The 123,080-nt window shown below is 39.3% G+C and overlaps 2 protein-coding genes across 2 annotated transcripts; both read right to left on the bottom strand.

The window, feature by feature from the left end:
* Positions 1–6,872: 6,872 nt before the first annotated feature.
* PGAP1 (post-GPI attachment to proteins inositol deacylase 1) lies at positions 6,873–41,450 on the bottom strand. Its single transcript, XM_080621808.1, has 27 exons — positions 41,268–41,450; positions 37,057–37,210; positions 33,431–33,606; positions 32,624–32,795; positions 31,391–31,551; positions 29,759–29,811; positions 29,516–29,582; positions 27,886–27,991; positions 25,373–25,428; positions 25,203–25,286; positions 23,694–23,743; positions 22,215–22,266; positions 21,935–22,012; positions 20,411–20,486; positions 20,041–20,114; positions 19,900–19,951; positions 18,549–18,615; positions 17,586–17,694; positions 17,168–17,206; positions 15,931–16,024; positions 15,201–15,291; positions 14,790–14,987; positions 12,524–12,656; positions 11,333–11,383; positions 9,878–10,098; positions 9,422–9,526; positions 6,873–8,591 (listed from the first exon to the last, which is right to left on the bottom strand). The coding sequence occupies exons 1-27, from the start codon at positions 41,418–41,420 to the stop codon at positions 8,453–8,455; spliced, it is 2,811 nt and encodes a 936-aa protein (XP_080477934.1). The 5' UTR covers positions 41,421–41,450; the 3' UTR covers positions 6,873–8,452.
* A 5,285-nt stretch (positions 41,451–46,735) lies between these two features.
* Positions 46,736–116,125, bottom strand: ANKRD44 (ankyrin repeat domain 44; the record flags this gene model as incomplete). Its single annotated transcript, XM_080621328.1, has 27 exons — positions 46,736–47,174; positions 49,401–49,492; positions 50,595–50,677; positions 51,815–51,897; positions 52,749–52,894; positions 54,142–54,225; positions 55,434–55,521; positions 56,285–56,501; positions 57,513–57,630; positions 58,660–58,738; positions 62,295–62,496; positions 63,629–63,697; positions 75,334–75,445; positions 76,420–76,503; positions 79,157–79,297; positions 80,017–80,085; positions 82,511–82,574; positions 83,922–84,004; positions 87,681–87,795; positions 90,797–90,875; positions 92,297–92,509; positions 93,868–94,010; positions 96,308–96,395; positions 97,915–98,115; positions 101,975–102,045; positions 107,970–108,048; positions 116,090–116,125. 27 exons carry the CDS (start codon positions 116,123–116,125, stop codon positions 46,909–46,911), a joined length of 3,105 nt encoding a protein of 1,034 aa, XP_080477454.1. The 3' UTR covers positions 46,736–46,908.
* Between the last annotated feature and the right edge of the window lie 6,955 nt (positions 116,126–123,080).

Genomic DNA, 123,080 nt, shown 5'->3' with positions numbered 1-123,080 from the left:
CTCATTAGCAACACAGTAAACAAAATCCTAGCAGGTTGTTGTCATGACTGCAATAACATATAAAAATACAAGCCAATTTACCCAGCTCATATATTATTCTACAGACTTGGATTAAAAAAAAGATTCACACTCCCATCAATTACTTTTCATAATAGACAAGTTCCAGATACTAGACTTATTAAGAACCAGAACAACAGTAGAAACAGAACTTGTAGAAAGGCAGAGCCCAATGTAAGGAAACTGGTGATTTTCTAGGTAGATACTTTGTTCTAGTTTAATTTTTTGCATAAACATAAGTCATCTGTAAATTTGAAACAAGTTTTATTACCTTCGTAACTTAGGCAGTTTGGTTGACTGATGAAGTATGCAGCTATGCAAGAGATCAGTTAGCGTATGGGGTTTGGACTAGGATGATCTCCAGAGGTCCCTTCCAACCCTAGTGATCCTGTGATTTTGTGAGCTGTCTTAAAAAAAGAAGAACCTACAAAGTCGCATTGTTGCTTTCTGAGCTACGTATGTTTGAGAAACTGAGCTAAAAGTCTCTTTAGACTTAGTGCTCTTTTTAATGCATGTTTCTTTCATGGTGTTTTGGTTTGGTTTTTTTCCCTGTTTGTTCGGGGTTGGTTTTCTGTGGTTTGGGGTTTTTGTTGTTGTTGCTGTTAGTTGGTTTGTTTGCTTGTTTGGGTTTTTTGTTGGTTTTGGTTTTTAAGACAATTACATTATAGCTTTTTCCTTCAGTGAAGTACAAGCAGAACACATATTACAATACTATTAGTACAGTTACACACTGATTGAACAAAATTGCATCCTCTTTTGAGAACAGTAGCTACTTTAACAAACACTTTCCAAGCTAGATGTCAGTGTGATGCCTTTTTAATGCAGCCAAATTTAAACATTAGGTCTTCTTGACAAATTAAGTATACAGACACACATAGTCAGTAAACGGAACCTTTTGCAAGTGGCTACACTAATTGTCTAGCCCTTATGGCATGGTAATGTTCATGTATGTTTGAATGAAATTCACTGAAGCTGAAGATGCATGTAGCACTGTTTGTTCACTTTCATGCAAGTTAATTCAAAAAGGTAAAAATTTAAAACCAATTAGTTTAGCTGAGCACATGTTGCTCTATATAAACTATATTATTCACCAAACATTTTCCATCTTATTGCATTACTGATTCATGATAGCAAGGCATGTATAATATGCATGAAGTAAGACATTGAGACAGGCTTCATCAGGCATGACCTTTACTGTACTCTACTTGAGACAGGGAAAAAAAGTCTGTGACTTAAAGTACTGCTCTAACCACTGTGCTCTTTTATTCACTGTTTTTATTTTCTGCTTAGAATCCCAAGAGAAGGAAAAGCACCAAACTGCTTCACATGAGTACCTGAGCAAAGACTAAAGGCAAACAAACATTCATCACGACACTCATTAGAGTGTTTGTACAACAGAAGTACAAGTAACATTCACAACACTCCACAGAGTATGAGAGGTAAGTGGCATTTTTTTGTGAATTACAACCATTTGCATTAATGCAACCATGTCAGAACACCATACAAAAATATACAGAAGTGTTTGTTTAGCAGAGCATATGCTATACAGTGCTCTTTTTAGTCATGCATACTTAGGTGAAAAAAAGACAAGTGAAAGAATGTGAAGTATACACTGTAGACAGGGAAACCACCAAACAAAATACAAACATACCAGAGTAGCTCCCACTCAAGTTGCCCTCAGCTTCAGCAAAAGTATCAGCATCTAAAAGCACAGTTTTTAAAGATGCTGAGATTTCCACTTTCAGCAGTTTCAATGTTAGCTGAGAGACAGCCATTCTCCAAGGTTCTCAGCTTCACACAGGCAAGGACTTTGCCAAAGCTCATCACGCATTGTATGACCTGTATCTGAGAATTCAGTTATAAACATTTTAATAAGCACAATCATTTATTATAGCATTACTCAAACATTTACAGAGAAGAGCCTGTCGGCATCTCTAGAAACATGTAACCATTAAGAGTTCGTTCCACCCACACCACCAGATTTACGCTTGCTGAAAGCAGAGGAAGAGTTAAAAATATGTAAGATAGGTTGCTTATGAACTGATTTTCCCAAAAATGTAATTTTTTGGAAACTTATGTAATTTAATAATAATAAACACAATTTATGAAATCTGTGTTCTTCAAAGTTTTAAGTGCTCATAAAACCAACCAAACAACAGCACCCGCCCTCCCATCAAACTCCCCAAACCAGGGAGTTTGGCCAGCATTATTCCAACTTGGTGCCTGGAAAAACAATTAAAAGCTAAGTAGGGAATCATGTTACTAGGCCTAGGTTACACAGCTTTTCTAGACTAATCACCATATATAAAGGCTTTAAAGGTTGCTCTGCCCTCTCAGTGATTTTAATACTAGACTGTTTCTCTATTCCTGTAGCTAAAAATTCACCAGTGGTTAGGATTACTGAAACAACATCATCACAAAAGAAAGAAGAGAAAGTTAGGTGACCAGAACAAGAGTTTTTAAGACTGTTAAACTAACATACAGGAGGAAGTAGTAGAGAAGACAAAAATTGCATGTTATCTGCTATGCCACAGCAACAGCAGCATCACGGCAGCCAGGGTTAAGTTAGTTCTCAATGAAAGAAGGTTAAGAACTTGGATTTGTACTGCTTCAAACAATTACTGTGATCAGCTGACATGCAGGCATTTTGCGTGCATATCTAAATATGCTACAGTTCAATGATAAGCTTTGAGATGGCATCTTTATTCAAGACTCAGTGTTATCTACCAATATGGGGTGGGGTCAAAATCAACACTGAAGAACAAATGTTTGAAAAATAATTTGACACACAGACTTTGAAGTCGAGACAGTTATCTGAGACTTTTTAGTTCCTTTTTGTCTCTTTTTGACTTGAGAAACTAAGGTTAGCTAAAGCTTTCTAGCTTGGGTTGGTGTGATTCCAAACCACAAATATAGTGGACTTGTCATAAATCTTCGTTTCTGTAAGTGTAAAAGGGGATTAAAATAATTTTTTAAGAGTATTTTCCCCAAATCAAGTTTCAGTATGATCCACACAAATATTTTTGGTCAATTTCAAAAACTGAATATAAGGCTACAGAAGCCCACAGGCTACAGTTAGAGTGTATTTATTTACTGGTTTAAGGCACAGTACTTTTGTTTGCTGCAGAAAGCTACCAGTTTCAAGTCACAGTGAGGAATTTCACATTTCAGTTTTGGTCTGGCACTGTAATTATATGTGTCATGTCTACTACGGGTAGACTTCTGTAAAATATTTCAGTTGTCAGGTGCTGCAGTCTCAAATACCGTTTTCACACTCAAAGTGACATAAATGGAAAATACTGAAGCCTGAATTCTGGATAGAGCCCAAAGTAGGGCACTTAAAGTTTAATAAAACTAAATATCAACACACTTGCATGTTTAATGCTTTATGTATACCCTGAAATGACTGAAGTTGGAGGGAAAAAGAGTCTCTGCTGGTATTTCAACAAACATGCAAAACTTCAATAGAACAACAGCCTACAGGACAGCTGCTGCGTATCCTCACTAAGGCAGTCATGGTCGCTACTATTACTGTGACACTGTTTTTTACCACAGCAGAAGGATACTGCAAACCAAGGATAATTGCATACAGAAGGAGGAACTGGAATTATATGCCACCAAATAACAAGTTTGTGTGTGCCATTCCTGACTTTCATAGGCATAACATTAGCTCTGATACCACACATATTCCTGCAGAATCCAGACCACAACCTGCCAGTAACTGTAGAGAGGCTTACCAGATTTGTTTAGGACAGCATGAGTAGCAAAATCTGTCTGCATTTAAGAATGCAGAGTGAGACCCAGTGAAATTGAAGTCAAAACATCACAACTTTGAATCAGGTTTTCATGCTACAAGGTAATAAGCATGTAATTTAAGGCAGTTACATGCTTAGATACCTGAAAAATTGAGGTGCTAGGCAGGTTTCCTTAAGTAAAAGCTATAGAATATTCTCATTAAATACTTAAACTTTATTTGTTAAAGCAGTAATGTTTATTAACAAGATGAAATATACAGATTTTATTTGAGCTTTAAGATAAGTGAGCTGATTAAAAGCTTTAAATACATTCTTCCGTAACTAAGAATATACATCAGAAAACATAATATTTGTAAAAGGTTTTCAAATAAACTTTTAGAGATTTTAAGGATTCTATTACGAATACTAGTTTAAAGATCTGGCTTTAAAAAAGGTAGAAAAACTATTTGACTTTAACATAAAAATGAATCTGCTTTCAATTGTCATTCATTCGCACACATTTCCAGAGGTATACAAGAGCAACATCTAGCTTTGGTGACAAAAGTATGTCTCTCCTAAAGGAGTGGTGATGAAAGTTTAAAAACCTTTTACAGTTCGTGCCAAGTGCTTATACAAGCTAGCTTGATTATCTCTCAGAGTAAGATTTAAAGAGTCAAAGCTGTAAATTAAGTGACTATCATTCATTATGAGGTCGAAAATTAGCATTAAGAATTTAGTCTGGTTTACAGCCATCAGTCTTTAGTAGCTTAGTGACTTAAAACAGCAGCACAATTATCGTACAGACACTATAACCACTTACAAAAACATTTTCAGTAACTCAAGAGTATTGAAGGTCTGTAAATGTCCGGGTCTTCTTCCTTGGTATAAACAAGACAAAAGTCTAAATACACCCATCAGTGTATTGAAATAAGCTTAACCTAATGAAAGCTTCTCACATGTCTACATTTATTCACAGGCACATAATTGACTTTATTCTGTCCCGTCAAAAGTTAAGTAACAAGTCCTTAACCTTGTTACTAGCAAACACATGGAAAATTAGACTCCGAATCAAACACCGATGTATGCAACAATGCTTTTTGGTGTGTTTAAGTATCGATACATTTTATTATTTTTAAACATTGACCTTAAAAGTAGCCTAATTAGGTACAGCTGAAAAGCTCACTTAGATACACAAGCTGTCTCTGTCTTCTGTGATATATCACTATTGCCTTATTTAGGGTTTTGTGGTGTTATTTATTTTAAAACTTTGCAAATTAACATTTTGGACTGAATTGCTACATGCATCAGCTCACTCAAAACCACATTCAGAGCAGAACTCTAACTAGGAGGAATATTATTAACTTGTATTTCAGTTACTGCAATTTTTTCGGAAGCAAACCAAACCAAACCCCCCCCAAACAATCCCCTTTTAACACAATGCTTAAACATGACATACTGCAACCAACTTTTAAATCAAAACTTAAAATACCACCTTTGGGCAACATTCATTCACTCAGTTTCAAGGTACATTTGGTAATTCAGATAAGAGATCATGGTTTTTCCTCACCAGAAAAATACACACCTTTTATGAACTGTTAGCTATAGATGTAGCTATAATGATTGCAGCGTGATAAGACTATGAAGAACATATGTTTGATCATATCAGCCAGAAAATATTACAGACTTCAAGAGCAATTCAGCGTATGGAGATGTCACTAAAGCTTCTCATTGAATCTCCCTCTGCCCCTGCCAAAGAAAGATGCTGCTGTACATATATGCTGTACCTGAAAATCAGTGACATTTGGTACTCTAGGTTCTTACCTGTTTCTTTTTTTAATTCTGTTTCTGATAGCTTATAAAAATTAGAAAGGGATACAAGAGAAAAAATAGTGGCTTAATCTCAACCTAAACGCTTATGTGGCATAATCTCCATCTCAGTGTGGTGAACACCCACATGGATGAAGAACGATGGCTCTGCCAAATTAATACTGTAACTTCTGAAGGAGAAAAACAGAATTTGGGTCTGCGTGATAATAGAAATCTCCCCTTCCAGAGCAGAGGCCTAATCCATTACAAATTAATTTGGGTCTCGATCTTCTCCCACACAGTCTAGATAATCTAAAATTTAAAGGAGAAACTGGAAATTTAATTAAAGGTACTAAGACACATAACAATATATTTGCCAAAGCTGTTTTATAGATGCAGCCTACTCATAATAAAGGATATTTCAGTAATATTTACACTTCCTCATACACACAATTATAAATATTTATATTGTTTTAGCCTATGTTTCTGCAGAGATTATAATTACGAACAGAGGCAGAACTAGACAGTCACATAACAGAATTCTCTTCTCCAAAAGTAGCAACAATCAATCATTATATTTTACCTGAAAAACAATTTTAGACTGTTACAAAATTTTGCCCTTTTCAGAATGGCAACTAGGCATCCTCTCTCAGAAGGGGATGAATTGTTCTCTGGGCTTGTTCTAAGCCTATCCCCCCTCCTCTGATTATACAGAAAATCTAGTTGGGATCAGACACCTAAGCTCTCAGAGAGAACTGTTTGCTCTCCTTATTCTGATTATTATTTTGTTCTACCAACAACTCCAACAAATGCATTTGTGCATAAAGAGCCCATTAAGATGACAGAACAAAATCAGTGGTATATACAGTTGTAAACCAAAATGATTGTGAAGGCCAAGGAAAAGTATCATCCACAGAAATCAGATCCTTTCACAGACAGCCTTTTACCAGCCCCAATGCACTGCTGCCACCATCTTTCATTCACAGCTATTTGAAAGTAGAATAACTACTCTATTCTTATATGTCTGTACAGCAATTTTTAAGTTAAACCAACTGGTGGATTTTGCTACAAGTATATTTACACACAGAAATTATCTTACATACATATACTGTAGCATACATTTGACTAGAAAGTATCAAGATATAATCTATTGAAATAACTTTTCCCATTAATAGACAGTATGTGTAATCTAACCTTTTCTAAAACAGGTTAAGACCAGAACACCAGCACGTAGATTACTGATAGCACTGACAGTGATCTGGTTAACTACAGAAGTCCTACACAGTTAAAGCAATTTGAATGACTTAGTGATAATCTGAACTGCTGACTTGCATATAAGCACACAAAACACATGCTTACTTCACATTTGTCCTTCATTTCAGAAAGTTACTGTTTGAATTAAGTCTTTCCAGCCAGCTCAAATTAATTGACCCTAACAACACACTAGAACTAACTGAGGCACTTCAGGCAAGATTAATGAGATACCATAAAATTAGTGGGTCAGGCTGGCTGTACTACTGTATCAAGAACATACTTGATTGACTGCAGGTAGCAGATTTCCTCTTATTATTCATGTAAGATGATTGAGCTGGTCTAATATTTCCATATGAAGATAGGAGGTATCTTGGACAGAGCGGAGACAGGTAACACAGAAGCAAGTAGTAGGCTCACCTTTATGCAAAATCAATGCATCATTATCACCTAATGGCTACTGAGATTTCTTCTCTTGGCAAAACACAAACCCAGGGGACAGAATTCCTTACACAATGGTATTTTAGGCTTTATTATAAATGGCAGTCACTGTAGCATCTAGGCACTAAGATAATACTTTATACAGAGCTAAAAAATATGGTCAGTATTTCCCACTATTAATTAAGAGTTTGTTCACATGAGGAAGTTAGCACTGTATGGCAGGGCATGAGTTGTTGTTAACTATTTCATATTAATTTCATGAATGGATATTTGTTACGAGACAGCTGATTGAGAACAGGAAAAAAGCCCTGCCTTGTCTGTTTGGAAACAGTGTGTTTACAGCAACTGCACCATAAACACAAACCATACCTCAGTGTTTGCTAGCTTCTACATATGGACAAGGTCCAAGGAGTGATTTCAGAATTGACAAAATTCCAGAGAAAACTGACAATGTTTTAAAACAACATTACAGCAAATTATTTATGAATCTGCTGGTATCCTTCCTGAATAGAAAGCTACACAGAATATTGTTGTTCTCTCACAAAAAGTAAAATGTGTAAGACTTCCAATAATCTCACAAATGTTCAATTTATACTGATTGAACAAATGATCTGATAGAAATAACAGTTCTAAATAAGCAGTACATTCTAGTTTGTCTAGTCACAACTGTGGCAGCTTTTAAATGTAGCATAAAATGATTGAAAGTATACTTGGCTGTGTAGTTTTTGTGATAGTCACAGTATGCTTGAAATGTGTTAAGTTTTAACCAGCATAATTTAGACCTGCAAGAGATGCAAGTTCAGAACATATGCATTGTATGGCATAGTGAGTAAAAAAAAGTCCGTTTCAGCAAAGAACTATAGTGAAATACCAGAGTGTCTACAAGGCAAACAGTACCAAGATGTTACACTGATCTGATTTATGTGCTTAGACAGAATAGTTAATTAACTTAATTTTCACAGTCAGGAAATAAACACCATGAAAAAACTTCTAAGCAACATGAACAGAACCACAAACTTTCCATAAAGATTCACAGTTCTGTCCTCTTTCCCATAGAATGTAAACGAAGGATGGTATTGATCTAGGCATTCCTTTGTGGAAATTTGCCCCATCTCCAATGTTAAGTTTCTAGGCTGCACTGTTCTTTCTATGCATAACAAATGTTACACAATACAACACAGCACGTGTAGAAGAAGAGAAAAAATCACAAAGTCTGGTACTTTGTATAAATGCATTCGTCCAAACGCCAGCATCGCAACAGACAAGGGAAGTGGAACTTTGGCTGCAATCTTCAAGAGTTTACTGTAAGAATATAAAGAAAAATTGCCATTTTTGTAGCCACATATGCAGAAGGTATGCAAATATCATGTTCCACTTTCTTTTGAAAAGTAATTTCTAGATTTCAAGGCTTTGTTCATTTTTAATAAGGGAACAAATAGGTCTAACTGGCAATAACAACTGATGCCTAAGCAAGAGCAATTATTCTAAAAGACTGATAAAATGTAATTTAAAAATATATTCATTTAGAAAGAAGACAATGATTTAATGTTTTACATCATTTGAATTAACAGGTACTGGTCAAGAGGATAAACTATATTGGTTATTATTCATTGTCTTTCATGAGGCACTGACTAATTGTATATCTGAACAAGAAACGCTATTACTGTCAACAAAAACAAGAGCTCAAAACTTTTTAATCCAGTAGAAAGCACATTTCCACAAGTGTATCCATACAGAGGAGTCACAAGAACTTAAGTATATTGGTTTAGAATTCACTTTTCCTTGTAACTTTTCGACAACCATTGCTAAAACGCGTTAGGATTCTGTATCCTTTGGAAGGATTCAGTGAATTATGAATGAAAAAGTCACAGTTAAAGAAGACTATATGTGACCGACTGGATAGCAAATACTTCATTTAAGTCCATGTGGTAAACAGAGGTGATTTTTCTCAGGTTAGGTAAACTACAGGTAATTTCATTTAGTCTTTAAGATTTAACCATACAAGTTGATGGATCTCTATGTACGCTGAACAGTTATATGCCTGTGCAGCATAAATTAACTTTTATCACACAAATGAAGTAGTAAGAAGAAAGCAGGAAAACAAAAACTGGAGATTGGGCTACATACAGTACCTTGATTTCACTTCAGAAATACTTGAATTCATGAGAATTTCTAAAATGCAAGTGATGATAATAGCTGTAGATCTACATGGATCAGGATCAAGTTTAACATTGTACCTGCAAAGAAACAGTTTAAAAAGCACGTTATTTCTAAGCTAGGCTTCCAAAACAACTTGAGAACAAGCATGTGCTGATAACAACACACACACATGAAATATAGATGGTATTGCAGCCTGATTTTAAATCTTTTCTGAAGCATTACTTTCTTCAATGTATCACTGATTCACTTAACACCTACTTATACCATAACATAAATCAGACTGCGTAGAAAAAATCCAATTATAGTATCAAAGAGTTCTGTTAATTATAAGGTAGCTGATAATGTAAAGAGTCAAATGTTAGCAATTTTTATTATCTTCCAAGTTTTGTATTCTTTTCTTCTGCCTTACTGGCAATTTAAGAAGTTACCTGAGATTTTTTAACCAATAAATTAAGGGTGGCAAGTTGAGCAGCACGATCCATGTGAATAAATTGAGAATTGTAACGTGCATCTTAAGACTGTTAACAGCTTCAGCAATGGTACTGGTGGAAAGAGACTGTGTTGCTTCTGAAATACTGTCCACTGAACTCTGGTTTTTGACTGCGTGTATGCTGGAGTTCTGTGAAGTTTCTTCTGAGCAGCCTGAATCCTGAAAATAAAAGACAGAAGTCAAAATCATGACTTGTAAGAACAGGGAGGAGGGAAAAACTATCAAAACAGTATCATACCAGCTCCATTTTAAGAAGAAAATTTGCAGTTTATCCCTCAAAAAGCAAAGTTCAATAGTTTAGATTTAAAGCATCTAGATTTATACAGAAATTTCTCATGCACTAATAGTTTATATGTCTTTGGAAGAAAATAATAGAGAGTGGAGATGCCCTGACATCAATGCAGTGATAAGAAATGGAGTTCCTGGATGGAGGAAGAACAGAATAAAAGGAGTAATAAAGCACGCAGGTGACAAATCACAGATGATCATTCATGGGAAAAGATACAGGAGGTAATGCAACTGCAACAAGAAGTAAAATATTAGCTGTAGGAATAAATAACAAAGTTAAACTAACAAGTTGGCAGATGCTATCTTCCAACAGAAAAAAAAAACCAAAACAACCCCAAACCAAACAAATGAAACAAAACAAAATTATATGGACAGGAAAGAAGGGAAGGAGAGGATTTAAAATTAAACACACAAAAACCACTCAAAGAAACCATAGAAAACTGTCAACAACTTTTTCTGGCAGACTGCTTTTATAAACTATGTTCTATGTTTGCAAAAAAGAACAGGTAGGTGTTAAATCCACACCTGCTTACATCTCAGATCTTACACCTTAAAGTAACTGAAAAAAAGAAACAAAGTTCACAATGCATGAAACCCCAATGCTTTTTCACTCCTTTTTAAACAGCTCCAAAATATATTGCAGTCTCAGCCCATAGCCATCTAATAAGTCATATTTGTCATCTCCTGATAAAAAAAACCCCCCTAAACTCCACAAACTACCTATCTGGAAAAAAAGTATTTACCTTTAGTATAGATGTTACCTAGAAATTCTTTTTTTAGGTAAGACATGCATAATCAAAAACCAAAATTTAGACAAAAACCATTGTTGTTCTGTATGTAGTTAGAGACTAAGTTTTCTTAGAGGTACTTCAGACAAGTTTGCACTGCAGTGATCTTGAACAGTGAACGCCATGGTCACATACAATGGAACAGGCTACTCATGCCCTGGCTTTTCTTTCACATTATGCACACAGTAAGTAAACTACAGCCATCCAGCCATCACAGCACAACTTAATACTACACCAAGGCAAGATGATAACAATTCATAATTCACAGGTTTGCCAGACAAGTTTTGGTCGCAGTTCTGAAGAGGAAACAGACCTACCCCAGTGAGCGCATTTTGTTCTGCTTTTACATTCACGTGCAGTTTTATAACCTGCAAAACAAACAGTTCAGCTTTCTTAATAACATTTCTTCACACAAAAGCTGTAGTATAGAAGGAAAAAAAAATGGGGTTAGTTTTTGTCTCTTTTTATAGTTAGATGATTCTAGGGTCCCCGTGGAGCTGCAATACAAGAATTCCCTCTGCCTTTTTTATCAGCAGCACCCAAAGTGCTCTATTAAGGAAGGATTTCCAAGCACAGAGAGAAAACTTATCCTGGTCTGCTTTCTCTCCTTTCACTGCACTCAACAGAGAATACAGAGTGGAAAAATTGGCATACTCATCACCTCCTCCTGCTCATTCAGTTCTACCTCACTTTCTGCAGAAACCCATAAACGAGCTACATAGGAACCATGTAAGATTTATTGCAGAATGGCAAGTATTGTCAGCATAGGGACATCCTTCACAGGGTAACCTTATGTCACAGAGAGCTCAATTAGAGATAGCACTGTTCCTCAGGTTCTGCTTTCAGCTGCCACCTATCTGCTTCAGACCACCTGTAAGTTGCTCTGCTTTGTGCCCCTAATTCTCCAATGCTTCCCTAGTAGCTAAGTATAGTAGCTGATTTAACAGCTATATAACCATAGGGTGAATCAGGTAAGTTAGGAGCTCTGATGCAAGGAAGACCATGGAAACTGAATGGCAGGGACTAAATATGGATCTTTGTGGCGCTACACAAATAATCATATCAGACATAAATAGTTCTACAATATGTAGACTCTCCTTCCTTTTACTCCATGAAGATTTGGGGAAAGTCTTTACAGATAGAAAAAGTATTCTACAGAACATATCAAGTCGAACCTTTGCTAAATTTCTCTTCAAGGGAGTTAAGTAGTCTTTGATTTTATAACATTACCTATCCACAAGTTAAAAACTGCAATCATGTGTGGGCATAGGGGACTGTGTACTTCTTTAGAAGAAGTGTTATCAAAAGAAGAAAAATAATTCTAAAAACTACAAGATTGCAAAAGTCTAATAAATTCAAAGCCGACCCATTTCAAGTATGCAAATAACAACATTTCTTTTAAGCACAAACCATGATAATCTGTAGTTTTGCTTTTAACATGGGGTTAATTCAAAGCATACAAAATTTTGAATTCAGTTTTCAATTCAAAATGTTTAGCCTTTCAGTACCTTAAACAAGTATTGAAGATAAACAATGACTACAGCAAGTGCACCACAAGTGGTCCAGCTAACTAGAGCAAGGGATAATGCCCCACAGAGTCTTCTGGGTGTAATCAACTTATCTTTTTGAAGCACAGGAGGTCTATGAAAAGAAACAAAAATTGCTGTTATACTTTCGCAACACCACCAGACCTACAAAGATAAAAACATAATTCTGTTTCATGAATGACTAGAAAGAATCAATTTTTCCTGAATATTGATTAAACACAGGAAAAATAAAGTTAGACAAATTTTAACACATATACCAACACCTACATAAGGTAATTGCAAGAAAAGCTTTCATATTAAATGAACAAAACAATCTTGAAAAACGCATTCTAGAATGTATGTCTGCAATGTATTATTTTTACTTCATTTGGGCAACATAAAGGAATTATCATTGAATATAAAACATTAGGTAATGCTAACTATAGATCTGCAGTTAGCAGATCTGACAGCAGTTAGATCAGTCACCAAGTTCTTCTGTTCAGCCCAAGAGAACAAGTGTCTAATTGCTGCACAGCTGCATCACGAAAGTGACTCCTATAGACACATTAACGCACTGCAGCATTCAATGATCATACAACAGTACATAACAGAAAATCTCCAAGAGATTAATTCTGTGACAAGCACTCTTCCCAGACAGGAATTTCTCCTTGCTCATAGTCTGAGACACAAAAAAGCTTATTTGAAGTTTTGTGGAGCCCAGCAGATATGACTAACAGGAAGATATGAATCTGAAATGACCAAAATGAGCTGAGAAGGTGTGACCATGAGGGGAATGCGGTGGAGAGGAAGTGCAACAGAACTCTGAAAAAGTTTGTACTTCTTGGACATTCATGGGAATTCCAGTACTAAAATAGGCATTGAGAACAGAAAAAACATTGGAAAATACAATTTTAAACCCCTTTACAACAAATATTAAAAACCCAAACCAAATAAAAAACCTACCCACACAGAAACAAACCCCCTCCACAAAAAAAGGCTCGCTGAAAAGAACAACAAATTCCAGAGAGACCTAGTGACAAATTCTTTGCTGCTGGCCATATCAGGTCATTTCAGAACACAGCACAAAAGTCAAGCAAATACTATCTACTTTGGAGAGATTTGTAGAAAATTAATGATTTGGGTTTATTTTTTTTTTCCCAAGAAAATATTCAGGACAGGATGAAAAAACTGTGTAAGGCATTAGAACTGTGTACAGCACTAGAACTTCAAAATGAACCAGCTGACTTACTGTGTGCACAAAAAATTCTACTTTCCTGCCTTTGACTAAGGCATTCTTGGGGTTTGCAGGAAATCAAAAACTTACATGAAGAAAGTATGAATTGAGCCAAAACCCCTTAAAATTAAGAGGGAGTTGTTTCAAAACTGAGAAGTTCATCACTTTGTCACTTAAAGCTAATACTGAAGCATCCACTGTAATTTAGAAACAAGGTGGCTGAGAAGAAATAGCTGACACCACATCTATTATTTGGTAGAATAAGGCTGGAAATGCTAACGATGAAAAAAGAAAGAGTTCATTTAGTGGATATTTTCTGAGTAAAGTCCATCCCAACCAACTTTCTGGAAATACAGAGTTGACTCAAATGTAGCTAAAGACTGTTATTAGCGTCAGAACAGTCAAACATGCATGTTATCCAATTTACTAATTTACTCCTTCAAAATCTTTTTATCTTTTCTTGCTTTTTTAAAGTCACTTTCATATTTGAGTACTCATCAGTACAAAAACATTCCAGTGGTCTTAAACATGATCCATAGAATTAATGTCTTGTGGAGTGAAATGAACATCCGAGAAGTTTTTGTTTTACAAACCTCTTTAATGTTCTTTAATGCAGTTTACCCAATTATAAATAATGAGGAGTGGATTGCAATGCTTACAGTCCGTTTTCTAATTATATACATTTATTTTTTGAGCTGCTGAAAAGAACAAAGTCAGTTGCTTCTTCCCCAACAATGCTTCCTCAAAACCAAACTGAGCACTTTTATAACAGCTGGTGAAAGAAATGAGAAAGCTATTTATAATCCTTTTTGGAAATGTGGAATAAGGAATATGAGGCAATATTCATGCTTCAGTAGTACTTAACAATGACAAACCCAGATGTCTAAAATCAGGTATGAACTATATATTGCAGGATTCAGTATGCCCAAGTATTCACACTGATGCAAACAGAAAAAATTGACAGGGTCGCAACCAGCTAAAAGAGCATAATTATACAGTACAATAATGTTTTACCTCATCAGAGTTAACCACAGTGAAGAGAAGAGTCTCAGAGACGTAGAGAAAAATACTGCACTCCAGTAGGCAATGCCTGTCCCAAAAAGAAATAGAATCAGGGACACAAGGGGGAACCATGCATCCCGACTGCTCAGTACAGCAGCATCCACTTCTGGTAGTGACAGTGATTCCCATATCTCTCTAAACCAGTTAAACCTGCCAAAAACATGAAAGCAGTATTACTTATCATTTCCAGTTGCTGTTACAGTAAGATATCTATCAACAATTCCTCCTCCAACAGTGTTTCAAACAAAATCACAGCAAGGTGTTCACAATGACTACAGATAAAACATTATTCCTCCCCACCAATATTCTTACTGAAATTTCTGGTTTGGAAACTGCTTAAATAAATAAGTTATGCAAACTCACCCCTGCAGAAACACAACAATGCTTATAAGAGGTTCTATTTTGTAGGGTTTAGCTGTCCTAACTAGTTCAAGGGAAAAGTCTGAACACTGGCCTAGAATTAAGAACAGAAAGCATCTATAGTTATTATTTTGCCATGAATTTTAACAAAGAAGGCACATAGCAAAAAGTACATTCAGACAAAGGTTTGAAAGCTTACTTTAAAACAAAATAACTGTCTAACAGCAGTATTGCAAGTCAGCATACTTCATCATCAAGGCACGTATTCACTGGATTGCCCATTTTAGGAAATATGTCACCAGAGCTTCTAAAGAGATTACAGTGTTGGTTATGAACACCAATTGAATTTAAACAAAAATATATTTTGCCTGATGTCTAAAAGTTTGTCTGCAACTCTCATCTTCATGCAAGAAATAGTGCTTTGTGCATATTAACAATATGTTTTAAACTTTTACATGTATTTTTAAGTAGACCTCCATTAATTCTAAAATACTGTGCAACAGCAATCATTCACAAAGGGACAGCAGAGTAAAACAGTAAGGAAATATTCTGCTACACCACAACCTAGGAGGACTATCAACAAAAACTGGAACTGAAGAACATAGATCCAAGTACATGCACAAGTTCAATGATACTTAGATAAAAAATGCACAACAGTCAGCTAGTTTTCAACAATAAATCGGGTAACTTCTCTAAAAACACTCAATATAAGAAAAAGATTCTAGAAAAATACCTGTTGATACCAATGTGCTCAATTGTCCTCCATAAGTAAGAAGAATATTAGAAACAATATAGGCCGGAAGAGCACCAGCATGGAACCTTATAATCTGAAAGACAAGGATATAATCATAACTTTTATATATATAAAAATATATAAAAACCACACATAAAAATACTATCTTGAAGCCAGCATGATAATATGATTAGAAATTTTTTCTTAAAAGATTCAAGCAGCTTTTTATTTAGATACATAAGTATTTGATCACCACAATTGGCAATTACTCGTATCTATAGAAAATACTCAGATCTCTCATAAATGTATTTTAATTAATGAACAAATTATAAATGAATGCTATTTTTCTAGTCAAAATAAGTGTTAAAAGAATAATTTCAAGAACAGCAGCATGTTAACGGTGTTTTAGTAAGATAAATCAAAAATATTAAAAGACCACTTTTCAAGCAAAACCTGCATGTAGAGAGATATATATATATATATATATATATATGTGCTCTTCAGTAAAGAATGTTTGGAAGCAATTTCATGTATGTTTTAACTGGCTTTCACTGTCCCTAGTCATAATTAACGTACAAATAACACAGATTTTTCTAAAACAGCAACCAAATGAAAAGCCCTTCATATAAATGTATACATACAAGCAGAAAGAGAAATTTGCCAGTAATATTCCTAGCACTACATTTAGGTGCTTGCAAATTAATTACATTTCACAAATCAAACGTAATGTAAATACATTACAATTTCAGGAAACTGCAGGTGGCTGGTCTATTTTTACCGATATCAATGTTGCCATCTATTCTTCATTGATAACCAAAGAAAATTTGTTGAGAAGGAGCATATGGATTTACTTAAGACTCTTCCTCCCCACCCCCAATGTTTAGTGGATGCCAAATATGTTTTAAAGTTTAAACACTACTGACCCATCAGGCAACAAAGTGAAAGTGACCTACAGCGTCATCCCTTTGCAGGTATTCTGCTAACCACAAAGTCAAGTGCTCAACATTTCCATTAGCTCTTTAGAGCTTGAGTGCTTTTCTGCTCCTCTGAAAACTGAGCCCTGACATTTATCCGGATGGGATGCCTTGACAAGTGAGAAGGTTTGAAACGATCGTTGAATAATGTTCCTCTTGGCATCAGGAAGGAATCTGAAGTACCATAGGAGGGAAGGGAGGAAAGGAAAATTTCTATAGATGCTACTGACAAAAACCAATCTAGTAGTAGAAGGTTTTCTTACTTGTCCAAGAACCTGTAAAAGTGAGGTCTTCAGAATTACCTTGAGAAATGATAAAAAAGAGAAATATTTTATTAGCTTATGCAATGGTATGCATAATTAAAAATATTTTTATTTTTGAGAAGCCAACTTCAGTATTAGAATACAACAATCCCATAACTAAAATGTACAACAACTTACTACTTATTATCAAAACCCAGATGTTTCAATTTTTAATAAGAAATGAGTCTAACTTTCAGTACTGCTCCAGCTGTTGCACAATACTTGGAACATGCACTACATTTCCAAAAAAGCCAAACAGCCCATCTTTAGATTTGTTTAGTATTTATTTTGATTAATTAGCTACATGTTTTAAAGACTGAATTATGCAAAAATTATACAGCAGTTCAAACTAGCTATAAAGTAAATGTGTATTACTCACTTCGTAGTGACAGTCTGAGGAAGAGTAAATATTTAATTCTGGAACCCTGCTGTCATTCTGAGGCTGAGCACTATGCAGCTTTGCAGAAATCTCAGTCAAAGATGGAATTCTGAAACAGCAACTCAATTTGTAACTGTTGTCCTTACAATCAAAAAAACCCCAAACATAGTCTTCACCAAGTGCACATAAAGCAGACTTACTACACAAGTGTTACCACAAGCCATGAGGAAAATGGTACAATGAACTTGTTTATCCTATCACAAAGAACTACATAATATTCTCAATCCACTGCTCCCTGAACTATGAAGGTAGTAATGAACATGGTACTAATGACAATAGACAAGTTTACCATTATTGTACACACTGCCTCACAGAACATGTAAATACGCTGAGTAACAAGAATGGGAAGAACAATTCTCCAGAATATAATTCAGTTTCCTGCAAGTATTATGCTGTTAGAAAATACTGGGGTGAAATAGGGAGGTATCCTGAAGGCAGGCAGTTTTCCAACTATCTAAAATAAAGACAGGTTGTTTAACTGCGATTCGTGATTGACTCATGTTTCAAGCCATATCATTTGATTTTGTCAGGACTATGCTGCTGAAGCAACTTAAGGCTGCTGTGTGATCCAAACCCTGGCTTACAGGAAAAAGACAGCATCCATAGCAGCCTCTAATCCCCACTCATGAATGGTCAAAGACTATGCAGAGAATTTCAGATCAGCAAATCTGACTTCCTTTTTGGCAAATCAGTGAGAACTACTAAACAAAGAATTAGTATATATTCTTATTCCGAGGAAAAGTCAAAATGACCTTGTCAACAAGGGCAGAAAAGTAAATGAGGAAAAGATGCAGAAGCCGAACTCATAACTGAAGAAGTTATATCAGAAATATTACCACAATGGTATGCAATCTGTCTTCAAAAATCTATCAAGAAATAAGTTACAATTGTTGAAATCCTTACTTTGCTCCAATTATGGAGTCTTCATGTGACCAGGGTATATGAAGTCTGTAAACACTAGGTTTTCTTTCTGAAATGGAAAAGAGTTAAAAAAATACAAAGAAGAACAAGATGTGGCAACCATCTCCAACAACTAAATGCAATTACAATGGAGGTGGCATGTAGATCACTATACAGAATCACTGGGCTTACAGTAACATTGCAACTGACATTTAAATGCAAATCAGTGCAGTTAGCATTGAACAAAAATGACATTTTTTAACTCATATTGTTACAGAACAAGACAGACAGACACCAATGTTTAAAGGCAGGACAGTTATGAGAAAACTTCTGGTTTTCAACACAAAGCTGTAGCTTCAAGCTAATAAATCCATCACTTTTTTTTTTTGAAACAAACTCCTGTAGCATCCCATTTTGTTTCAGTTTCTGTAGCTCGACATTCAAATTTGAGCCCCATAATTAGCAAATAAAAATCCTAGCCAGATGTTGTATTCTTAAGAAACACTTTCAACGTAACACAGAATCCTACTGAAAGTTCAACTTCCCTTTGCTGAGATGTAAGAAAACCAAATAAATGAGGACTAATTCCACATTTCCTTTGAGCTATTCTTCTTAACAAAATGTGGAAATTTGAGAGATATTAGCAGAAACATTTGAAGAGATAAAAGTATGTCCTAAACCCCACTGCATGGGAGGACTTTTGTTTCCACCAGCTTTTGTCTTGAGAATTGTCCTGGTTTCCTCTGGGATAGTTAATTTTCTTCCTAGTACCTGGTGCAGTGCTGTGTTTTGGCTTTAGTCTGAGAACAATGCTGAAAACACACTAATGGTTTAGTTGTTGCTCAGTAGCATTTACCCCGATCAAGGACTGTTCAGTCTCTCATGCTCTGCCAGTGAGGAGGGGCACAAGGAGCCAGGAAGCAGCAGAGACAGGACACCTGACCCTAATTATCCAAAGGGGTATTCCATACCACAGCACATCATTCCCAGTATATAAACTACAGGGGAGTTACCCAGAAGGGACCAGTCACTGCTCAGGTCAGGGTGGGTATCTGTCAGCAGGTGGTGAAAAATTGTATTGTGCATCACTTGTCTTTCTTGCAGTTTATTTCTCTCCCTCTTTTTGTTGTCCCTCTTTTCACTCCTACTACTACTATTATATTTAACTTTATTTCAATTATTAAACTGTTCTTACCTAAACTCACAGGTTTTACCTTTCTTTTCCTCACAATTCTCTTCCCCAGCCCACAAGGGGGTGAGGGGTGAGTGAGTGGCTGCTTGGTACTTAGTTGTGGCTGGGTTAAACCACGACACTTTGTTTTATAAATATGTACTTCAGAAGACTTACATTTACCTTTGAGTGACTGGCAGTGGCTCTCTATATAAATTTTGAAAGCTTGATATATCTAGAGCATTAAGAAAAAAGGGGAAAAAAATCATTTACATTCTCCAAACAGTGGTTACATTACCCAAAAAAATTAAGTAGTGTTCTTACTTGGTTGAAGTGCTGGAGCTGTACATTGTAAAGTAAGCCAGTTGAATTTAATAGAATTTTGCTTGAAGAAAGCCCTATAAAGGATGCATTATTTTCACATATTAGATAAAATTATTTGAGAACTCACTGCATCTTCAATATTTTTTTTTTCCAGGAGACTCATGTGCTTATATATATATACATAGATATATATTAGTCAACCCCCCCACATTTCTTATTTGTCTGTTACTAAGAAAAATAGTATTAACTTTAGTAAAAATAAACCACAAAAACCCCCTCCTGATTACTGGAATGTTTAGGCACATTTATGATCCAAATATTAGTAATATTAGTTTTCCATTTTTTCCCAAAATTAATGAGCTATACTTACCAAATGAAAACAGATGCGTTACAGGAAGCTGTACTGTTCTGGAATCCTCTTTGAAGAATTCACACTCCAAAGTATACTGCAATTCAGGATATCAAATAGAGATCTAAACCAAGCACAAGACTATAAAGCCTTTGCATTTGCCAGATTCTATTCACAGGCTCAAGCAGAGTCCAGGACACAAACACTGAAAAGCCACCTCTCCGCACTGCACTGATAGGGTGAACAAACAACTGGTGGGTAGTTTGCTCCTGCACACAGTCATACAAGCTTGGGTAGCTTAAGCATAACTTGCAGGTTACTTTAGCTCTCACCCATTTGCAACAGCCTTCAAAAGGCTATTCAAACAGCTGAGAATTACTAGAATCCAGTTCACATCCCTGCTTCTTAGGTACATCTTTTCTTTTATTTGGGGGCAGGGAGGAAGTTTGAAAAGGACAGCGACTTCTCCAAACCCTGGGTACAATTTCCTAAGCAAAAAGAAACTTTAGTTTGTCTCCTGAAGTTTAATCACACAAAAGCAAACCAAAGTATCCAGCAGGTATGATTTGTACCATCTCTAATAAGCATTTAGTTAACTTGAAAAATATTTTCCATCCCATTGTAAATCCAGCATTTATTTACTTTTAAAAAGCAGTTTCCAAGCTCTAACACTGGACTGCAACTTAGCATTTCACAAGTGAGCTCTCATCTATCTTTGCTGATCCAGAACATTGTGTATTACTAATTTAACTATAAGATGTCTTTGTCACAAGTATCTGAAGATACACTTAGAGTTGAGAATTATAATCACTTCAGCTGTGAATAATTTCTTGTTTCATGGATTATTATACCTTAGCCGCAGAGTCTGCATTTGTGTTGCAGAAAGGAATGTCATATCTACTTAGATTTTAAATCCCAGTTCGGAGTTCTGCCATTTTCAGGACTCACTAGAAAGGCCTGCCAGACCCAGCTGGGCAATATACAGCGTCTGCTTAGGTTCACTGCAAGTGTTTCTCTTCCTGGGATCCTGAGAGACCTTGATGCAAATATATCCAACTCATCTGTGAGATTCAGAACTATCAAACTTTGCACAATTCAGTCTACCACATTATTTGTGGTCTCAGAGCTTGTAAAGTTATCTGTGCCATGCTCCCCTTAATCCATATGTGGTGCCTTTAACTACCTATGGCATTTTCTGCCACCCCAGATAACAGAACTGACTGTTCAAAAAGATAAATATTCAGTAACTCAATCAGAGTATCAAGAAAAACAAGTAAGAACATTAGAACTTCCAATAAGAAGTGGTTTGAGAACTGTTGCTTTTTATGTTTCAAGTACTAGCCATGCCTTGCATTTGGTATTTTATCAAGTGAAAATAGTTCTGCGCTTACAGAAAATAAAGTTACATTCAAACCACACTGGAGCATAGGTCTATAGTTCCTAACTTAGCACACATTTAATATACTTCCTTTTCCTTCCATCATGGCATCTGAAAGCCATGAACACACTAGGCAAGCAATTCCTGCATTTAATATTTTTGTTTACCTTATTGCCAACTGTGGGTGATACCTGAACAACAATGTGGGATAAAAAAGGATGGTCCTGAAGCTTTAGCATGACAACCTTAAAAGGAAAAGAAAAAAGCCATTACCAAGCATACCCCTTAGCTTGCCCCTCTCCAGTTCCCAGATGTCCACCTCTTGGACCCCCTCCTCTGGAGTACAACTGCATATTCCAATGCTGTAAACAGAACAGATCCTTCTCCCATACATGCAGCTACCCCACAAAGCACCTCTCCCTCCTACAAGTTATGTATTATCCTTACCTTGGTGGTTGGAAGTAACTCAGCTTTCCAGGATAAGTCAGTAGCTTCCAGGCTGTAAAAATTCATTCACATTAAAGGATGAGCATATTCATTATGCAGGTATTACGTTATGACAGTAGACTAACATACCAGCTTTTTTCTCTCTCTGTATGGATACATGAGATTTTAAAATGAGAACAACTTTGGGCCTACTGCACTTAGCTCCATAGTAACTTATCAAACTGTGATCAAGTTAAGTAAAGCTCTAACTTTGTCATACACAAAACATTCAGCAGTTATTAGCCATGTAACTGTAGACACATAATGAAAACGCGTAATAAGCTAAACCAGCACTGGCATTGAATGAACAGTTTTATTACCATCTTTTGAACATCAAAAGTACCAATTCAAATTACCAAGTACCAATACAAAGTTCCTATGGGAATGTCTAAAACATACCATATAAATCAAAAATTGTTAGCTGCTACAGAGCTAACAATTCTCAAATGATACATAAAGTAAAACTAGAACTAAAGCAATTCTAAAATCGTGTATACTTTATTAAGTTAACACATTGAACTGCAGTCGTTTTAAGTTATGATTTTTAGAATACTGGGATATTTTTCTCTCCCTAAATAAATTGTGTTACATGATCTCAGGATACAGTCCACAGCAAACCCACTATTATTACATGAGATTTTAAGGTAGCAGTCCTGAACTAAGCTAACCTGGTACTGATGCTGATCAAAGGTTATACAAAGGAGTAACAGCCAATTTTTCCTTGGATCAAGAAAGTAATTATGACATCTGGCTATTCAATGGAGGCAAGACCCTATGGCTATACACCTCAGCACAGACCCCAGAACAGGTAAACACTATAGCTCAATTCCACCTGGAAGTTTTCCCTAATCTGAAGGGTCAATTGAATTTCCTTTGAACTTCTTTTGCAAATGGAAGCTAAGCCAGTGTTTTAGATTCATTTGGTAACGACTGTAACGACCTGATTCAAATAATCGCTAAACCCACCCACATTTCTACATATTTTTCATATGACAATAGGAATTTTGGAATAAGAAAAAATAAAGCAATGCTTCAATCCACTCTGTTAAAGGCTTTGAATGACATTTGATGTATTCTGTCATAGGATTTTAAGGAGACGTTTTAGAAGATGTAAAGATGTAAAGAGAACATGCAATTTAGGGAATCCAGCTCAGCACACAGCACCCACAAGAGAGCAACAGGAGCAAGTTCTCACTGCTACAAAGGTCAGAAATATAGCTTAAGTAAGAAAGTTTGACTATCCTGCATTCATGCAGTAATTTAAGAAAACCTATCCTTCCCTGGTTTTTTGGTGATACAGAAAGCATAAATTATTCACAGTAAGAAATTTACTTCCCAATATCTTTCCTCCCTAAGGAGGAAGATATTTTACATGATTTAAATTCAAATGTAGTCCCACAAGATCCATTTGAATATAGCGCAGGAACTGTTTATACTCACCACATTGGTGAATTACTGTTCATACAGCCATAAATCCAGCTACCTGTGTCCTATAAAGTCAATACCATAAAACAGTACATTACATATGTAAGTACCTATATCTATAAATATATTAAAAATAGCAATTCTTTACTCCAAACAATGCAGGAGTTAATACTGATAATCTTCTCCAATTTCTACATGCTAGCTGTTTCAGTGCATTACATGTCAGCAGTTGTTCTAAAAATCCTCTGATGGCTGAATCTTGGTGCAATTAACTTAGGGAAAGGAGGAACAAACTTCCATATTCGTCTCACTCCTTTTCTATTAAGCATGCCAGCAGCAGCTATCGCTATAGTGACCAAACCCTAATAAGGATATCAAATGCTAAAGTGTAAAAGCAAAAGAGACAAACACAGTCTCTCAGATTTCCTCAGTTATTTATAATGAAAGATATCCACCAACTTCTTTCCTTATTTCACAGTGAAGTCAGACTTCTGTATTAACAGCAAGTGATATCCTCCATTAAAAGTCTTACGTCATAACCTTGGAATCACAAGGATGGAAAGATGAAATGTAAGAGTGAAAGATGGGGGTTTCCAGAAACCATTTAAAATAATTACCATTTGCCACCTTTCAGATAACATAGCAAAGGCAAAAGTTACCCTGTAAAGCACAACTAAGATCACAACAACTTTGTAGATATCGAAGGTGCTACTGGGAAGAATAACTAGAAAAGCACAAAGAATATACTATCTCTTTTTTTCCACAGTGGTGGTGTGAACCTCTTTGGTAAGGGAAGACGTGGCAACAAGGACAGGCAGGATGGAATGGGAAAGCATCTCAATTTTTGTTGTCACTCATCTAAAATACATTATTCTGAAAAGCGTATTTACCCGTGTCCAGTTTGCCAAGATATTATATTCATTCCATTCAAAAAAATACTAAAAACAAAACTATTTTGGTTGAACTTACGTGTCTTAAGCTAAAAATCTAAGAAATGCACATTATGACCTCTCCTCTCAACAGGGGAGACAACTGAGAAGTTGCTGGTTTTTCATCTGGCTTCCACTCTGTTCCACTGCTTAGTGGAAGACCTCTGTAGCCTTTCAGGCCCACTTAAATTTTCCTATGGGAAAGCAAACTTATAAACAGCCTTTCCAAATTAGAAGTACGGCTGAATCTTGGCAGCACTAAAAATAACTTCTTCATTCAAAACCATCAATATAGAACTGCACTAAATTAAAGGAGAAAGTCATCTGGGGGTAGCCATAAGAGAGGCAAAAATAAAACATCTAAGGTTTTATTCAATGCCACCAGGTGGCATTGAAGGTTTCAGATCTTGAACACTAAGTGTGATGTGATAAAACAGGAAGTACATCTAACACAATGTATTAGGCTGTGAATGTAAAGGGATGGCAGCAATTTCAACAACTGTTCATTAAACTGTCTTAAAACTGCAGTAGAACTAAATATAAAAAAAAGCAGCTTTATAAACAAACTCAAGACATTAAAGAAGTATTTTCTCACCAACAGAGTGCTTTCACAGTAAACATGACTGTAGGATTTTCTGTGGCTTGCAAGAGGAAATGTGAAATATTTTCCATCAGAATCCTTAAAAGAAAAAAAAAAAAAAAAGAACAGCTCATCAGTAAAAAAAATAAATATAAGAACAGAAGGAGGGAAAAAAAGTTACTTACATTGTAAACTGAGTAAGTCCATTTTGAGGCTTTGACTGTAATCCACGTGAAAGTTCCTAAAAATAAATGGGTTTATATGCCACACTGCAGGAACTATTCTCCTTATTTCCAAAAATCTTATCTTTTACTTATCACCAAAGTCTTTTCTCTTACCTGTAAATGGCCATAAACTTTACAAGCTTTAATCATCACTCAAGATTGTTTCAGTTTAGAATTACATGAAACAGCTATCACCGGTTACCCAGGAAACAGCGAAACGCTGGGATCCATTACAATTACTATGTATTCACTGTGAAATAAAAGCTTTATGGATCTTGACATAAAGCTCTCAAGGCAACAAAATGAATTAATACCTGTATAGTATTAATGTAATTACAGGGTGACTGATTAAAGCTGAGGAAACATTAGAAACAGAACATTGCCCATAGAATCATAGAATAGAATAGAATCATAGAATAGTTAGGGTTGGAAAGGACCTTAAGATCATCTAGTTCCAACCCCCCTGCCATGGGCAGGGACACCCCACACTACACCATGCCACCCAAGGCCTCATCCAACCTGGCCTTGGTCACCGCCAAGGATGGAGCATTCACAACTTCCCTGGGCAACCCATTCCAGTGCCTCACCACCCTCACAGTAAAGAATTTCTTCCTTATATCCAATCTAAACTTCCCCTGTTTCAGTTTGAACCCGTTACCCCTTGTCCTGTCACTACAGTCCCTAATGAAGAGTCCCTCCCCAGCATCCTTGTAGGCCCCCTTCAGATACTAGAAGGCTGCTATGAGGTCTCCACGCAGCCTTCTCTTCTCCAGGCTGAACAGCCCCAACTTTCTCAGCCTGTCTTCATACGGGAGGTGCTCCAGTCCCCTGATCATCCTCGTGGCCCTCCTCTGGACTTGTTCCAACAGTTCCATGTCCTTTTTATGTTGAGGACACCAGAACTGCACACAATGCTCCAAGTGAGGTCTCACGAGAGCAGAGTAGAGGGGCAGGATTACCTCCTTTGACCTGCTGGTCATGCTCCTTTTGATGCAGCCCAGGATACGGTTGGCTTTCTGGGCTGCGAGCGCACACTGAAGCTGGCTCATGTTCATTTTTTCATCGACCAACACCCCCAAGTCCTTCTCTGCAGAGCTGCTCTGAATTTCCTCTCTGCCCAACCTGTGGCTGTGCCTGGGATTGCTCTGACCCAGGTGTAGGACCTTGCGCTTGGCATGGTTAAACTTCATCAGGTTGGCATCAGCCCACCTCACAAGCGTGTCGAGGTCCTTCTGGATGGCATCCCTTCCCTCCAGTGTATCAATAGAACCACACAGCTTGGTGTCATCGGCAAACTTGCTGAGGGCGCACTCAATCCCACTGTCCATGTCACCGACAAAGATGTTGAACAAGATCAGTCCCAACACCGATCCCTGAGGGACACCACTCGTTATCGGTCTCCAGCCGGACATCGAGCCATTGACCACAACTCTTTGTGTGCGGCCAGCCAGCCAGTTCTTTATCCACCGAGTGGTCCACCCATCAAATTGATGTCTCTCCAATTTAGAGACAAGGATGTCATGTGGGACAGGGCAGGGGGGTTGGAATTAGATGATCTTAAGGTCCTTTCCAACCCTAACTATTCTATGATTCTATGATCACTGTGCACCTATGAGAAAAATCTAGCCTCACCTCTGCCATCTTTCATTAGGTAGCTGAAGACAACAACAGGATCCCCCTTAGCGTTCTCCTTGGCATGAGAAACCCGGTTCACTCAGCCTCTTTCCCTCGTGTCCTAGGTGCAGGAGCTAACCAGTTTGGTGGGAATCTGCTCCATACTCACTTCAATGCCTAAATGCCTTCTCATACGGGGACAGCCAAAACAGGGCACTGAAGTTCAAGCTACCTCAGTAGTTCTGTAACAGCTTACATTGAGAAAATTCCTGAAATAAAATGGCTTTCATAAAATGGTTCAGCTCACTTCAGCAAAACTGAGAACACAGCTGTGCTCTGCAAAAGTTCTGGTTTGTTCCTATGACTTCATGCAGTCAGATTTTGCACCTTTAACTACGCATTCTTAGCAGTTACAAGGAAACCATTTGTGTGCAGTCCATTTTACCCTGCCATGTCACGAAAAAAGGAAGATAAAGCAGATCTGAATATTCAGGATTTCCACGAGTAGCACAAAACTAACACAATGGCTCTACAACACCCATATTATTCCTCTCACAGCCATGTGATGTAAGCATGTATTAGACTGTACTTTTGACATCCAGCTATTCCCATATTCTGAGATTCTCTACTGAACACCCTGATGTAAATATGACTCCAGCTTGTCTCCCATCATATAAAAATGACAGATTTTCGTGTGCTGAAACCACACAAAACCTCACAGTTTGGGTCTATAACCCATATATAATTTTAGCAATGTCTGAAGAAAAAGAAAATGTATTCCAGAAGTTTGTTAGTAAGAACATGTAACTATTAACAAACGAGTGTCATTGAATCCTGTTCAAAAGAAAACTGGTGCTCACCTGTGAGTTCTGTAAAAGCTTCACGATTTTCCTCAAATATCTTTGCAGGATGTCTCACAAAGTGGTGATTCAGTACAGACATCCTCTTCTTGGGATCCTCAGTTATCTAGAAAATAGTAAAATAAAATTTGAGAACATGCTTATTTGTAAGTATTGTTATATGGCATGATCATAGCTCACAATACAGTTTTGGGGATGAAAAGCAGGAACAATTGTTACAAGACATGGTACATTTTCTATTCCAAATTCAAAAATCTGAACACATGAAGTGGCATCAGTAGTCAATCACTGCAATACAGAAAGTCTAAACATGTTATGTGAAATATTATCTATTATATAATATATATCATGATATATTTATTACATATTATATGCAAAACATATTCTACAACATGTTATAAAGCATAGCTGAAACTTTTAGGAGTTTTATATGCTTGCCTACTCTTAACACAAGGAAACCATTCTATTATACTTCTTTATAGAAGCACATGCATTCTTCCTCAAGTAACACATTTATGCCAGAATTTAGGGAAAATTTTCAGTTATATTTACTAGTCTGAATTCACAAATCCAGCTTATTACATCACACCTTAACATTTCAAGCATCCAAACAGCTGTAGTGCTACAGTGGGATTTGCTTTTGTTTGGGGTTGTTTTGTTTGTTTGGGGTTTTTCTGGGGAGTGGTGGTATTCAAAATAAAATTTCCAGGACTGATTTTTGCCTATTCATCTTTCCAGAATTGTGGCATTACAACTGATTTCTGAAAAGTTTCACTCTCTAGTGCTCTGTCAGTCAACTCCAGAACTGTACCCCCTTTCTGTCTCTTTAAATCACACATTAAAGTGAGTACACCTAAGAAACTGGAGAAGCTTGCCTCAAATTGCCTCAAAAAGAACACCTGGAAGCCCTTCTCTTCTATGTCTGAGGCTCTGCTGTTATGTATTTTCAACCTCTTGGACTTTAATACCAATTCATGTTTAGTGCTTCATGACATCTCAGAAACAACAGAGTATAATGGCAGATCTCGCCAACAGTTTTCAAAAGGTAAGATGCAGGATATTTGTTTAGAAAAGCAGTAAATAATGGTACCTGAAGGTAAACAGATATGTTAGTATTTTACTTCCATTCTATTTTTGGAAATGCTATTTGCAGAAGAACACCACAAATGCATGCTGGCCACTAGGACAACACCACATGGTGAGAATTATTATGTTCCAGTTAAACTATCACAGTTTTGCCCCTTTATAGTCAGAGAAGGTAACTTGAGCACACATTGAGAGGTCATTCAAAGCTACACAACTAGCAAAATCTGTTTATCACGGGGCAAGGTCAGCTAAACCTGCTGCATTATGGAAGAACAGTGTAACCCATGCCCCAGCTATAAAGCATCAAGCAGTCAACAATAAAAACTGAGTTAAACCTAGTTATTTCTGACACATTGGTGAAACAACACAAAGCCACAGGATTTTTCAGTGACTGGTATAAAACAGCAATAATTTTCTCAGCATGACTCAGAATAATCAAAAAGGAGTTTTCTGTACAATCTGGTAATATTTGTCCTGATTAAGAATTCAGGAATGGAAGTAGAAAGTGTGATGGGGAAATATACAAGAGATCACACATACAAACCTGCCTTGTATTTTCATCTATGAGATCAAAAAAAGCTCTAATGGTAGCCAGGATCAATTCTTTGCACCTAGAAGACAGAATAAGTAAAGTTAAATCCAGAAAGGAAATATCCAGGGGAATGAAAGTGGTCAGAAGAGACACTGCAGTAATATTATGGTGAAGTTATATTACTGTATAATGTGATAACAGTAGAGAACAGAGGGATGGACAGAAAGCCAATTAACCTTTGTGTCATTAGCTTACCACACTATGGAGAGATGGTCTGTTGAGGCCCAAACTCTAGGCACAGCTGAGCTCTGTTTGGGGCAGGAAAGAAGTGCAGATTTTGTTAGTATTCAACATTTTAAAATTCTAAGCAAGCCTTTCCCCTCCCTATTAAACATATTTGCGTAATTATTAAAAAGAGTAGTGTTTATCTGAAGCGTTTCAGGGACTTGGGTATAATACAATGACTTCTTCAGTCAAAAATCTTACAAGTGCTAAAGCAGTTGAAAACAGAACTTGTAACACAAAATGACCAAATTATCTATGTTACATAGCAGACACTATGGTGAAAAGGCAAATAATGGTGTGAAGGAAACTTACCAAAAATTTCTTTAAAGACAGTTTCTATGACTAATCTTACTATTTTAGTAAGTGATCCTGGCACACAGGATAGAAAGCTGCTGCTGAAAAATCAAGGGCATCCTCAACAGAAAGCAGCGTCAGAACATCACACAGAAAGAGCTGGACAGTTGGACGCTATTCCTTTGTATAAGTGTATTACATGTATCGCATTTTACGGACTAACAATCTCAAAAATGCTCCCACAAATGGAGCTCATCACCTAGTTGTACAACTTGATTCAAGTAAGCTATGAACTATTAATGCATTACATTTGGGAAGAAAAAGAGCAAACCAAACAACAACAACAACAACAAAGCAACACCCAAACCAAATGAAAAATCACCAAAAATTCCCAAGCCAAAAAAACCCAAACCAAACCCACACAAGAAAGAACTGGTACCACGAAACGAGCAAGATCTCATGCAAAATTCTGGCACCAATACTCAATGAAAAAGAAAGTAAAGCAGATGTAGGGATCGATACTAGGACAAAGGGAATGCAGAGTTAATCTTCTTAGCGTAGCAGAATCAGAACTGGGGCTATTTATAGACAGCTTTCTGTACAACGGACAGGGAGGTAAACACCAAGGGAAGGCAACTATTTTGGACAACATTTCAAGCTGATGTCAGAGCAAATGCAATTAACAACTGGCTTTTGTGCAGTAAATGGAAGTTGGAAATTAAACATTTTCTCCCTGCTGGGGAGTGTTTTCCAGCTTCTCCCATGTAAGGAACAGGTTGATGGCAGGGGGGTGGAATGACAAACCTAACTACTTTAATTTTGGAAGGAGAAAAAAAGCAGAAGACTGGACTTGATGATCCAGTACATCCTTTCTAGTCCTCAGTTCTTTGAAAAGCAATAAATACAAAAAGAAGACCCCAAACCAAAGCTCTCTTATTATAACCAAACAGTCTAATTCTATACCGCACATCTGTTAGTCTCCATATACACATCTCTTGCAAAAATGCTGGAAAATTAAACCTGAGTTCTGGATCTGGACAGGTGCAAGAAGGTGGTGAGAAGAAACAGTACGAAGTGGTAGATGATTCAAATCAACCCCAACACATACTGTTATTAGTGGACACTCATTTATACTGCATCAACTAGTTCTGATTTTATAACCAACCATATACTATCTACTTTGGGGTTTTATATTTAGTTATCCTATCCTGCACATACAGACTATAATTAGACACCAACACATGCATTACATAAATAACTATTGAACACAGCTCCATGCAAACCCCAAAAAGTAGTTTGCTTTTTTACCACAACAGATAAGGCACTGTCATGTTGACTCGATCTTGGTAGAAAAGCCAGTCCTGAGCGAACTTGGTAATCTCTGAATCCTCCCGCCACAGAAAGGGTAGTTAAATTTCTTAACTCTTGGGCCTTTAGAATCCAATGATTGTTTACAGATGTATAAAAATCTATAAAATATATTAAAATAAATCACAATTTCCCCATAAGTCTATTTGATACACAAAAAAGCTATATGAACGTTTAGCTAAAAGTTTCTGTGAGTCCACCCTAGAGGCATTCAAGCTCTGATTATCATTTTTGAGTCACATAAGGAAGGAAAATTATTATTTTAACCCCAAGGAGATAGCAGTTATGAAAGCCAGATATGCTTACGCTTTCTGTATCAGCTGAGCACATATATTGTTACAGTAGCAAGCCATAGATAGATTTGAAGGACAGCCACAGTCCAGAAAGAGTCAGCAAGGAAGAAGCACTGCATTGCAATCAATTGTAGGAGAATTAACATAAGCACAATAAATCAAATTTGGCAGCTAAAGATAATCTATTCCTCTTGGGTGCCACAGAGAATAATGAAAATAAATATTTATTCCCTTTCTTTCATCAATTACGTAAACATCTACATGTAGCATCACAATTATCACTGAGCACATATTACATCAGTATAGTTTAGTCAAATTTAGCTTTTCAAGAAGTGTATAGTACCTGCATAATGATGATACTGTGGCATATTTTTTTATGCCACAGCTATTTAGGTGAGCAGAAAATACAATCCATCTTTTGTGCAAATATACTACATAAAATATATAGGTAGATCTATATTTAATATTCTCACCCCCCAAACTTTGGGCATGACAAACATTAAATTCAGCAACTTCTACTGAAATCATGCTATTGAGGCAACTCAGTTGATAAAGAATGCCATTGGAGTCAGGGTTTACAAAATAGAAAGAAAAAACATCAGTCACTGGAGAGCTTAGAAACTTTGTTACATGCTCTGCAACTCAGTATAATTACAAATTACTGAGAGCACCAGAAGCTTATGTCCCCATAATCCATTTTGTATCACTTTACTTTCTCCCAGCATCCCAGCGCTCTCAACCAACCACCTGAGTACCAGAGGAATAGATTACGGTAAACTAAACAGCACCTTTTGCTGTTGATCTGCAAGAATCCTGTCTATTAATGCTTGAGATGCTCAACAAAGAAATACAACATAATTAGATAACCTGCAATACTTACCAGTAAGATATCTGTCCAAAGGCATTACAGGTGCAACATGAGGTGTGGCTTGTGTAATAAGGAGGTTTATAAGTTCAGGCTTAAAATTCTTCAGAGTAAGCAATGCTCTTGCAACAAGACCACCCATGGAATGACCTACTATTGCAACACTGCTCGGTGCAAATTCTCGATCCTTAAGCAAAGAGCAACACACCAAAAATAGATTTGACACTGAACTATGGTGATCAGTTATACATTTTTTTGCAGCAGTTCACTCATGTTCTCTCAAGGATAATATCAACCAGTATCAACCTGATGAGTTTACAAACCGAATACAAATTTACTTGCTGTCTCAAAAAAAAAAAAAATAACCCCATACTTAACATGAAGTTTCCATCTCAAAAGGAAATATTATATAGCCTGTGCATACATAAGCAATTTAGGCTTATTTTAATTTCTGAGCATCTTGGGGACATAGAATATCAAAGAACTTTCCTACAGAAAACTGCAAGGATCATGATGCTGCATTAGTATTTTAATAAGCAAGGGAAAGATAACATCTCTACTACAAAAAAAGCATACGTTGTGCATGGAAGTATTTATTTAGAAACACAATACAGACCCTAACCAAAGCTCTGGGGTTGTCACATGTATTAAAAATCTACTAAAGAACAGCAATTTCCTGTTGCATTATTATCACATTCAATTATCTATACACATTATAATGTCTCCTTCCTTTATTCATCGTTCAGTTTTCTGGCAGGAAAAGGCAGCCAGAATTCCATTCCCAGATGCAAGTACATCATTCAGCATACATCACCTACTTACCTTGTACAACTTAAGAATTACTTTTATGCATTCATGCACAAACTTGGTCTGTCGTTGCAGACTACCACCATACAATGCAACCAACTCCTCATTAAAGTTGACACTGAAGAAATTAAAATGATACTTGAAGTCAACATCTTCTGCTTTTCTAAGTGCAATGGAGCCAAGAGAACGTACTAGGAAAAGAAACCACATCAATTAGAATAGTCTAATACTCACTGCTTAGCACCATCATAGACAAACACACAAATGTATCATCTATTAAGAGACAAATGTTATCTTAAACACATTATTTATAATAACTTAGGATGAAAGAGACATCTAAAAGCAAATAAACTCTTCTCATGTGCAACCACACTTGTTTTACAAAAGCAGATTAGAAAATACAAATAGTTAGATAAAAAGTGTCAGCCAGTCACTGTCAGAACTGAACTGTAAAATGGGAAAAGATATAATTATTTCCTATTTTCATAGGAATCCCTGTGATTAAAAAAAAACAGTAAACATATCATAACAACAGCTTACAGAAGAATGTGGAAAAGCAAAAACTTATCAGATGAAAAGAAAGTTTTAAATGAGTTACCAAGAGCTGCATGCTATGCTTACGGCAGTTAACCACTACCTTACCACTGACTACAGAGATATTTTCTATCAAAACAAAATTTATACAAGATCAAGGATTATGTTCTTCCACCTGAGCACTGCTTTCTCATCTCATTCGCACCTTTCTTCGCACCGGTAAGACAAGAAGGCAAAATGAGCATTCTTGACTTCAACTCCAGAGGCACTGCTACTGCTAAACTTTTTTCAAATTCCCTTGAAAACACTAAGACAATATTCCCAGATACCACTGAGATGTACAGATGATTGGAAAACCAAACCCTGCTTGATATAGAGAGGACTGGAAAATCAAACTTTCCCACCTGAAACCTTGAGGGAGAAAATATTATGTTTACAAGGTCTTGCTTCTGACCTGTCTTCTCCGTCTATCCCTGCCTGCTATTTAATACTGCCTTCCGAGTGCAGAATTGTCCCTGAGTTTCCCTGGAGACATGGCAGGATGGGAACAGTAACAGCTGCAAATAAAAAAAGCATGGTAGGGAAATAAGAAAATAAAAGAAAGTCCCAAAAAGCAAGTATATAAAATAACTAATGATGGCCAGAAAGGTCTGCCCAAATCTGGCACACAGAAGCAAGGTTATTCTAGAGTGCAATGGTTTCAGAGATCTGCAGGCTGCAGAATCCTCCTTCTTGGAAAAGTTTGCTGTAGAAAGTAACGTATCAAACAAATATCAGTGAAGCTCATGAAATGGGAAAATAATATTTCTGAAATATTTTACATGTTCAAGAACCCAAACAGATTTCATGATATTATAAATCTGATCTGTGGTCAATCATTTCACCAATTCTAACTACAGCTAATCAGCAATAGAAACACTTTCAAAACGGTTTGAAAAAGACAAAAAGTGTTTAAAAGATCAAATATCTTATCACATATTTATACCTTGGAAATCATGGTAAAACGAACAAGAATATTGCCATTGATCACAAGGCAAGTGTGTGACAGATTCCTAAATAGAACCGGGATCTCAGTTCTCCCAACCTCAGGCTCGTTCCCAACAATTAAACCAGACCACCATCTTCTACTCCAAGTCTGAATTTTGTACATTTTAAAATGTTCATTTTAATGCACAGGAAAGATAATGAACTAATATGTTTCAAAAGTGCCTGTAACACATCAAAACCTCCTGAAAGGAGGTTGTAGCAAGGTGGGTGTTGGTCTCTTCTCCCAAGTAACAAGCAATAGGACAAGAGAAAATGGCCTCAAGTCATGCCAGGGGAGGTTTAGACTGGATATGAGGAAAAATTTCTTCACAGAAAGGGTTATCAGCCATTGGAACAGGCTGTCAAGAGAAGTGATTAAGTGACTACTCCTGGAGGTATTTCAGTGACTTATAGATGTGGTGCCTGGGGACATGGTTTACTGGTGGACTTGGCAGCATTAGGTTTACGTTTGGACTCAAGAATCTTAAAGGTCATTTCCAACCTAAATGAGTCTATGATTCTATGAAAATAATGAGCCCAGCAAAGGCGGAAGCAGCAGCACTTCTCTCTCCAGTGCTCAGCAAATATTCATAGCTTTCAAGAAATTATGAAAAGAACAGCAGCAACACTTTCTTTGCCCATCCAGGTATCAGAATGAGAGTGTTATCCCACAATAAATTCTGAACAAAATATAAATTTTCATGAATTCCATAATAAACCAAAAACTATTCTGAGCCACTGATTGGGGCAGAAAAATTTATTTTAACAAAGATTTTGAAAAATCCACATATGACTTATTGCCAGTCTCCCCAAAGTAATTTCTCAAAGTATTTAAATATTCACCAATTCTATCCGCACATTATATCCATAGCATGTAGTACTTCTACTCACCCAGTTTAGGTTTTCATTCAGATAGTTCCTTTTGATTCCTAGCATGCCCTGAAAGTACCATTCTATTTCCTGCATAGTGATGTGCTGCCATGTTTGCAGAGACAGCATTAATTCACAGATCTGCAATCCTTTAAGCACAACTACAAAAGTCCATATGGCATCCTTCATAATTATGTTCGCAGTCTTCTTTGGATGCTGTTGTGCCTGCATGGGTTTTCTGACAGTCTGAGTTGGTAAAATATTTAACTTTGTCATAAGCTAAGCGAGTGTGTTCCTAAAGAAAATAACTTTGCGAAGTTTCTCTGAAATCAACTAATTTAATCATCAAGCTTAGTGCAAATATGAGGAAGAAACATCACAGTAAGACATCAGGGTTTAGATTGTGGTGGTTTTCCCCATTCACACACATCAACTTTGCTAACATCCTAAGAGTGTTACTAAGAGTGCTACTGTTTCAAAGGCCATTTTAGAAAACAAAAATAACAGTCTGACAAAGCCAGCCTGGAAGGAATCCCATATACCTGAATAAACACTTAAACACAATACTTCATGTTATCAAACTACTAATTTCTGTACTTACAATGAAAAATTAAAATGCTTTAAAACAATTACTTCTTTTCATTTGGAGCATTGAAGTGTAATAGGGTATAACCTGAAAAACAACAGCAGGCTGTGTGTAAAGTGGGAAGATGATACTAAGGAAAAAACACTACATAAAGAAGTAGGAAATAATGAAGCTACAGGGCAAGCCACAAGATGATGCCTATTTCAATAGCATGTAGTTACTTCACATCACAGATGGTAGATTGTTCAGTTTCTTCTAATCAAATTCAGGTCTTGTTTTATTTGGCATAACTTCTCTAACCGTGTTCAAATCAAAACCAACTAGATGCTTGCAATCAAAATTACAGCAGGGGTGCCATAGTACGGCATAAACTATACTGCTTCTGGCTTGCCAAAGTTAAAGTCTCACGCCAGAAAAATATTATAGCTCAAGTGCTCAACTGATTTAAAACCAAAAATAACCTATTTTGACTGCTTGAAATTAACCATCGACTAACAAGGATATCTACATCTTAACAGGACAGATCATCCTGACTTGATATTATTTCAAATAGAAAAGCTCTTGCCACTAATGCATCAATATGAGACCTCTTCATAACATACCCGTAACTCAGCTAAACACTTACCTTGTTTGTAACTGCCAGCATTCCCAGGAAGAAAAAGAACTGGAATTCCTGTCAATAGGAGATTTTTGTTTTCTTTGGCATAGTTCCCTTCCCCATAGAGATACAGCTCATATGCTGGGTATCGTCTGGCTGTTTTCTTGGGTAATTTTATTTTCTGTTGCAAAAGTTAAAAAGAAAACAAATACCTCTTATTTTGTTGCCAACAAGAAAACATAGTGTCAAGCCTGATCATTTAAATGATCTGGCTTATGTTTCATATATTGTTTTAAATTATAGTCTAAAGAATACAGAATGAAAACTGGGTTTTGCTTTAAAAAAAAAAAAACCCTATAAAGTATTTTAAGTAGGTATTACTGTGCATAATGCCTGGCTGTCGTTGTTTATTTTAAGTAGCTATTGACTTTACCTGGCTTTGAAACAAACTACAAATAATGCATTTCTGTATCTTTTAAAGATGCACATTCACAAAGTAAATGAAGGGGGAATTCCAGGGAGAAAGCATGTCCAAACCTGACTACTTATCCCAGGACATCAGAATTTGGGACCAGAAACTGGGGCATGTGAGCGATCCTAATGCACGTGAACAGGTCTGGAATCCTTTCCAATACCATGTAACTCCAAACAAGGATATGCCACTGCGCCTGATACCAAAGATAAACCTTGAGAATAGGGGTACGTAGGCGACTGTCAGATGACAACTCTAATGTCAGGGTAAATTACAGATGTGGTACGAGCTCTCTTAGATGATTTTAAGAGATGTAACCTGCAATGAGAATTTAAACCACCTTAATATGGCCAGTGAGAAAAAAATAAACCCATGATACTTTAGGGGCTTGGTTTTGTTGTGGTTTTCAGAATCAGTTTTGTGGCCTAGTGACAACCACCTGATTTTGTAACAACTCGGGCTCCCACTTACACAGTCAATTGCCATCTTAAAGGCGACCATATTTCTTGTATTAAAACAAAGAAGACAACAACTAACCACCTAAGCTATCACAGAACTTATTCCAAAAGAGAAAAGAACAAAATGTCTTTGAGCCAGAGAGCTAGGTGATCATTAAGTCTTAGACCTGTATGTTATGACTCTTAGAATACTTCTTTAAGCCAAATAAGTGGTAAGCAGGAAACCATTTAACTCCTGTATGGAGGTTGGCTGGTTTATAATTCTGAGTTTGTAACACATGGAATGTTAAAAATTCTAAGAATGCAAATACATCTGCTATAGCATTTGATTGTTTATGTTACAACAACTAAGAGGTAAATAAGATCATTAAAATAAATTTATTAAGGTGTAATTTGTATTTTAAGGAAACACTGTTTTACAGAATAAGTTCAAAACTAAACTCGGTTTTGCATCAGAAATCTTCTCTAAAGTCTCTCAGAGATGCTTCTATTTCAAGTAAGCAATTATTTCACATATTTCAGTTGTTTCTCTCAATTGCATCTACAATAAAGGCAATTTAGCTTTAATTCCCTGCCCACACATGCTCTTTCTCTTCCCTTGTTCTTCTCTGTCTCTCCTCAGCTAAAGACTACTTCCTTTCACTCTTAGCCTTCAATATGTTTGCCATATTGGTTTTTTGGAACCTCTCCTTATGATGTTTGATACATACATTTAAAATACATACTTTACAATATATATAAACATATTTTTATAATATTATGTAACATAACAAAATACTCAGACAGCATGTTTAATTCCTTCATTGTGAACAAAAAATGTTAAGCTTTTCTCGGAGCTTATGTTTTCAGACCATCCTTTCAATGTTCTTTCCCTTTTCTCCATTATCTCGCCTTTGCAACTTCACTGACCTCACTGTTCCTTTCTCATTCCTTTCCACTGTTCCTTTTTCAACAGCTTTCAAAATTATGTGAAGAAAAAAAACCACAAAACCCATTTTAAATTAATCAGTTTCCATCGCTAAACTACGTGTTATCAAGATATATTTATATGACTTCCTGACAGATCAAATCAACTGTTCTTCCCCAGTATCTTCCTGGTTCATTCTCTAAAAAACTTTTACAGAACATACAATTAACGAGCTCCCCTTCTTCGGGTCAGTGTTGAAATCTAAAATGTACAAAACCCATGAGAATCGTATTACCAAAATACTAGGGATGGGAGGCATCAGTAAACCGAAAGAAACTGCATAACTCTGAAGGAAAAGAGAAGACCATGTTCCATAACAGTGGTTTTAAATTCCAAATTCCCCAGACATTGCTTATATAATTGGCTGTAATGAGCTACAGTAACTTTTTACAGTGTCAATGTAGGCTTCATTTTTCATCCTGTTTCCTAAAAAAATTAGGCTTAGGTGAAAAAGTCATCATTGCTAACTTCCAAATCTCTTACCAAACATAGCTGAAAAGGACAAGGGTAGGCTAAACTCGAACGCTCCAATTCAACAACTCACACAATAAAAGATGGTTAAACTTATTCCATTACTTAGTATTAGCTTGACTGTGAGCCAAGCCACACCATTTGACACAAAAGAATTGAAACTTTCAATGTTTAATTGCTCAAACAGCTGTTTTGTAATGTGATACCCAATCTGAAAGGGAGAACAGGTACTTTTCACCTTAAATTCCTACTATCGAGAAACAATACAGCCAGCTGGGACTTGTATTTCCTGCATGGAATTACTGCTTGCATCTCCTACCAGCACAGTGCTTTACCTAAAGATGCTTAGAATTTATGCCCTGATATAAGGAGTATACACAAAAGAAGTGTGGCAGCAGACAAGAATTTCAGGCAACCACCAATAACATCACACAGATTTTGCTAGTAACTTTCCTCTGGTTGGCTTCAGATTGAAACTGAAACAGGTTTTGGCTGCAAGATCTGAGAACCTACCACCTAGTATTTAAGTATTTACAGCCGCTTAACCAATTGTGCCCTACAACACTGACAAAACAACCCTTGTAGCTATTCCAAGGGTCTCTTTTGTAGGCTAACATGACTGCGTCAAGGTTAACAAATGAAGGTTAACAGACCCAAAAATTAACTGTCTGCTTCACGATAAATTTAGGTAGTAAGGCTTTGCTTTAAGATCTTCTTTACTGTTCAAGCCAGCTTGCAACCTACTTCAGAACAGAATATTATTTAGAATAATTACATTATATCCTAGATAACGCTAAATGAATGTCTGAGAGCCACGAAATTATGCTTTAGGATGCTTCTCATAGGACAGAAAATCCTGTACTAAGAACTACTGTTAAAAGGGATAATTTGTTTTTCAACAACTACATGCAGTATTAGCAGTGAGCCTCCATACACTCACACACATCCTCCCCCTATTAAACCATAACACTGTGTCTGGAAAACAACAGTTCCATCAGCAGTCTTCTCTCTCAGGCTGATCCGAGGTTTTCAAAGAGGTTTTTAAAAGGCTTCATTAGCGAAGCGAGAGGAACTTCAGAGATTTACACGTTCTCCCATACATTATAGGATGTGCCATCTACAAAGTGCTCACTGAGAAGACTTTGCGCTGCTGTTCACTAGCTTGAGAAATACCATCATATTTGCATCTCAGTGATTCACCAGTGGTTGCTTCACTGTTCTAAAGTCACAAAAAAGACCAGGAAGTACAAGCCTGCCTCCTGGTCAGTGACAGCTCCGAGTGCTGTCAGGGACCTGGCCCAGCCTCTCTCCCTTTCCCAAAGCTCGGATGAGATTTTGACTGCTTTTACCAGGACTACAGGTGGCTGCGGAAATTTTACAGGTTAGAAAAGCGGAAGCTTTCTATTCATTTTCTGTTGTACAGGTGGCAGTACGAAACAGCTCGGATACTTCACAGGCATACCACCGCTTCTCCCTGCTGTAGCTATCCAAGGTGCACCCGTACAGCAGGCAGCCAAAGCAGCGCTTTCCGCCAAACACAAAGATCCCTCAAACGAGCCACTACTATTTGTGCCCCATTTACAGCTCTGCAGAGGCCGCCTCAGCAACTTGGCAGCCCCCAGAGTTCGGGGAGCTCCCGCGGCAGGGCGTGTTCAGGGCTGTCCCTCGCCCTGAGGTAGAGCAGCGCAGTGGAAGCCAGCCCCGGCCGGGCTGCGCCTCACACAGGCGGCTCCCGGCCGCGGCGAGGCGGGCGGCGACGCCCCAACGTCCGCGGGGCCGACAAGCGGCAGCACCCCGGGAGCGGCGGGAGCTCCCACCTGTTACAGCGCAGCCCGCTCCCTCAGCGCCGCCCGCCGCCGCTCTCACTCACCAGGTACTCGGGGTACTCGTACATGTAGGTCATGCTGCACCGGTTCTCCTCGTAGACCAACAGCACGTCCCGTACCCCCAGCAGCACCAGCGCTGCCAGTGCCCCGTAGAAGAGCGCTGCCAACGCAGGCAGCCGGCACCCCGCCCGCCCCATGGCGCCCCGCCGCGCTGAGGTGCGCAGCGGAGCCCTCCTCCCCACGCGGGCTGTCCGCGCACACAGGCGCGGCGGGGAGGGGCGAGAGCGCCACCGCCCGGGAGGCGGGGCGGGCGGGCGGGCTGGCGCCTCAACCTGGCCGCCGGCGGGAGCGGGAGGCCGCCATATTGAGGAGGTCCGGTGATTGTCCGGCCGCTGCTCCGCTAGGCTGAGGGGGGCCGTCCGCCATGTCATGGCAGCCATCGTGGGGAGGTCAGGAGCCTACCTACAGGCCTCCCCCACCCGATAGCTTGCGAGGGGATGGCGTGTCCGCCACGATAAGGAGGTCGAATCATCGCACTGCTGCTGTGGTGCGCCTGCTTCGTCCGGCTGCTCTGAAGGGATACTGAGGACCGTGAGGAGACTCCTTCCCCTCGGCCCCGTCCGCAGCCTGCCGGGCCTCAGGCGGCCGCTGCTCGTAGGTATTTGCGGCCTCCACAATGCCCCCCAGGTGTCTGGAGCAGCGGCTTTAACCCCGCTGGCAAGGGGCCGCGGTGCTGACAGGAGCTGGGCCAGCGCCTCGCCCGGCACCCAGAGCGATGGGGACCTCGCTGCAGTTCGCGCCCCCTGCTCAGGTGCTTTTACGGCTCCTGGCCTGTTTAAACATTTGTAAATCTTTAACATACAAAAGGCGTTACTGATGGTGGTTGGTGGCTTGTTTTGTTGGGGTTTGTTTGCTTGCTTTAAACAATTTAGATTCCTTTACTATCTTGAGGAATTCTTCACTGGATTTTAGTCTGTGTGAGACTACTACCACGACGCACCCACGAACTGCTAGCGTTGCTCACCAATGAAAGCGTACAGTAAAAATAACTGACCAAAAAACGTTACTGATTTTGGAGGGTTTTGTGTTTGTGTTTTGGTTTTTTTTTCAGTTACAGAGGAAGCAATACTAACAGGGGCTTACTAAGACGAAGTAGTTACATATGAGGGAAGTGCAAAGCAGAAAGACAGAGAGTTGCATTTTCAACTTACTCAATTCTTAAGCCTTTCCCCCTCCTTTTAAAGAAACAGTCTACTCAGTTTTCCAACAGTATTTGTACCATTTTTATTTGTAAAAATAACCATCTGAATGCATTGCAATAACAGTTTACAGTTAGGGTTCTTCATTACATTAATAGAGCATTCAGTAGTTGAAAAAGTTACTTAAATGTGCTTGAGAAGATTCAGGTTGAATTCCAAGTCATTCAGTGAATTGAGTCTTTTTCCTCATTTCAAATGTGACATTTACCCAAGTCCTTACACTTCAATTTACAAAAGCAAACAATACCAACAAAACCCCACTGAAACCATCAAACAATATTTTATATTGTTTATTACAAATGTTATGCAAAATATAACACTGGCACCAGATCGTTTCACCATGGTTTGTAAAGATATATTGCACATGCTAAAGCTTAAAATATAAGACAAAACCTACAAAACGTAAGATATTGGCTTTTATATGTAGATCACTGCATAAGAAACGCATAAAATTACATTTTGTACACACACTCAGATTGTCACTAGTTTAAAACGCCCTTTCCTATAACACTGACCTAAGGTTTACTTTTTGTGTAATAAGAAAGCATTTTCAGCACTGCAAAAATTATACATTATTCCTATAGAAATTTAGCATATTAATTTTCATTTCAATGCAGGTAGAACATATGAAAAGAAACACTTTCTACATTCAAAGAAGGTCTGAAATGAAAATTTACTGGTAATATATTGCTTTTATAACACTCAATTGAAAAAAAAAAAGACAAGTTTCACAAAACATTTCCATATTACACAAATATAAAAAGGCACTCTAATATTCCTTACATGACTAAGAATAAAAATCACAATTTTTTCTTTTAAAATCATCCTCAAGATACATAACCAAGTTTCTCAACAGTACAATGGATAAACAATTCATTTCATGTGTTTGTTCTAACTCAATAATCTGGCAGTTGTTTACTGCATAAAAGTACCAAACACATTATGGTGCCCTTTTAGTAGCGATGAACAGAAATCCCCTGAGCTATTTCACAGCAATTTCAGGCAGTCCAGAGGTTGTAACTCAGTATTTATGAGAGAGATTTGGGACCCCATCCTGCTATGGATTCCACCTGCAGCTGTGGTTAAAACACAGGATGAAACGATCCTGCTAATACATCTGGGCAGATGACTGCACCTCCCCAAATACCCTTTGCTTGGCGCAGACACAGAAGTTGTCCACGTACTGTAAATTGCAGGATCCAGGGTTAAGTGCAACAATTACATATGATTACTCTCGTAAAAAGTCCACAGAAAGGCAAGGTGATTATTTACAAGAGTAGAATGATACCCATGCTTAAATACCTGCCATAAATTACAAATGTATTTCTACATGTGATAAATTATATTACAGATTAATGTACTAGCATACCAAAAAAGGGATTCTGGTAACTCACATGAGATGTGGGAGAGGCCAATACTAAGTACTTCCAAATGTCTTGCTCATTACAGTTTTCCTCCTAAATACAGCATACTCAAAACATGACTTTCACAATGCCTTTAAGATGCTAACAAATTATCTATTTCTATGATTTTGGGAATATTGCATACTTTGATCACTTTTAGTTTCAGAAAAGTTTTATCAGTTTAGATTTGGTTCCTAGAAGGATCAAAGTATTTCAGTAAGCACCTACACTTTTATAATGTTGAATACACCATTAAGAGGCAGCACTTGTTGCGCTACGCAACTACCAGGTATTGCAAATATACAGAAATATTTTCAGTAACTCTGTATAATAGCAAGTAAAAATACTGATTTATTTTTGTTTTTCAAATGGCTGCTTAAAATAATACATCATCCTCTTTCTAAAGAGGACTGGTTTTCTCCTAATGAAGTAACTTCATGTAGGAGAGTGTAACTTTGTGTATTTTAGGGTGAGACTTATAACTAATCCTGCCAAGGAGCCTACCTACATCTCTGGTTACAATACGACTAAAAGGCTGATCCTGCTATTAGATGGGTGGCAGCCATTTCCCATTTGTTTATTTGTTTTCAGTGCCATCATTCCACATTAAAAAAGCAAAATTTAGGATGAAGACACCACTGAAAACTTTAACAACTGATCTCTCCTCTTATTTTCAGTGCTTAGAGTAAGGTGGTTATTGCTATTCTGCAACTTTTAAAAGGAAAAATGTTGAGAAAAATCAATCAGAAGAATGCTATTCTGTGCTATCTCTGAGGAGAAAATGGGTTTCAGGTGCTCCATCATTGTGCTGCAGAAAATACAGAGTTGAGGGAAAAGAAATTTTCACCTTTAGAGACACTATCCCTTGTGATTTTTTGTTGTAAACTTTGGAAATTTGTTAACGTTCAAGGAAATTATTCATTTTAGCAAGGCAAAATAAATCTCTTTCCTAATTAAAGAACTGGAATCTGCCAATAGATTTTTAACAATTCAATGGAACATGGATAAGAACAGCAATTAAAGTAAAAATTCCTTACTTTTAATTTACCCTGCCAAAAGCATGCACTGAGAACACTCATCTCATCCTCCCAGCACATACGCAGCTCTGCAGAAAGCCTGGGTGTAACACCTTAACTCCATGCTACACTACCCTTTCCCTTCTCCGATCACTGTACAGTGCTCTTTCAGTTGCCTTGCTTTTAAATGAGGGAACGTGTTTTGCTTTCTGCTTTATACCAATATAGCCTGTGGACTTAATCTCTGCATTCCATACAAGAAGATGGGCACTCTCCCAAAGTGCATCAGCCCTTCCTTTTTCTACTCAGGCTGTGAGTCTTGCCTAGATTCACATTTCATTTCGCATCATGCCAAATAGTATGCACAAATGCTAATTAGGAGAACAAGCCATAGGTATTTTTTCCTGGGCATTTGTTTCACTTCAAATAAATATAAACACATTTACATTAAAAGTATATGAACATATTCTTTAGTCTGGAAAGAAACCCAACCAAAACTGTGGTCAACACATAATCAGTTACAAATGTCGACTTGAAACCTGTGTCATAAAACGTAAAATTCGCTCAAGACTACTCATTACCTCAAAAGTTTCTATGTTTATGGTTTAGAAAAAACTGGTTCGTTATGTCACTCACATTTGAAGAAAAAATAAACGTAGCAAAGTCTTCCATTTAATTACTGAAGCATTTTGGTCCTCTTGGTACAGCTGATTAGTTCGTGATAGCGTTTTGTTTAGTTTGTTTTTTTTTACAAAGTCTCATTCTTCCTTCTGTACATCTGTTGCAGGTGAGGGTCGTGGTCCATTTGACCTAGAAACTTTGGCAGAAGGAGTAAACATATTCACAAAGTTGACATTGCTTTAAAAGCTGGTGACAATAGGCTTTTTTAGCATGTATCTCCAATCCCTGCATGGTACACTGCCATGTTTTCTGGTGTTTGGTAGTTCAGCTTTTGGTGTTATGCTTTCATGCCTTTGCTCTGTTAATCCAAACACTGCTAAAAGTATTTTAAAATTTGATGCTGGTTACAGTAAAAATAAGCTATTTAAGCATAGAAAAGGAAAAAAATCCATTTAAGTTGGCAAGCCATTATAAACTTTTACAAACACCTTTGCCTACATCTAATTCCTCACATCCCCAACCCCCCTTATTTTTTCTGGTATTAGATTCATGGTTAATAGCTCAGGTGACAGAAACATCTAATGACCCTAATTCTGTAGTGCAAATAAACTGTACATGGTTGTGCTGAATTGAAAAAACATAAGGGCCAAGTGATTTTCATTTTATACCAGTCGTTCCACTAATGTCTGTGGGGAAATAGGGTGAGACAAGTAGAATTTGGCCTCAAGAGTTAATAACTATATTTTTCTCATTGTGTACTGCAACTAAGAACTGTGAAAAGTGCCTCTGTACGTTTAAGTGCTTAGTACACGCAGAACGCAAAAGGTTTCATTTCCTGCAGAAAAGTAATACAGGCAGTTTTAACATTTACAACTTTACCTTTGGTTTGTGTAAAACAAAAATTAATAAATCTAATTAACAGAGCCCCTGGAAGCAGGAAACAGACATACATAGGAAAGGGGTGATGCTGCAACCTATGAAAGCTACACTGGAAATATGTCTGTGTACTAAAGGTACAGCTAAAACATGTAAGAACTTTTTACAAACAGTTCCCTGTTTATTTGTGCTGTCAAAAAGAAAAAAGGCATTTTCTCTTTTTCTACTTAAAATAAGAGGTAGAGGTTTTCCACAGGGGCACTTAGGGCCTAAAGAAAACACCAGGAATCTGAAAAGCTGCAGAACATTAATGGGAATATGTTCCAGTAAACCCCTCTAACTTAGTTATTTAAAGGCTTGATTCTTATGAACACGACAAATCCTTCAATGCCTACTTGTCAAGAGTAATAGTTAAGAATATGGCCTTGGGATTTAAGCTGTTTAAAAAGACAAAAATAAAGCTGAAATGAAACAATAATGAAAAAAAAGACGTTTCTGAATACCAAAAAGTCAAAATGTTTCAGAATCTGAATCATTTTCATTGTACCCATCCTCTGTTCCTATGTTGTTACTTAAGGGCTTATTGTAAGAGTTTATGCTACCCATACTGGAGCCATCGCAGAGGTGCGTCCTGCCCAAATTGTCTTTTTTAAAACAAACGAAGTTGAAAGCCGTCATTGAACTGGAAGGAGAAAAAGGCATCATGGTTGCCAAAATGAGTGCCAGGCAGTCAGCCACGTCTTTGTTAGGAGCACAAGCCAGGGCTGGCGTATGACCTGGGCACAAATGCAGACAAGGCAATGGTTAGTACGAAGGGTACTGAGAATGGCACTGAGCATTCCTCATATACATCTCTAGGTGACGTCGTAAGCGGGAGATGTATGTTCAGTTACAATCATGCCAGGCAACAGGGGTATGTTACTTACTTTAAATCAGACATGCTGGGAAAATACACACTTCATGGAGCATTCAAATAATTGTGACCACAACAAGCACTGTATTTTGAAAATCAGGCAGCAAACAGACTTCACAATATGAATAAAAGCACTTGCTAAACACAGTTCTACAGCACAGACAGCATGATGAATACAGAACACAGGGAGTACAGCAACAGGGACAGAAACTGGCTTCAGTTTCTGTGCATATGAATAAGTCTCATTCTGAGAACAACGACTTTCATCAGAACATGAAAGATATTAGTTTTAAAATATTTTGAAGTAAAAAGCAAAGTATTTTAAAGACTGATCAGTCTTTAAAAGTTGAGTATCAGTTGAGTACTCAGAAAGCAGTTTATTTAGGAATTAGAAAATAATTAGACTAGTACACGTGGTACTTGTCTAGCAGGTATGGCTACATGGATGTTCCCCAAATTTACATTACTTTCGAAGAATAACAACTGTATTGAGAAAGCATGGCACATGATTTAAATACAAATTAACAGTATATAGTATACAGATGTCAGTAAAACAAAGAACTGGGCAGCTAGTGAAGTTTGTCTTCACTACTGTTTAACTTGGCTCCTGCCCTAGCGGTGCCCCTTAAACAGCTCTTCATATATATAAACCTTGGAAACCAGTATACTGATTACACTTGCTATCTATACATTTTGCAGGCTCCTGTGTAGTACTACAGCACTTTCCAACAAAGCCTGCTTTATGCTAAGAGCAAACAAATTCTTTTCCAGATGGCTAAATCTTAGGTGCTGCAGCAACAGGAATTTGAGGCAGTGACCACTACTGATATCCTACTGCCTCAAGTAAGCCAAGAACACCTGCAATGTAGGTGAGTTTGGCAGACAAACCTACACCAAGCTCACCTACATTGTGTAGCTTCATAGCAAACTACCTGTATTTAAGCACTGACTATAGTGTATGCATATCCTAAGTGAAGTTTCTTCTTCCACTGAGGTCCAAGCTTTAGAGCTGTACTTACACTAAGACTGTACTTAAATTTCTCTCTTTTAAACTGCATATGCAGTTATTCCTACAAAAACTAAATATGTATAAAATTTAAACTCAATTTCCATTCATTACATATGTGCGAATTAGCTGGATCTGTATGCACAATTTTAATTATAAAAGCTGTGGTTAGAAGCTGGTCTGGTTAATTTTTCTGTCCCCTGTCTCTAAAATGAGGTTATGGTCAGATGACTCTGGTGGATCTCATTCATGCAAGTATATCTAGGTAGCATTTGGTTAATAGTAAATACTCACCACTCAGTTCTTTTCATCCATTGATCTCAAATTTCTTGCAATGATAGGTGAGTATTATTATTGTTATTTTATAGATATGAGAAGATGGAGGTACTGAATTGTTACATTAATGTCAAGTATTGTAAGAAAGACTAGCTTATCTCAGTAAGACATTTTTGAAAACATTAATTTAGAAGCACAGCCCTCTATGGGCTTTATAATGTTTGGGGAAGGACTTCATTGAGATCTGAAACAAAATTATCGGCTTTATTAACTAATTATGTATTTTATGAGGCAACAGTAATTTACTTGCACCTTGGATTAGGTCACACAATTGGTAAGCACAAGCTTTGATCTCAGAATGAACTAGGACACAATCAAACATATGTTGATGGTTTTCTTCCTACCCATTTAAACATGCGCTGATTGAATGCATAATCCTTAATTCTTCTGCAGGGCGTCAGAATTATCCGGTGCCACTTGCATGTTTAGGAAATTCAAGTTACCACTGCACTCAAGCATTAAAAAAGACTAGCTGTTGGCAGTACATGCAAAATGAACAGTAAAAGGGACCACTGTGATGTTTAGAATACATTTTCATATTAAAGAAATAGTATCTTTTATTTTATTTTATTTCTTAATAGGTACTCACAGAGTTTTTAATAGGTACTCACACAGCTCACTGTCTGTTCTTGGAGGGATAAAAGCATCAATGATGTCTATCATCAGCTTTTAAGTCTATTGCTTCGGTCTGTTGTAAAGTTACCTGCTAGGTCTATTGAAGATTGTCGAAGTATAGTATTTACTTACCATTTTCATCTACTGCTAGGACACATGCCCCTTTGGCTAGCAATTTTTCCACCACCATCTTTAAGCCATTTCGTGCAGCAATATGGAGAGGTCTATAAAAAACGTAACAACTAAATTGACCTTCAATTTAAAACAGACTTTCTAAAAATAGTTAGGTAGTACTTAAAGACAATGTTTTCCTTCTTTGGATCATTACAATCATTTGTAGACATTATATTGCAGCCTTTAAAATAATCATAATGTTTCACATCTACAAAATATATGTGCAAGGCAAATATCATCACCTTTACATACATAAAGATTGCTTAATACCTTTCCAGTCTAAAGGCTTTCTTTAAAAAGCTCTCATTTTTCCATTGTTTGCGGAACACAATTGAAATTTTAAAGGAAAATGAATCTGACACTGAAGAAATGCCTTTGTTCCATCTTTAATTCTGGCTACTACAGACTGCTCAAAATCATTGCATTGCCTTTATATCCTTGAATTGTGAATCTCTTGTTAACACAGAGCCACTGGAAATTAAAAATAACTACTGGTTTGCTTCTTTCCTGGGCGGACACCCAGTGCTCCTGTCTGGAGGCAGCTAATAGGAGAGGAAAACCAATTTCATATTGGAAGTGGGGAAAAAGGGCTAAGATGGAATTAATTCTTCTGCAAGCACTAGATGATCTGCCACCTAAACTGTGGTTGAATCTTCTACAATGGAATTCCCCCATACTAGTCAAATAGTTGCAGCTGGAGTAAGAATATTGCTGGTTTTTAACTCTGCTGATAATAGATGGTATGGATGGCAGTTGTACATAAATATCACCTAAAAAACCTCTGAAAATTAAATGCACCACTTTAAGTCTAAATGAATTATTTACATTTAAGGTGAAGCTCAAAAAGATAGGAAATGCCAGATGTCTACTTGCATATCCACATGATTAATAGACATTTTGATACAGTCTTCAAATAAATGACCCCATATAATTTTTCCACCAGACCATGTATAGAAGTGGCATCAAAGGAATCAAAATTAAAAGTGAAAATGCAATATAAATTTGGTCTTTTCAAGGGCAAACACTAACAAAAAAATAAATCAGACATTGACTTTTTTTGTTCAGTGAAAAAATCTGAGACATGAATTTGAAAGGCGAAACTGGAATCTTGTTGTAAGTCAAGTGAACTTGAGAGGATCAGGTTATACTTACGTCTGCAATGCATTATTTTTTGCATTAATAAGGCTCTGTTCTTGTATCTTGTCAAGTATTAACAAGGCACATTTTTCATGACCCTGTAGTTGGGGGGGGGGGGGGGAAGGGGGGGGGAAATAGTGTTAATTTGCTGAAGAATGTGAAATTGCGGCAAACAAAATGCTACATGTAAAAGTGAAATTTAATAACTCAATTTGAAATACAAAGCATAGCACTCAGTTTTTATGGATATGTAGTAGGTGAACTGGAGGAGCCCTAAAATACCATTTATGAAGTGCCACTGCAAGGATGCTTTAGCACATTTAGAAATTTAGATATTCACCTGTCTTTCAACCCTTCATTCCTTATATATGAATTCACCTCCTCAGCTTTCAGAGATTACTATTTCTCTTGAGAGCCATTCAATGGATTATTTATTATAACTACATTAGAACTATAGTAACGTAGAGATGGTTAAATCTCAGAAACGAATACTGTACTTTCTGGGTCTTTAAATGCCTTTCTGTGTTATTGATAAGCTACTACAAAATCCCTTCAGTGTGAGAGCTCTGACAATGGAACTGTGGAAATAATACAGATCCAGGCCTTCTTTCTGATGCTGTTTCAGCACAGCAGGCTGCAGATGCTGAGCCTGCAGCCCTGGCATGTGAATAGCTGTCTGAAGGACCTTGAGAATTCTGTGAGGCAGTATCCAGATTCAGTATCTGCAGAAACTGGAGTAATACTATCGCACTGGAGTTGAATCTGTAGCTCGGAGCAAAAGAAAAGGCTCAGAAGAGGGAATGTGTTGGGCATTTTTTTCTTGCAAAAAACAGCAGTAGCAATTGGAAGTAAGAGGAAGAAAGGCAACTTATCAGTGCCTCAGGTTTTACTGCTACTCCATTAAGGGAAGATTTTGGGTTTCTTCCACAGAAATTGGAGAGTAACTGAACCTATGCTATTTACAGTGAGATCATTTGGTAAAATCTGAAAGGGTTTTCCATTACTTCTTAGTGTTATGCCCTTATGTTTCAGCTGTCATAAGAGGCATCCATGTCTCAATTTACAAAACTTTCATGCAGACTTCAGAAGAAGCTTGGAACAACGTTCTCTTCCTCACCACAAGTTTAATCACCACATTTCCATTGCAGAAAAAATCTTAGGAGCATAAACACACACACACAGACAGACAGACAGACTGTGACAAGAATAGAAGCATACAGAGATCTTCAACTTACTTTACTGCTAGCCAAGTGCAAAGGCGTATTCGACTCCTTATCTTTTAATGTCAAGTCAGCCTTGGCAATGTTCACCAAAAAGTCTGAGGTATAGAACAGAAATCAATGAATAAACCCAATGGGCAAACAAACACATAAAAATAGAGGGAGAAAAATTACTATTTCAGTATATGTGTGCATGCACGCTAATCAGTTAAGCCTTTATGTGATGTAAGCTTTATGAACATGAAATGGAAATAACGAATGAGAACAGACTAATCTTGTGCGGTTAATCAGCAAGTAAGGGCAGAGCTAAGAGTCCATTCACCGTGCCCCAAACTGTCAAACATGTCTTTATTTATGAACCTTCCCATTTGCAGATCAGCAAGGTCTGCCTGAATCACCTTCTCCTGAGAACAACTGTGGCTTCTGCTTTGAGCGGACTAAGCAGATATAAAGAATTCAGCAGTCTGTGCTGTTGAAGCTAGAGAAAAGGGAATTCTGTTAAGCCAATATGATCCTAATCTGTATGCCTACAGTATATAGTCTAGCCTGGAAAAAGCAGCTGCTGATAGCTGCCGTTTGAAGCATAGGACTTCCCATAAGAGAGCAGAGGAAAAGGTTACATAATCTTTTTCACACATACAGTTTTACTGCTCCATAAAATCAAGGGAGTAAACAAGGGAATAGAATTACTGCTCCCCTCATGCTCCTTACAGTGTGCTCTTAGGAGAAAGTAAGACACAAGTTTGTTCCTGTAAGTGTTCACCACGTCTGCAGAGAAACAATGGCTGAGGAGGAAAAGAAATTATTTACAGATGTAAAAGTAGCTTCTCTCAGACAGCCACATAATTTATTTTCCTTCCTTAGTTTTCATGGGAAAAAAATGATTACTTATTTGGGATAGTCACTGCAGTAGCATTCACCTTTTGAGACAAACAGAGGATGCACTTACCTACAGCACCTATGTGACCGTTCTGAGCTGCCATCATGAGCGGTGTTTTCCCTGCGTGATCCGCAGCATTCACTTGTGCGCTGTGACTCAGGAGGAGCTGGAGGCACTCCACGTGATTTGCGAAGGCTGCTGCGTGAAGGGGTGTTCTGTGGGGAAAGTAACACGACCACAGCTGTTGCTAAGGAATGGCAATATTCCTGTTTGATTACTTGCCCGTGAACCTGGAAGTGCAAGCCATTTTGAACTTATTTTCCTATCACCAGGGGAAAGCTATAGAATAGCAGCAGCTGAAATAAGTTAAATAATAGTTATAGTCCCTGTCCTGGTGCAGTATCAACTTTAAAAACAGGGAAGCAGGAGGTAGATATGACAGTGTGGAAAATCTCAGAACCTCATACTAGCAGCATATTTATTTAACAGTGCATACTGTGGAACATGAAAAGCAGTGTAATCCCGCAGTCTTATCCATCTGATTTTACTTTTTTAACAAGCCTAAAATGGGAAGAACTAATAGAAAAGAACAGATCCATTACTAAAAAACCCCAAAGTATTTTAAGTTATAGTCAAAGATACTGCACAGCAACAGCATTAATATAAAAGGCAGAAGGAATTCAATCCATTTTGAAGGTTATCAGTTTTCGCAAGGCTGAGACACTAGAATTTGTTCCCTGTCTCCCTGTGGCATTTTGAGTCTGAAGCATGACTAATAGAGATGAAAGTTGGTACACAGCCCAGCTCATAGTCATACATCAGGTTTTGCTTATCAGAAAAGGTGAGATGGTCTTAGCCTTACAGGAGTAAGTAATCACCATTACTGAAGGTCTTGAATTTACTTAAACAATGAGTAGCCCATTTTTAGATTTTCAGCAATTTTAATAAAGGATATATATATACCTACACACACACAGAGTGAGGACGTTATTAATGTGACAAATTAAGGGTTTGGCTGAATGTATATGTATTCCGCTATCAGTATTGTTTTGCTGCATAGATGTTTTCAGTTGTGCACCCAGTGAATGCCAGCATAACATTAAAGCTTTTCATGAAACACTTTTCCATGGGTACACAGTATCACTCCATTTAGCAAAGATAAACATGTCTGAGCATTTAACGAAGTGAACAGGTTCAGGGAAACAGCCTGCAGTCATGGATGTTCTGCACAAACAAAATATTATTTCTTCTGTATTCTTTTCATATGTACTATGAAACTGAATACTTTGTAGTATTCCTGCTTCAAGTGAGCCACCGTTTAACTTTGTTGCAATGTAAACTGCCCTCTGAAGGAGTCAGCAGGGCAAGTCTTAGCTCAACCAAGATAGTTCAGAGGTTCAGAAAGAACTATGAAAAATACTAGATGGATTCATGAAATGCAGTTTGTTTAAGAAACTATTACCTTCCTTTGTCATCTTCACAATTGACAATGCTGGCATCGATGGCTCCAATGAGCAGTGATGCACAGTTTTCATGATCATTGATTCTGCCAAAGAAAAGGCATTTTCAGAAAGGTAAAATGTCTTCATCTTTACCCATTTTACAGTGTTAATTCCCTTCACTTCCCATTAATATTTTTTACTGGTTATCCTAACATACATTTGCCTTCATGCTTTCAGTCACATTTCTGAATATTCACCATCTCTCCACTTAACCAAACTACACCTGCTACTATGGATTTCAGTCGCTAAAGCAAAGCTGCTCCTGCAGTTCACTATGGTGATTGAAAAAGGTAATTGAAAGTGCTGCACAAACCTAGGATTAAAACCTTAGTATGTTAAAATCTTTTAGTTTATATGTCAAATACACCTGGATCTGGAAAGCAATCGGTCAAGGCGCTTTTTTTCAAAGCCATCATTTGAAATTCAGATTTTAAATACTATGTTTCAGCCACAAAGAACTTTGTTTTAAGCAGAATAAAAGCAGTGCTTTCTATATGCTTTTATGTTTTAATAAGCATCGGCATAACTCATGATAGCCACCACCTTTTTGTTGTTCATAAGTAATATGAGAACTTTGGATATAGAATTTGCCTCTAAAGCTGATCGGTCCCTTTGGCTAGGACCTGAGTAAGAAGTACCAAACCTTTAAGACATGAGATTATCTCACAAGTAAAAAAGACCGTGAGAAAAATCAGACTGGAAAACACTCAGCTGAGAATGTCTTGGCAAAAATATGGCCTGCACAAAACACAATTCTAGTGTGACACAGATGCTTGTTTCAAAGTCCTATCTTCATTAAGGCTTTGTTTCTATTGCTAAAAAAGAATCACCTTGATTCTGACCAATATATTAACTTTCAGCCGCTGGCTTTCAAAGGAACCTCAAAAAACATACACAGACAAAGGAAGTATAGCCTAGGTCGTGGCCTAAGAAAGGAAGAGCTATAAAGTTCCACCCTGTCTGAAGAAAAGGCATAGGTGTGTAATTGTCAGCAAGGAAAAAGAAACTAGAAAGGGAGCAGAAATGCAGCTATTTAATTGTAAGTGGATATTTTATCGAAAAGCCTAGATGTATGACATTTATGCAAAAATACTCTTTATTCTGCCACATTTTCAGCAGAAGTGTCAGGACAATTTAATGATCAGCCTTAAAATAACCGCAAAAAAGCATGACTTTCTTCTCATACTGCTACTTCTTCCAGACATATCCTAAAACAACAGATCTGCATTTGGTACTGGAGATTTCTACTTACACAGCACAGTGCAATGGGGAGAAGCTATTACCATAGAATGTGCGGAAAAATTTTTGTTCCAATAGTACCTCTATGCAGTTTTCATGACCTGTAAGAGATCAGACACAGGTAATTCACCTCATTCATATTAGGCTTATACAGATTAGAATTTAATATTTGAAGTTCCAAGTTGAACACAATGTGTATATAAGTTCTTATATTATAAAATAATAAACAGATCCAGGCTAATATTAACATTTATCGAGAAAAGAGGAATGGGAAAAACAGTCTCTCTTTTAAGTGATGTTCGGTAAGTTGCTTTATGCATCTCCAAAGATGATCTTAATTGACGACATGGTTCAACACGGTTTAGTGTGAGGTGTCCCTGCCCATGGCAGGGGGGTTGGAACTAGATGATCTTAAGGTCCTTTCCAACCCTAACTATTCTATGATTCTATGATACTGAGAAGCTTTGTCCTCATATTTAGCAACAAGATCAGATGATCCAGTTTAGAATAATCAGTTCAGAATGGCCATCTATTTATGTGGAGTCTCACATCAATAAATAAGAAGGTGACTCCTTAAAGGAGCATTCCTGGCCCCATAGAAATCAGTTTTATCATTGACATCAGTAAAACCAGAACTTCACCCTGGCCTCCCGTGACAGGGATTAGATGAGCTGCAAAAGCACTGGGAGGTAATGCTGTAATTTCCCTGGCTTCTGAGCTGAAGGGCAAACAGAGCAAATGCTAACTACGGAGAGCAAGTAGAAGGGAGATAATTTGCTTCTTCATTTCAAGCTTCTCAAAGCGTTAGGTTGCTTCCCTAAAACTGAGGCCACATTTGAACTAAGCCCACAGGGAAAACCTTACCGTTGTAACAAGCCCAGTGCAGCGGTGTATAACCTTGATTATCTTTCAAACTGCAGTCTTCCTCTGAAAGTGCTATCTGCAGTAATTCACTTAGCCAAGTGGCATGACCCAGAGCTGCTGCAAAGTGCAGAGGTGTTCTGCCTCTGGCATCTTTACATAAAATAGATACTTCTTTCTCTAACAGCATCTGAACACACTCTTCATGCCCGGTCATAATCTGGTAACAAAGAAATGGGTAAAGAGGTTGACATAATACAGATTCTTGCCCAGGAAATATGGAATAGGATTGATGCCTGTGAACATGAGATGGCCTGGATGAGATTCAGAAGGCATAAATGAAAGCTCCTTTTCTCCCATGAGTACCTATGATAACTGATACATTGAAATACACTTGGCACTGTCTTTCAAAGGCTGTCTGTGGAAGAGACTCCACTAAGTGAGGTCCAAAAACAAAGAGGAGTTTAAGACTACGGAAACAGATGAAATAGGGGTGAAGTTCAGAAAACCTCAGTCTGACTTCTCAAAACCATGTACGAATGTGAGAGAAGAGCTGTGGAAAAAAAGGATCAAATATATCATCAGAAATAGGAAAAGCTGCTTTTCCAGCTGGCCAGCTACTGTATCAGTGACCTCTGTATCATATATAAGTTAACTTTGGTGTCCTGAGCATGTTAACGCATCGCTATCAATATAGAACATATGCCATAGCTTTTATTATGTGATGGACTCCTAAGCTGAACTGCTCACTGCAGTTATCAGGGAGTTCTGCATAAGTATCGCCTCTTGCAGCAACTTTACGTTGGCTAAGAAGGTGACTCCCCGAAAAGATGTGCCTCAAGTTTCACTGCCTCTATTAAAAATTTGAGCTTTACATTATTTACACCGTCTCCCCAAGAAAAATGGAATAACTCCTAGGCAGTTCTTTTAAAGAGATTAATTTCAGAATTCATAGGTGCTTGGTTCTAAGAATAACGATTGCTATTGTAAAGTGTCCAAAGCCAAGAAAAAATGGTCTAATCAGTATTTCAGCTAATTACCTAAAGCAAACAAGGAAAAGTCAAAAGCAGAGCATTACTGAGAGTGAATCTGTCCTGCTTTTTACCTCATTGACTTGCTTGGTTATTTTCCCAATCATTTACAGTATTCCCTACATACAACATCCCAATATCTATGAGTGAGTTGTAGTCACAGTAAAACGAATAATTAAGAATCATAAAAATTAAGTCACCCCTCGATGTAAAGCTGTGCATCCCAGGAGATCAGCTGCATCCACAGATGCTTCTTTTTCAAGTAATAAAGAAACAGCATCAATGTGCCCATATGCCACTGCAAGCATCAGTGGGGTTCTAGAAAAAGACAAAACCAAACCAGTCACAGTTATAAAACGACATGCTACTTCCTAATGCTAACTTACAGGAATAGAGAGATCAGGAAGCCCTGCGTTTCTCTCCATTCCTACCCACAATGCTGTTTCTTTCTCTACACTCGTCTATGTAACACCCAAGTGAAGACCTTTTCTATGAAGTTATTAAGATGTTTAACAACCAACTACCATGACTGAAATACAAACTCATTTGTAAGCCATTTACAGAGCAACATTATTGAAAACAATCTGTTCTCTTAATAACCTACAGTTACTGTCACCTCCATGGGCTTTACAATGCCCAAGCATTGTGAATGAATGCCCCTGCTAGCCACCAAGATGAGAACCACCCTAAGCATTTCTTGTGCAAATGTTGCACGATTGCCTAAAAGGGATGAAGGGACATGAGGAAACAGAATTTGGACTAACATATCTTCCATTTGTTTCTGAAAGAGATCTATTCTCCTTCTATATTTAGATAGACTAATACCATTTAAAACCGTATGTGCAGTCAGATATGTTCCAGGCACCCTACATGAGTTGTTTAAACTATTTAAACCATATTTTCACTTCAAAAATATACGTTATTGTCCCTTCATAACTGGCATTGAATGAGAAATAGGATTTTTGTAGCAACATCTCAGACGCATGTGTGACCTCAAATAAACATTCTGTCCCACTGCGCCAGCCTGATATACCAAGTAAACCCTGGAACAGCAAGGTTTGAGAAAGAGCAAGACTCCATAGAAACATCTCAGGAGCTTGTTAGTTTCTATTGAATCTGTTCCCCAGCATCTATGAACAATTGTTTAATGTGTGATGCAGAGCCTCAGATTTATGTATAATCCTTTCCAAATGGCTTAGGTCAACTGAATATGTACTTTATAATCTCTGCCAGAATCTATAAGTGCAGGAAATAGAGTATTTCAGATAAATGATTTTTTTGGTGAGAAATCTGAGATGCTGTTTGAATCACAGAGCTGAAAAAAACCCCATCACAAATAAAACTTACTGTCCTTTGGCATCTGTCACGTCAGGGTTGTCTGCAACTTCCAACAACAACCGCAAACAAGGTGTATGGCCGTTAATGACTATAAAGGGGAAAAAAAAGCATGTTCGATTAAAATGTGTTTCATTTTAGACATTTTTCCATTGCAATGTTTATGGATAAGAAATTTTCTTATAAACAAAATATTCCACAGTGTAAGAAATTAATATTCACACAATTGTCATGTAGCTTGTGAAATGGTGAGCTGTTATTTCCCTGACCTCAATATGATAAGGATTAATTCCCTTACATACAAAAATCCCACATGAGTAAAGCAGAGATTGTGATTTTCAGTACTGAGAAGATTCTACTAAATCAGACAGCATTTCAGAATCCCACAGACTGAGCAGGCAGACAAGGCTTTTTGTGACCAGGTTTGAGACCACAGCAGAAAGTACGTGGTCAAAGCTCTTGCTTCTTGTGTGTACCATACAAGCAAGTTCTTCAGCGCTGCTAGGAAAACAGAAGCATCTGCACAGAATGACCAACCATACACATGTCATATTTGTAACAGCTCATCACATCAGAGACTAAAATTCCCTTTGGGTTTTTCCATCTCGTTTAATGCCATTGGAAGCCACAGCTGCTTCTCAAAAATGGAACTTTCATTTTAAAACGTAACCCACTGCTGTTTAAACAGCTCTGAGTTACTGCGTTCTGCAGGGCCTGACACTGGAAGCCCATCCGTGTGTCAGCTGGCTTAAAGGCTTCAGCCTTTTATGGAATGAAGAGATCAGTATTTTCTTCTTTGAAAACCAGTAATTCCTGTACTCAGTAGCTATAGATTGTGTTCTTATTACAGCAAGTCATGCATTCACACTGCCTACACCCCGTGGGCTGAGGCAGAACCCTCGGACACCACCTCTGTCACATCACATTTAAATAACTCATCCAAAACCAATCTTGGTCGCTCTAACCAGACAAATAAAAGGCATTTTTAGCTATTTACCACTAAGTGATGCCATATACATAACATGTAAACAGTTCTGCAGGGCTGATGAGTCACTGGCTTAGGGGATAAAAGAGATCTGCTCCTTCTCCCAGCAGGAGGAAGAGAAATCATAACTTGTTCACACCAATGTCTGACAAGGGGTTTGGTGAATTAACTTTAGAACACTCTCCCAGAAGCTCTTAGGAGCTGACCCAGTGACTGCAAAGCATTACAGACCCTGCAGGGAACATTAGTTTTACCGACAGAGCTACAGCACTAACCCTAGGGGAACATTTGCAATGGATTCCTCAAGCTAGCCAGAGGAAAGACTGGTGGTAATAAAATTACACAGGGAACATGTAATTTAGGCTAAGGAAATTCTCCATGTGATGAGGTCAGAGGAAGTCTGTTCCCTCAGGGGGCTAGGCAGAAAAAAGAACTACTTCATTGGGTGATTTCTCTACTGAGGTTACAAATCCCCTCACTGAATGGAGCTCTGCAGAGCCCTGTAATCCAATCTACCACCTCAGGCCGCCATAATTGCCATTGCGTTGTGTAATTAGAAGGAATGAAGGCAAACGTGTTGCAGGGGATGCGCACACTTGCCACCTTGGCTCTTCCCAGTGCACTGCGTTGCACTGGTATTCACTTTTGTGTGGGCAAATGTGCAAGGGATTCATTCCACAGGAATGCCCTTTGAGGTCTCAAAATATCCCAATTTACCTCTTGCACTGCAAATTAAAGCCGCTGAAAGCTGCAGTGGCAGCACGCAGTGTCTGGTTGGTGGTATCACTCTTGGCTCCTAACACAACATAGTGCTGGGAAATGGCGTAATAAAACCCATCAGTTGCAAGCGGCTTATGGAGTAGTTGGTGATAGGAGCTTTACTCCAGAGTTAATTTCCACAGAACCCTGCATAGCTCTTGAATGGAAGCTTCTAAACTTATGTCTTAATGGATATTAACCCAAAGTGCACTTATCTCACATTTGACGGCCTCCAAATTAATGACAGTAATAAATTTCCTGTGGTAAGAGTTCATTCAACCTGCCTGTGCCATGTTTTCCCTTCTGCTTAAGGCACACGGTCCCTTGTCACTCTGTCATTCCCATGGGTAGAATTTCCTTGCCTTTTGTTTTTTACCCACCTAACTTAATCGGCTTCACTGCAGATTTCATGAGCATTTTCCTTGTGTCCCTGGGTTGTTTTTAATCTGAGAAGAATAATTATCACAGACCAGAAAAGCCTATGGAGCATCTTCCTACTGCTTTTACATGGAAGGCACTCATAGCACAGTGATACAGGCAATTAAAAAAATAAAGACAAGAAAAAACAACCCACAATCAGAATTTGCACGAAGGTAGGAAATGTGCGTGTTAAAATAACACCTTCTATTGAACAAATCTACTGAATCTTATTCAAAAGATTTATTCAACAAAGTTATATTTTAAGTCAGAGCTGCTAAAAAAGCCAGCGGCAACAAATAACTTTGGTACCATTTACTTTTCTAAGTGTTGCAGAACCCTCAACAACTCAGCTGTGACAACAAGACACCTATGTCACTGTAATAATTCAGAATCACTGCTATAGTGATAATGTACCAAAGCCACACTTTGTTCATCATCATGACCCATCCCTGGCAGTGCTCAAGGCCAGGTTGGATGGGGCTTGGAGCAACCTGGTCTAGTGGAAGGTGTCCCTGCCCGTGGCAGGGGGTTGGAACTGGATGAGCTTTACGGTCCCATCAACCCAAACCCTTCTGTGATTCTATGATCCCCTGTGTATATGCATTTTAATACAAACAAGATTAAAAGGTAAACAGAAAGACAATTAAGCCTGTCTTAATTGGCAAATTAATTTGCCCTGAAAATGTTATCCAATGAAGTATTAATTTTACTTCCACTAGAGGTCACTGCTATGCTGCACTGAGCCCCTCGATGAACAGCCAGAGGAGCAAGGTTCCCTGTGGAACCTCGGCGTATTTACCTGTTAGGTACCTATTAAATAATAACCTTTAAATAAATGGCAAATTCCACACTCTCCAGTTAATCAGGCACGCTGCATTAACACTCAACACATGAGGAGTGGAGCAGACTCCCAGCAAGAGCAAGTTCACAGGCTAGCTCAGGAGGAGGATAATGCCTGAAAGGGAATGCATTTCTGTCATGCTGCCTCTGCAAAAGGGTGAAAGCTTTGGACACCAGGCTCCATCACCATCACCAGTCAGAGCCTACCTGTACTTTCAACCTTTCTTCCCCAGGAGAAGCAGTGAGGTAAGTGTTCTCTCTTCCCCTGGTTTTGTGGCCAAGGAACCATTAAAAGAAGGTGTCATAGGAGAAACATCACACATCTTAAACGAGCAGGTGGTAGAGGGGTGAAGTAAAGCAGAGGCAAGCATGTAAGGGCAGAGCAGTAGTGGTGTGGAAAAATACAGGATGCTGTGTGAGGGGGGACTGAACCTCAGGGACAGAGGGAAGAAGAAAACAAGGAAATGAGAGATAAAGGGTTAAATGTAGGTTCCCCCCAGCAAACAAGCAGCAGTCCTCAGTACATGTCAAAATCTCCTTCTCATGTTTAGAAGAAATGTGCATAGGCATAGCAGGTAGGTAAGGGTAACTGCTTCTGTGTTGTAGGGTTTATACCACAAGTGTAACATAAGATCATACTCACCTGAGGCATGGAGAGGGGTCCTTTTGGTCACATTGTCTTTTACAATGACAGAAGCACCCTGGCTGATGAGAGCTTCCACACACTCTGCATGTCCCCTAAACGCAGCCAGGTCCAAAGCGGTGCGTCCCTTCTCGTCCTTAATATCCAGATCTACTAGAGATTGGAGAAGTACCTCCAAGGCTTGATGATGACCATTATAGGCCTAGAAATATGAAATGTGTCACGTAAAGAACACCACTCTTGTCTTTCAAGGACTTTCATGCAAAATGAGAATAAAATCCATCATTGTCACAGCCTCCTGAACACAGCCGAAATTACAGTTTTCTTGATTCCTTATGACTGACTCTTTGACTTGAAAGGATTACAGCCAAGAAACTGAGTAATTCCTCGTGTTTATGGAAGGAAATTGCTCTAACCTTCTAATACAACCCAACGTGAGGAACTTCAGGCAATAATTTGCCAGTTGGGCACAGGTGAGGAGAACCACAGAGACACTGAACTTCAAGGGTAAGTAGTGGTGGCAGCAGTTTGCTGCTATTGACCATTGCCAAAAGTTCAAAAGAATAGAACAGTGCAGGGAGCAAAAAGTCATTTCCCTGTCAGACCAAGACAGCTACTTAAGGAAAGCAAGGGCAAAAGCAGAAGAAAAGCAAAAGGAGATCAGGGCACAGGAAACCCGTATCTCAGTAAATACTCTGACACAGTTGTCAGCTTTTCTTCTTCAGTACAATTGCCCTCAGTAAACAACTTGCAACAACGTGAGGTATCTATCTCGAAGGTGCCATGCAGACCGTACAGCCCTTCCTCTCCTTGCAAGGACAATAACATTGACTTTTTCTTCCTGCTGGTTTGCCTTGTGCAGTCATTTACTCAGCCATCACCATGATCACGGACCACCGCCTGTGGCACGCTCCCAGGGCACTGCTGGGGGTTTAAGCATGCTTCCCCCTGCACCTTGCTGTGTACCAGACAGTGTTTTGTACTCTGCGCATCTCCAGAACATCAGATCCACGATCAGAACCACAGGCTCAGCCTCCGGCCCCAACTTTATAAACTACTTATAAATAAAAGTTGTAACCCCCCATTCAATTTCACTTCAGTGTCTGTGTCGTCTTCTTACCCGGGTATCACAATCAGTAAGAACCAAACCAAGAGCTTCAACTGCCGAAAACATAATAAGCGATTCCAGCCCACAACCTGTGTTTGTTACATCTAAACCTACATCCTTTCCTAGCTTCAAAACAAGTCTACGATTAAACTTGCTTCAAAGACAGGGATTAAGGAATTGTTCTAGCAGATGCTGATCGAACACTTTACACAAGTCCCATACTTACAGCTAAATGCAAAGGACTTTTTGTAGCTGCAGAATCGGATTCCTCAAACATGTTGGTTTTTTCCAGAAGCTGGGGGAAAAATAAAAATGACAATCTTAAAACATCTTCACACGAGGCAGGATGAGTTCTTTTGGCTATAAACCAGCAGACAAAGGTACGTGTTTGTCCCCAGATGTCTGCACTGAGTACTGAAGGACTGTGAGGAACAAATACTTCACTACCTTTGCTGTGAGGTGTTTTTCAAGTTGTTTCCCACAGAGTAAAGTATAAAACTGGTCATGAACATCCTTACCCATATTCATGAGTCTTCCTGAAATCACTGAGCCTGCTGCAGTGAGAAAAGAACCCTCAAAAGGCAGGATGAGTGGAGGAGGGCCCTCAGTAAGCTTACATTGGGAAACACGCAGTTTCATGGCTACACAGGTAGTGCAGATGCAAGCCATGTTTAATACAGTGATTAGGATAATTCTGAGGCATACTTAGCATTAGGGAATGATTATAACTGTGCTGTGAGTCATTCACAGTCATTTTTATAACTTAGCAAAGTAGAACCTGCCTTACAAAACACAACACATCCTTGAACTCTTACAATTATCTATAACGTGCATTGCACTTTCTTATGGTCCTCTTAATTTCAGGGGTCCCAAAGTATTTTAAGGCTTTTTAAACCTTATATTTCTGTCCATCTAGAAGGAGGAACTATGGATCAGTGCCACTTCACAACAACACATGAACCCTGACAACTCACCCCATTGAGGCTGCAAAGAAAATCACACACAGTATTGACAATTCAACACTTGCTGAGCAGCACTGCTCAGGTGCGTGGCCTTTTACTTACTAACTACTCAAAGAGTTAGTCTCCAAATACCTTTGTGACTGGAAATGAGCAGTTTACAGAAAACTAGTAATAGGAGACTGTAAAAAGGAAAGCAAAGCCCGACAGGTAACTAGAACTGCATTGCCGTGTTTAGAAGGTTACAAGTCAATTTTTCACACAAGCTTGTGAGGTTTTCTTTGATTTTTTGTTTTGGATTTGTCTGACAGAGTAAGGAATTAATGGAAAGACTGAAGCAGAGGAAGGGAAGTTTTTGTGGCAATCTGGACAATTCTAGGGTATGACAACATGGAAGACTCTCCAAAGAGACCAGTGAAAGCCTATGGTAGGTAGCTGCAAGATGATGGCATATCCTAATCTCTGATGTATGCCTGAACTTTGGTGTAACATATTAGTCTTTAATAGACCTATATCAAGGATTAATTTATCAAAAAAATCAAACTAGAATACAAGCTAGCATTAATAAAGCATAAAGTGTAAGAAATAAGGACTCTAATTCAAATCCTATGGAAAAACTAGAAACTTAAGCAGTAATTTCACTTGTTTGTGTATTTTGTGCCTTGTAAAATGTCAGGACTGGGAAAGAAATGTGTGCTGATGCAAACAGCACTCATAAGCAAGTGGGCGTGTGCATTAAGAGGTAATATGAATTTTAACACTCCCTGCCGCTAAAGGGAAAAAAAGCCAACACAAAACCAAGAAACCAAGACCCACACTGTTTTTGCAGTAGGTTTGGGGCAGAGTTAGGAAACACATTTGGTTTTACCATGTGGAGCCACCTCCAGTTTAAAATGTTGTTCTTCTCTTATATAAGATAGCTATAAACAGGATGGAGCAGTGGCCAGCTCTGATTTTCTCTAGTGAGTAAACAAACCAGAACAAAATCCCACTGAACAAACCCAAGCACTGAGCCTGCTCCTCTGCCTGCCTAATCCTGGGCCTTTTCTCTGAGTCCGTAAGGCCAGCACAGCAATCTAATTTAATCACTGTTAGCTGCGTTGATCATCATCTGCTGAAATTCCAGGATCAAAATCTTACCAAAGGAGTACTTCCCTAAACCTGTCAGAAGGCTCCAAAAGTCTCCTGCATCAAGGCACGGAACTGCCTTTTGAACAAATGAAAAAACCCACACACAAAATTGACAAAATTAAGGCTCTAAAGGAACAAATTGTGAGATTGGAGAGTCCCTCACAAAAGGCATCTCCATGGCTTAGAGTTAAAGCAGCTTAGGCTGATGCAGACTAGGCTTAATGAGCTTATTACTCCTAAGGCTGAATGTCTCCATCAGAAAGTCAAGCGTAAACAAGAATTGCATGGTAAAGCCAGTAGCTCTCAGATACACAGCCATGCAGCACACGAAGGGAAATTATAAAGGAGAGCAAGAGAAGGAAGATTAAAGACACAGCACTCATAATTTTTCGGATGCCTTATCAAGCACTGCCTCATAATGATCAGAACTAAGACATCTGAAGGATAAACATCGTGCACAAAGAGACAAAAAGTACCAGGTCCAAGTTACCAAGCAGCTCTCCAGTTTCACAGTGTTTCTATGATTCTAACAATGTGTTTATAGTTCATTAAATATACTTGTTATAAGAACACATAGAACAGTGTGTCCCTGAGGGGGGCTCTAGCTCCATAAACGCTTCCATCTTAGAGTAAGAAGCTATCCACAGTTGCATCTGTTTTTACAAAGGCAAATTTATTGCTCAAAACCATTTGCCCTGACAGCCACGGAACCTTAAATCCACAGACCTTGCAAAGCAATCCAAGCGTGTCTGCTGTGCTGTGATACACACCTGCCTGCTCGAAGCTGGCCAATGCATTTCAGTGAAGACAAACCAATAAGCATGAATTCCTAACAGTTTATGGTTACTGGTGGCTGACTGGAGCATGTCCCAGCATCTCTCATTGCTAAGTTTTGGTGCCACACATTGTGTCTTTTAGCTGATTACATTTCTACATATTGATTGCCCACAGATTTTAAGCGGATGTTAGAATTGTGCAGAGGCACTGCAAGTGAAATTGGTGGGCACTCCTCCTTCTCACCAGGTTATAACCCTTTAAAAGGTAAGGATACTCTTCCTCTCTGCTTCTGGGAAATTCCCAGCATGCCCCCTTCACTTCCCATAACAGTGTCATTTAATGCTGTGTGCAATTATTCTGTAAAGTCTTCTTCACACTCAGGAGCTTGAATGCTTTGGGAGTGAGATGCAGACAAAGTTAAGATAAAACACATCAATTACTCACTTCGGTTGTTACAAACTGATAGCACTCCAAGGCTGCTATTATGAACTGTCTTCTCTCCCCCAGCTCTGCATGAAGATCAATAACTTTTACAGCTCTCACAACTGTATTTGCACAGTAAGGGTATTTACAGGCATAAGAGGATTTATTGCTTGCAGTTATAATAAAGGATCATATAGCAGGATATGGTGTGTGCTTCCTCACCACCTCCCCCCCATTTTTTTTTGACTCATATGACAGTTAATGAGTCAGGATACTTCAGACCACAGACACTAACACTGGGTGCTATCTGAAATCCTAAGAGAGAACACAACATCTGATTCTGTACAAGCCACCATGCAGCCACGTTCTGAGGCACAGCCATTTAAGTGCACTGCTGGTAGTTATGTTAAAGGTTTGATCTAACTACCACTGAAGCGAAAGTGAGTGTTTTACCATGTTAGTAACGCAATAATTTCTACATTCCATACGTCTGCACTGTTAATGCTATTCTCTGGTGCTATCAATACTCATCATAAAATGGCAAAACATTAGATTACATGTGTACAACCTGTAAGTGGCCTTTACTTTGAAAGGTCATTAAGCAAACAGCGTTCAGAGATTTTCACACATGCAAAGAGCTGATCAAAAGGCAATGAAGACAATGAAGAAGTAGTTGGGCATTGCTCATCTGCAATAATTGCATAGCAATGTAGCTTATCAGCACAGGGTCATTCAGAAGTGGGGATTTGTAACAATTTTTAATGTCCCTTTCAGAACTGAATACAAACACATCAGGCAGGATGTCACTCTGAATCTCATCTTCCTTAACAAATTGCCACAGATCATTGTCTCTACTGGGGGAAAACATACCAGCAGCAGCTTCTTTTAAATAAAGGCTTTTCCAGCAAGTGGCAAGCGCAAGACTGAAGTTTCTCATCAGTTGTTTCAGGTGAGATAGAAAACAGTAACAGAATTAACCTCTGTAGTACTTCATACCAGGGAAGCACAGCTTTAAATTAGTCTTGACTGAATAACCCAAAGGTGAAGTGGTACAAACATATCCTCATGGGGACAAGCAATCCTGCAAGTTCTCTCCATATTCGTAAATACCAATGATCACACTACTTCGATTTGATGAGGTTAACACCAATACACATCCTTCACCCAGTGTCTGAGAGGTTTTCCTAAAATCAGGCTTTAAAAATCAGATTAATCAGTGTTTACATCAATTTCACTCGTGTGTAGATTATGGGTGAAGTTAAAACAACATAAGCAAGAGAAGTTTCACAAGAGCTTAGGCAGACTGCGTCTGAAGAAATCTATTAGTTGTTCCATGCAACTCTTCCAGTACAAAGTTTAAATACCCAATACCCTACCAGAACAGTCACCACCATGCAAACAGGACACTTACCTGGTGTGTAAGAGAACACTGTTTGAGTCTTTAAACATATCTAAACCTCAAAATTCAAGTAGACCTCCAGGCCACTGGCTGTTCTCTCGCAGGACACTAATCTTCTGTTGGAGCTCTTCCACTTCATACAAAATCATTTCATATTAAACCATGTAAGTGCCATACTCAGTGGGTTATACAGGAGATCCTCACCCAATGAGTATTTACACAAAGCATGACAGCTCCAAATGAGAGCAAGAGATCCTACCCAGTACCAGCCAGCATAATGTGATGGTTGCTTCCTGGGATGTACAAGCCCAATTTCTTTGTCAGTCAGAGCAGAGATTTGAACCTGGAACTTTTAACACTCAAATCATGTGTCTTTCTGGCCAGAAAGTCTTCCTCTGAGGTTCTGCAAAGCCTCATACATTGGTTTAAGGACCCTCCATTGAAGCTTTAGTAAATTTTCATACAGTTGTGTAAAAGATACAGGAAGGCTTGTGCGAAATTATTATCCTTGAGAAAGTTCCTCTTCAGCTAGAAAATTTGGGCACTGGTGAGATACAGTCACAGCCAATGCTTAAAATGTGCCTTTCAATGGTATTTCTGCTACTCTCCTCTCATTTGTGCCTCTACACACAAGTGCCTTTTAAATTTAGACTCGAAGACGTGTAATTTACATCTCTTCTCTGAGCCACTTTGAAACTGGCCACAAACTTCCAGAAAACAGGCAAGTGTTGGTTCCATTTCACATCGCCAAATGCAGAGTTACTTTAACATCCAGGCAAGTGTCATGCCACGCAGGTACGTGCACTTGACTCACACTCCTAAGACTGACTGAGGAAAAGCAACAGACTTGCTAGCAAAGCTTAAGCCTGTAAGCAGCAGCAAGAAGGAATTCCAACGGAAGTAGGAGCAGCACACATGCAGTTGCTTGAAGTACATGGCATGCTAGTTGAGAGGTGTGATTCTTCTTCCTCAGGCTTTATCAGAGTGAATGCAAAGATTGCAAAATACTAAGAAGTCTGAAGAAAAATGAAAATACACAACATGCAATCATTTTTCATTTACTCACTATATCCAATGGAGTTTTGTTTCCAATCTAATTAAAAATGTCAATTAGAACAATTAAAGACAGAAGTATTTAAGTATAATGGTAATCTGCAAGTGTTTTTCGGGTATTTTCTTTTTTGCATTGATTTGTTTTTCCTGTACAATAAACTGCATTACAAGCACTGCATGAACAGAACCCTAAACCAAGACCTGATCCTCTGTGCACCCATCTCTACCTATTGATAGAGTACTCCTGAAGCAATGAGACTACTGCCTACTGCAGACAGCCACTGTGAATAGATACCAGTTGCGTTACTTCGTAAGTGGAGAGGGGAAAGAGGAAAATAGTAAGAATGCTTAAGATCAATCTACTCAATAGACAAAAGACAGACACAAAATACACACACTGTGGGAGACCTTGCCTGATGAAGTTAGGTTGCTTTGTAACCCTCAAATACTAACAAACTAATGACAGTTTCTTTTTGAAAGTCTGCTCACGCAGGCAAGCATCTTGCCTTGTATAAATAGGTCTGATTACACCTCTAAAATCCCAGCGCCCACAGCTCTTTCTGAGCTATACAGTCTAATGCAATGCCATATGCCATCATCAAATGCCCTTTTCATTGGATTCAGTAGATTTGAGAGTCAGATATTCTTCATACACTTACATTTAAACACCACACACACAGAGACACAGACAAGGTAACAGCAGAAGTCCATGACTTCTTCCAAACTGAAGGAAAAATGTCTCCTGCAGTTCTGCAAAGGCCTTGTTACTCTCTGTCAGAAGACAGCAGGCAGAAGCGCCTTGCTTTTCCACCCCAGGAAAATAAATACATAAACCAAAAAATAAAGCCCAAGTCTGTCAGAGAGACAAAAGAAACCTCCAAGATTCCAGGCAATACTCCTACCCTACAAGCCAAAGTGCCAGCAGGGTGCCAGAGCAAATGGTGAATTCCTGCACTCACTCGCTTCACAAAGCAGCATTAGATGTCTAGAAAATGTTCTTAGGTTCAAAATTATCTGGTTTCCAAAACAGAAAATCTAAGCCAAAATGCACTGCTATAAGCTAACATATATCACCATACCTAGCATATATAGGCTCCTACCGGTTGTTTAACTAGTGGGTATATCTGGCACTAATGCTGACATTGAAACTCAAGTAATTAAATCAGTCTACCGTGATTCAGGGGGTTCTAGGACTAAAGGACAAATTAGGTTTATTAAAGCTATTTTCAAGCATTAAGTTTCTAAGTTCTTTTCCTTTTTAGAACCACTCGAATTAATGACTTTGCACTTCTCCACTAACGAAGGAGCTTCCAGGCGAGAAAAGCTCTTACAGGTACATTCACTGCATGAAACACTATCACTGCTGGTTTTAGACTAAACACTCCCTCTAAGATATCGGTCATGGGGATGGACAGCCATTTATGGAGGAAAAAACCCAGAATGTATCCCCCAAATGAAGAGATCTGTGTCAGAAGGAGGTCTAGGCACTGCCACTCGGACAAGCATCTGAGCCAGATCCCTATGTGGCTAAAGGCTTTTTAACACCTATCCCAACCACACTTGTGATCCACTCATCACTAATTACCACTGTCCTGCTCACAGATGGATGAATGAACAAATTCTTGCTGGTAAGAGACATATATAATCAGTAGCAGCCACATCAGATTTATGGGGTCTGTGATTTCAATTCCTCCCCAGGTTAAGGAACCAAGTGCTTTGAAGGCACAGTTTAACTATTTTCCCATAGTAGCAGCCAGTCTAATAAAAGATGTTTTCCTTCTCTTCAAACCCAGCCTCTCCCTGCATGACACAGCCCAAGCAACCTTCTGCTAGAAAGAAATCTCCCTCTGCCCCTTCTCCCCGTCACACACAGCTGTGCTTCAGGGCAAGTAGACTGAAATCTGCCTTTCCTTTTGGGCATGGTGTTCAGTGAAACCATGCTCTCCTCCCAGCTTCTAATGAATCAGCCCCTGTGCTGATTTGATTTCTATTAGCCAAAAAGTGAGTTTCATTTGCTGTTTGAATAAAGAGCAGAGTAAAAGAAAAGAATAACCACTGATTCTTTCAGTCAGAGAAGAGATTTCACTCCAGGAGACAGGCATTTCATTGTGTTTGCCCTAACACTGCACAGAAACCTATTTTTGCTAGCACAAAGTGCTTGACTGGCTCTCCAGACAGAACTTCAGTGTGAAATTACAATTTCAGTTTCACTCTGTTCGCACCAATAAGGATTCTGTGATAAGAGATCACTTCAATGAAAAAACCCACCATAATTTTATTGCTTTCAAAGTAGCCTGGCGATGGGATCAGCTCTAAAACACCAGCTAGCGATCATGACCAATATCCCTGAGTACCCAACACCGAAGAAGTCAGTGCTATGTTAACCAAACGTAAGGTTATTTTTAGAAGCAGGGAAGCAGATGGGAGTTTTGGTTGCTTGCGAGCACATGTGCCCACCATTCAGCCTTCATGAATGGCTCCCTACAGATGGAGAAAGAATTCCAGGATCTGCTTCCACTCTTCTCTTTTTAGCAGCATCACGTCATTCACTGCAGCACAACAACCCCACTAACATCCCAGACGACCTAAAGGTCCTCCAGGAAAAAGGAGTCTGTCATCGAGCTCTGCAGTTGAACACACAAACACGGATTTTATTTGTTTGGGTCAAAGGATGTGACCTTTTCACTCTCAATGCTTATTTCTCCTAATACCTCTCCTCTTCCCAAGGAGAGTTATAGCTGAATTCCAGCCAAGGTATTGGGCTCACAGTAAACACATTAGTCAAAAAATGAAAACATATATGGTAGATAAACCTTTCTTCAGGTTTTTTAGTCTTTCTTAAACTACCCTCAAACATGTAGATATCTCATCATGCTGAGAAGCTGTGGTGCTTAAAGCACAGATCAGATCCCTCAGCAAAGGAAACTCCACTGGATCCTGCATCTTCTTCTGCAGACTTCCTTAAGTGAGCATTTATTTAGAAGTAAGCTACTTTAAATACCGCTTGTAACGAAAGCAGGGGGAAGAGGGGAAGCAAAGTTAATGTTGTAAGGTGTTTGATAAACTTGACATATTCTGGAACACTGAAATAATTCCCTGACGTTTTGCCTAAGTACAGTGTTGTGCATGTAGAGAAATACTAGTAACCACTATTCATAAAATCAAGCTTCTTGTTGCACCCACTTTGCCTTAGCTTTGATCAGAATTAAAACTTGATATTTTTATATGACCTCTTTCCTCTAACAGCTTTATGCCCATAAAGAACCGTCTTGTTGTAGGGAAGATAATTCCTAGATATTTTCATCTATGAGCTATCAATAATATTTATCCAAGGGATAAATCAGTAAAATAACAGTGGTTTTGGCACTGACAAATAATGCTTTTATTTCAGTAATCCTGCCTGAAAATCCTCTTCAGGATGGAAATATTTTAGGAGTATTCTGTATGTCAGAATTCCTGTGATGCAGATTCGTGCTTCAAAGTCAGCACTTTTATAACAGATATCAATTTAAAAGTCACGCCTAGAAGAAATTAAGCCTCACTGAATCCTTCACTCAAATATGAATAACTAGAGCAGTTGAAGTACTGCGGTTAATAGCTACCAGAAATACAGATCACGGTTCATGACGAAGTCCTTGTCATAGGTCCACTACAGAGAGCACAACAAACTGTGACCAAGCCACCAGTCAGCCTCACAAGACAGTGAGGCTCCTTTCCATCTGCACCAGATGAATACTTAACTGCAGCTTTTAGACAGAGCCTTCAAAGAGCCGTAAATAACCATAACTCTGTCAAAACCAATTTGATTGCATTACAGGATTGTGATGTCTATCAATGACACTGCTTTATCAGATGAAGGCAGAATCAACAATTAGCTTAACACCTGTGAGTCTCATGTTGGAATAGGTGATTAACTTAGGTATGAGGGTTATTTCCATTTCATACCAAAAGCACAGTTACCTTTCAGCTACTGAAGACTTTGGTCTTGACCCTTTTGCCATCCTGAATCCAAGCAACGCAAAGAAGTCAGCGTAAAGGTGGTGTCTATATCAATGAGTCACTATTAACAGATGTAAAGTTATAAACCTCAGCACTTGGTAACTCACTAGAGCCAGGGAACAACTGCTCACACAAACTAAACAGAATCACCTTCTTCTGACAGTGGGTGCAAAGATGGTGGGTCCTTGTCCTACTGTTGATAGAGCACAAATGCTTTCTGATATACTTAGCTTTTGTATTCCAGAGATAAAATGAGATGTCTGTTAGCCTCTAAACATCAATGGCAAAATCCCAGCCGCCACAGACCTTTCAGGCAGACACCCTAGTCTGCAATAGTGTTCCTTTGCATGCAAAAGGCTAAAATTCATAGCACTTTTCTTTCACCGGAGTACACAGAAGAGCTGTATGACTATACCTCTGGAAATTATGCTTGACCTTGGGTTTCTATACTGCAGCTGTAGTCACAAAGACAGGAGACTGACATGGAAAAACATTGGATTTCTCTGTCCAAATATAGAACACTTGCTGCACAGCTGTTTGTAGCCCACAGTTTGCATTTCATCCTCCAGAATTAAAAGAAAACCCAACACCTCTGATAGGCGCTGCATTCCCAGCGCTTCCTTTTGTCTGGCAAGCCTAAGCAACACTGGGACTTGACAGCAGGTCATTGTCTGCAACTGATCTGTTGCCAGACAATGTGCAAAGCAACAAGTGAAAGAAAAGAGAGGTGACCTTGCTCTGTGCCTGCTCCATGCCTCACAGCACACGGGGACCATGACACAAAGGCTGAAAGAGAATTCCCTACCAAAGATGCTTTTATGGAGGTCCCTGCTCATGCAAGTCATGCAAGAATCTGGTGGTAAGACATGGGTAAGGTTTCAATACAGGTTGCTGTAGCCATACAAGTGTAGACTTGTACACAGCAGAGAGGGGGCTACTCTCTCTATATATGTACCCTTCAAATACCAAGAACCTTTCAGTTTGTTCCAAATGGGCAGCAGGTTTAGCAGAGGACTCTTCCATCCCCACGGGCAGAATCACAAGAGATCAGCTCAGGTAGAAGGCTATGAACAAGGAAAGGCTGTATTTGCTGCCACAAGCAACAAAGGAGCACTGATATTTTAAGTGTCCTAAATACGCATGCTTGCAGGTGGGAGCTAAAAAGGTCTAACATCCCACCTGACATTCTGACCCAGGGTATAATTACAGGTCAAGGTTTACAAGCTGCTGTAACCGTGCTGTAGGCCAGCTGCAGTATTTCTCCTGCAATGGCAGGAATGGACAGTGCAGTTACATGTGGTGTGAAAGCAGCATGTGCTGTGCAGAAATCCTTTTCAATAATTACAAACTTTGACTCTTCAACAAAGAAAGAACGAACCAAAGAACATAGAACAGTAACCAGCACACTCTTACTAAAGCAGCTCTATACAATACTCTAATCAGAGCTCTTTATTTTTTAAGCAATTAAAGCCTATTTATATGTGACACAATAATTTTGGGTCACCCTGTATATCAAGCAGTTCAGTTAACACCTATCTTCATGACTCTCCTTTTTACAAGTCACAAACTTCTATAAATCCATACTATACCTCTCCCAAATCCAATTTTTGGCTAAAAATATTTGGCTTCTTATGAGATGCAATTTCTAATCATTCAGGTCCAGGATATTAAAAAACAACACCACCACCCAGTTACATTACATACAAGGTTAATCTTGATTATGGTAACTCTATCAATGCGGCTATTGCTTCGCCAGGGGAAAAAAGGCACTGCAGGTAAGCAGCTGACAAAAGCTATTTACCCTCAATTTGCAAGTCAGATAATGTGCCAGGTAAATAAGGCACATATGCTGCCACGCACTGGGAACTATCCCTTACTGCTAGCACATACACATATACTGGGAATATTTTGATCACAGTTAAAAGTAATTTGAGCACACATATAAACTCCACTCAAAGACAACATTTAAACACCAGCTTGTTAAACAAGGACTGGATTATCAAGATGAACACATTTCTAAGATCCATCTGGTTGCATATATTTGAGTTTGCTGCACCATATTACACGGTTTTTACAGATTTCTGAATATCCAAAGAACTCAAATAGTAACCGTCAGGGAAGTTCATAATACTGGCATAGGCACATGTATATCACCAGATAAGAGACTTCTGAAACTGCCTGAGCACTCACCAGTTCCAAACACTGCCGGTGCCCGTATGCAGCAGCATAATGCACAGTGTTGTACCCCTCTTTGTCTTGGATGGATGGATTGGCATCATTCTGCAGGAGGAACTCCAGACACCTGTGGACAATTCACTAGTGTAAATGTGAGCTCACAATATTTAACAGACTCATCCCTCACTGCAGCTAGGAGTGACCCTGAAAACTGGCAGTTAATTCCAGCAGCACCTCAGACTGCATTTCACCAACAGCTCCTCACATTCACCATTATTTCAAACAGAAAAGCCCCACTCATCTTTGAGGATCAGCTTCACAAAAAACAATTTCAACCTAAGTTTTGCAGGTACTCTAGATCACAAAAAGTATTGTTTATGACAAAGGCCAAAAGAAAACTACCAACTCTGTACCATCGTGTACACAGCCTAGAACTGCTACCACTCAGGTAAAAACTTCTATCAGACCACTGGCCTCCAAACATGCACTATGGCCAGCTGAAAAATAGACTTAGCTGAGTTAATTTCCTGGCATATATGTACATAAACATATTTTCTTCTCTTGTTTGGTTTTGTATTTTGTTTTAAATCATGTGCTTTTCAAAGGATCCCTTATGGTCCTGCCACTTTTTCTTATAATCATCATGAAACCATTTTGTTATTAGTTCTGTCTTCCGTAGCTTGTAATTTGTGGTGAACGTAAGGCTGTCGTATGAAAAAAAGGGATTTTTAAAACAAAAACTAGATGAAAATGTCAATCTGAGTAAATGCATCGAGGAAGCCATTGGCTACTTCTTTTTGCAACATACATGCTCAGGGCGAAGCATTAAAATAAGACAGTGCATGATACTAAAGAATGATGAAATTACTGAGGCAGTACATTTTCAGCAACATTTCAGCAACAAGCACAGAAACAGAAATGTTAGGTATTATGTGCACAGAGAAGAGTGTAGAGCTTTTTCCTCCAGGTTAGCCTTCACTAAAGCCAAGCACTGTGTTTAGCAGAGCAATGAATGAGCAAAAGCAGAGTGTAAAACTGCAGCCCAAAGCAGCGGCATTCTCCAGAAATGAGGTCTAACTGCTTTATTGACACCAAACTTACAATGCAGCTTCTTTTTCCTTCATCTCAGTGGCTCTTTCAAGTTCTTCAGCATTTTCATGGGAGTTACCTAAAATATTCTTTCTTCTTAGCATAGAGGACAGAAAAATGCAACTTATTTCATAAGTATCATACCAGTGATTCCAATGCAGTCTGCCACCCATCCCCAACCTCCTCTGCAAGGAGCTCACCTCCTCCAGCCAACAGTAAGAATTACATAAACTAAATGAGTGCACTGCATGGGTCTGCAGCTGGTAAGTTTTGCAAGCTATAGAGACAACTACAATGTGCTAGTTTATTGACCTGCAAACCAATGCCAGGAATGAAACAAGAAAGGAATCTGGTCTCTATCAGAAACAGTTTGATCATCGCTTTCTAGAGTCCTTTTGTTTTCCCTACAGCAATGTTGTGCATTTTGTTTCCTTTGCAGAGAGGAACTCAGGACTACCAAGCTTGCTTCTTCCTACAGTAAGCTGCTAGTTCTCTAGCATTTAGGATTTAGAGAAACTTCAACCACTAAGTCGGCCTATTTGATTCTGCATTAGCTGGGTTGCTGGCTCTTCCTCACTTTCTGTGAATCATCTTGGAAACAATGTGTGCATCTTCTGGTGAGGTTCTTCAGGTTCTTCAAAGAATGTCTTCTCAGCATGTCTTCATGTTCCTGCACCCTCCTGGATTACTTTTGGCACCTCTGCTTCCCAGCTGGATGGATGGCACACAGAACACTATAATTTGTGATCTTACAGCCATAAGCTTTCTTGGCCACTAAGGCTAGTAGAGAATACATTTACAAACTGCTGTCATCATGGATTGGTAGCTTGAAAGGCTTGTAGAAGGACAGTTTGCTAATTTCAATCCATATAACATGCAAATTCCAGACTGGCTTCTGCACAATACGGAACAGTACATTCCTTCTTTACTACGCATTTTCCCATTTGTAATATCAAGATCCGACATTCTTCCTGTGGGTGCTAGCAATAATAGGTTGTTCCACAAACGCAGGGTCTGTCTGATGTCCACTGACTCAGAGAAAACTTATTACTAATAAAATAACTCCCCTGAATATTAACATTGTAAGCTCATAAACAGCACTCATGTGCTATGCTGAAGTCCCACCTGCAGTTGCTTTCAGTTAACTATAGATGTGTGACATCCCAGAAGAAGATTCCCTGCACCAAGACTTCTCCTTGCTCAAACCTGCCCACATCCAAAGCTAAATAATTATGAAGATTCTTTGGGCTGAGACTGCCTGACCTTGGGAGGTTTTTGCCATTCAGCAGGAAAAAAAGATATGCTGACCTATAAAATCATGGGCTGCAAATAGCGTATCATCTGTGTAACAAGACTTCTTCCAGAGCATCTCAAACTGGAAAATTTGCTGAGAAGACAGCACCACAACATCAGATTCACTTTAGGTTTGGACTATGAGGGCAAATAAAGGCCACACACTCCTGACAATGTTCAGGATGTGAGTAAAGCAAGCTTTTGTTTTTAATTAGTTATGGAAGTGGGTATATCCTGAAGTTAACCAAGCGCATGTTTAAATGCAGGAACTTCACCTACAAAGAGCCAAAAGCTGAAAACCACACACCAAATCATCACTGTCAACATCCCAAGCAACACCTCTCCTGAGCAAGACAGAATTAGAAACAGCCAGTGCTGAAAGCCTTCCTACAAGCCTATTCTGATTGCAATGACAAGCACAGACCTTTGAAGATCCTCCTGCCTTCTTTCCAGCACTGCTCAAGTTTGAGGATGATAAGGAAGACATTCTTTATATCACAGCAAATGATGAAGAAGCTACCAAGGCTCTGGTATGGCATTCAAACCTCTACCATAAAGTTAAGCCTGAGTTTTCTTGTGATGCCTCAGTGGCTTTGAGATGGTATTCTGCTGGGAATGAGCCAGATGTATTTTTACCAGACCTCACTACACAAGAAACCTTAGCATCTAGAGGAATGAGAGAGAGAAACATGGGATAACCTACAATAAACACAGGCCACTAACAGTTTTAAGAGAGAACTAACAGGATAACTGAACTTGTTTTATAGAGTATGTTATAAGGACGAGATTGCCAAAATATGCAACTATCTGGGAATTAGGAACTGCAGTCTCTAACCACAGGATTTCTAAGTGCTGCAGCTGTTTTCCCCCCTTCTCCCAAGAAGAGCACTGCATTCTGTCAAAGGATATTCCCCAGTCCTCTCTCTTTTTAAAGTCTCTGAAAACAACCTGTTTGGCCAATGGGGGGCATTTTTATCAGCTCTGAGAGTGGAGACAGACTGGCGGATAGTTCTACCCCATCACTTCAAGAAAGTCTGTCAGAATGGCTAAAAGTCTTTCTGTCACTGCAGCTCACCTAGGAAAACCTCTGCTGCTGTCTCTTGCTCCATCCCTTCTGAGGGACTTGCAAAGCAGATGTAGAAAATTCTCTGAGCTTCCTTGTGTGAGAAAACCACACAGAGGAAAACTGAAAATGTGGTGTAAAATAGTTCAGTAGGACACTGTGGCTGCAAAACTGTGGGTTACATCAAAAGTAACTGAGCTGAAATGCCACATCATCTGGGGATTTGGCATATAGTCAGAGCAACTCAGTGTGGAGCTATGTGCACATCTGAGAGAAATTCCTTTGCTAGCAGGATCATTTTTTTGGCTCAAGTGAAATAGCATCATGAAAAGAATAGAATGACTCTAATTTAGCAGAACACTTTCAACAAGGAATACGAAGAAGCTTCCTTACTTTCGGTCTATGTCAGAAGCAGCAGCATAGTGCAAAGGGGTGCGTCCCCAGTCATCTGTTTCATTAATATTGGCTCCTGTTGTCACCAGTGTCTCAATACAGTGGAAATGACAATTTGCAGCTGCATAGTGCAGAGGTGTCCTGCAACATAAGTGACAATTTGTTACCTTGTATTCCAGTACGCACCACCAAAGATAATAAGAAATCTTAACTGCTGCATTGCTACAGATTTCCAGCAGTGCCTTGTGCTCCTGTGATGAAATGCAAAGTTATGGAAATTGAACAAAACACTGTGTTAATAGGAAGTTTTGGTGCTCCTACAAAGCCTAATAGGATACACATCATCAACCTGTGCTTTGCAAACAGCCTATTTCCAGTGACAGCCTCTGCTGTTGCTCTGCATACATGCTACTTTCTTCCAGTTGGGAGGCAGAGCAAAGCATGGTGTCCCTCACATCATCTTATTTAGGTGGCATAGCAACACTTCGTATGGGGAAAAAACCCCTCAGAGAAGAACGTCAAATCACAGCAATCCTCCCATTGTAACCCAGGTGTTGTCTTGGACACACAAGCACAAGAATTTAGGCAATGAGAGCAGCAATATGGAAAAAAAATGAACCTGTGATATTTTTAAACCAGAAAACTCAAGAGGGTGGGATGGCTTTTACGTATTTAATGAAGTCTGCACCTGTCTGTCTGGCATATAACTGTGGCAGCAAGAGTTCTGCAGGGAAGGCCAAACTCCTACTTTATTTCACTGTCATTTTTCATTGAAGATATGATTTCCAGACTGACGCAAGTCTTTCTTCCCTGCCTTCTAGATTCTTTTCTTTTTAAAATAAGCTTCATCATTTACTTACCTCCCACATTTGTCCTTCTTATTAAAATCTGCTCCACTGCTTTGCAAGAGTTTTATACATTCAACATTACTGGAAAGAGAAGGAAAGAAAACAAAACATGAACAAACCAGAAGTTTACATCTGTGTTGCTCCCTGCCTTCAAAATGAGAGAGTTCCTCTATTTTGTATTATTTGCCATGCAAAACCAAAGTAGAGCCAAACGCAATGTGAAATTCAATCCAACAGAACATGAAGCTTTAAAAAGCTAATTCTTTTTTTTTTTCCAGAAAACCTTTAACTTCCCTTTTGCAGAAGAAAAACAATTCATTTTCCAAATAGAGCACAGTAAATGTGATGTGAGTTCAGCGTGTTTGGAGGTTTGCAATGGGAGCTGTACTCTTAACGCTTCCCGCACTGAACTGGCATTTTATAAGAGAATTTTAGGGGAAAGTTGTTGCTAGCTCGTAAAATGCCAGTCCAATAATGAAGAGGTGACATTTAACGAATTCCACCCCCGTTCAGCAAAGCAGTCAACAGTAATCACTTTGCTCAAATCCTGTTTACTTAGTGAGATTTAATCACAAGAGTTACTCCTAAGGTAACTTTTTTTACATGATTCGTTGACTATTGACAGATTTAAGCACATCTGTAAGCGCTTGGTTGAATAAGGGGCATAGCTATTTGAAGTGATTGTCGTATCAATATTGCATTTATATAAGTGGGTGAGTTGGACTCCTTTGTATCTGTTGAAGGAATTCACCCCATCATAGCTGCTTCTTCATCTTTAAAGCCAGCTGATTTTTAATAGAAAACAAAACAGCTCAACTCTCACATCTTTTATAATGCAAGTGAATATATATATGACTCCAAGCCAGAAAATGACATAAATAAGTGCAGCACTTTCCAACACTCCCTGTCATTCATAGGGACAATAAATCACTGGTGTTCACAATCAGATGAGCAGGCGTTTGAAGCATGTTCTTTTCCTAGTACTCATGCAACTCCCATTAATATAATCGGAGTAACAGGCATGTGCCAGGAAAAAAATGAATGCCTTTTCTATAGCTCCAGCTCCAGGAAAAAAAGAAGACTGGATGCAATATGTTGGCATACGTTCATCCCTACTCTAATTTGCTATTGCATAAAATAGCTACAGAACACTCACCACAATGTACTAAAAATAAAAACACTTGTTAGTGATGACAATTGCAGTAAACCACTGGAAAAATATGGTTTATTTTCACAAGCCACTTTTGCTTCTTACAAAGCCTCTCCTTTTCTTTCAGACTTCCAGGTGGTTTTTCTTATTCTTTTGGGGTACAGCGCTATTGAACTATACCATAATCATCTCCATCCAAGTAACAGTCATACCCCCGCTATTAATGTCAGAGAGGTATCATGAAGGGTAACACCATAAGGATGACAGAAACAGTATTTGGACCGATTTTATTATTTTTTTTGTAATAATAAAAAACTCTGTGATACTCGTTTTGGTTCACTGGGAAGAAGAACCAACTTCCAGAAAGACCGCCAAGCGCTTGCTGTGGATGACCATTTCTGCTTGCTATAAATACAGAGAATCCAAGCTGGGCTCTAGCCAAGGCTTCATTTCAGCTGTTTACTGGGCCATAAAGTACTCAACAGAAGAGTCAAAACTCAATGCTTGCCAAATGCTGTCCTTTTGCTAGGTTAACTTCACAGCACTCCACTGACAATTACTTGGAAATACTTAAACTAACTGGATGCTACATTTACAACTTGAATTGATGCATTTCATTTTTCATTTGTTGCTATTTCTGGCCTCCCAGCACTTATCAGGAATGCATCACTCTGAGAGAACAAGTCTTTTGCCTCTTCAGTGTGGAGGCTGAGGGTTATTTGCTTGTTCTAGGGTTGTTTTTTTGTTGTTGTTTTGCCTTGTTGTATTTTCTTTTAGTATCTTTTCAATTTGCACCCGAAAAATGGGAAAGAGGGAGATGAGCTGTGTTCAGACTCCAGGGTTTCAATATGATGGGCACTGTTGCATTTTCAGACAAGGACACAGTCCAAAGGTGGATGCCGGGAATAATTCCCCTACCAGCAGCATCCCAGGAGCTACAGCTCCTCTTCCTTACTCACTTTGTCCCAGGTGCTGGTGATTTCCTGCTGACTGCTGGCCCTCAGCAATGGTTGTGGTCAAAACACAGACCTGGGTGATTATGCAGTACCCCCATCTAAAGCTGAGGCAGTCTTCTGAAGGCCATGAAAAGAAGTTTTATCCTATGCCTGAAAGCCATGCTTCAAATTGCCCAGCTCTCTGCAGTAGACAGAATCAGACCATCTCCTTTACTTTGCAAGCAACCCCTACATGAGGGCAGTGGCAAAAGACAACCTCAATAGACCCAAATTTGACATCAGACTGCTTTGCTTCCCTTGCATCACAATAAATTCCTCTGTGGATGGCACAGTCAAGTTGGCTGGCACCAAACCTGCAACGAAGCCACAAAATAACTGACAACAGCTACAGTGGACTCACCCTCCTGCAGCGGCAGCGTGGAGGCACGTTCTTCCAAAACTATCGGGGGTGTCTATTTCAAAGCCTGCAGACAGCACGTGCTCATTACTAAACAAGGACACTATGCTATACTTTTGTCCTAGTTAAACCACAAGAAACATTGCAGAGACAGAAAAATCAGTTAGTTGGGAAAGAAACAGAACACAAGCAACTACAGTCAGAAAGAGGTTGTCAGGGGAACGGCGAGCAGCTGCTCCATCCAGTTTGGCAGCTCTATAAAAAGAGCTGCAAAGTCGACGAGCATCTATTTCCACATCCAGCTCTCCTCGCCACATCCCTATTTAAAACAGTGTGACGGGCATTTATGAGGCAGATACTTATCAAGAGGACTGCAAGAGCAGGACATGAAGACAGAAAACATGAAGAAATGAAGAAAAAACAGAGTCAGATTTTGAAATGGGGCCATTTTTATTGCATGTGGTTTTCAGGTTGAAAAGAGGCTTCCAGGAGCACTTGTTGATATTCAAAGGTGCACAAGGCCAAAGGATATAAACCTGGCAGTAATTATATCTGGTCACCCAGAGCTGCTGCTCCTCCTTTCAGATCTACTGGTCAAGGTTAAAACACACCAAGGTTTAATGGAATGAGTATGCAATTACCATTTTCCATGCTTTATCCTACAGGACTCAAGTTTAGGGGAAAAAGTCACTGTAGGAGATTTTAGGTGTATAGTAACAAAGCAATTTTCTAGAAAAAGCATATGATCTGCCTTGTGACTTTTTAATTCATGGGAGCTCTTGCCTGGAAAGAAAGAACTTGGGATTTGGCACCTGATGATGGCTCTTTTGTTAACACTTGCGTCAGCAAGCTCCTTCTTCTGCTTTGGGCTCTGGTGAGGATCCTGAGAACTGCTCTCTCAACGCTACACTTTTCACTCATTTCCCATCTCATGCTCACAGAGCTTTGGCCAGCCTTACTCCTTTACTCTCTTCAAATTCAGAGACACGCTTTAGCTCTATCTAGAATACATCATCAACAGTGAGATGTAAATACCCACAACAGTGCAGAACCAAGGGGGTAACTTCCTGAATTATTCCTTGGGGGAAGAGAACCCAAACCAAGACAGTTTCTCACAGTCCTACAGTTTGGAAAAAGGCTCCTCAATTTCCTCCCTCCTCCTGGTGAATGAATATAAACTCTCTAAATCTGCCAGGAGAAAAGAATTTCGGGCATGAGCAATGCAGGATAGGAGGAAGTACCAGCATGCCATTAGGAAAGCCTCGCGTGCTCCTGTACATTACACCACACAGGCCAACACAGCAGCACAGGAAGTCTTTCACTTGAACAATCCACAACAATGGGTACAAAAGGGGCCACAAGCAGCAGAGACACACACTACTGGAGCTCCACAGACACTGTGGGATTTACTTACCCGATGACAACAACTTCCTGCAGCAGTCTGAGTGAGCATTCAGCGCTGCTAAGTGTAAAGGGAACATGTTGTGGATCCCACACCTGAAAGGCACAACAGCCTCATTACACAGAGTGACGTGGAAATGCAGGTTACACACAGACATGACACATGAAAAGCTCCTTCCTCAAAAGCAATAGTTTTTATCCTTTCAAGGAAGATTCTTCCTTGGTTCCTGCCATTTATTTTTATCTGTATTTCCTTAGCAGCCTTCTTGGGAGTTAAAAATATTCTGATACAGCAATATCTTGGCTTTAGGCTTTGAACAGAATGTGGCAGGAAGGTTTCTAAAAATTCAAGGCGAAAGCCAAGGTAAAGGAGGAAGCGAGAGAGCAGATATTGCTTGGAGTCAATTTCCTGGTGTGGGATGCACAAATTTCTGCATCAGCCACGGATACTGCAACTCCCATTCTGAGGTATAAGTAAATGCCTAAATCTTCTTAGTATTTTTTTCTGAAACCCATTTTTCCTGCAGTTAACATCCTTTAGATAACTCTTACGTGGGCTTTCAAAGCCTCCACTTCTTCCCTCTCTCTCCCCTGGGGTTAGGGTAGCTGAAGGCTCTTCTTCACACTTTCCTTTAGGCTGCCATGACACACGCAGTTTTCTTCCCACGTCCTAAGAACCAAACATCGGATTTTCCTATTTGCTCCAGCTACTCTCCTCATGCTCCTTTTCACTTTTTCCCCTTGTTCAACACATGACTCTTTTCAATTACAATATGAACTTCTCACAGCAGACATGCTCGGCAAAAAAATGATAGGTAGGCATCTATCATTAGGCTAAATCTCCATCAGGCAACCACATAGTTTTCAAACAAGCTTAGCACTCAGCAGCTTTTATTAATATCAACAAATGATCCCAGTTCAGTCCCTAAGCACGCCACTCTTTACAGTCTCAGAAGACTTTTGGGTTTGGACATCCTGGCTTCTGTCATTTAGCATTGTTTTGTAAGAAGCATCTTGTTAGTCTAGAAATAAGATTCTACCGGCAGTCCTCCAAGTGCACATAAACACAGAGCCTCTGAAACCAACTATCTCAACAAGATTAGCATCTCCTGCCTGCTTCAGCAGATGTATTTTTGACAAATTACAACTCTTGAACAACAGCAGATGGATTCATATCTGCCCTTCATTTCTGGAAGACAATTGGTGGATGGGTGAGTATGATCACCTTGTGGAAAAGGAAGTCAGATAGGGATCCAAAGATGAAGGAACTTGTCTTTCTGCAAGACTCACAGTAAATCATACTATCTTACAAAGCTTTAGACAAAAATGAAGGTGGGTGTTTATAAAGAAACTTTACTCTCTCCAACACTTTATACATAAATGTGTTTAACTAAGTTTGGCTTGTCTTTAAAAAGCTTACGGTTTCCAGAACCCACAGGTTCATCTTTCCTCTGTCTTCACACTAAATGTGTCCTCCTCACTGCTGCACTACACTACAGAGTGGTGCTGTACAGATTCTAATTTTGCCAGTGTCAGCAATCTACATCTAAGAGTAAATATATTAAAAGATGACCTGACAGCCTATTCTTTGAAAGGAACAGCACAAGTTCCACCAAACTGCTGTATCTGTATAAACAGACTGCATTTTTCTGCTGTGGATTCATTTATTTAAGCTAACATTGTACATTCTGTATTGCTGTGCTTCTTCCTACTCCTATTTCTCTCTATTTCTTCCTCCACCTAGTTACCTGAAGCAGTATTTTCCTTCTTTTAGGTCAAGATTTCCACTCAGCACACGGTTTGGCCAGTTTCCATCAAAAATCACTATCTGCACATCTGCTAACCAGTGTCACACTTCTGTACTGCTGTTCACACTGGTTCCTCCCATCACTTACGCACTTTCCACTTTAAATGCAGTTGCCTTAAAGGCTGACTGATCTGTCTGCAGTTGTTGCTAACAACACTGCAGAATTGTCACAGCCAGTTCAGGGAGCTCAGCCAGAGTTATTTACATGTAGCACATATGAAAGCCCATTCCCAGCATTTCAATGCTCCTTGTTCAGCACAGACAGCAGCATCATTTGGATCTGTCTGATATCTTAGAGACAACTTCCTGCACCACTTATTTCTGCTGCTGGAAGAAGTATTTAATTTGATCAATGTTCCAGTCACCCAAGTGTGAAATAGAAATTTCTGACTGGATAACCCTCATTCCAAGAGTGGACTACCCCACTGCATCTCATTTTCCCTTTAAACCTCAAGATAAGAGAATTACTGTACTGAAGAAAGAGCTAGGACAAATACACATCTATTTAGACACCAGGATCTTCATTCTGGCTATGTTAATAAACCCCAGTGACGTTAGCTGAAGCCTGTGGAATTTCATTATCCAGGCCATTTGAAGAGCTGTTCCACACCAGTTTGCATGGTGACAGTGGTACTTGATAAAGGAATACGAGCAAATGTGCCACTTTCTTAAACACCATCAAGTAAACAAGTAAGTACCAAAAGCTGCAAGTATCTTCAAAATCCAAACCAGCTCATTTGCATCTGCAAGCAAGTTTTCCTAACTAGGCAAGTCAAGAAACATCACTAGTTCCTATGGTAGGTTCTAGGTAGAGAACTCCTAAATTATATTTTAGAGACATGTGGAGGTAGCTGCCAAAAACTGACATTCATTAAATCAGATGCTGCTATTAAACACCTGGTACAAATATCCCTCATGAAATTGCATTACTTTGGTCTTACGCCCCTTTCTTTACATTCAGGTTTGCTATTTCCCTTTGACAGATCATAAGAACCTGAAGATAACTAGCCAATACTCAGGTACTCTTAATGTCTGAGTTGACAATGCTTATCACACTGTGGGTGCAGTCTTGACACATGGGCAAGACAAAAGAATTGAACTGAAGTAGAAAGCACTAACAGCATTTAGAAATGTGTGCAATTTCAATTCCTGGTCCTTCTGTTGAAAAGAAGACTCCCAAACTCACAAATCAGATAAAAGCAGTCCTATTATTTCAGCCACCTGAATATCAGAAACCATGCCACATCAAGACAGGCTCTGCTGCTATTGAGATCAGAAATATTTAGTAACATCTGCTTTGCAATACTGCATTTATATTGATTATCCTATGTCATACCAAAAGATACAAAACCAAAGAATAAGCCATCCCTAGCAGTGTTCAAGGCCAGGTTGGACAGAGCCTTGGGTGGCATGGTTTAGTGTGAGGTGTCCCTGCTCATGGCAGGGGGTTGGAACAAGATGATCTTAAGGTCCTTTCCAACCCTAACTATTCTGTGATTCTATGAATCACCATGTCTGACAGGCCACTAAACATTAAGCTAGTTTAGATACTAAGCAATATGCTCACAATACCCTTGGAAAGCATCTGAATTTTTTTCAGTTATGTTTCCTGTACAAATCCATTGCTATGGACTTCTTATATCTTTATGCGATCAAGATGCACTTTACATACATACATCTTTCGTGTATGTTATATACCACTGTGCCACATCAATGCTGCAGGAAAAAGAAGCAGTACTTGTAACCATGTAAATAGGCACAATAGGAACTTAGCAGGGTTTCCTTTCCCTCCACACTTCCCAAGTGTTTATCTATTAGCCTCATGTCACCCACTGAAGTACAGCACACTTATGCTTATACTTATCCCTTTTAACCTTCACACTTCAGAACCTGAGAAGTAACTGTGTTTCCAGGCACTGGACATAACACTTGATCATCAGAAACAGCTCCACTTCAGCCACTTACTTGGCAGTATCAGCTCCGCTGGTTATGAGGGTGTTAATCAAAAGCTCATGTCCGTATCTTGCAGCCACATGTAGAGGGGTGTTACCATCCTTATCAACACAGTCGATTTCCCCTCCTGCAAAAAACATTTTCATACGGTTTAACACTGACAGATTAAGCATGAACCAGTGACCACTAATGTTATTTCTCTCTAGTGAGTGCAGCATCACCAATCCAGCCACAGAGACACTAATTTTCAGAGACCAAGAACCAGCACACAGCAAGCTGCCAGCTGTCACCCACTGGTACTGAATGTGATCTGGCAGCAGCACCTTCACCTCTCTCTCCAGCTACAGTGGTGGAGAAAAGTGGTGGGAAATAGGTGAACAGGATGATATACCACGGTCAAGTACATGACTCAGACTTGCTGCTCCTCTAAAGGCACAAATGGATGCTTTGAATTAAACTAGCAAAATAAACTGCTGAAACTACGCCCTCATTCATAAAAGCACTGCCACTCAACCTTACCTGTCGATGTTAAATAAGAGCTTGCTCCAGAGGCCAGCAGGAACACACTACAAACAACAAGCAGGTTGTTGTGTGCCTTTTCTGTGCCTTACCAAAGAACAACCAAACAGTGCTTAAGTAGAACTGTTGCAATTTAAACCTGTCATCTTGTGGTTTATGCTCACAAGCAGGAAAAATATATTATTTCTTTCTTCTCTGCCACAGTTTTTGACCCACACAAGTTTGCTATCAGGCCCTTGTTTTCTTTTTGGACCAAGGAACTGTAACGTTTTCAGTCTCTCCTTGTAAGTCAGGTTTGCTGCACTCCAGCTGGCCCACATCCTTCTGGAAGTGAAATGTCAAAAGCCAGAAACAGTACTAGAGCTGACGTCTCCTAACGCTGAGCTGAGCAAAATGTTTACTTCATGCCCACTGGCTACACTCCTGTCTATACACCCCTGTACATTGCACAGCACCATGTACATTGTTGATCATTTTTCTAAGCACAACGGCACTGTTGACTTCTGGTCACAAGCTTCCGACCTTCTGCATGTCCCAGAACCCTTCCTGAGGAGCTGCCACCCACCCAGCTGTTGTCATTCTGAACTTGTCCGATGGATACTCCTGCTTGTGCGGGATCTTGGCTTTGCTTTACTTGCATTGTAACTTCTGTCTCCAATTTTACAGGATCATTTTCCATTCTGAATGCACCTTCTGCCAAGCTAACAGTCTCTTCCAACTTCGTGTTTCCTCCAAATGTTAAAAGCACATTTTTCTATTCCTCTCTCCAAGTTGTTAATGAAAATACTGGATAGTTCCAGGTCCAGGAGGGAAACTGAACACTGCCTCACTACACCTTCCATTTCAACAACAATCCATTTATTACTAATCTCTGAGTGTAGTTTTTCAACAAGTTATGCACCAACACTGTGACATTTTAATACCCCACTGGTTTTCTATGAGAATACTTTATGAAAACATATAAAAAGTCTTGCTAACATCAGGATATGATAATATTTACTGCATGTCCACTATACACAGGAGATAACAGGTCATAACTGCAACAAGAAGAGTTCCAGTAAGGTCAGTAAAGCCAGAGGACTGTGCTTTGATCACAAAGCCTACTACCCTGCAGCAGAAGAGAATAAGGGTGTTTTGGCATCTTCTGCTCTTGAGCAATCTATGCCAGATATTGCCCACTCCTAAGTGTTTACAAACAGTTTGTGCATTTGCTGATGTCAGAATTTTTGGCTGACCTATGTGAAATTCCCCAGCTTTGCTTTTTCACCATTTTTAAAGATAGGTGTTACATTTGCAATCTTCCAATTTAAAGGTAATCAGTTCTTCCTCTACAAGTCACTAGAGACAGCAGCCAGGAATCGAGAGAATGAAACTCCATTTCTTAAAGTCACCGACATTTCTCTCTTCCACGATATCCCATGGCAATGAGGCATAAAGTCACTTGCAACCAGATCTGCGCGCAACACTAAAATTAGAGGGACGGCAGACGAAGAAAGAAAGAAGTGAAACCCAAGTAGCTTGAAGAAGAGTAGAGAAGCGTGAATGACAGATGAAGAACTTCCAGTCCTTCCACACACAAATCCAACAGAGAGCAAACAACAGCTCTAAGTCAGAGACCACGTTTGACTAAACAGCTAAAATTTGCACTAAAGCACAGTTTCTTCAGTTTGCCCAAACTCCTTTTATTATGACTACTTTTCTTATGCAAGAAGAGACACGACAACGGTTTGCATGGTGACATGAAAGAAGCACGATGTACCGAAGACCTCCATTTTAACGTACAATTGTGTGTAAATACAGGTGTCACTACATTTACAGTGTAACTGTTCAGCCATCTTCAATATCTCACACTTGGGTTCCAAGTTAGGGATTTTGGCAAACAACAGAACCAAACCACAAACCACAGACCATCCTGTCTGGTATAGTGGCCAAAGCTGGGAAGCGTAAGTAAACAAGCAGTAATAGCAGCCTCTGTCAATCAGAAACAGGCCTCTGCCAGATCTCCAACAATAATATTTGTTATACTTTGTAGATTTCTTGGACAAAGCAGATACCTGATAAATGACTGATAATCAGGAATCCTGGCTATGCCAGAACAAACAGGCTGGCACTGGTCCACCCTCCTGATTATTTATTCAACACTTAATGAAGACAGTGGCAAGGCATAGAGCTAAAGGAGGTGAGAAAAATAGTTACTGAGCGGAGGGCAGAGAAAACGGTCCGAATTCTAAGAGCACCAGGGCTCTCAAGGGAGAGCAACTGTTTTTTTTCCAGTTTTTAAGTAATCTGACAAAGAAAGTTGTGCCTGCTTCTCAGCTAAAGACCTAAATACAGCTTTGAACTCTTGTTTTCAGGTTAAGAATCACAATAGATCAGCTGGACCACTGTCAGCTGAAGGAATAAGGGATTCTGTTAACAACCAAAATCTCAACTTGTAATGAATGCCATGCTGGAATGACAGCTGCAGTGCAGCTCAAAGCCAGAAGCCAATGGAGAGCTAAGCAGCTCTCAGAGCAGACCTTTGGCACCCTGGGTGAGAACAACTGAACATTGCAACCTTGGAAATGCCTGATCTTTTGGAGAGTCATTAAACAAGCACAGAAACTCACCGTTCTGAATGAGGGTCTGCGACCGTGTGAACCTCCCATGGACAGCTGTCATGTGCAGTGGGCTCTTCCCATCCTTACTCTAACAGAAACAAAACAGAAACCCAATCATTTAGCATGTAAAGCAGTGGTAACAATTTGAAGTCTCTCAGCTCAACATCCTACAGACAAAACTTCCACTGGCTTCAAAAGTCTGTAGGACTGAAGCTATACATGATGATAAATGCAGAAGGTATAAGCATACAAGTTAAATAGTTCTTCAGCAATGAGTAGCAAAGGGGCTGGAGTAGAGCATGACTTTACAGCCTGACTGTACACAATACATGCTAGAAACTACAGATCTGTAACATATTATCCTTTAATACTATTTTTAAGTAACATTTCCAATTCAGTCAATATTTTCCCTAACAGAGGAAGCATAAAATTAAGTAGGACAGTCTCTGAGGGATTCAAGAATTATATACTGTTTATCAATCTGTATTTTATAGATACATTCCAGAATAAACCCCATTCTATTAAAAAGTTCTGGTTAATAAATTTCCATGCAATCAAAAATAGGATGTCTACAAAATACCATTAGAAAACAGGGAAGGCATATGAAAGGAAAGGTACAATCAGTAAAGATTAATGTTTTTGGTTCAAGGGAAAGAAACTGAGATAGGGGAAGCAGAGGAGCTGACAAAACAGCAAGGGAAGTGTAGCAGTCTCACTACTCACATCACTTTGTGTTTATTGGCCTGGGGATTTTGCATTCCTTGGCTAGCACAATCCCTCATTTCATTTTAATAATTCTGAGTTTAAATAATGCACTGACTACTGATCTAAAGGGACTCGTCAAAGACGTTAAATGCTAAGAGACCAGTTTTACAGATGCAAAAATGAAATACACAATTTAAAGTACAGCAGTCAAAATCTTATATGAACTCAAGAGATGTCAAGTCTTCCATTAGGCATATCAGTACCCTCTGTGGGTTAACAGCAAGGCCCTTTCAGCTTCATCAAGATGCATCAATTATATCTCAAGAACATTCAGGTATCCTAAAAGAATCAGACTTCATAAACTCAGGCTCTAAAACAGGTAAATAAACAACTTTTAGATTTTACTTTCCCAGGAAAATCAAAAGGAACTCTTTAGAACCAGGTTTAATTAAATCCATACTGTAGTGGAAGGAAAACACCAGCAAGTAAGTTCCTTCACTTACCACTGCTACACAAGATAACATTTTGATAGAGCTCCTGGGACTATATTTTAGTAGTGATTCATGCCTTCAGGTGAGTGGCTGGCCTAGAGTTTAAAGCTGTCATTATATTTATCAAGGTACTGAGAGCTCCTCTGCTGGGAAGCAATCTCATCGAAACAATTTAATGATTAATTTCCTCAGCATCACTGTACTTCCATCAAGGATTTAAAGCCATGCTGTCCTTGTTATTAGAGTTATTATATCTCCTGAGATATGCAAAACAGGATAAAGTAAAACTAAAGAGCTGCAATGCAAGTTTTACCTGAATGTTAACATCTGCCCCATTATTCACTAGTAGTTCAAGACACAGTGCTCCGTGAGTAGAGGCAGCAGCGAAATGCAAGGGAGTGAATCCATTATTATTAGGCTGATTTACGTTAGCACCGTAGTCAATCAGCTCATTAACAACAGAATCCTGACCATTGTAACAGGCAATGTGAAGTGCAGTATTTCCATAGATGTTCATTTCATCAATCTAAAATGAGACAAAGAGACGTAGTAAAAATTACAGACATAGCTAATCGTTTTACATAACACATCACATACTGCAAATGGAAATACCTGGAGGCTTGACCTGTCACAGGGCATATTTCTCACCAGCAAATTTCATCGACAAAAATATACTCCCAGAGAGGTTAATTTGGAATACTTTACCTTTGCTTTTATTAACTTTTCATCCTACTGGCCATTTCTAAAAGCCAGTATGAAGCTTACAATGATAGCAGGGCTATGTAATGATAGTGATGATGACAAAAGCTGGAAAGCCTTTACATGTAAGTAGGATAAATAAAAAGCTCACAGTCTTTATTAAAAAGCAATTAAAACACTGACTATAGAGTTTCTGTGAACAGAATCAGGCTTAAGAACTGTTTTTACAGATTTCTTTTTGGAAGGGAATGAAGGTGTCCGAGTGAAGGGAAGGTGAAACTGCACAGACATTTACACTTCAATAAGAAACCACTTTCGGTAGCTCAGCATTATAAAGATGTAATTAAGATTATGTTACTTCTTGATGACCGGCTTTGTATTCAACTGCTGTTCTGTAAAATAGGACGAGACAGATTGTACAAAAGATCCAGCAGTGATGTGAATACCCTTCCACAAAATAAGGCTTCTCAAAGATCACACCCCCAGTGATGCAGAATGTGGAAGTTAAACGTAGCTATGAGCATAATACTGGTAATAACAGGAAACACCTATTCCCCTTCAACTGCACAGTTTAGAGCCTGTGAACATGGACTTCTGACATTTTTTTGGCAGTTGAAAATGCCACGGCAAATGTGATGGCTTTATCTGACATCTCTGATTAACCAGTGCAGGCTCTTCTGGTCATCTTACTGCTGCTTTGAACCACTGACTTGACAATATTACACTAAGAGAAGTCTGTACCCTAAGAAAAAGTTCTTTTCCAGAGTTAAAGCAATCTTTTCCTTCCCTCTGTCAGCTACAGAGGAAATACAGGTCCTAAACTTAAACAGCCTGAACTGCTGTTTAGTGAAGTTTGCAGCGTATATGATGAGAACAACCATTCATCATATCAAGGGGAACACTGAGCCAAGGGAAATTTCATTTTTCCAGCTTCCTCTGCAGGAACAGCATGTATTTCCTGATCTCTTCAGCAAGGTGGCCTGGAACTTACTGTCCATATCAGACACTTTTATTCCAGAATGTTTTCCTGGCTTTTGCACTAATAAACCACATGAAGCACAAGGTGGTACAGAAAATGGGAACAATTTTCTTTAGAAGATCTTCCAATATCTGCAGCAGCATCCACAATAAAGAAGAAAATAATACCTCAAATATGGAGCAACATGGAAGTACATTACCACATACCTCTACCCCCAGGTTAAGGAGGTGTTTCACAATGTTAATCTGCCCATTGGATGCAGCTGCATGAAGTGGGGTGTAACCCTTCTTGTCTTTACAAGTCACTTCTGCACCATGATTAATCAGTAAGGCAACAACTTCCAGGTGACCTTCAAAAGACGAAAGATAGTAATCAATGAATATACCATCCCACAGCATCACTTCTCATAGATTACTTCTTTCTTGTTAATGCATTGCCCCTTTTGCTGCTGTTTCACAATGCTGTAAGTTTTATAAGGAGAAAAAATAGGTGAAAAAGCCACAGTTTTATAACAGAAAAAAAGCATTTTCATAGATGTTCCTAATCCTTGTCAAGAAATCCATGCATTCACCATCACCAGATGTGTCAAATTTCTCCTTCCTGCATTAGTTTTCCAGTCATTAAAAGAACAAAACAACACCTCTTTCCTATTTATTTCTCTAAAAATAACAGTTTGAAGTTTATTCTCCCTGTTAAAGAAAGAACAGTGAGCACAGGAGCGTGACAATACAAAACAGCATCCTGTTGATGTCATCTGCAAACGTAACTTCTAACACTTGTTGGTTTTCATTAGCAATACAAAATAACTTTAATAAATGATAAAAATGAAGGTATCTCCTCTTTTCTAGCACAACTGAGGAGACAAAAAGCTAAATTTCAAGGGAGTGCAGCATTTGATCCAAAGCCTACCAACACAAACACAAGATTTTCTACTGAGTTCACAATCTTTGGATCAGGTTTTTGAGTCTTCAAAACTGTATCATTAACACAAAACTGTGCAAAAAATCCTGAATATAGGTCTAAAAATGTCTGAATCTAAACTCGTCGTCTATACACACATACTCAGTTTGCAAACTAAAGTAACTGCAACAGCCTCAATGTCACAGAGATTGAGAGCTGACTGCCAGGTCAATGTGACATCTGTCTTCTGGAGTGAAATGCCTACCGCTGACTTAGGATCTCCCTACAGAATATAGGGGAAGACCTAAGCATTTCAAAATGCAACTTATAATCCACCAGTATCTCCAGCTTCCTCCTCTTCCTGAAGGTCTCAAACTGACTGGCCTGCTTTCCATGATAGTGCCCTAACCACCAATATTAAATCAAGGCCAACTGAGGAATAGTCCTTATTGCATCACGTTGAAGCAAAGCTGTCTTAGAATTAAAAATCTGTTATAGCAAGCAGCACATAAAGTTGTGCACCATCTGAGTTGTACAGCACTTTCCTGACAGGCAGTTCTGGTCATGTGCAGGACCTAGGACACCTTACAGACAAAGTCTGAAGTGCCCAAAGATACTTAAGCATTCAAGAAACTACATGAGGATAAGATGCTTGGGTCTCATTATCTAAATTCTGTCAAAATTACACCACAGGCTCCTAAATAATTTTGCTAATTTAGGCCTTAAATGTTATCTAAATATTTTGAAAAGTACATTATGCATTACTGAAAAGAATTAAGAGCAAAAGAGAGGTGGAATTGCACAGCACCATGTAAGTCCTTTCACCTCTACAGAGTGAAGTTCAAAGCTTGCTAGCTCAAAAGCCAAATCACATTCATTGGCAAGAGTCCCTCCATCTGTCTGTGTACATCAAAAAATGCATAATATGCTTTTCCCACAGTTTGAAATCTCCTATTGTCTCATTTCCAAAAGTGCCAAGATTAACATCAAGATTTGACAGGTCAGATGAAAGAGTTGCTGGCTGAGGGCACACAGCACCTCACCAGTTATTATCTGGAACATACTGCCTGGCCAACGAAAGCTCTTGGACAAGCGTGACCGCTATCACAGGCAATCTTGTTCTGGTATTTTTAAATTGTAATGCCCCACTGTAATAAAGCCTCCTTTAACTTGAAAGAAATGATAAGGTCAATTGATTTAATTAAGGAATATTTGGTAACATCACTGATGTTTTGAATAGACAGATCAGTTGTTCTTGTCCCTTCTAGAATAAAAGATAACAATTTGTTCCTAACAGGAAGAAAGCCTATGAAGCACTTCCTAACAATATCATAACTTAGCTACTTATAAACATGGATAAACAACAAAATTTATGGTTGCATTTATCTGTATTTTATATAAAACAGTTTTTAGCAAGACCTGAAACAAATATAACAAATATAATGTATTTTTTCAAGCCCAAACATGTCTCAGGCTGGAATTAGAGTCAGGAGAGAAAGCCCAAAATGAAAAAAGCAACACAAAAAGACCACAATTAACCGTGTTAGAAAGGAAATCACAGCCAAGTCCTCACCAGCTGTAAAACCATAAACGGACAGTATGTATTTAGACCAGCTGAACCCTTTCCTCTTCAGGGTAAATATAACACTCACTTTCCATGGCCAGGTCTGCTCTTGTGCATTTTAAAACATGTTGTTGATTTGTGAACAGGAAATTAAAAAGAAGGAGCAACAGTGCAAGCCTTACCCATGTACGCTGCCCAGTGAAGAGCTCTTCTGTCCTTTTTGTCAAAAGCATTGATGTTTGCTCCCTTGGCTAAGAGCAAGTTCACCATCTAGAAGTAACAACAAGTAAACCAACCCTGTAGATTAGCCAGTTTATAACAAATAATTCTAGCAATAGAGTTGGGATCACAAAATCCTGCTTTTGAATGATTAATCTGTGAATTACACAAATACTGTTCAAAGCTGAGTACATTAATGACAGGGACTGGTGATGGTCACAAGTAACCCAGACAAGTTCTGTGTCCAGAGAGGGGGCTGAGAGCATGCAGGGTGCTGCTACACCAGTGTGCTTCAAATTCAGCTTGGCAAACAACCTGGAAGAAAAGCAGGCCTGGAAGAGAAACACTGCTCCTAAAACCAATTTAAGTGGTTATCTTGTGGACTAGGACAAGATCCCTACAGACCCTGAGGTGACAAACCCTAAAATCCGCATGATCTTTCACAAGGAATTCCTATTTCTTGCCATGCCATGGTGATTTTTATTAAATTCCCATGTGCTATGGTGGTGTGGACAGGCACCAAGCTGCTTCGTATGACACTGGCTTTTAAGATAGCATTGCTAGAAGGTGAAATGCTGCTTTCCCCATAGCCAATCATCCAATGTTAAACATAAGAAAAATACGGGGGGAAAAAGAAGGGCATAGAACAGAAAGCACATTCAACAACTGTCTTTTTCAGCAAAACATTCTAAAATAATGAATTACAGAGCTAGGTGACAAATTCCTCTTGTGCGCTGCTTTGCCACAGAGACAGGCTAACAACAGCATACATTCAGTTAACATTTCTGATATACACTATCTAAAAGCTCAGGAGCTTTAGATTATGATGGTTAGACTCAAGCTTTACTATCTCTTTCCTACAGTGCAGTATTTTAAAGGCCAAATACCATCATAATTTTACAGGAACTACCATTCCTCTTCCTTTTTTTAGTTATAGTACAATTGATCAACTTTTGCTGACGGAAGCTTACTGGTCAAGTCTAAGAGTTTTTATTCTATATCAAGATCTTCAGGTGTGGAATTGGCATATAGGATCCTTGCACCTGGACCTAAAGACATCAGCAAAACCCTTTACACAGGGGCTTTATTTACAAAAATGTGGGGTTTTTTCATGTAGAAACAGTAATTAGGCTGGAAGGCTTTGCCTGCATAAGATAAGTAGAAAAACAGAAGCACATTTTATAGAAGACTAATTAGAAAAGCAGACTGACTGGAGCTCACGTAGCTGAACACTTCTTCAGTATGAAATGAATCCACTGGCGTTCCCTTGTTATTCTGTCACTCATGTTCACGGGCAGTCAAGCTCAAAAAAGCCAAGGACACACTTGAGTTGCCAGCCTGTGGCACGGCCAGCTCTGCAAATCTGCATGCACACCTCACTTGCGTGCTGGCTCTGCACAGGTACTTTCCAGTCCCTGACTCATTCTGGCAGGTAGGAAACCTGTCACACAGTTTGGATAGCAGCTGAATGATAGCAGTTGTTGGGGTCAGGGATACGGGGCTCATATCCCTGAGCACAGCAGGTCAACTGTTTGAACTGGGAAATCAACTGATCTCTTGAACAACTTGCCTCAATGTGGCCATTCAGCGCCGCATGGTGCAGTGCTGTCCGCCCGCCTCGGTCAGAGACATTGACGCTGCTCAGCATGGGGATGATGACCTCCGCACATTTCACTGCCTTGTTTGCAGCTGCCACGTGCAATGGTGTCTGCCAGTTCTTGTCCCGAGCGTTGACGTCAGCCGAGTGCTTAATCAATACTTGCACTGCTTCCTGCAATGGCAACACAGTTATATCCATGCTTTTTACAAGGGCATGTAGTGACAGCACAAGGAGCAATGGTTTAAAACTGAAAGAGGGGAGATTTAGATTATACATTAGGAAGAAATTCTTTACTATGAGGATGGTAACACAATGAAACAGGTTGCCCAGAGAAGTTGGAGATGCCCCGTCCCTGGAAATATTCAAAGCCAGGTTGGACACAGGGGCTTGGAGCAACCTGCTCTAGTGGAAGGTGTCCCTGCCCACGGCAGAGGGTTGGAACTGGATGAGCTTTAAAAAGTCCCTTCCAACCCAAATCATTATACGAGTCTATTGCAAAGCAGTTTGAATAAATACACGGAACACCTCGACAGCTCGATCATACTACCTAGGCATATTATTTATGCATATCAGACATGGCCAGGAGGAGGGAAAAAGAACATTTACCAAAACAACCTTCCAGGCTAGTGAAATGGTATTGTTGATTCAAATAGCAGAGGGCACATCACCTCTGCTCTCATTTAAAGCAGTGTCCTCATAATCAAACTTTCTCAACTTGGTTTTCAGATATACAAAGCTGCCTATGCAGAGAGCCCAGCCTGTTCAGTTGGTTAACCTTCAGCACTTCCACCACCATAATCGTGCTCTCACTGAAGAAATACATGTACTTATTTGAACTCACTGTTACAGAGATTGTTTACAAAATAAAAAGCACATGATTTTGGACAGTAAAATCATAGCAAATTGCTGTAAGTTTTATTTATAAACAGGAAAAAGGAGAAAATAAAACAGAATATGTGAAAACAAGATTTTAGCTCTGCAAAAACATGAGAATCACAGGCAAGGGTAGATGCTGATGTCCCCAAGTTAGCATTAGCATTCCTTCCCTCCCTGAGGGCTATGTGCAGGCCAAGGGTCTTCACAGCAACATCCATTCTGTCAGCCTGAGACCAGAAAACATCTTTTAAAGTTAATTTTTGGTTTAAAAGTGAATATTTCCCAGTGAGAAAATGTCCTGTTTTCTCTTGAGAGGCTGTCTCACTGGAGAACTCACAATTAGTTCTTTTCTTCTTCTATTCATGCATTCGCCATTGAGCAAGTCAGATGGAAAAACAAGCCTCTCTCAAAACTCCATTTTGTTTCTTCCTTTTTCCCCTACAAACATAATACAAAAGAACCACTGGGACACGGTAGCATTCAAGTAGCCTTGTCTTCTAATTACTACTCACAGCTGGTAAGTTGTGATTGAGCAGGGGAGAGCCTTAGTCCTACTTAGTACCTTATTCTTTTGCCATAAACTGAAAAGTTTTCTGGAAAGCCCAAACAAAATCTTACTGAATGACAAACACATACAGTGTGTTTATATAGCACTTTTGTATCCTGAATGGCCCAGGAGAGTGCCTGCAGTCTGTAACAACAGTACATCCATTACCAGGAGTTTTAGTTCTTTATCCTCAACCGATCTCAGCAATTTCATTTTCTACAGCCATCTCTCAAACTGTCCTCTAACAGATTTGTTCAGTTAGCAACACTGCATCTCTTACACCACCAATAATGATTTATCACTGTTGATGTCTCAGCAGGATTTTGGTTTTTAATCACAGGTCTACTGTTCTAAAAGTCGTAAATGCAATTCATTGGAGACCTGCTCAGCTGGGACATGAAGTCAGCAGGAAAATTCATGCACTTTGGCTCTTAATAGAGGAAATCTAAAAAGTTAAAAGGAGAATTTTTAGAAGTAAATAGCAAGGAGCAGAAAGTATAAGCTGAAAATATTTAGACTTAAAAAAACCTCAGCAACCATTTACACATTTTTGTTTACTTCTACATATCTGCTGCTCCATCAGATTTGGGATCAAGATGTTAAAGTCCTGCTGGAGAAGTTTTAATTTTACTGCTTGTGAGAGCATGAGCTATCCCTTTTTATTAACATATCTAAAAGTGCATGCAGTCCACAGCTATGGTGTAAGTCTCTAACAGCTATCCCAACTTATCAGAGTGAAATCTCTTCAAAGCACATAAGGCTGAAAGCTGCTACATCCATTAACAGTCCTACACAGACACACCTGAGGGTTGTTGGTTTGTAAATAAACATTTCAAATACTTAAAGCCCACTTGAAAACTCATTAAGTCTTAAGTAAAAACGGGCTCATGCTTTTAATAAACCTATAAAAAAGTGCAAGGAGACAGCTTCTGAATCCTTTGTAGTAAGAAAGCTTTGTAGTAAGAGATTGATAATAAAACTTAAAGCTTGCAGGTGACCATTCTAAAAGTAACTGTGCTCACAGGCACTTCAAAAACTACACTGAGCACTACTGGTCAACTTCTGGATCATGAATTCCTCTTCTACTACCAATGTGAACTATGAATTCACCTACTGCTATTGACTACTATCACTATCAGTTTCACCCTATTATATTGAAGCTGCACACTTGTTAGTTTGTGTAGTAAAGTAAAAGCAGTACTGAAAGCCCCTGCAACGCTGAGTCTTGTTTCAAAGTTATTACCAAAAGTAGCAATCATCATACAAATAACAAGCAAAAAAGACCAGGAGAAGAAAGCTATGTGTGTTTATAAAATACACAGCAGACCATAAAAAGGCATCAAAGGCTGGTGCCTTCCCCTGCTGCTTCTCTGTTGTACCTGGGTACTCACTTTGAGGTACAGAACTGCTGGCACAATGAAAGACAGTTTCTCATTGTGCAATTGGCCTTCAGCTGACAAAGAGTTAAAGATGAGAACAAACCCACAGAAAGACATACATTTTCTGTTACAACTGCCACTGACAATGAAAATCACGCACTCTGACACATCCAAAAAAAGAAACCAAGCACAGTGTAATTCCCGCATCAGAAAGATTGTGGCTGTGTTTTAAGGTTTGAGTCTGACCTTTGTTTTCTAACATGGCTTTTTGTATTTTGCCTCATTACAGCATTCATACTCTATCAGATATTCCTTTCAGAGGGCTTCAGTGGATGCCAGCAGCTGGGAAGCTCAGCCAGCAGCCAAACAACGCCCGAGTTCAGAAGCGAGGGCAGGATTCCTGCCTCCAGGCTTGGCAAGCACTGGGACTGTTACAGAGGTGATTCGGGTCCATCAATCTCTGGAAGATAGCCACCTCTGTCTCCTTTACAACTCCTCCCCTCATCCCCAGCAGCCAATTTGGTCTGCAGTTGGGCTCACTCTTAACTAAGTATTAGGAGGATGAAAGTATACAGGGAGGTCCAAAATGGAAAGCCAAGAATAATGGTGCAGTTGAGAACAGTCATGCCTGAACTGCATTCCTGATACTTACTGCTGCTCCTTTTTGAGATAGCAATGGAAGAAGTAAAACACGATGCCAGAAGACTTCTAGTTGTCAAGTAGAATAAATACGGGCTAACCCTTCTTTATGCGTGAATCAAATGCATTAACAGAAAACCTAATGGATGCCTGGAACTGCAATTAACCAAAACAAACTATGTGGTAATACATGTTGGATCACATACATATCCACTCCCTCCTGGCACACGCATAGCATGCACACATGCATATGGATTTATTCCTCTATTTCACCACTTAAAGATGATGTAGCCCCTGCAGACTCTATCCCATTTCTGTCCTGGTCACCCACTCCAGCTGACGGCTGCTCAGTATGACTTGCTATGGTAATGTAAAGCATTCCACAAGGTGAAAATCAATCACATTCAGGCTTAAAAGCAGCTATAACTAAATGTAAAAGCTGGCCTCCAGCTGCAATGCTAAAGGCCCTGCACACTACAAATGCTTCCCTGAGTGTGTCACCATGCTACTCACTGCAGCTCTCAATGGTTTGCTTTTTCCCCCAGCATGTAGTTCATGTGCAAAAGCAGGGTAACCAAACCTTACTCACTTCACTTCTTGAAGCAACTGCCCGATGGAGAGGAGTCAGCCACATATTGTCCTTGGCATTAACACGAGCGCCTGCAAGTAAACAGTAGAGGTTACATCCATGCCTTGGGTGCAACACCGAAAGCCTTGCCCAACTGTTTCCTAGTAACAACAGCTGAGCTGTTTGTGATACTCTCAGCACTCCCCATGACTCTCCTGGCACCCGGTTCACTTTGGAAATGCGTTTCCAGATCCTGCATAGATAGGAGCTGAAGTGTGATTCAGAAAGAAAGGAACTGGATAAGTCAGACTATTATCAGGAACAGCTTTGTTTACAGGACACAAAAGAAGCAAGATTAGTTGTAGATTACATATGTATGTATGTACATGTATCTCTATGTATATGCACTTTTTACATCAACTGATACAGTTGGGGAGAAAAAAAAAGCAACCCTTTGCTCAGAGCACTGCTGCTGTCTGCAGACAGAATGAAGGGAACAACAGTCTCTTGTTTCCAGATCAACCAGGCAAACCACTGACAGATATAACTGCTTCCTTGCTTCACAAATCTTGCTGGGGTTGAGGAAATGCTCAGGTTGAGGAAGAAACTGGGCACTTACTCCCTCAGCTTCTGCCTGCCTTATTCGGCAAACATCAGAAGAAGATGGATGAAGGATGCTACCCATTTGCCTTCTGTGTGGTTCAGTGCTAATGTGCACACTGAGGAAGACAGGATGGGGGGGGCTTGCCAGAAAAAAGGTACAAAGGAAGAATATTTAACAATGACAGTAATTCTGGCTGACTGCAGACAAAACCAAAAAGATGCTGCACATTTGTGTGATAAAGCTGATTTCTGTAAAAGAAATATTAAAGCTGTTCACTGACGTGATACCCCAGGAAGGAAATCTAATAAACGGGACTAGAGAAACCGATTTCAGAAAGCGCTCAACCTGCAAATGCTGTATCTCTCTGGTCTGCAGGTAGCAGTACTAGCCTGAGAAGACTAGCACATGCAGAAAACATTTAGAGAAGCACCAGCGTCAGGAACATAGCCTGGATGAGCACCTGAACTTCATGAACAAAGGGATTCTTAAGCTTCATTTTGCACCATAACTTAAGTGCATACAAAAGCCTGTAATTAATAAATCGCACTCTCTGAATCAGAAATACTTTCCAAGAGCTGTTTCTCAGGAATATTAAGGGGCTTGCCTCTGAATCACGGTGGTTACTGGGGATTGTGCTAGACATTCAGAGAAGAAACAAGTTCTTTCGTATTTCCACAAGTTGGGATATAATTTTTTGGCTGCAAGGAAAAGAAAGTCACTTTCCTCATTACTGCAACAATTAGAGGCAATCCTCTGAACTCACCTCAGCACCTGGTACCTGGTGGTACAACCTGCCCTCTGGAAAAACACCCTTTAGAAAAGACAAGTTTCAAAGAGTTTTCTAATGAATCTGTCTAAGCAAGGAAGCTGTTAGCTTATTTTGTCTTCAAGAGAAGGACATTATGGTCAATGCACATTAGTATCCTGCCCTTTGCCTGCACTGCTGTAGAGGCACTGGAAGGCAACAACCTTCACCATCAGGAAGCTGACAGACAGGACTCCAAAGCTGATTTGGCCTGGTAGGGGTCTTAGGGATGCAAATTGCATGGATTAATTCCTAATGATTGCCACCAAATACCTCTTTTCAGGTTTAGAAAGTTATTTTGTATTTGCCTTGTGGTTTTGCCTTATGTCCTTAACTAAGGTTTCTTTTGGTTTATTTCTACCCATTCACCAACTCCTACAAGCAGATGGCTGCAAATCAGAAAGGCTTATGTGTGGAGTAGCAAAGCGTGACAAACATCATTCCTCAGTATTCCACATCTCCAATGGCACTGGTGAGCATGAAGATGATTAGAAAACCCAGGGAAGTGTCTCCATCAGCATCTATTCATGCTTTTCACTGATCCACTTACCCTTTGAGAAGGTGAAATATTTGCCAAAAAAACAGCTAAAAAATAATAAAAGCAAAACAATACCAGTGTAAATTAAGTAATACATGGCATGCTGTCAGCCTTTTCTTCCTCACCTGTTTTCCGCATCCCTTTACCTCTCTGTGCTTTTGGGGCTCTCCATGTGAAAAAGTGAAATTGCTCCCACATCTGTGATTCAATGCATTGGTTGAATATATTTGTGATTTCTGTTTTTAAAGAGATGCACAACTCAGCTGTCACCTGATATAGGAGCTGCTGTTGTCCATTTACTGAGGTGCCCATCTGCTGAAGAGACACTGTAAAATGCCGAAATTCAGCTTTTCAGTTCCCAGCAGTTCCTTGCAGACAATGGTTAATGACAGTGAAAAAGCCTTCACCAGCACTGATGCAGTTCTTCAGGGACAGAAAATATCTGCCATGTTAAAGGAGGAACCTGGGGAGCAATGCTCATGTGCTCAAAGGTGTTCTCTACACTTCACAAACTTGAGTGTCCACCCTACGACAGCCCAGGGGACAGCTCTTTGAAAGCTCTGAATAACAACAGAAATCCAACTCTAAGTCCTCAAACATGCTAAAACACCTCAAATGAGCTGTGTCCAAAAATCAGAAGCTTCAATCTTCAAATCCATCCCACAATGCTTCCCAAAGTCACCCAGCAATTCAGTGTCCCTCTCTTCACTCTAGACCAAGTACTTTAAGCATGTTTCAATGCACTTCCTACAATATACCATGAATTAATCTGTGTATAAGGACAAAGAGGGCTGATAACACACTCAAATTGGTGTATATGTTGTCCTTCATAGCACAATCTTCCTTGGAAAGATAAGCTGCTTTAAAGATTTCCTTTCAGGTGGCACAGCACCCATCCACCCCATAAAATATCCAGTTAGGAAGAACTCAATCAAGAGTAAAGCCTTTTCTCAGCCCCATTTTCTACACTCTGCCCTTGGGAGAGCTCATACCCTTGGGACTGAAGGAAAGGCTTAGCTGTTGGATTTGCCTGTAAGGCTGAAGTAGACAACGTAACATATAATGTTACAGATAAGATCAACAGAGCGGAAACTTTCTGTAATCCACTTTTCTTTAATATGGCTGGTTTGTAATCTTTGCCATCCTTCACTCTCGAATTTTTCTGCCAAAAGAGGAAATAAATCTGAAATTGCCTCTGTTCTTCTGAGATCCAAAATAAACAACCTGATGTTGGCTTTCAGGAATAAAGTTAACATCTCTTTATCCCAACCAAAGTACAATTTTCCATCCAGGACATCTGCCAAAGCCACAGGTCTCTAATAAATCTAGATTCTACAGTCTAAATCTCCTTGGTGAGGAGCAAGGGGTAAGGAACTGAGCTCAAACATTATGCCCTTGGGCACCAGCTGAAAGCCCAGGTGGGGTAAAGGCACCAACACAAATGAGAATGGAACTTGTATTTGCCCTGACAGTTCTTGCACATCCATGACTGTGTCATCATACAGAGCTTCATTTATGTGAGATGGTTGCCCTCGCCTTTCTCCTTCTTGACAAAAAGGAGGTGAAGGAGTAGTACTCAAAGCTTCCTCCTTTCATGTAGCCTGGAAAAACAAACCACACAACACAATTGCCCAGTTTGAACCATACGATTATGGCTCAGACCTTTGAGGTGGTGTAAATCTACCTAGCTCTGACATTTAATGGGCCAGAGTGATTCATACCAGGGATCTGACACTCTCTCTCTTCTATCAATTCCAAACAGAATCCATTCCACTGACTACCTAGAAAACCATTTCTGGTCTGTCTTCAACCACCTGGGAAGAAGTTTCATTCATTAGACACTACATTTATTTGTGCTGCCACCAGTTCATGGGCCACAAATCTCAGAATGTGAATATTTCGTTTAATTTCTCTCCTGAGCCCTGTACAAAATGCAATGGATTACTACTCCTCCTAGCTTCTCATGATGAGAATATTATTGACTCCAACAGCAAGCATTTATGTGCTTTCTCTCTGTGAAAATAAAGTTTTCTACTTATGTAACTAGATTTTATGATCAGGTTAATCCCTTTTGATACCCTTTTACTGACACAGCTTACTGAATGAAGAGGTGAAGCAAAGGGAAGATGCTTCAGTTGTCTTTGGAGCCTAGTTCATGGAGAGATCACAATAACAAAGAGGTGTTTATAATAACTCATAAATCTGCTCCTCCAAACCTCAGAAACCTCCAAACCTGCTCTTGGATACAAGTACTCACGCTCATCATGAGTAACGATACTTCAGAGATTAAAGGACAATGAATAGGTAGAATATGCAACACAAGATTAATTTTGACTCAAGCTGAGCTAGCTGTTGAAGATCCAGACAGTCCCGGCAGACTGAACCCCAGCATAGTTCCACTGACAAAGTCCAATTTTTAAAAGCCCACATTATAAGTTTCTCATACTCACCTTGAGATCTAAAATACCCCCAAGATACATCCTCTGCATTTTAACCATTGGTAACCAGACAAACCTTATAGCCTGTGGATGACATTTTGCCAGTGAGATGCTGGAGCTAAGTGTCCCAGAAGAACACTCACTCCCTCACTAGGAATGTGAACAAAACCAAGAATGTTCACCATGACATGTTTTATGCTATTGGGATTCAATGAAGAAGTGGGCAGAGTGGCTTCACCTTTTTCTTTATGCGGATATTGTCTGTGCTGTAACTTGCAACACCTGAAAAAAGACATTGTTCCTGCAATCTTCTCACACCAGAGTGGAACAACAGTGTATGACAAACACCACACACACACTGCAAGAACACATGCCCAGATCAAGTTTATTAACTCTTACCTGCCGGTGAAGAACATCATGTTTGCATTTAGCATACTGAAAACCCACCCAAGCATAACCTGTTCATTTAAATCACTCTGCTGGCATCAGAGTTAGAGCAGAAAGATCTGATATGTGATATCTGTCCAATTAGTTACCCTCATTAAGCACTCAGACAACTCAGAATGCCCTCAAAAACGTACAGAGAAACTGCATAGCTATAGCAAACTGAATTCTCACTTTCTGCCTTCCCCAGGTGTGCATAGGCTGATAACCCAAAGAAATAACCTTGTGTGGTTTGCATGTGCCCATTAGCAGCTGCTCGACCTTGGAAAGTGGCTGGTGCTCTAAGCAGGGGGCTGGATCAGGTAACCTCTAAAAACCCCTTCCAGCCTGAATTAATCTAGGATTGGAGGTTGGAAATGTGAAGGTGCCTCAATCACCGGACTGCCAGCTCTGAAATAACTTTCTAAAGAAAAAAGGAAAAAGAAAAGCAATATTTGAAGAAGCAGTCTGATAATTCGTGAAACCAATCACATAGCAAGGCTGCTGTCAAGGGGTTAGACATTTGTACCATGAGGTTCCTTTCAATCCCACATTCTAAAACCCCCATAATTTTACCCTTACAGTTCTCCAGTGTAGAAAAAAACTGTAAGCACATGCAGGACTTTGCCATGGCCTGTGTGTACTTCGTGAGAGGTGTCTGCTTTATGCTTTGTTCTGACATATTTTGATCATGATTTTTGCCACTACAACACTCTGGAAGCATTGTTTGATTTTTTGGTTAGATACCTCCTACTGCACAGTTTCTATTCTCCAAATCAACTTCCCATCTCTTAGGCCCGCGTTTCTAATGTAAATACCACTTACAATTCATTCAAACTCATTCATAACTTCTTTGCTATTATTCCATAATAATTTTTGCTTAAGAGGAATTCTTGGCTTGTACTCCAGGACGTGAGCCTGCATTTCAAATGTGTACTTCAGCAAGCCACAAATACTGTCAGTTTGAATGTTTAGAAGTTTTAAAAACCTAGCTGCTTTCTTTATGAATTCCTCTGTCACAGTGCATGTTTTATAACTGTATCACCGCATTTAAAGATATTTTCTAAGCCTGCAACAACTGCGACCAGCTCTATGAAACTCAGAAGCAGACACTGGCCAAAGCTCACTCGTATGCCTTGCTGGGTCTTCCTTGCATCTTTGTGATTAGCTGCTTTACCAGTTAGTAACAGTGAGGGGTACTACCTTACCTGACAAAATGAGAAGCTCGATGATGTCTGCATCTCCCAGGAATGATGCAACGTGAAGAGGAGTTCGTTTCTCGGCATCCTACAAAACCACAGATTGTACAGTTACAAAACGTGGTCAATAACTGCAAGCGTTAGTGCTAAAGAGCAACGGATGTGTAGATCGTGTTTATTTTTCTATGTGTATTTGTGTTTATGATTAGAAATGCAACCTCAACTAGTGCAAGAACAAAGTTCATGGTCTGAACAACACATTTCCTCCCAATAAACCTCGACTTTTTTGTCACTTGGTTCCACCAGACCTTTCAGAGACCTTGTCTTTACTCTGATATCCCAATTAGAAGTAGATAAAATCGAATCTAAAATGAGGAAAGACATCATCCTTGGGTTTCTTTTGGAAACATTTTCCACTACAAGTATTGCGGTGACATAATTCAGATGCTTTTGGACATCAGACTTCGCAATGCAGTTTGCACTAACAATATAACACCGGACTCAATCAGAAGGATATCTCTGGAGAATGGTTTGAACCACACATAAGGATAAGATGCAATCCCCTTAAGTCTACAAAGGTTCTTGTACCTAGTTGTCTACAGCAGCCCAAAATGGAACACAAATGAAGAAAATATTACCAGTCAGATCTGTGTCTTTAAACTTAAAACTGTTAATAATCATATATACAACTTCTGAAATACATCTACTTTTATTTCTGTAATTTTCTGCCTTAAGGAGTCACATTTTCACAATCTTCTTTACACCCTTCAAGGGGTGTAAATGCAGTGTTTACAGAACCAGAAAAACCCCACCTTTCTTTTACTGCTTTAGCCAGATGATTCCAGAACATAGGCCTTTAAAAGAAACTGCTAAACATTGTAATATGGGCAACAAAAATCCCAAGAACTACTAATACTGCTAATCATGTTATTTGACCCATGTTTTCTACTGCTAAATGTATTTCTTTTCAGTTTCTTATTAATACAAAATAAGTTCTAAGAGACTTATCAATCAAACTTCCCAAATCACAACCTACCAGCATTAAATATTGTAAACTGGTAACAGATTCACCACTTCCTGAAAATGATACCAGCACAGAAACCCTGCTGGTATTTGCACTCTCTCCTTGAAACATAACTCTGAGACTGTAAAATAAAATATCACTTTTAACATGCCCAGGAGGTCATCAATCACAAGCTCTTTTGGACCGCCTTCAAAGTATGCTATAAATGTGGACAAATCAGTGCAGCAGAGCCAATTGTAATGTGAATGCTGAAAACTGTTTTCCAGCACTACGAGGCACAGAGCCACTGGTCACCAGAATAAGTTATGTTTAAATGTTGTATTTGTATGGTTTTTTTCAACCATACACGATGTACGTAGCCCTCAAATTCTGCTGCAGTGGATTTTGATCTTCCAGATTGGGCATAGACATAAAACACTTGAAAGACAGATTACATGACACCCTGGTTGTTACAGGTCAGAGGGAAAGGTGCCTTACTTCACCTCCTCTCATGGTAGGCACATTAAAGCAATATTAAGCAGTGTTCATCCAGCAGTGTCCACTCAGGAACCAGAACAGAGTAGTTTGAAGTTGAATGCTAATGATACAAGACCAAGCAATTTTCTGTATCAAGGACGCAAAGGTGTTCAGTGCTTTATTGATTATAAGCAATGTTGTATACTAAACTGTAAATCTGATGGACATTTGATATCTGAGGGAGGAAAGGACATAAACAGAAAAGTTGAATTTTTATCTTCTTGTAGCAGGAACAACGCTCTGGAAAGTATCATCTGCTTTCACTTCTTAAAACTGATGCAAAATCCTATCAAATTAAGTGTGAATCAAGTCTTCAGAAAAAGTTAGGCTTAGTCACACAATGGAATTTAAGCTTAATTTCTCCAAGAGAAAAAAACCCTCAAGTTCCTCCATTTATCACAATGAGACACAAGTAAGAATTCACCCTCACATGAACTAACCAGTGACAAAACGCAGTGTGGTATAGAAAACTAAAAACACATGAAAGAGCCCTGCAGGCAACGTTTTCAGTTTGGCAGGGAGAAGTCCACACACAGTGCCTGCAGCTGAGCATGCAGTTGAGCAACTCAGTGGAGGAACATCCTCAAGTTCCTGTTTACGCTCTGCACAGGGCTGGCACAAAGGAACCAGAGCCCATCTGCCCAAGCACGCTCCTTGCATCCTCCTCAAAGCCATGTACCACTTGAGTCAGGTTTAAATAACTCACTGGCTTTCAGCCTGGCCCATGCACTAGCATCTATCCAGCTACAGACATCCTTACGGCATGATGGTAGTAAAAGGAGCGCAAGTAGTTCAATAACGAGCTAAAGACTGAAGGCTACAAACAGAAATAGAGGAATAGAAAGAAAACTTGTCATTTCTGGGAAAGGTCTGGAAGTACCTCAAACCTGACCATACATTATCAAGGCAAGGAAAGGAGGTGGGGGGAAGAAATGGTGATAGTTTGACAAATAATCAGACCTGCTTCAAGTGCAGTTCTCGGAGGAACCAAAGGTCAGTAAGAGACTGTAGATAAGCTAAACAATGGCTATAAAAACATGCTGAGATGAGAGAAACACCCTCTCCCCAAACCTGTGTCAGTGACTTCTGTTAGTTCACAGAAAAGATGCTGCTGCATTATCAGTACTCATTTGTTTTTAGAAAGCATACAGATAAAGGAAATGAAGCATTTAACAAACAGGCAGTCACAGACAGAAGGCCCCCGCAAGAAAAACACTCAACACGTGCTTAAAGCGCTCAAGTGATCACAGGGACACCGATAAAGCCCTTCACAGGCTTGAAGTTAGGCTAGTCCATAAGTGCTTTATTGGCGCAGAGCCTTAGAGTACATGAAGAGTAGCAGAACAGGGGCTAAGATCAGTCATATCAGCATATGTAAAATAATCAGTCATGTTAAGAAAATAGCCAACAGTTTCTTCTCAGCACAGCCTGTGTCTCAAAGGAGATTCTGGATTTGAACTTTTATATCCACTGCAGATGTCCAGATCAGAAGATGTTTACTATTTACTAGTTATTTACTAGTTATTTACTACTAAAATGTATGTGCAACTGCTACAGCAAATAAATGTCTATATTCTGGTTCTGTCACCCGTCTGAGCAGCCAGCAGGAATAGTTCAGCACAGAAGCAGTTAATGCACCACCAAACCAAGTTTCATTGGTGTAAGTGTTTGGATTTCACCTTCAAGCTGCCAGCATCTGCCTGGGTGGCAGAATAAACTCAACTGTACTAGAGAGAAATGAACGGCTACAACTTCCATTGATACAAGTCTAACGAAAACAGTCACAGAAACCAGCCTCCTGCTGAGCTGTCCCATTTACTGTTGTTACATCTGAGTACACCTGATGTAAAAACACAAAAGGTACCATTAAAACAAACAAATATTCAGATACAACTTGACTTCGGGAAAACTGAATATTGGGAACTGGTTAGGAACTACTGCCAAAAGCAAAGCAGCAGCTACTTCTAGGACTATTTACAACCGCTTCAGAGCCAAAAGCTGATGCTGTACAAGGAGAGTCTCTGCGACTTCAGGATTTCCTCCCTCTCAGATTCTTTTATTAAAGCCTGTAATTCACAAAGCAAATCAAATGCTTAAGTATGAGCACCACCTGGGAGGTGAAAGTCAAGCTGTGTAACTTATGCCTGCTGCTCTTTCTGCTATTACCAAGCATAGAAAGTCCCATCTGAAAACACAGATCCCTGTTCCAGCACCTCTCATCCTCACGGTCTTCAGTTTAACCCCAGAAACAAAGATTTTTCTGGACTAAGTCTTTAATTACCAAGTGGCCATGAGGTGGAAGAGGCAAATACTTTGAGATACTTCTAGAGACAAGAAAAATCATCTTCTCTCTCCCCCTCCATCCAACACTTTCCTTCCTCATGTCAGCCTCCCTAACTCATAACTAGCTAACAGTAGTCATCACAACAGAAAAAGATAACTTTTAAAATCAATTCCTCATCCTAGATTGAGACCATAGAAACTGTTATCCTAATTAATGGAAAGGTTTCAATGTTTGTAGGAGCGAGTTTCCAACGTAAGGCTCAGAAGATAGACTTAAATAACCCCTCCAATTTTATAAACGCAATATTGACTTGGGGAGGTGATGACGTGGGAGCATGTATCACTTGAGCTGATGGGAAAAGCAGATTCAGAAAGTCCAGCAATTTCAGGTTGACGTTGCTGCCTTTAAAGAAAATAACACAGCAACAACCAACTCTGCCGTGAGCTTTTAATGGAGACATCCTTTACTGTCACCACGAGTCACCAGCAAGATATATATGATTTAGTACCCACTGATATACTAGCATACTGTACAGAATAACTCATAATATTTCAGACTCTCAGTAAACTCCAACAGAATCTTCTTCACAGTTCAAACATCTTCTTTATAAAATATATAAACCCCATATTTTCTAAGAGAAAAAAATACTCTAAACAGAAGTCACGCTGGCTACCTTACATTGGAAACATGGATGCAATTTCATATTCAATTCTCAACAGAGAATAACTGTTCACAATTTCCTTCTGTACAAGGAAATGTCTCTGTTACTTCCCTCTCAAATTAACAGCACACCACACAGTGGGCTAAATGCCCACTGGAAACACAGCTATCACCTAGCACCAAACTGTCAAACTGTGTCAAAGCAGAAGCCTTCCAAAGTTCTTGACTAAATCCTCCGGAAGACTTTCCAGCACAGCAAAACTACATCTAGAAGAGGAGCATCTATTTCCAGGATAATTTTATTCTCCTGCAAGACTCCACAGTGCCAGAAAGAAAACTGTCATTCCTTGGATGACAGCAGAGACAGGGCTCTGGTTCCCAAGATAACTGAAATACCACATCAAGGTCCCTCATGTCAAACATGTCACTCCAAAGTGAACAACAAGCTGGTTTTCACATTAGCTATACCAAGCATGCAAAGCCTTTCAGACTCACAATCCTACATGTGTGCACACTTGTACCCTCAAGCACTCAGACCACATCAAACAGCATGCTTAGCGATATTACAGAAATACATATAACTTGGGTGTGTGAAGACCTGGATAAACACCTGGCTTTGCAGCTTCGCATGAATGGAAACAAGCCAAATTCAGCTAAAACATCACCTTCTCCTAACCTATCTCCTGGTGGAAGTGGGTGGGGAACAATGTGCACAAGCAGCTCTTGGCACCAGCAAGCAGTGAGAAGAAGCTGCAGCTGGCAGAGCATTGAGCAAAGCAGCTACGAGGATCAAGCCCAGAAGGCCGTATCAGCAACCATGCCCCAACAGTAGAAACAGAAGCAACCAAGTTTTGGGAAAGCAGATGTTGCTTCAACAGTCTCACTGTGGAGTGAGTGGGTATACTTTTTACTTACCAAAAAAACCATGAATGCATGGAAGATATTCTGGGGACATCGAAGTTTTGTGTGTATTTCGTTTCTTAGGGTTCTATCCAAGAGCAAATGCAGGAGTAGGGGATAAAAGGTAAAAAGAGAGAGAAAGAAATGTCTGGTTTGGCTTGCAAATACCACATTTGTTATGGGGAAGAAAGCCGGAAGGGGGTTTTGCCTTTTTTTGTTTGACTTTGAATATTTTGAAAAGTAACTAAAGCAGAAGACTGAGATGAAAATGGAAATTTTACAGGAAGGATTTTGGTTTAGTAGAAAATCGTGACATGGTCTGGATGGTCCAACCCAAAATCCCAACTGCCCCAGGAAAACAGGCTGCTGAACGCTGCCCACAGGAGGACCACATTTCCCACGGAAATAGTGCATATGCAGTACCCATCGGCAAGGAATCACTCATCGCCAGCCAAGTATGACGCTGTCCATGCCCCCATGGTGCAAAAGTAGCATCATGTTCCCCCAAAGCATAGCTAGGGATTAGGGAGGCAGAGTGAACTAAACCCACTCTTCTAAGCCAAACAGCTACAGCTTTCACTTGGTTGCCAAAGAGAAGCTACAATTATAGCAGCATTCAGAATGCAGCCATTTCATTCAACATACACTTCCTGGCTAGGAAAGATGCTAATTACTTTACCAGATCACAAAAAAAAAACCCCAAACCAAGTAACCTTCTACACTTCTGATTTGCTCCAAACTTTCCTCTGAGATTGATTTTCTCGTAGGAAGTATGCATCTACATCCCTAATTTTGCATAGTTTCTCCATGTGCTTTTTAATTCTCCCTTCCAAATAACCTCTCGCTGCAGATTCCAAAACCCCATTTTTAAAACTTCGGAAATTTGGGAAGCCTGCTGCAGAAATGGAGTTTTATTTCATTTCCCCATCCTACCTCTACATGAACTATTCCAATATTAATGCAGCTAACCAAAACGACCAACAAAGGACAAATCACTGCCAAACAGTGTCAGAGTTTCCTCTCACGTGAGAACCAAGCACTAAAGAAACACTAACATGGAAGTAATTAAAAACACCCTTAAAATAGTCATGTAAGCACACGGTGCAAATTGCCAGCTCACAGCACAAGGGGGGGGAGGGAATGCTGTCTTTTGATCTGTCTTTAGTGACATTTTAAGCATGTGACACTTGCCTGCAATCACTGTCCAGACACACACAAAACCTTCAGGATTTGTGTTGTCTGGTATTTTTCTAATTACTCCAAAGAACAGCTTTGTTCACTGCTCCTGACAAAGCAGCTGCTCACGAAAAAGCCTTCTTGGATGGACTTCTAGCATCTCAAACAGCATTCTGGGCAAGACCATTCGAGTTCAATGACTATTTCTATTAAGTACTCATCTGCAAAACACATATTCTTCATTCAGTATCGCACCTGACAGTTGAGAGCATCTCCCTAGCAACCATCACTACCACACTTGCAGCCAAAGGATATAAAAACATTTGGGAAGCTGCAATAACCTTCTACAGGTAATGCTATTTTGAAAAAACGAAGTGAAATACCGAAGAAATTTTAGGACTGTCATGTTCATCTAGGTTAGGGGGTTTTTTATTGCTTGGATGGCTTCGGTTTTTTCCTTTGGCTTTTTGAGACCATTGGTGAAGACAAATAAGGAAGAAACTCAAGGGAGACGTTGCTTTAAAGAAGCACTTTTAGGAACTTCTTTGAAGAAAGCAACCAGGTACTGATAATCAAAGGGAAAGCTTAACATCAAGGTCGTGTTCGATCAGATTCTCCATTTAAAACCGCAACTCCCTCCTTCCACATGACAGCAAATGGAGTAGAGCTCCAGCTAACCAGATCTTCTCCAGTTCCTTTCTGCAGCTTTGAACCAGATGGCTGGACCCCACTGCGTGCAAAAGCTGCAGTGCCAAGACTACACCAGACGAACTGCTGGGGTTAACTATGGATAAACTGATGGCTTTATGTCAGAAAAAGACGTGAAGAAAAGGATGGTTGATTCAAAAGTCCAGGAAACACCTGGAAATCATCGTTCTGCTTCTGCTTTATATTCTTATCATTTTCAGAGGCCACAGATGGTAGTCAGGACTGGCAGAGTTAATTTCTAACAGTAAGGATTTAAGTTAAAATCAAAGGTGGGGGGCAGGGGAGAGCCCAACCTTATGCAAAAAGCCCAAGTGAAGACTTTTTTTCCACTGCCAGACAGTTAACCGCTACTTGTTTACAGCTGCTTACCATTATTCTGGCTAGAATAAGTCAATCTGCAGAACAGTAATTCCTTTGTGGGCAAATCGTGGCCAAGATACTGCTTCCTTACTCTCACTGCTGAGACTTATAGTGAAGCTTTATTTCAACTATAGTCAAATGCTGAATAGCAGCTCCTGATCTGCAAAGACTCTTCATAAAAGGAAACTCTACAGAGAGTAAAAACATGCAGCTTTCAGCTGTTTTCATTCATTTTCTCAGTAAGAGAGAAAACAATGTCCCTGCCTGACCTGCAGATTTGGAATAATTACCATACACTGAGAAAATTTAAAGTCACCTGCCTGAGATACTTATTTCAAGAGAACTAATTAGGATTCCACTGAATCCCCACATCTCTAACTTCCAAATCATTCCCGTTCTGTTACATGTTAATTACTGAGAACATGATTAATACTGTCATTGCAACAGTTCGTAAGCATGGTGATCACGTATCACAAGCACGTAACACGCCAAGTCACATACCAAGGCGTTGACATCCTCGGTTTTGTAGATCAACATCCGTATCTCTTCTGGATCACCACTGAAAATTGCCTGGACCAGTGGCGGCTGGGAAAACAAAACAGAAGAAGCAGCGTTACAGGTTTAAAAAGAGAGCATATTACCCCTGCTAACAGTTACTAATGCTGCTCACAAACATGGTATGACCCCAGTAACACATCACCAAGAGTATCTCACCAGCAAGAACTATCAGTTTGCTTGAGGATAAACTGAAATCATGAGTATGTTTGTACATATAATGAGTGTGTATGTGCAGAAACAGGGACCCCCATTAGAATGGCAACTTTGTCAACAACACGCAATTAGCCCAGATGTTCTCCCTTGGCATGTAAGGGGGAAACTAATTACATCAGATATTGCTGCATGCTTGCTGTTGGCACAGATTAATGGTCATGCAATACACATTTAGAAACAGAACATTATGCAGATAATGAATTTCTGGGCAATTACTAAACATCTTGTATCTTTTTACTGAATAAATATGCAACGAGCACAGTTAATTTTAACCACCCAAGAAGCAAAATAATTATCTTATTGTTTCAAGTCTGTTATTATGCTATTATGAATCGGAATGCATAAATAAATAATCAGGCATACGGGAGAAACAATATGCCATGCTCATTCCTCTGGTAGTGCTGGCATCACTGCCCGTCAGTGGGAGGGAGCACTGCATATGCTCAGCCGCTGTTACACGACCGGAGCTGGCAATTTCAAGTCCTTCTACCTAGGTTTGCTCTGGACAAATATCTGAGTTATTAACTGAGCTGACAGAACCTAACCTAGTGAATTACAAGAACTTGCTGCTGAAGACTCGGAAAAGAAGGGGACAAATTACAAAGATCCCTATCCTCTGAAGCATCTAGTTGAAACAGGCGGTGGCCCCACTTCCACTGTCACCTGTCCCAAAGGCAGTGTGTGCCACCCTGAGCTTGCTGCCCACCTCCAGGTTGCCTCGTGGTCCCAGCGGCAACAAAGAGTTTGTGGTGCCATGTAATCACCAGAGTCTAAAATAACTCTGCAAAATGGAAGCATGCAGGACTCCTTCAGCACATAAACCCACAACAGTTCCTAAGACTGCAGAATTTAACTAACTCATAAAAAGGTTATCTCAAAATTCATAAACAAGTTGGAAGAACAGAGAAAATACCATTTTCACCCAATCTTTTCACAGCAAAATTCATCATATTCAAGTGTGGAAAATACATTTCTAAGTTGATGGTGTCTATTTTAAGACAAATTAATCCCTTATGCCCTTGAGAAGATTCACACTGGAATTTCATTCTTGCCACTCCTCTGCTGGAAAAAGGACTAAGGCAGCATCTTTTATCACAACTGTCTGCTGGCTTTTGTATTGTAGTGGATGTTTGGAAAAAGAAAGAAAAATTGCATTTCACTTGAACCATTTAGCATGCTTCCTTCCCAGCCAATGTCAGAACAGCCACAGGGTATTCCCCACCAGAGAAAGCAAACACCAGACCTCAGAGTCTGGTCTCTTCTTCCTCATCTGTCAAGCTCAAATCAGAATACAGCTAAGAGTGAGACGGATTCATTTCTGCATTTTTCTCTACCAAAAGAAGTGGTTTAAAGTGACTCTCTAATCTTCTGCCCACTACTGAAAATTTCCTATACTTAGTGCAAAGCTAACACTAACAGCTATAAAGAACCAGTGAATGCTTATGAAATCAGAATGCTCACACCGAAATATTTCCATTTAATGTCCATTTATCACAATATTTAAATAACAAAGTAAACAGGAAAGCAGTGAGTTCGATTTCAAGCTAAAGGGCAACACAACCCAATGGCCATGCAACAAATACCCCCAGCAGCTCAGATTAGGCTCTGAACCCACTTGCAGGTACACCCGGCACTCAACACAAGGTATCAGCCAGGCTCTGATGACACATAAGCTGAGATTTCAAACAGAGTATCAGAACCAAGACAAACACTCAACAAACATCAAATCTGTTGGGTTTTGGTTGGTTGGTTGGTTGGGTTTTTTTAAGTTAAAATACTGTTGGACGTGATGTTTTTCTTTTAATAGGGAAAGAATAAAGTACTGCGCATTGTTACATTAATAAAGGAGGAAAGGCTACAATAAGAGAGTTTCACCCTTCTTCCCTCAGCCAGAAATCTGGATCAGACACCTGGGTTTACAGGAAATGCTTGACCTTTTTAATTAGCATCAGCTACTTAACACAGAAAGTAGACTGAGAATAACACTGTTCCTTTAAACCTGGAATGTATATGAGATCCCCATCTCAATTTTTGTCCACCACCACATATCTACATGCAGTTCCTTATATCAGAAGCCAGTATTTATTTACTGTCCCTCTGAAACAGTTTATAAGCCTCAGACTGCTGATACACATAACATCTGCTGACAGAGAGAGCTGCCATGTACCCATTTGCAAAGGCCTCAGCCCTTCAGCCCTTATTCCCATGAGATTTACCTTTTATAAATTAATTACACTAGAATCTATCACTGCTCATTGTAACAGCAAGAGACAGGAATAACAGAAAAAGATCAGAGCCTGTGAATTGGAAAGAAGAGCTAACACCAATATAGTTTAATAACCATCCTGAGTCACTGCTGTGCAACCTTCTCCAGTTGGGCATTTTTCTCATTTACTATTTCATGATTTTACTTCATTTTCAAAGGTATCAGCTTTGAAGTGAGCAACACATTGAAGAATCTTTATTACATACTAAGACATGTTTCCATGTAAGACTCACAGTCATCTAGAACAACCTGTTTAGGAAAAATATGCCAGAAGTATGTTGCAGCGCTCTTGCTGCAACTGAGAATGTGCATCCACATCCATTAGTAGGATGGAAAAAGTATCGCTCCATTCGACAGCTGACAGTAATGAAATGGAACTTGTGCAGTTATGTACGTGGCGATGATGGATGTCCAACGACCTGAACAGATTACTTTCTTCATCTTCAGTGATAACCACATTCATGCATGAACCTTCCATAACTTCATTTTTTTCCCCCTAAATTCCTGAAGGGAAGATAAGGACACTTCCTAATTATCAAAGAAGGATGCAGAATATTTGGGGAAATAATTTCTAAAGCCCATGACAACACCATCAATGGGTTATTTCATTAACAGAAATACTTTGCTTTAGAATTCTTCACATTCAGAAGTTGCTAAACACTCCGAATAAAAGAACAATAAGAACAAACAAAAAGCAAGCACAGAGCAGGTTATGTATAACTATTATTAGAATGAAGCAAGGTGCAGGTTTTGGAATGATGAACACCCATTTCATCAGCCCAGCTCTCCAGAGCTTCCAAATTCTTACAGAGAGTTTCAGCTGGGATTGTTCACTTTTCCTGAAAATATACACCAGCAGCTAACAAAAACCACATCACTTTTACTACAGTGTTACTATTACAAGTATGAAACTCGTCAGCAAGTTTTGTTAGAGTGTCCCTTACTTTGTGCTGTAACTAGCCTGATTGTAAAAATAAAACTATCTGCAGACATGTAGGCACCTATCCCTATCTCCCTATCTTTACCGCATATGAGACAATTACAAGCCGGACTTCAACCCACCAGGTAAAATTAAGGTAAAATTAGCTTATTGACCTGAAAGCACAACGATTTTTTTTCAGCAATAGAGAGCTTAAACCCCCATGGAAGAATGTCTTGTGGAGCCAAAAACCCACACTGGCAGAAAACAATCTGGCCTTGTGACATTCCCCTCCATGGATCTGACAGCACAGAGGATAGCCGGGTCTACTATCCAGCAGCAGTGGCAGGTCTCTGAACCCCAGAAGAGATGCAGGATCTAAGTGGACTGTCTCAAGTATCATTTTAATTACTATGTCTGAAGTGGCTGCTGAAGCTCCTTGCTAATCAGTTAGAATTTTTGTCAAGTAACTGTGACATACATGAAGTATTTTGTCTTCATTTTAGATGTCCTGAATCACTAACAAGGACTTAATTAAGTCAGATTTTCATTTGACAGGAGCTGGAGTCAGATAGGGAAAGGATGATCAGTTCCTATGCTGATTTGATATAATATACCATCATTCAGTATTGTGAGTGAAAAGAAGTTAGGTATTGATCTTTTACTTGTTCTAATCGCATTACATCAAGTTGCTGGACTAAACACTTGCATATGTTCATGTACTCATTTCTCTTTAACTAGAAAGACAATGTAGCAAGACACAAAATCATTTCAAAGTGGTATTGATTGTGTCAGTGTTTTGCCAAACACCTCCATCTTTTTCTGCAGGTACTTCCATTAATCAAGATTACGAGGCTGTTTGCAATGTCACAGCACATACATCTATTTCCTTCCACTGGTCACAGCACAAAGACTACTCCTCTTCCCAGTTTTAATCTAGGACTTTCTCCCTCTGAGCATACAACACATGAATGTCTCAAATGCTGTTTTAACTCCTTAAAAGTCTGTATGACTGAAGAGTCATTAACAGGATTTCTCTTAATTCTTAAGAGCACATTTCCCTGGTGCTTAGTATTTATACAGTTCCGTGCACAGAAATTACTCAACACTAACCACTTTTTAACAAGCCTTGCAGTCTACTTCACTTGCATCAGGGGTTAGCCTTTTACTATGTTTTAAGAGCTGATTGCTGAGTAAATACAAAGAGAATTTTGCTCTCAATTTATCATCGTTTCAAAGATTGCACTTTTTATTGCAATTTCTATATAGTGGGTTTTGACAGCAAAGTACTTTCACAGAGCTGGTATTTGGAGAAGAACATCCTTGAATGGTTGCTAAGGGGTGCTTCAGAGCTATTAGATTTTTACTGAGCGAATCCTAAGGAATACTTGTCCAAGCTGCTGAAAGGCCAGTGGGGAGAATCAAATCCATAAATAGAGCGTACTGATCCTCTGGAAGCATTACGGCAAACTGAGAGCACTGTTAAGTGAGTTAATATTCTTACTTAAATAACCTGGACACTTCACCATTTCAAATACTGCAGGAGAAAAGTTTTTTAATTGATTTAATTTTCATGTCCTTCCATTTTTTTTGCAGACTATCCCCATTATTTGTAAGAACTGCACATGAAGCAATGCAGAAAAGACAGCATGTATGCTCAAACATTGCTCTTTATTTCAATTTGTTCCACTGCATTCCCATGCCCAAGGACTTACATGACACACAGAGGTATTCAACAAACCACCAATCAACACTCCTGAAAGCAAGAAAACCTTTGGGTAAATGTCCCTTCCAAACTTCAAGAGATCTTTGTGTTGTTTTTAAGCTACCATTTAAAGGACACTAAAGAACTGTGTTCTGACACTTCCCCCATACCAATGACTTTATAACTTGCCAACACACTGTGCTCTAAGTTGCTTAGAGGGATGTGTTGGGCATTGAAGTTTCATTGCAAGACATGTTCGGTTTTCCTGTAACAGCTCCTCATTTCTCTCCATGTCATTTATAACAACCTCTTTCTATTCAGCTTCTCCAAAACCTCAGGCTGTGTTCATCCTTCAGACCACAAAAAGGACTCTAGCACTGATGGTGCATGGCACACAGGGAACATACTGCAGGAGCAGTGGGGAATCGATCACTGCTTCATTTGCTGTTATGCTCTGCTGAGATTAGGAAAAGATGTATATATAAACTGTAACTAGAGCATACGTTTAGCTCCAAGAGCGACTTTTAACCTAGATTTTTAAAGAAGGAATAGCTGGAGAGGGGGGTCTGCATTTGCCAGGACAAGCCAGCATCTCCTGAACCTGCCCACAGCCTCAGTGCCTAAGAGCCTGTCCCTCCAATCTGTTGATTCTAATGGCGAATGGCAAGTGCATCAAAACACAAAGAAATGCTCAGTGACCAGATGTGAAAACATCCCAGTGCACGCCTATGGCTACCAGTCTGGTTTAACCCTAAGGCGCAGGTACTAAACAGGACCAACAGCATCCTCGCCTGATGTTGGTGCTGTTCAACTGAAGTCTGCAATGTTCAGTGTGTCATAAACAATGCTGGGTTCGTATTCAGCGCTTCCTCCCCTCTACCCAAGATCAGTTAAATGTTCAGTAATGCGTAAGTGGTTCTGGATTTTAAGTAATTGTTCACAAATGTCTGAATAATTCATGTTAGGCTAATGTGTTCTGTAGGTAGTTCCCACTTAACCACGCACCCAAGCCTTCACAAATGAAGACTTGAATATTTCCAGAACTCCTTGGTGCAGAAACAGTTGGAATATGGCAATTCTAACATGACCATCAGATACTGCCATTGCCGATGGCATTAATAAAACCTGAGGTTAACCACTGGTATACATCGCTAGCTGGACGACAATTAATCAGAAGCTACCTAACAGCTACAGAAATACAGCAGCTCCAACCTGACTCTGCTGGGCAGCTTGTGCAGATTGTGAAGCTGTCTGCAGCCTGGGAGCATGCCCACCCCTCTGGCTGAATTCTGGTATCCGGTACTGATCAGGGTGAGAGGCTGGAAATTCAGGCCTAACAAAACACTCTTCTGCATCTTGAGGATGGAAAAATCCAATCATCAGCTTTAGGCGGTTTTCCAAAACTCCAAGCTCTCCTTCATTACAGCTATTGTACATCATTAACAGAAGGGAAAAAAATAGCACCATTACCGGCAAAGGGTTGAAGTAGTAGCAGTAAAGATGTCTGAAACAAGATTGCCCAAACTGAAAAACCTTCCAACAAGGCTCTTGCTTTGAACATTGCTTATGCTATGTTTGGAATAGGACAACCTGAACTGCTTAGAGCATGGCTCAACCGTGAAAAGAGAGCAGAGCCATCACAACACATCCTGCATTACCTGCTTTTAAATTATTTCCCTTCCACACCAGTTAGGCCTTTGCAACAGCAAACTGGATTTAGAACTGGAAACCCAGGCTGAGCTCCCATGGGCTTCTGGCTCTCTGCTCCCAGTCAGCTGGACCTGGCTTTCACTTACACCCCACCCACAAACTCCATGTGTCTCCAGCCAGA

This window comes from Psittacula echo, assembly GCF_963264785.1.
Source record: "Psittacula echo genome assembly, chromosome: 6".
Lineage (NCBI taxonomy): Eukaryota > Metazoa > Chordata > Aves > Psittaciformes > Psittacidae > Psittacula > Psittacula echo.
Note: the sequence above shows the minus strand (reverse complement) of the source record. Positions and strands in the feature narration are given on the sequence as shown.

What these genes read in the sequence shown, in the direction of transcription:
- PGAP1 (XM_080621808.1), bottom strand. Translation starts at nt 41,420, where the DNA reads ATGGGGCGGGCGGGGTGCCGGCTGCCTGCGTTGGCAGCGCTCTTCTAC. An exon ending in ACTGTGAAAGCACTCTGTTG is followed by an intron (nt 23,744 to 25,202) that starts GTGAGAAAATAC and finishes TTGACTTTATAG; the next exon opens with GACACAGGTAGCTGGATTTA. An exon ending in TATTGGTTAAAAAATCTCAG is followed by an intron (nt 9,527 to 9,877) that starts GTAACTTCTTAA and finishes GTTTCTTTGCAG; the next exon opens with GTACAATGTTAAACTTGATC.